Consider the following 132,211-nt stretch of genomic DNA (forward strand, 5'->3'; position numbering starts at 1 on the left):
AAAGCTATACCTCTACTTAATTTAAAGTTAACTATTAGTAGTATATTTATTAATAATTAGATTACTTAATTATAAGCACAGCTTAAGCAGCTAATCTAGCTAAAAACTACTAGTTAACCTCTACTAACTACTAAATTACTTTTAATAACACTTTATATTACTCTTACTACTCTAAGTGCAAGAGACTTTTTAGGCACTCTTTAGACTTAGTAAATCTACTTTACTAGATATACACTTAAGATTAAGATTCTTCTAGATAGCAAAGAACCTATATTTAAATAATTGTAAGCCTTTATTATAAATAAACTTAACATTAATTTAGATTACTATTAGAGTAAGCGCGCACACATAGTATTAATATAGAGACACATAGCTAGTATTGCAAAGAATTATTTAGAGCTAGGATACCTAGCTAAATTAAACTAGTTTTAGTTTAAAAGTGTAGAGGATATAATAAAGCTCTTACAAGCTTATTTTATTACTAGTTAGAAGAAGACTAAGGCGTAATAAGCGTTCTAAACTTTTAAAATAGATAAAAAGAAGGTGTTTCCTGTAACAATTCGCACGAATCGTTCCATCTCAGTTCGCTCGGAACCTATCTAAAGGGTCCCTGTATCGGCCCTAACCATGACTTGACTCTGTCCCCTACAGTTACCCCTATTTACCTAAGTATTTAGTCGCACCTCTTCTCTTAGCTAGCTTAGTAGTTTTCTAATATTCTTTGTACAAGACCTATAGGTTTTAATAGAATTCCTAGGTTATTAAGTCTCCACACACTTTTATATGCCTCTAAGTAGATTCCTACTGCATTTAAACCTATTATCTTGCCTAAGCTGTTACATTATATTAGAAAACTTACTTTTACTAGTAACAGCCTTATTAATAATATTACATTAATTATTTATTTAACTACATTTAACTCTAAGAAGTGTTTAATTTAGTTTAAGTTATAGTTTTTACACACTGTTACATTAAATTATTTAGTTATTATAAATAGAATCCTAGAATCCTTTTATTAACTAAAGCCTTTAGGTTTAGAACTTTCTATCCCCTGTAATTAGAATTGCCTTTAGAAAAGTGTTACAACCTACAATTAGATTGTAAGCCACCTACAACAGAAGCCCTACTGTTTAGACAAACAAGGCTGGAATCCCCTCCGCATCTCAGCCGGAGGGACACGTGACCTAACAGACAAGGAATAGACAGAGCTACTAGACTAATGCACAGCTAAGTGTATTATCTAATAAGTAAAAGATGTTTAAGCGCAAGTAAGCATTATTACGCGCAGTAAGGAACTGCTGTTAGAGAACACTTAATAATACTTAATAACACACAACTTTATGTATATAGTTGAGAATCCTAACTATTATAGAAGGTTATAATTAAAGTTTAGTTTATTTTTATATAGACTAAGTAGTATTACTACTTTATAATAACAGTAATACTAATTATATATCTTGTACTATATAGGCCTTTATTTTGTTCCTACCTAGGAACTGTCTAACCTAAGCACCTTATACTGCTGTTAAAAGGTAAACTATAGTTAGCTACACTTTCTTTCCTAGTAACTGCGCCTAGGCAGACCACACACCTGTCTAGACTAAGTTCTCTCTCTAATTAAACACCTAACTCTCTTCTAAACCTAGTAAGCTTTAGATACTATTTCTCTAAAGTAAAAATTATAATATTAATTACTACTGTTTAATAAAGTATAAATTCTTATAACACCTTTGTTAATTTAGAAATAATTAGCGCAACTTTATTAAAAACAAGTTAGGTTCTAACACTAAATAAAAAAGCTCTTACTAAGTAATTAAATAATATAAAAGGCAAGCTAAGTAAGCTAAAAGCTTTAAAATAAGAAGTACTTAACTTAAAATAAATGCTTACATAATTAATAACTTAAAAAAGATTTTAAAACATAGACTTAAAAGTCTAGGCTTTATAAATTAAGCTAGCTAACCTTAAGAACTTCTTTTAAAAAAAGATAAGTATTATAGCTAAAAAGACTCTAAGACTAGCCTTACTAAAGCCTTTTACTAGAAACTTAAAATATTTATAGCCCTTCTTTACATAATGCTACTTGTATATGTAATATAACTAAGAAGCTTTTTAAACACATGAAAAAATAATTTTATAAATAGAACTTTATTTTAACAGCTTACTAGCAATCTAGTTTTAACTCTATGCTAATAGCTAAATAAACTTTAAAGTAAACAGCTATATACTTTTTTTTAAGACAGAAGAAATATTTAGTAGCATAGACTTTTTTAAAGAAGCTCTTACTATAATCTATAGACTTATAGATAAAGAAAAAATTGTAGTAGATAAAATAAATGCTTTGTAGTAAGAAAAAAGAACTATGTAACATTACGCTGCATAATTCTAAGAACAGTTAGCTATCTACAGATAGACAGACTAGAAGACCCTGTGTAGAATGTTTTATAAAGAGCTTAAAAAAACTATTTAAAATAAATTTATATAAAATAAAAAACTAATAACTTTAGAAAAGTTTATTAAATAAGCAGCAACTTATAATAACTGTTATACAGAATACAAACGTAAAAAGAGGCCTAGTAGCGCACCTTAGAGACCTAAGTAGAGACCTAGAAAGAAGAAAACACTCTGCTATAATAAAGAACTAATAGACCTAAGTTATATAAAACACACATAAAGCACGTCCTAAAAGAAAAGACTTTATAAAAAAGGTAATAAGCTACTATTAACTAAAAAATAAAAAAAAGATTTTAAAATAAAGTATACCTAAACTATAAAAAAAGTAGGCTACTTCTGTTAGAAATATCTAGACTCTAGAACTTTAGAGAATAAAAACTTAGAACTAGTAATAAAAGCTATAAGCATAGAAAAAGGTCTAACTATAAAAGAGATCTATAATAGACTTAATAAAAGACTTTATTAAAAATATAAAATAAGCTATAAATTAATAAATTACTTTATAAGTTATTAAGAAGTAGAAGTCTAAGATAACTATAACATTAATTTAGCGCTAGAGTAAGCTGTAGTCTATAAAGGACTATGTAAATTAGCATAGATCGCAAACTACGTACAGAATGTATAGAAAGAAGAGAAGAAGTTCCCTCTTAGACTAATAATAATAGAAACACTAGTAGAAAAGCTTGCACAATAATTTCAGACTAGCTAGTGCTAGAAGTGCAGAGCTAGTTATAAACACTAATATTATAGAATACTGTACAAAGAAGTACCTATTAACAATAACATAAAAACTTGTAAGGTAATATTAAATATTACTAAAGTACATTACAGCATCCTAAATAAAAAGGATTAATAGATGTTCTTCTAGAAGATTCTTTAATAAGAGGAAGGCTCTAGGTGGCTCTTTATGCTATTATAGACACTAGATCTGTGCTATAAGAGGTCTAAAACTCTACCCCTAGCATTAGTAGTAACTAGAAAAGAATTAGAAGTAAGACAGCTTAACTAATACTATATTTTATGTAAAAGTAAGTAATATAAAGAATTACAATGCTGCTATAAGAAGCACCTACTCTAGATTATATAAACTAAGGAATACGTAAGGTGGACACAGGTACAACTAGTACTAGTCTACATAAACCTAAAAGAATACCTGTTCCCTTAGTACCTGTGTTTAAACTAGTACTGTGTTAAGCATTAGCCTACTAAGCATTAAGCTAGATAGTAGCTAAAAACATAGAAAGCACACAAAAATAGAGATAACACTCTACATAAAGAACTAACAGAATGTAAAGTGCTAAACTGCCTCTATTATAGCTCTAGACTAGATTATAAATAACTTTAATAAACAGAATGTAGAAAATGTAGAGAGTGCATTTTCTATTATTTTTAGTAAAAAGCACACTAGGTAAATAACTAACTTTTATAACACTATAGAGTAAAAGAGTAATAATGCACAATAGAAGATTACATAGTTAAAGGACATTAGAAATACAAACTTTAGATAGACTAAATAAAAGAATAAAAAACTACTATAGAAAATATTAAACTAGATAAAACCTTAGACTATAATATTATACACTATAATGTAAAGGCGCTAGTAGTAGTTAGACAAAGAATTAGCTAAAGCCTTATAACAGAATTTACATTAGAAGGATGTAAAAAGACTGCCTTAATTAACAGCAGATGCATGTTTTCTACTATAGACTCTAAATTAGTAGACTGCTAAAATATACTATATAAAGTTAAAAATTAACTCTTTAAAGTCTTCTTTACAAACGCATTTTTAATTAAATTTAAAAAAGAATACATTTGCTTTAAAATAATAAAACTTAAGCTTAAAATAAAGAACACCTATAACTAAAAGTCCTTAGTATACTACTACTAGAAGGTAAATACTAAGCTATACTAGGCTACAACTAGCTACGTAAACACAACCCTAAGATTAACTAGAGGAACATGACTATCTAGACCTCTAAGCAACATGCTACTAGAGCCTAGTTAGCGTGCTATAGAGATACTTGCCTAGTGCACAAACAAGCAAAACAAGGAGCTAGCTAGTACTCTAGAAAACAAAAACTAAAGAAGTTTCTTTACTAAAAACTTAAAGCTAGAGTAATTTAAATAATAAAAAAAAAACTTAAAAAACTACACTTAAAAAATGCTTACTAATAAAAAAAAAGTAAAATAGGCTAGAATGTATTAACTAGCGCAGCAACTAGAACATGTAATTTCTAAAAAATATAGTAACTACTAAGATATGTTTAAAACTTCTAAAGACTTTAAAGAACTCCTACTACATTAGCTATAAAACTATGCTATAAACCTAAAACTAAACCTACAGCTAAAGACACATAAACTAAGGCTATTAACAAGACTTTAAAAGAAGGCATTATAAAAGTATATAAATAAAATGCTAGTAAGAGGCTATATCTAAGAAAGTAATAGCCTAATAGCATTAGTAGTAGTATTTGCAAAGAAGAAAGAAGAAAAGATAAAAGTCTATTAAGACTATTAAACTCTTAATAAAAACACTATCTAAGACTAGTTTCTACTCTTTATTATATAAGACATTATAAACTAACTAAAAGGAACTACACATTTTACAAAGTTTAACATATAAAACAGGTTTAATAAGATAAGAATTAAAAAGGGTTATAAATAGATAACTACCTTCTAAACTCTAGGCGCACTGTATAAACTTTTTATTATGCTATTTAGATTAACTAACGCTCTAGCTACATTCTAAAGGGTAATTAACACTGCACTTAACCTATACTTAGACATCTTTGTATTAGTATACTTAGACAATGTTCTTGTCTACACTAAGTATAATAAACTAGATTACATAGCAAAAGTAAAACTAGTGTTAGATTAACTACATAGATAATGTACTTTATAGGCAAGTTGCTTACACACCTAAGTTGCTTACTTTTACTAAGACTTTACTAAACTACTTTTTTTACACTAATGCATTCCTAACAACACTACTTAGATGTGCTAAAAGAATGTTAAATACAGCTTACACTTTAAGCTTTTAAATAAGACATAAAACTTTTAAAGAAACATGCTGCAGCTATGTACAGAGTTCTTTAAAAGATAATAAATGTTAAATAGGCTCTAACAGCTAGCTGCTTATAGTATAAGCACTTAAGTAGCAAGAGTAAGAGTGGTGTACAGTGTGCACAGCGTACAAGGTAGGTAAAGTAAAGGCAACATGTTTTTAGTTCTATTACTCTTATCTTTTCTCTATATTAAGAAAAAAAGGGATATTTAGATGTTTACACATAGAGGTTTACGCACAAGCATTATGTAACATAGATATGTAGTCCTACTTATGCGTAATTACTTATATCTAGACTGTAATACTGCTGCTGTGTATACACACTAGCAACTTTTCTTTTTATCTAAAGAGTTGCCTTCTGTACGCGTTACCTTCTTTCTGTCTGTATAAGTCTATCTAATTATATTCTGCTTTTACTTTACCCTATTTATTAAAACTTGCTTTAGTAATGCTGTATATTAAAATAAGCTAGTTACACTATATAAATAGCTTTATAAATAGTGTAAAGTATTTTAAGCTATTATTATCTAGCCTTTATACACTTACTTTATAAGTAATTTAGTAGTATATAAACTATTTTATGCAGAGTTTTATGCTAAAATAGTGTAAAATCTTTACATAGGCAGGTGTGTAAAGAGGTGTATATAATAAGGTCTTCTCTTTTTCTTTACTTTTTCTTTTTTATTATTTACTTTTTAAGCTCTACTGTTGTCACGGTATCCTCCCCGGATCCTAGACATAACTGTATTAGACGCGTACTAGAGTATTATTAGTGCACGTCTGACACAAACACAACACAACACAGACATAAACTTAAGCACAAACTACCTTAACACTAACTAAACCTAAAACAGGCTTAATTTATACTTAAAGCGCTTAGACTTTTAAGCTAAGTATTTAATTACTAATTTCCTCCTAAACTTTCTTATTTCTTACATAATGTCTTGTACCTACTATAATACCTTATGTAGTAATTAAACTAGACCTCTATAAAGCTCTATAACCTTACTTATGCATAATTATAACATTATGTTGTATTAAAACTTTAGCTAAGAATAGCTTTTAAATCTAATTTAATAAGCTTAGTACTTGCACAACTTTAAGCTATTAAAGTAAGCTAAGAAGCCTTTTAAAAAGCACTTACTTTATAAAAAAGCTACTATGTTGTAAGCTTTAAAGCTTTTTAAAAAGACTTTAAAAAACAGCTTTACATTATTAAGCAGTCTATTTCTGCCTTAACTCTTATTATAGTAGTAGAAACTAAGAACTTACTAGCCTTAAAGCCTACCTAAAAGTCTAAAGATAGCTTAACTCCCTTCTACCTAACACTGCCTATAACTTATAACTTCTCTAACTTAGTAATAAAATCTAACTAACTTTTTAATCCCCTGCTATTTAATAGAAAATAGAAAGACTTACCTTTCTTTCTACACAAGCTCTAATACAAACTTAAAAGAAACATAGACTAATTTCTCTCTAAACACTCTTAGTTACTATATGCCTACTTTTAACTTAATTATAACATAACAGCCTTAATTAACTTACTAATAGATAAGAATATTATTAACTTAAATTAATTTATAGCATTCCTGTAAGCAACTTATAAAGACCTAAATAAAAAGTTAACAGCCCTAAGTTACTTAAACACTTTATAATAAAAAAAAAAGCTTTACTTTACACTTTACTAAGTTCTGCTAACTTGCATTTAATATAGGCCTAAATAAAATAGGTCTAATTATAGCTCTATATAACTCCCTCTTAACTAAACTGTAACGCGCTATAGTAAAAGAACCCCTTCTAAACAACCTTAATGTGTATGCAAACCTAATTGCTACCTATAATAATAACATAAAGTTCCTCCCTATACAAGCCCTAATACGCCCCTAAACTAGCGCAGTTGTAAATAAGAACTCTAATGTAATAAAAATTAATTTAAATTATACTTTAGTTAGTTCTAGAAAGCGTAAAGATTATAAAAAAAAAAGTTAATGTTTTAAGTATAGTAAGCATAGTTATATTTTCTAAAACTGCTTTATTCCTCTTCTTTAAGTCTACATAAGTAGCGCTGCTAGTACTTATTAAAGATTTTTACTATTTTATTTTTATTTTTATAAAGGCTTTAACTTATATTTAAGCTCTAATCCCCCTTACTACTCTTAACATAGCTGCAGCTATAGCAGTAGAAGCCTGTAAAAAGGCTTGTCCTAGGGCTAAGTTGCCCCCTAGGACTAATTTAACACTAGATCTCTGCTAACTTATAAGCTAAGTCCCCTACTAATAACTAAAAGTACTAAGTTAATATTTTTATATATTTATAATAAAGAACTATATTAGCCTTAATATAAGCTCTTATTAACTTAGAAGTAAACAGCATAGGTTACATTAATAAAAAACTAGCACATAAACTAAATCTTTAATTAACACTACTTACTTAAATAATTTACCTAACTAGATTTAATAAAAAATAACTTAAAAAAGGTTCTATCTCCTGTACTATAACTATTATAATTACTTACTAATACTATAAAAAGCAGATTAAACTCTATGTAATAAACATAAAATGTTATAACCTAATTCTAGAATAACTATAGCTGTATTAGCATAAAGTTACCTTTAATTATTAAAAGTAAGTTCTAAACTTTAACTCTTTTTAATGCTAAAATGTATACTTACGCTTACACCTAAATAACACCTAAATAGCACTTAATATAAAAGGTTTCTAGACCTACTTTTTAATAACTTAGAAAAGAACTACCTAAGTAAGGCTAATATGCTAGGCCTTTTACTAAGATAAGCTACATAAAATAATTTAATAACTACTTAAACCTAAAAAAAAAAAAGCCTTTAAGCAACTTTTACCTACTTAATTTAAACACAAACTAGGACTTAAACAGCAGATAGACATCTGCTACATAGAACCTGCCCTATTTGTAACCCTAGCTTAATAACTAGATTATAAAATCTACGCAGTTATAATTTCTAATATAGACTAAGCTTTAGCTTTTTAAAAACATACTAACTTAAAAATAATAGTCTTTTAAGACTACTATAACTTGTTACATGTCTTTTTTTAAGATAAGTCTAATAAGCTTTTAATATAACATCTATATAATTACTAGATAACTCTTAAGCCTAGTAAACAACCTAGTTATAGGCTACTATATAGAATGTTACTAAACAAATTAAAAGTGCTTTAAAAATACCTTAATAAGAACTTAAAAAAAGGTTTATTTAAGCTAGCTTTTTACTAAAAGTGTTACTTATACTATTTATAAAAAAACCTAAAAGTAGGCTTTAATTCTATATTAACTACTAAAGACTAAACACTGTTACTATTAAAAACTAATACTTAATTTCTTTTTTATAGAAAACTCTAAGCTAACTAAGTAAAGTAAAGTATTTTATAAAGTTAAATATTATTACTGCCTTTAATAAGCTAAAAATAGCAAAGGGTAATAAGTAGCTAATAGCATTTTAGACCTAATATAAACTATTTAAGTACCTAGTAATGCCTTTTAGCTTAGCTAACACACCTAGTACTTTTTAACATTTTATAAACAACTTACTCTAACCCTACCTAGACATGTTCTACACTATATATATTAATAATATTCTAATCTACAGCAATAGCCTTTTAAAGCATAAACAGCATGTACGCCTAGTGCTAAAGGCTATAAAAAAAGCAGGTCTGCAACTTAACATAGATAAATGTAAGTTCTACTAATTAAAGGTTACATATTTAGAATATGTAATCTTTATAAATAGTATCTAAATAGACCCTATTAAAGTTTAGACTATACTAGATTAGTAATACCTAAAGAACATAAAAAATGTTTAAGCCTTTATAAAATTTACTAACTTTTACTAATAATTTATTAATAACTTTTTACAGCTAGTAAGCCTTATAATTATACTTACTAAGAAAAAAGTTTAATTTAACTTTAACTTAAATTACTAATAGTCCTTTAACTAGCTAAAAAAAGCCTTTACTAAAGCTCTAATACTCTACTACTTTAACTTTAAACTACTAATACTTATAAAAGCTAATGCCTTAGACTACATAGTAGCAAAAGTTCTTTTCTAGACTAAGCTAGACAGAACTATTAGGCCTATTACATACTTCTTAAAAAGAATAAGTCCTGCAAAAGGTAATTATAAAATCTATAATAAGAAATTACTTACTATAGTACACTACTTTAAATAATAGTAACCTAAACTAGAAGGTGTAGCGCATCTAATATAGGTCTTATTTAACTATAAGAACTTGCAGTACTTTATAACTATAAAATAACTTAGCTACTAATAAGCCTATTAGTTTAAATACTTATTTTATTTTAATTTTAAGATTACTTATTATTCTAGTTAAGATAGAGAGAAACTAGATGCTTTTATAAAGTAATTTTAAGACATCCCTACTTAGAAAAAAGTGTAAAAAGCTTAACACTAAACTCTACTTTAACTTAAGCTATTTTTAGACTTTAACTTAAATAAAATAAATTAGATAATTAATTAAATTATTACTAATAAGTATTTAAATAATAAATTTATCTAAAAAACCTTAGACCTGCTTTAAAACAGCGCTAGTTAGTTAAAAAAAGTAACACTAGTTAACTATAAAAACTAAAATAGTAAGCTATATTACTATAACTAACTTATAATTTTTAATTCTAATAAACTAAGAATTAAACTACTTTAAATTATACATAACTTGCCTATTAAAAGACACCTAGGCAGAGGAAAGACTCTTAACCTACTACAGAGAGAGTACTACTAGCCCCGCATGTTCTATACTGTACGCTAATACGTATTATGTTGCTATACTTGCTGTAAAGTAAAGGCCTCTTAAAAAAGGTATAATAGCCTGCTTAAACTGCTTTTAATCCCTAAATAAGCTTAAAAAAATATATTAATTAATTTTATTATAGACCTACCCCTATTTAAAGGGTACATAAATATTATAGTAGTTGTTAATTACTTAACTAAGTATTAATACTTAATACTATATTCCTCTATAACTGCCTCTAATATAGCCTAGTTATTCTACTAATACATATAAGTTTACTATAGCCTGCCTAACATAATTATATTAGATAGAGGTACGCAGTTTATCTTAGCTTTCTAGGATAAACTCTATAAATAGCTCTAAATTATCCTCTATCTATCTACAGCTTTTTACCTAAAGACTAACAGCTAGACTAAGAACATAAACACTGTAATAAAATAAGTCCTATAAGTGTACATAAACTACTAGTAAGATAACTAGGTAAAATAGTTAGCTACAGCATAGTTTAAAGCTAATAACATAATATTTAAATTAACATAAGTATTCTTATTCTTAGCAAACTATAGATACTACCCCTAAATAGAATTTAAACTACTTATAAATACCCTCTAACTAACTTATTAATTTATATAAGTAATAGATATAAATAGACTTATTAATAAAATCTAAAATATATCTAAATACATTTATAAAAAGCTTATATAGGCTTAAGCTTTTTAATAAAAGTACATAAACTAATCTTAAACTCCTACCCCTGCGTATGCAGCTAGCAAGAAGGTCTAGCTAGACACTAGAAATATCTAAATAAACTAATAATTAAAAAAACTTAATTAGAAAAACTTTAGCCCTTTTATAGTAGCCTATATAGTCTTATTACACACTTACTAATTAATCCTACCTAACAGCATAAAGATACACCCTGTGTTCCACGTATTGTTGCTGCGCTAAGTAGCCCTTAAATCTAACTATCTACCTAGACAGCTAAACCTGCTACTTAAACTTATTATTATAAACAACAAACTAGAATATGTTATAGAAGATGTTAAATAGATCTAGTTTAATAAAAAAAAACATATTTATAAATACTTTATAAAATAGACTAGATACAACAAACTGTTATAGGAACCTGCAGAAGCTTTATAAAAGAACTCTGCAGTAACCTAATTCTACACCTAATACCTATCTAAACTAAACCTATACCCTAATAAAGACAACCTAATGCTAGAACTACTAATGTAAAGAATTCCCTTTCTAATAAGGGGGGGGGTACTGTCACAGTATCCTCCCTAGATCCTAGACATAACTATATTAGACGCGTACTAGAGTATTATTAGTGCACATTTAACATAAACATAACACAACATAGACATAAACTTAAGCATAAACTGCCTTAACACTAACTAAACCTAAAATAGGCTTAATTTATACCTAAAGTGCTTAGACTTCTAAGCTAAGTATTTAATTACTAATTTCCTTCTAAACCTTCCTGTTCCTCACACAACGTCTTGTACCTACTATAATACCTCACATAGTAATTAAACTAGACCTCTGTAAAGCTCTATAACCTTACTCGTGCATAATCGTGACAACTGTATAATTCCCTAGCTCTTTTTTCTTTTTATATAGTGCTAATAGTAATAGATACTCCTGCCTGCACACACACACACACACACACAGAGAGAGAGAGAGATGTCTCTCTAGCCTTCCTCCTCTACCTCTAGCGCTGTTAGTGCGGGCGTCTTTAACGTCCTTATGCAGTCTAGCAGCCTAGGGCGCATCTATGTTACTCTTTTAACTAGTTCTGCTACTAATTAGCAGTTTATTTAGTGTCTTAGTATAAACATATAAATTTTTTAGCTTTTTTACTTTTTTTATATATAAAATGCTAATTATAGATAAGCTAAAAAGCAGCATGTAGCAGCTTTACTATTTTATAATATTAATATTATCTTGCCTACTAGCACTAATCTGTAGCTATAGGCAGCAAAAGTTATATATTATAAGGGGTACTTCTATGCAGTTTTAGTCTAGAGTTATAGTTAAGTTTTAGTAACTTTATATGCTTATTATTATAGCAGCGCTACTAGTGCCTTTTTTTTATTAAGTGTTATATGTTAGCTAACTTCTAGGCTAATACCTACGCCTTATGTGTATAGTAAAGCTATAGTCTACATTGTAACTACTATATATAAGGGGTAGTAGCTTTTTCTTTTTCTGTATACTAGATAAATAGACTGTCTTTTTTATATATCCTTCTCTTTTAATCTTATAATAAGAAAAATAAGTGTGTATAATAAAAAAAACTAAAAAAATAAGCTTTATATAAAAGTATTATTAGTCTAGTTAGTCTAAAGCATCTTTGCGCATAAAATCTAGCTAGTCTATAGATGCTTTTATCTAGACAGAGAGGTAGTTAGTTAGGACTAATAATTAAAAAGCCTAGTTTAGTGTTTTCTTTATATATACATTTACTAAGTTGTTTTTACTATTAATTTACTTTATCTTAGTAATTTCTCTTTTCTTATATAATTTATAAAGTAATATAATGTTAATTATAAGTTACTTTTTACTAGTAGTGCCTAGCTTAATAAAGTAATTATATAAAAACCTTAAATCTATATAAATTACTACTAGAATTAGTAGTAGTTTAAGTGTTTATATAATTTACTATAAAGTTATACTAAAAGTAATTACATTATTAAACTTTTTAACTATTTTATATAGTTTACTAGTAAGGACACTTCTAGTTACTTTTTTACACTTAGTAGAATTTTAGTGTATAATGTTACCTAGTATTTTAAAGTAGTTACTTTACTTTATATAGTCTTTATTACTTAATATAATTAAAAATTTTAGCTATAAGCTAAAGTTTTTATTGTTAGTAAATAATCTATTTATAAAAATAAATAGCTTTACATAATTAAGCTGTAATAGTAGGAAAGTAAGACTATGTTTACTATTATTTATCTACTATTAGATTTATATGTTAAGTGTGTTAATATTATTATATAAAAAGTCTATAGTTTATATAGTAATAGATAAGTTAAATGCTGCCTCTAGTTAACATATAAATGTAATATATACCTCTTTTACATATTACTTAACATATTATTATGTAGCATTCTTATCCTCTAGGTTAATTATATAAAAGTAGTTTACTTATTTTTTTTAAGTAAAAACTACTATATTATGTGTAAGTTTAATTCTTTTACTATTAAACTTAATAGGCTGCTTTTTTACTAAAATAGTTTTACTTTTTATATAAAACTTTACTTTTTATAGTTTCTTTTCTTCTTTTTACATAAAATATTTTATTATAATGCTTAAAGTATTATCTATTTATAAGCTAGTAATACTAAAAGTGTGCTCTCTTTTATTAGTAATTAAGAAGTAGGGGTTATATAAAAAGATGTGCATGTGTAGCTTTTTTTTATAGTAGTTATAGTATGTCTTAAACTAATACAGTCTTAATTTAGTAGCTCTATACAAAAGTTATACAACTTAGAGTATTATATTTAGTAGAAAGCTCTAGCGCATTTTCTTTAGTAGCTTTATGTATAGTGTGCGCATAAGCTTATTTATTAATTAAATATATGCTTATATAATATTACATAGTTTAAAATGCATTTTATATGTAGCTTTTAGGCTTACTTTTATAGCTAGAAGTAGTCTCTAGCTTATCCTCTAAATAGTTAGTAACTAAGTAAAGATTTATTAATTTTTTTATTTAAGTAGCTAGCAAACACTAGGCAGGATTTTTTATATAGTTAGGTTGTTTTACCTTTTACTTTTTATATAAAGTAAAAGTTAAAAATCTAACCTTTATGCCTTATTAAGTTATACGCTATAACCTTAAAAGTGCTGTTAGTAATTAAAGTGTCTATCTCTGTACAGTTTAATTTTTTAAATAGTTTTTTAAATATAGTAATTACACTGTCTGTATAAAGCTTAATAAATAAAGCCTAATTATCTTTCTTTTTTTAGGTTAGAAATACCTAGTCTAGACTTTATATAGGTTTTCTTTGCCTTTTACTTCTTTTAGTATTTATATCTTCCCTTTGCACTAGTGCAGCATTGCTATCCTAAGAGGCTTAGTCTATAGTAGGCTTTAGTTCTACCTTTGTAATATTTTTATAAAGCTGTTTTTTTTTTCTCTTCTTTAGAAAATCTTTTTATATAGAGATTAGTTTATCTAGGTTATCTATTATAAGTAGGTTATCTTTTTTTTATAGTATAGTTTAACCTATGTATATTAAAGCTTTAGTAAGCTATTTTTTCTCTTAATAATAACATCTTTTCTTTTAATGCTCTTAATTTTATATAAGCTAGTCTAGCCTTTCTTCTCTCTTTATACTATAATCTCTAAGCTAAAGAGGAAGTTAAGAACTTTATATGTTATAAAGCTATTATAAGTGTTAATTATATAATTAATGTTTACTTTTACATAGTCTTTTTAAAGTATCTTTATTACTTTTTATACAGCGCTTACTTGTGTAATAATGTCTAGTAATAGTAAAAAGTCTAAGTTAATTCTTAAGTATGCTCTAAAGACTAGCAGTGTAGGTACTAGACTATACAGGCTAGCTATGTTATTTAGAGCCTTAACTACTATCTATAGAATAGCCTTATTATCTGTATAGTTACTTAGCTTAGTCTTTAGAATGTTAAACACTTATTAGAGAGGTGTGTGCGCGCGCTTAACCTTTTTAACTACTTAATATGCTTCTATAGGCATCTGCCTACATATAGCTTCTATAATCTTTACATAAGCTTAAAAATCTTTTAAAGTAAAGTTTATACTAGAGTTATGCATAATATAGTTTAGAGGTCTTTAATAAGTGTTAATCTAGCATTTATATAGTGCATCCTAGGTATCTTATGCAAACATAGATTTTAAGAATGTAGCAGCCTAAAATAATGTGTCTACATTAATAACATATAAAACATTTTTATTATTAATTTATATAACATTAATAATAACTTTATAGTTAAAGTAAGTGTTATTTTTAATTATAAACTTAAATCTTTGCAAAGCCTAGTTATATAATTAGTAAAAGTAGTAAAACTTCTTAATCTTTTCTAGCACTATAGCATTAATGTTATAGCTAGTTCTAGTTAGCATCTTCTAGAGTCTCTTTATGCAAGGGTGTCTAAATTAGCAGTAAAGGCAGTAAAGTTCTAATTTAGTAAAAAAAGACATAGATTCTTCTTTACTAATATTAAAAAAAAGTGTCTTTATTTTTATATAATAAGTATAGTAGTTTTGTCTTTATATATAATAACATTTAAAATGTTATTAAAGTATGCCTTAAGTTAGTTAGCATCTACTAGTAATAGTAAGAATAGTGTTAAAGTCTTTAAAATATAGTATAGAACTAGACTAATTAAGTTCTAGATTTGTATAGTACTAATTAATCCCTTTAGTGTCTAGCTTTTAAAGCTAATATCTATTTAGCTAGGTGTCTAATTAATTTTTATACATAAGTTCTCTTATATATACACCTTAAGCTAAGACTTGCTAATAGTAAAGATCTTTACTACACTTATGTTCTATAGTTTGCCTTAGTATACTATATAGTATTAGTTATTAAGGATAAACTGCTTAGCATATTTCTTAGGTTTAATGCTGTAGATGTCCTCTTCTGTTATACAGTATAAATAAGTAGTGGAGGTAAAGTAGTTAATAGCTTCTTTAGCATCTTTACTTTTCTATTTTATTTTCTTTATATTATGCAAATTATTTTTTTAAAGTAACTTTTAAAGTCTTAGATGTATAAAGTAATAGCTTTATATAATAAAGTTTTATTATAAAAATCTTTATATAAGGCAACATACTAGTTTTTTACTTATATATAGTTATTATAAGAGTAGTTTAATAACTAACATTTTTTTTATAGCAGACAAAGCACTTCTTTATCTACATGCAGTTATCTCTAGATTATAGCCTAAACCTAGATAGAGATCTTCTACATTGTTCTTTTCTGCACAGAAAGAAGCTTTTTTCTTATTATGCAGAGTTATATTAGTAGTTTATGTAGTATGCATTAGGTAGTTCTTAGAGGTATTAGTTTACCCTTTAGTCTATAGTAACTTAAAGTAATGCCTGTAGGTTACTAAATAAGGCTTTGCATAAAGGCTTAATAGTAAACATAGCATGTTCTAGTTCTAGTTATCCTTAACAGGCTTATATAATAGTAGTGTACAGTAGAATGTCCTTTTAGAATTCTATCTCTAGTGCCCTTTATATAAGCGTAAGCTTATTAATTATTATTTTAAAAACTTTATATAAACTTTTATTAGAGTTTTTTTATTAGCATTATATAAAAGTTATTATTATCTAGTCTGTCTAGTACTAGCTATAGTTTACATTAGTGTTAAAGTAACTGCTTAAAGTGTTATATAAATGCTTCTAGTTATATCTAAGGCCTATGTTATACATATAGTATATATTTACCTAACCTTTTAAGATATCTAGAAAAATGTCTATGTACTAAGTTTTCTAAATATCTAGCTGTTAACATAAATTAATAAAAATTCTTATTTTATTTATAAAAATGTTATATAGTTAACTTGTGTAGTTATTATCTTTTTTTTATACTTTTTAAAATTATATAATTTTATTTACTAAGAGTTTTTCTTTAATGTACTTTACAGGCAAGTTGCTTACACACCTAAGTTACTTACTTTTGCTAAGACCCTACTAAACTACTCTTCCTACACTAATGCATTCCCCACAACACTACTTAGACATGCTAAAAGAATGTTAGATACAGCTTACGCTCTAAGCTTTTAAATAAAACATAAAACTCTTAAAGAAATATGCTATAGCTATGTGTAAAGTCTTATAAAAAAAATAAATAACTATAGCACTAGATAACCTTTACAAGCTAATTCTATAGCTAAATTATAAAGGCTAAGCAATAAAAAAAAGCAGGTAATTGTTAAGACTATACTTAAGCTATATGCGCAAGGAATTTCCCCTTAAATAGCATTTATAGCTAATATAGCTAATTCTTTGCGCGCTAAGTGTAATCTAGGCTATGTTTGCATAAACTAGCCTAGTATGTTTGTAAAGTGTTATTTAGAGCTTAAAGTAAAGTTTTAAGCGCAAGTATAGTTAAAAGATATTTAGCTAATTATAAACCCTATCTTACTAAAGTTATATGTGTTATTATCCTAAATGCTATACTTAGCTTTAATATTCTCTACAAGGCTAAACCTGCTCTAAATTACCCTAGAACTCTTGTAAAAGGCTCTCTTATAGTTATACTTACGCTTAAATGTTACTTTAAGCTCTAAATAACGCTTTATAAACATACTAGGCTAGTTTATACAAACATAGCCTAGATTATGCTTAGCGCGCAAAGAATTAGCTATATTAGCTATAAATGCTATCTAAGGGGAAATTCCTTGCGCATATAGCTTAAGTATAGTCTTAATAATTACCTACTTTTTTTATTACCTAGCCTCTGTAATTTAGCTATAGAATTAGCTTATAAAGGTTGTCTAGTGCTATAGTTATTTATTATTTTTTATAAGACTTTATATATAGCTACAGCATATTTCTTTAAGAGTTTTATGTCTTGTTTAAAAGCTTAGAGTGTAAGCTGTATCTAACATTCTTTTAGCGCGTCTAAGTAGTGTTGTAGGGAATGCATTAGTGTAGGAAGGGTAGTTTAGTAAGGTCTTAGCAAAAGTAAGCAACTTAGGTGTGTAAGCAACTTGCCTGTGAAGTACGTTAGCAGTTTCTCTCTAAGGTAGAAGTTTATACAGGTTGTAATGTAGTATAGATTGTGCAGGTAGTATTAGTAGTGCATATACTACTGCAGGCAGTGGTGTGTACAATTAAGGGTGTAGAGCAGGCATTAGGTAGGGTGGCATGTATTGTTTGTATAGTAATTAGTGTAGTGCTAGCTAAGGTGTAAGAGCAAGTAATACTAGTATGTTTAGTGTTAATAGCAGCATTATGTTTAGTCTACTTCTGTGTAGAGCCTTATATAGTAATAAAGGTTATATATAAAGCCTTTTTAGTGTAATTACTTTCTCTTATGCTATATTATACAGCTTTTAGGCTTAGGTACCTTTAGTGCCTAGCTATAGTGTAATTCTCTTATTCTTTAGCACTTATATAAGCTTCTTTTTAAACGCGCAGCTAAGTGCTAAGAAGTCTTATAGTGTTTATTTTTTAAAATCTTTTATATATAAACTTAGAAAAGTAGCGCCTTTTTAAGTTATTATATGTAGATTAGTAATTATGTAACTTATATATAATTAAGTTTATAAGCTTATTAAAGCTTCTAACATGTTAATCTTATTATTCTAGTACTCTAGGCTAGTCTTATTTTATAGTGTTACCTCTAATATCTTTATATCCTTTATAAGTTATTTATATAATAAGAATTATTTCTTATTCTTTTTATTATTATATAGAGTTGTTAGTTACTAGTAAGATTTTATTATAATAGTATAATTAATTACTTTTTTAGTAGATTACACAGGTACTGCTGTTATCTAGCTGCTAGGTTGTGCAGCTTTAATAGCTTTAGTGTGCGCCTTACACTATCTTCTTCTTACTTTATACAGTAGCAGAGCTTACTATATAATGTAAAGGATTAATCTGCTATCTTAAAAAATAAGTAACTAAATAAAGTACTTTATAAAGTATAAGTGCTTTATTATTACTCTTTCTAAAAGATAAGTAATAAAATAAAGTGCCTTATAAGGCGTAGGGTTAATTGCTTGTGCATTAGATTACGCAGGTACTGCTGTTGTCTAGCTGCTAGGTTATGCAGCTTTAATAGCTTTAGTGTGCGTCTTACACTATCTCCTTCTTACTTTGTACAGTAGCAGAGCTTACTGTATAATGCAAAGGATTAATCTACTATCTTAAAGGATAGGTAACTAAATAAAGTACCTTATAGAGTATAGGTGCTTTATTATTACTTTTTCTAAGAGATAGGTAATAAAATAAAGTACCTTATAAAGCGTAAGTACTTTATTATTACTCTTACTAATTTATAGTTAATTAAATTAACTACTAGTTAATTAGTGTTAAATAAGCTCTAATAGCTAGCTGCTTATAGTATAAGCACTTAAGTAGTAAAAGTAAGAGTAGTGTACAGTGTGCACAGTGTATAAGGTAGGTAAAGTAAAAGCAACATGTTTCTAGTTCTATTACTCTTGTTTTTCCTCTGTATAGAGGAAAAGAGGGATATCTAGATGTTTGCGCACAGAGGTTCGCGCACAAGCATCATGTGACATAGATACGTGGTCCTGCTCGTGCGCGATCGCTCGTATCCAGACTGTGACGCTGCTGCTGCGTACAGACAATAAATAACTATAGTATTAGATAATTTTTATAAGCTAATTCTATAGCTAACTTATAAAGGCTAGGTAATAATAAGAAGTAGGTAATTATTAAGACTATACTTAAGCTATATATAAGAATTTTCCCTTTAAATAGCATTTATAGCTAATATAGCTAATTTTTCACGTGCTAAGCATAATCTAGGCTATATTAGCATAAACCAGCCTAGTATATTTATAAAGCATTATTTAAAGCTTAAAGTAAAGTTTTAAGCATAAGTATAGTTAATAAATATTTAGCTTATAATAAAGCTTATTTTACTAAAGTTATACATATTATTATTCTAGATGCTATACTTAGCTATAATATTCTTTATAAGGCTAAACCTACTTTAAATTACTTTAGAACTCTTATAAAAAGCTTTTTTATAGTTATACTATGCTTAAATATTACTTTAAGCTCTAGATAACGTACTTCACAGGCGAGTTGCTTACACACCTAAGTTGCTTACTTTTGCTAAGACTCTACTACACTACTCTTTCTACACTAATGCATTTCTAATAACACTACTTAAACATGTTAAAAAAATGTTAGATATAGCTTATACTTTAAGCTTTTAAATAAAACATAACACTTTAAGTAACACACTGCAGCTATCTATAAAGTCTTTTAAAAGATAATAAGTAACTAACGCGCTAGACAACTTTCTTAAGCTAATTATATAGCTAACTTATAAAAGCTAGATAATAATAAAAAGTAAGTAATTATTTAGCACATACTTAAGCTAAATGCGTAAGGATTTCCCCTCTAGCTAGCAGCTATAGCTAATATAGCTAATTCTTTACACACTAAGCATAATATAGGCTATATTAGCATAAACTAGCTTAATATGTTTATTAAGCATTACCTAAAGCTTAAAGTAAAGTTTAAGTGTAAGTATAATTATAAAAAAGCTTTTTATGAAAATTCTATAGTAATTTAAAGCTAGTTTAACTTTATAAAGAATATTAAAGCTAAGTATAGCATTTAGAATAATAACACATATAACTTTAATAAAATAGAGTTTATAATAAGCTAGATATCTACTAGAGCAGTTGTTATAAGTTTAGAGAAACAAAAATAGCTAAAAGCAGTTTAGCTAGGTAACTAGAAGTAGACAACAGCTATCTAGAGCATTAATGCTAAAAGGTAAGCTATTTTACTTTTTATTATTTTTTAAAGTAGCAACTACTTTTTAAACTAGTATAAAAAAAATCTACTTTAAAATTAAGTTATTATAATCTCTAAGCGCAGCTAGACTACTAATTAGCTTAGTCTAGACTAGTTAAAGCACTTTAACGCGCATATAAAGAAGTGTACTATTAGCAGCTACTGTCTGCTAGTTATTAACAGCTATAAAAGCTATAACTTACTTTATTTTTAATAATACTATAAAGATAATATAATTATTACTATTTACATGCCTTTTTACTTATTACACTTTTTATAGCTACTTAATATAGGTTGTTTTACTTTTTTTTAAAAAGTGTATAAGCGCTAAGCTAAAAACCTTATATGCAACTAGATTACTTATATTATAAAAATAAAGTTTTTACTATACTTTAAAGTAGCCTATAATGCTATAATTACTTCTAGTAATATCTAAGAAAGGTTCTAAAGTGCTAAATTAGTTTCTTTTAACTTATAATAAGTTATAATAGGCTTTAATGTAAAGTTGCGCACTCTATTACTACTACTACTTATATATAATAAGCCTTAGCAGTTGTAAACCTTAAGTAATACTCTAAAACTTAGGTTATAATTAATGCTTATAAAAATAAAAATTTAAAAGCATATAAATAGTTTACTAACTTTTATAGTTAAAGTGTTTAAAAAAGTTTTAAAAAGGGTAGTAATAATTATATATAAGCTAGTGTTAGTGTAACAAGAAATTACTAAGCTTTAAGTAGCTAATAAAGCTGCTATGTAATATAAATTACATAAAAGAAAGTAAATTAAGGTAAAAAAGACCTTAATAATTTAAAAAAGCCTACACTTAATAGCTTTAAAGAAGTTTAAAGCGCGTAGTAACAGGAAGAAGGTAAAGAAGCAGGTGTAAGCTAAAGTAGGTAAGCTATCCTAAAGGCGCTGCAGACAGTGCAATTAGACTAGGCATAACGCGCAAATGTGTAAGCAAGAAGCAGAAGTAGTATCTAAATAATATTCTAGGCTGTACTATACTATATAGTGCTAGAGCGGGTTGTTATAGGCTATAATAGAGTTTGTTAGAGTAGGGTCTTGGCAAAAGTAAGCGACTTGGGTGTGTGAGCAACTCGCCTGTGAAGTACGCTAACACTTTTTAAATATATTAAGCTTATTTATGCTAATATAGCCTTGTCAGATATGCGCACCTACTGTCAAGACAGGAGGAACGTTTGACGAAAGCTGCTACATAGTACGAGCAATAAGCTCGAACAGTATGTTGCTGCAAATTGCTGCATGTTGCAGCATTTTGCAGCATTTTGCAGCATGTTGCAGCAAATTGCAGCATGTTGCAAGCTGGTCGCGCATAGGGCTAGTGCGCGAGGGACTCGGATCGGAAAAACAAAAGCTGAGCAACACGAGTAGAGCAGAAAAAGGATTAATAAATCAATACAAGAAATCATCATCCTATACATTATATCTAAACCCATTATTCATCTTAGGAAGCCTAGAAACAGTGCTTTAATCTAACAATTAAGAGTCTTAGTGTAAAGATGGGATGGTAAGTAGCACGGATAGCACTGAGAGCAAGCTTTCGGAGAAAGATAGGAGTGTATTGTAAGAGAGACGAATCGCTGCCAAGCTTCGCTTGTCAGGATTCATGCTTATATACGAAGCACAGGTCATACGACCTCCAAACAGGTCAGGTGAGGCCATACTGGCCCGTTCTGGGACATCCGGCCTTACACTTAGTGCCTCCATTGATACAAAATGGCCACCCAGCCTCCTCGAGACGCGACAGTCGTCCTTCGAGACCACACCGACTACAGAGCCTGGATGATGCAGCTGCAATTGAGATGTGTAGCGCACAGCATCTGGCCGCAAGTGGATCCTAAGTTGACCATCCAAATGATCTCCAAACTAAGAGCTCTAGAGATGCTGCTAATAGCTAAGTTTTCACTAGCCTCTAACGTTAAAACGCCTACGCACATAAACAAGCTATTAATAAGCAGTGTTAGAGCCTTTAAAGAAGCTATTAAATACTATAAGATTAAGGCTAACAAGTATAAAAGTAACAGACATAATTATAAAAAAGAGTAATTAAGCTTTTAATAGATTATTATCTTTATCTAGTTAACAGTTAGCCCGCATCTGCAGTGTACATGCTGTTCCCTAGATTAACTACTTAAATAGTAGATTACAAACTTTAAAGCTATAGTAAGTGTTAATAACTAATTTAAATAAAAACACATATGTAACTAATATAATGCATCTTTAAAGCTGCTAAGAAACGCAAGCATATAGAACTTATAGCTAGCAGAGTATAATTACGCTGCTATAGAAGTAGAGACACAAAATGTTCTAGAAATAATGCAGTTTAATGCTGTTATAAAAAACTTTCTAACTACTATAAATAAAAATGCCCTTTATTAGTCTATAACTTTTTAGGAAAGTAGACAGTTTACACTAAATATAAATTAAAAAGAAATAATAAAGTGCTTTTAAAAACACATAATGTTAAATTATCTAATACATATAAAAAAGCATAAAGCTGCCTTTATAATAGATAACTTATTATACTTTACTAAAAGTAAAAAAACTACTTAAGGCATAAATAAAGACACCTATAGTGCAGAAGTTATAACATTAAAAAAATAAAGTAGACTTTAATATTAATATTATTAAGAAAATAATAGAAAGTTATTTTTAAGCTAAAAACTTACTAAAACAGAAGGCACTAAATGTCCTATATATAGACACATCTATGCACTAAAGAACTGCTTTTATGTCTATCTAGACAGAGCACTAGACTAGTAGATGCTAAATAAAAGAGTTAAAAAGCTTATAGTATTAAAGTGTAAGCATAACTTAGAATTTTAAGGCCTACTTAAAAGGCAGTGTAGACATAATTTAAAGATACTAACTTTAAAAAGTTTACATACACTTACACTAGAGATATAAAAAGACTAACTTAAAAGCTAGAAAGTATTAAGAATTAAGGCAGCTATATTACTAGCTATAGTTAATTTAAACTAGTATAGATATTTACTAAGAGAATTATTTATTCTTAACTTAAGCTTAGCATGCTATATTATAAATAATTTTAATTAAATTTATAACTATTATTTACTAACACTAAAAAACTTTATTTAGTCTAGAAACTTTTATATATAGATTTAAAGCTATAAATTAACTACACTAAGCTTAAAAAGTAAGCATAAAACACATAGTTAAGCATATAGTCTTATACTACATAACATTGCACTGTGCTTAGACCTGCTGTGCAACCTAGTCTTGTTCTGCTTACTATAATAAAAAAGAATCTAGTAGGACATATAAGCAGAGCTAACTGCTTTAAAGGCCTTAGACAGGATAATAATTAGAGATCTCTTAAAAATCTATAGCTAATAAGTGTTAGAGTACTATCTACTATAGAAGGGCTTATATTATACACACATAATTAATATAAGAACTAAACATAGTCTATAAAAGGCATTAGTAGAGCTATAGCATAAGCGTCTAGAACACCCTAGACTAGCTATACTTAAACACCTTATATAATAAGCTAAGGGGGTGTAAATTAAAGAAATTATAACAGTCTAATATAACTTATGTAGTAAAGCTAAGATATAATAATAAATTAGCTGCGCACTATAAATTAGTAATAGTAGACTTAGTAAAAGACTATTAATTAATTTTTATATATATAAAGCATAAAGCATTATAAAAAAGTAGAGTTAAATACTAATTACTAATAAGTATTCTAGCCTCTAGTAGGACCTCTACTTTAAAAATAATAAGCTTACTAAATTAATTATTAAAGCTTTTATAATTTTTATTTTTTTTCTAAAAAACTATTATAATATTACTATAAAAGTTATTAAAGCTAATAATAAGATTATAACAGTAAAACTAAAGGTAAAACGCTAGCTAGCATTATATAAAATAACTATTAAGCCTTTAGCACTAGATACATAAGCCTAGAACAGAGGAGCTAAATACTTAAAAGGTGTAAATAAGAAAAAGTTATAAGCTATATAACTAGATGCTAACCTACTATAGAATATATAGCTATACATTACTAGAGCTAGCGTATACCTATACAATTAGACGCTAAACTATGCTAATAACTTGTCACAATTGTGCACGAGTAAGGTTATAGAGCTTCACAGAGGTCTAGTTTAATTACTACGTGAGGTATTATAGTAGGTACAAGACGTTGTGTAAGGAATAAAAAAGTTTAAAAGGAAATTAGTAATTAAATACTTAGCTTAAAAGTCTAAGCACTTTAAGTATAAATTAAGCCTGTTCTAGGTTTAGTTAGTGTTAAAGCAGTTTATGCTTAAGTTTATGTCTATATTATGTTATGTTTATATTAGACGTGCACTAATAATACTCTAGTACATGTCTAATACAGTTATGTCTAGGATCTAGGGAGGATACTGTAACAGTACTTCCCCTCTTATTAGAAAGAGAATCCTTTATATTAGTAGTTCTAGCATTAGGTTATCTTTATTAGAGTACAGGTTTAGTTTAGATAGGTATTAGGCGTAGAATTAAGTTACTGTAGAGTTCTCTTACAGGGCTTCTGCAGGTTTCTATAATAGTTTGTTGTATCTAGTTTATTTTATAAAGTATTTATAGATACATTTTTTCTTATTAAACTAGATCTATTTAACATCTTCTATAACATATTCTAGTTTATTATTTATAATAATAAGTTTAGGTAGCAGGTTTAGCTGTCTAGGTAGATAGTTAGATTTAAAGGCTACTTAGCGCAGTAACAATATGTAGAACACAGGGTGTATCTTTATGCTGTTAGGTAGGATTAATTAGTAAGTGTGTAATAAGACTATATAGGCTACTGTAAAGAGGCTAAAGTTCTTTTAATTAAGTTTTTTTAATTATTAGTTTATTTAAATATTTCTAGCGTCTAGCTAGACCTTCTTGCTAGCTGCATACACAAGGGCAGAGGTTTAAAATTAGTTTATGTACTTTTATTAAAAAGCTTAAGCCTATGTAAGCTTTTTATAAACATATTTAGATATGTTTTAGATTTTATTAATAAGTCTATTTACATTTATTACTTATATAAATTAATAAGTTAGTTAAAGAGTATTTAAAAGTAGTTTAAATCTTATTTAAAGGTAGTATTTATAGTTTGCTAAAAACAGGGATACTTGTGTTAATTTAGATGTTATGTTATTAGCTTTAAACTATGCTATAGCTAACTATTTTACCTAGTTATCCTACTAGTAGTTTGTGTACACTTATAGGACTTATTTTATTATAGTGTTTATGTTCTTAGTCTAGCTGTTAGTCTCTAGGTAAAAAGCTGTAGATAGATAGAGGATAATTTAGAGCTATTTACAAAGTTTATCTTAGAAGGCTAAGACAAACTGCGTACCTCTATCTAATATAATTATGTTAGGTAGGCTATAGTAAACTTATATGTATTAGTAGAATAACTAGGCTATATTAGGGGCAGTTATAAAGGAACATAGTATTAAGTGTTAATACTTAGTTAAGTAATTAACAACTACTATAATATTTATATACCTTTTAAATAGAGGTAGTGTTAAATAGGCTCTGACAGCTAGCTGCTTATAGTATAAGCACTTAAGTAGTAAGAGTAAGAGTAGTGTACAGTGTGCACAGCGTATAAGGTAGGTAAGGTAAGGGCAATATGTTTCTAGTTCTATTACTCTTATCTTTCCTCTATACAGAAGAAAAAAGAGATATCTAGATGTTTACACACAGAGGTTCGCGCACAAGCATTATGTAACATAGATATGTGATCCTGCTTGTGCGTGATTGCTTATATCTAGGCCGCGACGCTACTGCTGCGTACAGACACTAGCAACTTTTCTTTTTGTCTAAAGAGTTGCCTTCTGTACGCGTTACCTCCCTTCTGTTTATGTAGGTCTATCTAATTACATTCTGCCTTTACTTTACCCTATTTATTAAGACTTGCCTTAGTAATGCTGTGCGTTAGAATAGGCTAGTTATGCTATGTAAATAGCTTTTCTTTTTTTTCTTTTTTACTTTTTAAGCCTTGCTGTACAATTCCCTAGCTCTTTTCTCTTTTTATACAGTGCTAACAGTAACAGATTCTTATAATAAGAAAAATAAGTGTGTATAATATAAAAAAAATAAAATAAAGAGAAATAGGCCTTATATAAAGGTGTTATTAGTCTAGTTAGTCTAAGGCATCTTTGCGCACAGAATCTAGCTAGTCTACAGATGCTTCTATCTAGACAGAGAGGTAGTTAGTTAGGACTAATAATTAAAAAGCCTAGTTTAGTGTTTTCTTTATATATACATTTACTAAGTTATTTTTACTATTTATTTACTTTATTTTAGTAATTTCCCTTTTCTTATATAATTTATAAAGTAATATAATGTTAATTATAAGTTACTTTTTACTAGTAGTGCCTAGCTTAATAAGGTAATTATATAGAGACCTTAAATCTATATAAATTACTACTAAAATTAGTAGTAGTTTAAGTATTTATATAATTTACTATAAAGTTATACTAAGTATAATTATATTATTAAACCTTTTAACTATTCTATATAGTTTGCTAGTAAGAACACTCTTAGTTACTTTTTTATACTTAGTAGAATTCTAGTATATAATGTTGCCTAGTATTTTAAAGTAGTTGCTTTACTTTATATAGTTCTTATTACTTAATATAATTAAGAATTCTAGCTATAAGCTAAAGTTTTTATTATTAGTAAATAATTTATTTATAAAGATAAACAGCTTTATATAATTAAGCTATAATAGTAAAAAGGTAAAACTACACTTACTATTATCTATCTACTATTAGATTTATGTGTTAAGTATGTTAATGTTATTATATAAAGGGTCTATAGTTTGTGTAGTAATAAATAAGTTAAATGCTGCCTTTAGTTAACACATAAATGCAATATATGCCCCTCTTATACATTACTTAATATATTATTATGCAGCATCTTTATTCTTTAGGTTAATTATATAAAAGTAGCTTACTTATCTCTTTTAAGTAAAAACTACTATGTTATATATAAGCTTAATTCTTCTACTATTAAACTTAATAAGCTGCTTTTTTACTAAAATAGTTTTACTTTTTATATAAAACTTTACTTTTTATAGTTTTTTCTTTTTTTTTTATATAAAATTTTTTATTATAATGCTTAAAGTATTATCTATTTATAGGCTAGTAATACTAAAAGTGTGCTTTTCTTTATTAGTAATTAAGAGGTAGAGGTTATATAAAAAGATATACATACATAGCTTTTTTTTATAGTAGTTATAGTATGTTTTAAACTAATACAGTCTTAATTTAGCAGCTCTATATAAAAGTTATACAACCTAGAGTATTATTTTTAGTAGAAAGCTCTAGCGCATCTTTTTTAGTAGCTTTATATATAGTGTGCGCATAAGCTTATTTATTAATTAAATGTATACTTATGTAATATTACATAGTTTAAAATGCATTTTATATGTAGCTCTTAAGCTTACTTTTATAGCTAGAAGTAGTTTCTAGCTTATTCTCTAAATAGTTAGTAACTAAGTAAGAATTTCTCTTTTTTTTTTATCTAAGTAGCTAGTAAACACTAGGCAGGATTTCTTATATAGTTAAGTTATTTTACCTTTTACTTTTTATATAAGGCAAAGGTTAAAAATCTAACTTTTATACTTTATTAAGTTATACACTATAACCTTAAAAGTACTATTAGTAATTAGAGTGTCTATCTCTATATAGTCTAATTTCTTAAATAGTTTTTTAAGTGTAGTAATTACACTATCTATATAAAGCTTAATAAATAAGGCCTAATTATTCTTTTTTTTTTAGGTTAGAAATACCTAGTCTAGACTTTATATAAGTTTTCTTTACTTTTTACTTCTTCTTATATCTATATCTTTTTTTTACACTAGTGCAGCATTACTATCCTAAAGGGCTTAGTCTGTAGTAGGCTTTAGTTCTGCCTTTATAATATTTTTATAAGGCTGTTTTTTTTTCTTTTTTTTAGAAAATCTTTTTATATAAAGATTAGTTTATTTAGGTTATTTATTATAAGTAAGTTATCTTTTTTTTTTTTTATAGTATAGTTTAACCTGCATATATTAGAGCTTTAGTAGGCTATTTTTTTTTTAATAATAATGTCTCTTCTTTTAATGCTTTTAATTTTATATAGGCTAGTCTAGCCTTTCTTCTCTCTTTATACTATAATCTTTAAGCTAAGAGGGAAGTTAAGAACTTTATATATTATAAAGCTATTATAAGTATTAATTACATAATTAATGTTTACTTTTATATAGTCTTTTTAAAGTATCTTTATTACCTTTTATATAGCACTTGCTTATATAATAATGTTTAGTAATAGTAAAAAGTCTAGGTTAATTCTTAGGTATGCTCTAAAGACTAGTAGTGTGGGTACTAGACTATGCAGGCTAGCTGTGTTATTTAGAGCCTTAACTGCTATCTGCAGAATAGCTATATTATCTATATAGTTACCTAGCTTAGTCTTTAGGATGTTAAACACTTATTAAAAAGGTATATGCACACACTTAACTTTTTTAACTACTTAATGTGCTTTTATAGGCATCTGCCTACATATAGCTTTTATAATTTTTATATAAGCTTAAAAATCTTTTAAAGTAAAGTTTATACTAAAGTTATGCATAATATAGTCTAGAGGTTCTTAATAAGTATTAATCTAGTATTTACACAGTGCATCCTAGGTATCTTATGTAGATATAGATTTTAGAAATGTAGCAGCCTAAAATAATATGTCTACATTAATAATATATAAAACATTTTTATTATTAATTTATATAATATTAATAATAACTTTATAGTTAAAGTAGGTGTTATTTTTAATTATAAACTTAAATTTTTATAGGGCCTAGTTATATAATTAGCAGAAGTAGTAAAACTTCTTAATCTCTTCTAGCACTATAGCATTAACATTATAGCTAGCGCTAGTTAGCATCTTCTAGAGTCTTTTTATGCAGGGGTGTCTAAATTAGCAGTAGAGGTAGTAAAGTTTTAATTTAGTAAAAAAAAATATAAATTCTTTTTTACTAATATTAAAAAAAAAGTGTCTTTATTTTTATATAATAAGTACTATAGTTTTATTTTTGTATATAATAATATTTAAAATGTTGTTAAAGTATGCCCTAAGTTAGTTAGCATCTACTAGTAATAGCAGAAATAGTGTTAGAGTCTCTAAGATGTAGTATATAACTAGACTAATTAAGTTCTAGATTTATACAGTACTAATTAATCTTTTTAGTGTCTAGCCTTTAAAGCTAATATCTGTTTAGCTAGGTGTTTAATTAATTTCTATACATAAGTTCTCTTATATATACGCCTTAAGTTAAGACTTACTAATAGTAAAAATTTTTACTACACCTATATTCTATAGTTTACTTTAGTATACTGTATAGTATTAGTTATTAAGGATAAACTGCTTAGCATATTTCTTAGGTTTAATGCTATAGATGTCCTTTTTTATTACATAGTATAGATAAGTAGTAGAGGTAAAGTAGTTAACAGCTTTTTTAGTATTTTTACCTTTTTATTTTATTTTTTTTATATTATATAAATTATTTTTTTTCTTAGAGTAACCTTTAAAGTCTTAGATGTATAAAGTAATAGCTTTATATAATAAGGTCTTATTATAGAAATTTTTATATAAGGTAATGTACTAGTTCTTTGCTTATATATAGTTATTATAAGAGTAGTTTAATAACTAACATTTTTTTTATAGTAAACAAAGCACTTTTTTATCTATGTATAGTTATCTCTAAATTATAGCCTAAACCTAGATAGAGATCTTCTATGTTATTTTTTTCTATATAGAGAGAAGCTTTCTTCTTGTTATGTAGACTCTTATTATGCAGAGTTATATTAGTAGTTTATATAGTATGCATTAGGCAGTTTCTAAAAGTATTAGTTTACTCTTTAGTCTATAGTAACTTAGAGTAATGCCTATAAGTTACTAAATAAAGCTTTACATAAGAGCTTAATAGTAAACATAGTATATTTTAGTTCTAGTTATTCTTAACAAGCTTATATAATAGTAGTGTGCAGTAAAATATCTTTTTAAAATTTTATTTTTAGTGCCCTTTATATAAGCATAAGCTTATTAATTATTATTTTAAAAACTTTATATAAACTTTTATTAAAGTTTTTTTATTAGTATTATATAAAAGTTATTATTATCTAGTCTATTTAGTACTAGCTATAGTTTATATTAGTGTTAAAGTAACTACTTAAAGTGTTATATAAATGCTTTTAGTTATGTCTAAAGCTTATGTTATATATATAGTACATATTTACTTAACTTTTTAGAATATCTAGAAAGATGTTTATATACTAAGTTTCTTAAATATTTAGCTATTAATATAAATTAATAAAGATCTTTATTTTATTTATAAAAATGTTATATAGTTAACTTATATAGTTATTATTTTTTTTATGCTTTTTAAAATTATATAATTTTGTCTACTAGAAGTTTTTCTTTAGTAGTTTCCCTTTAGAGTAGAAGTTTATACAGGCTGTAATGTAGTATAGATTGTGCAGGTGGTATTAGTAGTGCATACACTACTGCAGGCAGTGGTGTGTACAATTAAGGGTGTGGAGCAGGCGTTAGGTAGAGTGGCATGTATTGTTTATATAGTAATTAGTGTAGTGCTAGCTAAGGTGTAAAAGTAGGTAATGCTAGTATGTTTAGTGTTAATAGCAGCAGTATATTTAGTCTGCTTCTGTGCAGAGCCTTATATAGTAATAAGAGTTACATATAAAGCCTTTTTAGTGCAATTGCCTTTTTTTATGCTATATTATACAGCTTTTAGGCTTAGGTACCTTTAGTACTTAGCTATAGTGTAATTTTTTTATTTTTTAGCACTTATATAAGCTTTCTTTTAAATGTGTAGCTAAGTGCTAAGAAGTTTTATAGTGTCTATTTTTTAAAATCTTTTATATATACACTTAGAAAAGTAGCGCCTTTCTAAGTTATTATATATAGATTAGTAATTATGTAACTTATATATAATTAAGTTTATAAGCTTATTAGAGCTTTTAATATGTTTATTTTATTATTTTAGTACTCTAGGCTAGTCTTATTTTATAGTGTTGCCTTTAATATCTTTATATCTTTTATAAGTTATTTATATAATAAAAATTATTTCTTATTTTTTTTATTATTATATAAAGTTGTTAGTTACTAATAAGATTTTATTATAATAGTATAGTTAATTACTTTTTTAGTAAATTACACAGGTACTGCTATTATCTAGCTACTAAGTTGTGCAGCTTTAATAGCTTTAGTGTGCGCCTTACACTATTTTCTTCTTACTTTATATAGTAGCAGAGCTTGCTGTATAATGTAAAAAATTAATGTGCTATTATCTAGCTACTAGGTTGTGCAGCTTTAGTAGCTTTAGTGTGCATTTTACACTATTTTCTTTTTACTTTATATAGTAGCAGAGCTTACTGTATAATGCAAAGAATTAATCTGCTATTTTAAAAAATAAGTAACTAAATAAAGTACTTTATAAAGTATAAGTACTTTACTATTACTTTTCTTAAAAAATAAGTAATAAAATAAAGTACTTTATAAAGTGTAAGTACTTTATTATTACTTTTACTAATTTATAGTTAATTAAATTAACTACTAATTAGTGTTAAATAGGCTCTAACAGCTAGCTGCTTATAGTATAAGCACTTAAGTAGTAAGAGTAAGAGTAGTGTACAGTGTACACAGTGTACAAGGTAGGTAAGGTAAGGGTAACATATTTCTAGTTTTATTGCTCTTGTCTTTCCTCTGTACAGAGGAAAAGGGGGATATCTAGATGTTTGCGCACAGAGGTTCGCGCACAAGCATTATGTGACATAGATACGTGATCCTGCTTGTGCGTGATCGCTTGTATCTAGGCCGCGACGCTGCTGCTGCGTACAGACAGGTAGGTTTATAATAAAATTAATTAATATGTCTTTTTAAGCTTATTTAGAGATTAGAAGTAGTTTAAGTAGGCTATTATACCTTTCTTAAAAGGCCTTTACTTTATAGCAAGTATAGCAACATAATACATATTAGCGTACAGTATAGAACATGCGGGGCTAGTAGTACTCTCTCTGTAGTAGGTTAAGAGTCTTTCCTCTGCCTAGGTGTCCTTTAATAGGCAAGTTATGTATAATTTAGAGTAGTTTAATTCTTAGTTTATTAAAATTAAGAATTATAAGTTAGTTATAGTAATATAGCTTACTATTTTAGTTTTTATAGTTAGCTAGTGTTACCTTCTTTAACTAACTAGCGCTATTTTAGAGTAAGTCTAAAGTTTCTTAAATAAATTTATTATTTAAATACTTATTAGTAATAATTTAATTAATTATTTAATTTATTTTATTTAAGTTAAGGTCTAAAAATAGCTTAAGTTAAAGTAGAGTTTAGTGTTAAGCTTTTTATGCTTCTTTTTAAGTAAAGATGTTTTAGAATTACTTTATAAAGGCATCTAGTTTCTCTTTATCTTAACTAAGATAATAAGTAATCTTAAAATTAAAATAAAATAGGTATTTAAACTAATAGGCTTATTAGTAGCTAAGTTATTTTATAGTTACAAAGTACTATAAGTTTTTATAGTTAGATAGAACCTATATTAGATGCGCTGCACTTTCTAGTTTAGGTTACTATTATTTAAAGCAGTGTACTATAGCAAGTAATTTCTTATTATAGATTTTATAATTACCTTCTACAGGACTTATTTTTTTTTAAAAAGTATATAATAGGCCTAATAGTCCTGTCTAGCTTAGTCTAAGAGAGAACTTCTGCTACTACATAGTCTAAAGCATTAGCTTCTACAAGTATTAGTAGTTTAGAGTTAAAGTAGTAGAGTATTAGAGCTTTAGTAAAGGCTTTCTTTAGCTAGTTAAAAAACTATTAGTAATTTAAGTTAAAGTTAAATTAAATCTTTTTCTTAGTAAGTGTAATTATAAGGCTTACTTACTATAAAAAGTTATTAATAAATTATTAGTAAAAGTTAGTAAATTTTATAAAAGCTTAAACATCTTTTATGTTCTTTAGGTATTACTAATCTAGCATAGTCTAAACTTTAACAGGGTTTATTTAAATACTATCTATAAAGATTACATATTCTAAATACATAACCTTTAATTAGTAGAACTTGCATTTATTTATGTTAAGTTATAGACCTGCTTCTTCTATAGCCTTTAGCACTAGGCGTACATGCTGTTTATGCTCTAAAAGGCTATTACTGTAGATTAGAATATTGTTAATATACATAGTGCAGAACATATCTAGGTAGGGTTAGAGTAAGTTATTTATAAAATGTTAAAAAGTACTAGGTGTGTTAGCTAAGCTAAAGAGCATTACTAAGTACTTAAATAGTCTATATTAGGTCTAAAACACTATTAGCTACTTATTACCCTTTACTATCTTTAGCTTATTAAAAGCAGTAATAATATCTAACTTTATAAAATACTTTACTTTACTTAGTTAGCTTAGAGTTTCCTGTAAAAAAAGAATTAAGTATTAGTTTTTAATAGTAATAGTGTTTAGTCTTTAGTAGTTAATGTAAAATTAAAGCCTACCTCTAAGTTTCTTTATAAATAGTATAAGTAACACTACTAGTAAAAAGCTAGCTTAAATAAACCTTTTTTTAGGTTTTTATTAAAGTATTTTTAGAGCACTTTTAATTTGTTTAGCAACATTTTATATAGTAGCCTATAACTAAGTTGTTTACTAGGCTTAAGAGTTATTTAGTAATTATATAAATGTTATATTAAAAGCTTATTAGACTTATCTTAAAAAAAGACATATAACAGGTTGTAGTAGTCTTAAGGGACTATTATTTTTAGGTTAGTGCATTTTTAGGGAGCTAGAGCTTAGTCTATATTAGAAATTATAACTGCGTAGATTTTATAATCTAGTTATTAAGCTAGGGTTATAAATAGAGTAGGTTCTATGTAGTAGATGTCTATCTGCTATTTAAGTCCTAGTTTATATCTAAATTAAGTAAGTAAAGATTTTTTAAAGGCTTTTTTTTTCTTAAGTTTAAGTAGTTATTAAATTATTTTATATAGCTTATTTTAGTAAAAGGCCTAGCTTATTAGCTTTACTTAAGTAGTTTTTTTCTAAGTTATTAAAAAGTAAGTTTAGAAACCTTCTATATTAAGTGCTACTTAAGTGTTATTTAGGTGTAAGTGTAAGCATATATTTTAGTATTAGAAAAAGTTAAAGTTTAGAACTTACTCTTAGTAATTAAAAGTAACCTTATGCTAATATAGCTATAGTTGTTCTAAGATTAGGTTATAACATTTTATGTTTATTACATAGAGCTTAATCTGCTTCTTATAGTATTAGTAGGTAATTATAATAGTTATAGTATAAAAAATAAAACCTTTTTTAAGTTATTTTTTATTAAATCTAGTTAGGTAAATTATTTAAGTAAGTAGTGTTAATTAGAGATTTAGTTTACACGCTAGTTCTTTATTAATGTAACTTATACTATTTACTTCTAAGTTAATAAGAGCTTATATTAAGGCTAATATAGTTTTTTATTATAAACATATAAAAATATTAACTTAGTACTTTTAGTTATTAGTAGGGGACTTAGCCTATAAGTTAGTAGAGATTTAGTGTTAAATTAGTCCTAAAAGGCAACTTAGCCCTAAAACAAGCCTTTTTGCAGGCTCTTACTGCTATAGCTACAGCTATGTTAAGAGTAGTAAGAGAGATTAGAGCTTAAATACAAGTTAAAGCCCTTACAAAAATAAAATTAAAATAGTAAAAATCTTTAATAAGTACTAGCAGCGCTACTTATATAGACTTAAAAAAGAAGAATAAAGTAGTTTTAAAATATATAACTATACTTACTATACTTAAAGTATTAACTTTTTTTTTTATAATCTTTACACTTTTTAGAACTAACTAGAGCATAATTTAAATTAATTTTTATTATATTAAAGTTTTTATTTGTAACTGCGCTAGTTTAGGGGCGTATTAGGGCTTGTACAGGGAGGAACTTTATGTTATTATTATAGGTAGTAATTAGGTTTGCATACATATTAAAGTTGTTTAAGAGGGGTTCTCCTACTATAGCGCATTATAGTTTAGTTAAGAGGGAGTTATATAAGGCTGTAATTAGACCTATCTTATTTAGGCCTATATTAGATGCAAGTTAGTAGAACTTAGTAAAGTATAAAGTAAAGCTTTTTTTTTTTATTATAAAGTGTTTAGGCAACTTAGAGCTGTTAACTTTTTATTTAAGTTTTTATAAGTTACTTATAGAAACACTATAAATTAATCTAAGTTAATAATATTTTTATTTATTAGTAAGTTAATTAAAGCTGTTATATTATAGTTAAGTTAAAAGTAAGCATATAGTAACTAAAAGTGTTTAAAGAGGAATTAGTCTATATTTCCTTTAAGTTTATATTAGAGCTTATGTAAAAAGAAAAGTAGGTCTTTCTATTTTCTATTAAATAGTAGGGGATTAGGGAGTTAGTTAGATTTTATTACTAGGTTAAAAGGGTTATAAGTTGTAGGCAGTGTTAGGCAGGAAAGAGTTAAGCTATCTCTAGACTTCTAAGTAAGCTTTAAGGCTAGTAAGTTCTTAGTTCCTACTACTATAATAAAAGTTAAGGCAGAAATAGACTACTTAATAACATAAAGTTGTTCTTTAAAGTTTTTTTAAAAAGCTTTAAAGCTTACAACATAGTAGCTTTTTTATAAAGTAAGCACTTTTTAAAAGGCTTTTTAGCTTACTTTAATAGCTTAGAGTTGTGCAAGTACTAAGCTTATTAAATTAAATTTAAAGGCTATTCTTAGCTAGAGTTTTAACATAATGTAATGTTATAATTATACACAAGTAAGGTTATAGAGCTTTATAAAGGTCTAGTTTAATTACTACGTAAGGTATTATAGTAGGTATAAGACGTTGTGTAAGAAACAGGAAGGTTTAGAAAGAAATTAGTAATTAAATACTTAGCTTAGAAGTCTAAGCGCTTTAGGTATAAATTAAGCCTATTCTAAGTTTAGTTAGTGTTAAAGCAGTTTATGCTTAAGTTTATGTCTATGTTGTGTTGTGTTTGTGTTAGACGTGCACTAATAATACTCTAGTACGCGTCTAATACAGTTATGTCTGGGATCCGGGGAGGATACCGTGACATAACTAGAAGACACTATATAAGATTCTCTTTACATAAGTAGCTTTAAATAATAAAGTTGTTATATTAATTTAAAAGCTAAGCTTTACACATTTAAAAGCCTATAGCTATAAAGCATTTATAATAACTAATAACATATATTAGAATAAATCTAAGCTATAAAGGCTAGACCTAAAGGTGTAGATTAGATATCTAGTTAAGTACTAATTATTAAACACCTACTATGTATAAATACTACTACTAGCAAAAGTAATTTATACATATAATGTTATTTTTAATAAACACTTAATTTTTAGTAGTAAGCCTAAAGACTTAATAGATAATTTTATATATAACATAGTAAAGAAAATTACTATATATATTAAAATAATTAAGCTTCTAACACCTAGTTATTAGCTAGAGATAAAGTTATTTTATAAAAACAACACTATAGATAATACATTAAATTTTAACAAAGTAGACTTACTAGGCTACTATTAAAAAAGAAAGATTAGAGATAACTATTTATCTCCTTTAAATACTCTACTACCTATAGTATTACTTATGCAGTTAATAGCTAGAGCTGCACTAAAGCTAAGCTAAATAAGGTCTTTAAAGACTATACTATAGGCTGCAGCCTTTATAGCTAGCATAAGATTTAGAAGTGTAAAAAAGTATAGTAGCAAAACACTAAATAAAGCAGCATTAATAAAAATACTATTTAAAAGGAAAACACTTTATAAAAGCCAGCTACTACTTTTACTATTAACTTAAAAGTAACTAGAGAAGCACTCTCTATATAAGATATTTAAGGCAGTAGAAAGAACACACCTAGATAGTTATTAAATAATAAAATTCTAAATAAAGGTCTAGACAAAGCTAATTAAGGCAGCTAGACAGCAGATTTTAGATTATATGTAGATGTACACCTATAAGCTTAATAAGCACTATAGATTATAAAGATGCAAGGCGCAACTAGTAGTCTATAGTAATTAATAAAAAAACATTACTATATAAGATACCTACACTACTACCCTAGTAGAACGCTTATTTTAAATGCTAATAGTAATATCTACATGCTTTAACTTAGAGCTTAAATAATACAACATAACTAATGTGTTTATACATGCAGTAATTAACTGCAATATCTACATGCAAATGCTAAAAGGCTATTAGAAACTAGGTATAATACTAAAGCTTTAAAAGGCAATATATAGCTTATAAATTTCTTTTTTACTCTAGTAACACTATTTTATATAAACTCTACTATATAACTAAAGCTAGAATATTTATTTTCTTTTATGTAGACAACTTTATTATTATGTATAAGAAAAGCTTGAAAGTAGATGCACAGCATGTAGTAGACTAGTTACAAGAGAAGTATACCCTAATAAGAGGTAAAGACCTATAATAGTTTCTAAAAGTTAAAATTATTAGAGATTAATAGTAATAAATAATTTAGCTATTATAGGCTTTATATATTAATAAAATAGCTAGGCTAGCTAATAAAAAGAACCTACAGCACACTACACCTATAAGTAGGATTAAACTTATGCTGTAATCTAGTTTTGCAACCTTATTAGAAGTAAATTAATATTAGTAAAAAATTAGATCTCTGCTCTTTACAGTAGTTACTATAAGACTAGACATTGCCTTTACTACATTACGCCTTGCACAGTTTCTCACAAATCCTGCATCTAACTATTAGAATGTAGCTAATTAAGTTATTCTATACCTACATGTGACACAGACGTATGCACTTTAATTAGGAGGAGAAGACTACCTTATAGTAGTAAGTAATACATTATTTATAGACAATACACTAGATAAAAAAAGCTTTTAAGGCTATGTTATTTAACTATTTAGCAGATAAATTACATAGCAAGTAAATAAATAAGATACAGTTATAATGTTAATAATAAAAGCAGAATTACTTACACTGTTCTAAGTTGCTAAGGAAGCTATATTTATAAAAATGCTTTTTAACAAACTGTAGGTTAAGCTGCTTAATTTAACTATTATAATTTAGTGTAATAATAAGCAGATAATTTAACTAGTAAATAAAAAGATATCTTAACTTTAAACTAAGCTCTAACATGTTAACATCTATAACTACTAGCTCTAACAGAAAGTCTCTTAACAAACAATTAAGGTTGTCTATGTCCTCTCTAGTAAGATGCTTGCAGATAGACTTACTAAAGCGCTTTTAGCTAGCAAATAGCTAAGCTTTCTTTAGCAAATTTAGCTAGTTAACATTAGGGAGAGGATAGTTAGTTAGAAAGCAGATATAGAAGAGATTAAAGTAAGAATAGAAGCTCTAGAAGCATACTAAGATTGCGCAATTAGGAACTAGCTTAAAGAATGTCTAAGCTAAGAGGGTGTGTTAGATATGCGCACCTACTGTTAAGACAGGAGGAACGTTTAACAAAAGCTGCTACATAGTACAAGCAATAAGCTTAAACAGTATGTTGCTGCAAATTGCAGCATTTTGCAGCATGTTGCGGCAAATTGCAGCATGTTGCAAGCTGGTCGCGCATAGGGCTAGTGCGCGAGGGACTTAGATCAGAAAAACAAAAGCTGAGCAACACAAGTAGAGCAGAAAAAGGATTAATAAATTAATACAAGAAATCATCATCCCATACATCATATCCAAACCCATCATTCATCTCAGGAAGCCTAGAAACAGTGCTTCAATCTGACAAGCCTAGATTATACTTAGCATGTAAAAAATTAGCTATATTAGCTATAAATACTATTTAAAAAGAGATTTTTTATATATATAGCTTAAGTATAGTCTTAATAATTACCTACTTTTTATTATTACTTAGCCTTTATAAGTTAGCTATAAAATTAGCTTGTAAAGGTTGTCTAGTGCTATAGTTATTTATTATTTTTTAAAAAACTTTATACATAGCTACAGCATGTTTCTTTAAAAGTTTTATATTTTATTTAAAAGCTTAGAGTGTAAGCTATATCTAATGTTCTTTTAGTATATCTAAGTAGTGTTATTAGAAATATATTAGTGTAAAAAAAGTAGTTTAGTAAAGTCTTAGTAAAAGTAAGTAACTTAAGTGTGTAAGCAACTTGCCTGTAAAGTACATTACAGACTTTATTTATAACTCTTAAAGTGTAAATTTAATGTATAAGAAACTAAGTACCTTAGATTTATTATTAATAAAAAGAAGGTAAAAATAAACTGTGTAAAAGTAGAAAAGGTAATAAAATAGCTAACACCTACATGTATAAAGAAAGTTAGAGGATTTCTTAGACTAATAGAGTATATACAACGCATAATAAAGGACTACTTAAAGATTACACTACTACTTATAAATGCTACTATAAAAAAAGTAAAACTTAGACTAAAGTTTATCTAAACCTCTTAAATAAAAGAAGCTTTTTAAGAACTTAAGATAATTATAACTAGCAAGCTAGTTATATAAATGTATAACTTAAACCTTAAAACTAAGCTACACACAGATGCATTATTAAGAGCAGAAGGAGCAGTCTTCCTCTAGAAGCAGAAGAGGTGATAGCACCTAGTAGTATACTATTTAGCAAAGTTCTCTTCTTTTAAATAAAAGTATAGCATCTTAGATAAAGAACTTAAAGCTATAGTAAACGCGCTTAAAGCATAAAAAACTAAGCTATAAAAAACTAAATAATAGTTTATTATCTTTACTAACTACGCTAACCTAGTTACTTTCTTAATAACAAAGAAACTGTTACCTATACATTTGTAATAAGCTATAGAACTAGCTTAGTTTAACTTTATAATAAAGCATGTAGTAAGCACTAATAATTAATAGGTAAACTCTCTAAGCAGGTAAGCTAATTACTTGAGAAAAAAATGAAAAAAACATAGAAAAATTTACACTATTTAAAGAAATAAATGAAGGACTAGTCTATAATAGACTAAATCTAGAGAAAGCAATCTGCTCTCTTACTATAGTAGAACAAGAATAAAAGAACCTTGTTAGAGAATATTATAAGGCACCTATGTTTAGACACCTAAGAATTAAAACACTCTAGAAAAAGATTAAAGCTATAATTTTTTAAAACATTTTAAAACTAAAGCAGCTATACATAGAGATTTTTTAGAAATGTAACATTTATAATAAAAAAAACTCTAGGTAATATAAGATGTATAGTTACTTATAGTTAATAGAGGCTTTTAAACAGCTCTAGATAATAATAACTATAGACTTTATTACTAAGCTACCTCTGTTATGTAAACCTAGAACTAAAAGACTTTGTAATATAATAGCAGTTACTTTAGATAAAATAGTAAAATTCTTATATACTTAGTCTATAAAAAAAAGCGTAACAGCTAAAAGTTTTTATATAAACTAAAATAAAATGTATTTTTAGTCTACAGCTCTCTATTAATTATTATCTTTAATAGAGATAAACTATTTATAAGTAATTTCTAGAAAGCTGCTATAAAACACCTTAGAATAGAGCACAGGCTGTCTACTGCATATTACCTATAGATAGACAGCTAGACTAAAAGAGTAAATGCTAAAATAAAGAAGTACTTAAAAAAGTATGTATTTTATAACTAGATAAACTAGGCAGAATAGCTTTTTATAGCATAGTTAGTAATTAACATAGTAGAATTAGCTATTATCTTTATTACACGCTTTATAGAATGTAACTAATAGACTTAACATACTTTACAGGTAAGTTGCTTACACACCTAAGTTGCTTACTTTTACTAAAACTCTACTAAACTACTTTTTCTACACTAATGCATTTCTAACAACACTACTTAGATATGCTAAAAGAATGTTAAATATAGCTTATACTTTAAGCTTTTAAATAAAACATAAAACTTTTAAAGAAACATGCTGCAGCTATATATAAAGTCTTTTAAAAAATAATAAATAACTATAGCACTAAATAACTTTTACAAGCTAATTTTATAGCTAACTTATAAAAGCTAAGTAATAATAAAAAGAAAGTAATTATTAAGACTATACTTAAGCTATATATATAAAGATTTTTTTTAAATAGCATTTATAGCTAATATAGCTAATTTTTTACACACTAAGTATAATCTAGGCTATATTAGCATAAACTAGCTTAGTACATTTAAAAAGTGTTATTTAAAGCTTAAAGTAACATTTAAGCATAGTATAACTATAAAAAAGCTTTTTATAAAAGTTCTAAAGTAATTTAAAGCAGGTTTAGCCTTATAGAGAATATTAAAGCTAAGTATAGCATTTAGAATAATAACATGTATAACTTTAGTAAAATAGGCTTTATTATAAGCTAAATATTTATTAACTATACTTATACTTAAAACTTTACTTTAAGCTTTAAATAATGCTTTATAAATGTACTAGGCTAGTTTATGCTAATATAGCCTAGATTATACTTAGCGTGTAACAAATTAGCTATATTAGCTATAAATGCTATTTAAAAGAAAAATCCTTGTGTATATAGCTTAAGTATAGTCTTAATAATTACTTTTTTCTTATTATTACCTAGCCTTTATAAGTTAGCTATAGAATTAGCTTATAAAAGTTGTCTAGTGCTATAGTTATTTATTATTTTTTAAAAAACTTTATATATAGCTATAGCATGTTTTTTTAAAAGTTTTATATTTTATTTAAAAGCTTAAAGTGTAAGCTATATCTAACATTCTTTTAGTGCGTTTAAGTAGTATTATTAGAAATGTATTAGTGTAGAAAAAGTAGTTTAGTAGGGTCTTAGCAAAAGTAAGCAACTTAGGTGTGTAAGTAACTTGCCTGTAAAGTACATTACCTACTTTTTATTATTACTTAGCTTTTATAAGCTAGCTATAAATTAGCTTATAAAAGTTATTTAGTATAATAGTTATTTATTATTTTTTAGAAAAACTTTATACATAGCTATAGCATGTTACTTTAAAAGTGTTACATTTTATTTAAAAGCCTTAAGTGTAAGCTATATCTAATATTCTTTTAGCATATTTAAGTAGTGTTATTAGAAATGCATTAGTGTAGAAAAAGTAGTTTAGTAGGGTCTTAGTAAAAGTAAGTAACTTAGGTGTGTAAGCAACTTGCCTGTAGAGTATGTTATTTATTATTCTCTCTCTATTTTATAGAGGGCTAGGAATTAGTGTGAATATATAGCTTGCTAATTTCCTACAGCGAAGCTTCTCGCATACCATCACTCAGCGCAGCGTAGCTAGAGAAGGCTTAACATTATTAATTTTAATATTAACTACTTACTATTATAAAACAAGCTTAAGTATTAACGTACACTATAGGCAAGTTGCTTACACGGACGCCATATCTTACGATCCCCTGGATCCCGAGCATGAGTATGGGAATGATGCGGATGCTCCTCATTTGCCCTGCATATGTACACGGTATCATGTACGGGCAAGTTGGTAGGATACCCGGCGCACACGAGCGGTGGCTGAAGGCATATATCATATAATCTGAATGGAAAGAATCCAATATATGAATCGGGCTCCCATATATGACAGCAACCACTGAGGAGCCTTGCTACCACCTCCCATCCGCCATCATCCTTCATCAATCCTACTTTGTGACTCTGCTCTATCAACCCCTTCATAATCCACTCCCTTTCAATCACCTTCCCACATTCCTCTTATCACTTCCCACTCACATCAACAAACTCCCCCCATCTGTCCTCACGACCCCCCCATCCATATTCTAGTCCCTCAAACACACCAAAAAGCTCTCCGCTACGTCCTCCGGCTGTCCCGCCACCCTCGTACACATATGCTCCTCACACTCCCTTAAAAACATATCCTTATCCTCTTTCCCCATACGCCATAACTCCGTATCCACAACGCCCGGACTCACACCATTAACCCTCACCGGCTTCAAATCCAGCGCAAGATTCCTAACCATGCTATGGTGCCCGCCCGCATACGACGCAATGATAGACCAATTGGGAACCGGCTTTTCCGAGATCGCGCCCGTGGTGATAGTATATGAGGATTTGTGCGAGGGGACGAGGTAACGGAAGCAATATTTCGCGGTCATGAGAGGGGCTACGAATCGCATTTGTCCGGCTTTCACAATGGATTCGGGTGTTAATTCTTCAATCTTCATCATACTCAGCGCATCTGCGGCCGTGAATACTACATGATCTAACTTCCCTTCCTCCCCCCCGATCTTCTGCATCGTCACTTGGAACAGCCTTTCTAGATCCTTGTCCAGCGTCTCTGGCTTAGATAAATCGACGGGGATACCATGGATCCGGGCTACGGCGGATGGGTAAGAGGACTGGAGCTTTTCGATAGCAGTGTTGATTCGGTGTGGGTTGGATGAGGAGATTGCGACAAGCGCTCCGGATTCGAGACAGGCTTCTGCGACGGCGAAACCGAGGCCGGAGGAGCCTCCTATGATGAGGACGCGGGAGTTTGAGAGTTTGGAGGTGTACTTTTTGGAGTCGGTCATTTTGGGATGGGCTGAGGCTGGACTGGGTGAGGGGATTTCTTTGTGTGCCTAATTGATGAGGTCTTGAATATTAGGGTATGGGGGAAATACTTGCAATGAGTATCGATGATTCCCAAGTAACGTTAAGTATGAAGTAATTCTTGTCCAGGTTATCAGCTCGAGCGCAGAGGAGTTCTAAAGACAATAAATACCTCCCCACCCACCGCATCAAAGAAATCGGAATTAACACAACCCCGTATCCTACATAACGCCCGCTCTCTCTCGCAGCCCGACATCAAAGTCCGCCCAACCGAGCACGATGTGAAGGCCAGTCGTCGAAAGAATCGCCTGAAACCAGCAACAAAATATATTTCGGAAATAAGCGCGGACTTAGCATCTCTCCAACCACCACTCACAACACAAGAATCTGCTTATGTGGAAACCTCTCACTTACATCTCTCCGAAGTTACACCAATAGGAGGTCGTTGGTAAGGCTGAATAAGTGCTAGTTCGCTCAATGTTCGAGAGATTTCAGGAGCTTATCCTGGCTTGTACATGCTTGAAACTAGCTTCATTCATCCTTTCTACCATTTACCTAAATAGCCCAAATAGGAAACTCCGTCGTATTTTGAGAGGAAGATTTCTACGGTATCACGCTATCACATTGTCCAAAGGGAATTGATCTGCTTTCTCCCGACCTGTGTGGATATCATAAGCCAAATCAGCATTGAAATCGGGGATGATCTTAACATGCGATTATAGTAGACGAGGGTTTAGGACTTACCAAAGGCGCAACGAATAATACGCCGACGAAGAGGGCAGCGACAGTAAGGAGCATCTGCACTTTGTTGAAGCCCTTGCCTAGCACATCGAATGCGAAACTGGGCGCTACACGAGTTCCGAAGATATCTTGCCCGTATGCAAAGACTAGACTTGTGCTCTCAAGACCACTCTCGCTTGTGATGACTCCTTTAATTCCTATTACCTCGTATTTGTGGTTTAGATGCCACTTTGGGTCAATGAAGATAAAGGGCGTGTATTTCGTCAAGCCCTCGGTGGCTTCCGAAGTGGTAGGATCGCGACCAACAGGGCGTCGGGGGTCGATGATGTGGCGAGGAATGCCAACGATGGCGTTGGATGAAGGTAATGTGACTAGAAGTTCCCGGCTGGTGATACCTTGTTTTGTTTGCGTAACAGTCATGTGGGAGATTTCCTCCGCGATTTGGTAGGTTTGCGAGAGTACATAAGGTTTCGCTACATCGCCCGTGGCGGAGGAAGGCTGCAGGGTGGATGAGTTAGACGAAGCGCCTAATGGTCCACGGTCATCTGGAATGTCGGATTCAAATAACTCAGCGACTACAAGCTGGTAGCCCCGAGAGGCGGGGTCCGAGGTCGAGTCGATGGTCAAAGAGTAGCTGAACCAATTCTCTGAAAATGTGGATGGGATTGGGCGAGAGACATCGACGTCGTGATGAGAGATGGCGTGAAGTAACTCCCCAGACGCAGAATCCAAAAGGTAGAAAGATGCGGTATGCGTGGATTTGAGGACCGCTGTTACGAGTACGAGGTTCGGGTTTAGATATTTGTAAAGAACGCGTCGGTCTCCAAGAACTTTCCCAATTGAGGCCACTGGGTCCTTGACTGGCCGTGAAGCGAAATTGACAATTTTCTCGCCATCAGGAGGGTTGAAGGTCCAGACGGGATCTGAACTATAGTCAGTTCCAAAGAATCCCTTAAGCTCCCCATCAACCAGATCAAACGCGACAAAGGTTTGAGCATCGGACGTCACCGGGGGTTGCAAGTCGATGTCCTTAGGGGAAAGTAGGCCTCCGGTTGTGGTGTTGACAAGGAGAGAGCCCTCAAAGCCTTCGTCCTTAACTTCAACATACCCACGCGACGCCTTCAAAGAAGGTCGAACGAACGTGGCCTCTGGAGCATATTGCTGAAGATCAATATTCCACAGCAGCTTCCCTCGAGAGCCCACATCCAGAGCCGCCAATCGACCAGGCTCAGTTGCAACGACAACCAACTTGTGGAAGCCGAAAGTGTCATGCTGTATGTCGCCGATAGCGTTCTCCTGAGATTTCCCGAGAAGATTGCTGAGAATTTGATTTGGAATGTTCTGAAGCCAAGCTGGAAAATGTTCCAGATCACGAACATGTCTCTTCACTCGATGAATGTAAGCAGCGAAGACATTCTGGTGACCTTCGACCTCGAGTTCATGTGCAAGGGCTTCTTCCTCCGGAAGCTCTGCCCATACGGCAGACACTGTATCCGACAAAAATTCCGGACGCTGCCATGCTACTTCTCCATTGCGAACGAGAACCCATTGCCCATTCGAGAAGAGAACTGCAGATCGCACAGCTGAAGCTGAGCCAGACTTAACGACAACTTCAGAAACGCCGTGAACAGGGTGGGCGGCGGCGAGGGAAGGCAGTCCTTTGATAGGCCAGCGTCCAAGAATGCCATGTGAGGCAGAAGAAACAACTGTCAACTCATCCTTAGTAATTCTGGTAAAATATACATTAGCATCAGAGGTCGTCGTAGTGAAGGTTCCTTTGCCACCCAGTTCAGGGAGGCTATACGCCTTGGAAATTGTGTTTTTCTTTAAGTCAACGTGGTAAATCTCAGCCGAATGCCCGGCTGTGGTCTGGTATTCCACCAAGAAATGTGCGAGGGAGTTCACTCGATTCGGGGCATGGAGAATGATCTTCTCCACGACATCCGTTGACGGTGGTGCGAAGGTCGAGACACCTTTCGTTCCAATGATATTGACCTTCAGCACCTTGTTCGATTTATCCGTCCATGCAAGGAGAGGAGCGGCCGTATTGGCTCCGGCGAAGAGGATGTGCTCGCGAGACTGTATCTCGCCCTCCGAACTCAATGTGTACTGGTCAAGTTTCTTCCCGGTTATTGGACTCAGCGAAGTGACCTTGAGCTTCGATCCTCCAAGAATTGGCGTGTGGAGCGAGATGTAGTAGACGGTGGTGGGCGAGGTTGAGACCTGAAACGGGATGTCTCCACTGTGGCCTGATGTTAGTACTGGCTTGCATTTCGTACAGTGAGGTACGTGTGTGCGGCTTGCCTGGTGTCTGTGTATACCCATTTGACCCGACCCGTCTTCCCGTCGAGTCTCCTCACGCTGGGGCTGCCACCGCCCAGCAGAATGATGGCATCTTTGGAGTCGACATTTGTAATTCCGTCCTCCTGCTCCAGGATCTCCAGATCTTCGACGGTTGCGCCATTCATCCTGGCCTCCCAAGCAAGCCTTCCGTCCGAGGCGCTCCATGCAGTGATGCTGTCCCCCGTCGCGCTGACGACCGTGTCCTGCTCCTCGCCGGCCCGCAGCATGCCACGCTGGCCGGACAGGCGCTGTCGCCATACAAGTGCGCCATCCTTGGGGTTCACGGCCGCAATGACCTGTTTCTGAGACAACGTGTAGAGGAGGGATGCTTTGGACCCTGCATATGGTTGCTGGAAGAAGGTCGTGTCGTGTTTCGGGAGGCCCACGAGGGCATGATGATAGTCTACGTGATATGCATCATCTTCGAAGATGGCGAGGCCAGGCAGCACGAGGCACGCTGCGAGGGCCAGAGCATGAAAACGCATCGTTCTGTAGGGGTCGAGATGCAGGACAACCGCCCATTGCTATGCGTCCTGCGAATCTCAACGCCAAGCCACGTGCGCCGGAGCAGGGTCGGCCCGGCCACGTGACTCACGGCGCGCAATCCTCCCAACGGCCCTAGCAGAATGCGAATCCGGAGCTCTTAATAGTCGTTGTGGGGTATAACGCTACCTGCAGTCAACACGAGTTTAATGCGTGCCTTCTAATCAAATAAAGTTCAGATATTGAAGCCGACTCAATAGCACATGGGCGTGTACAGGGAGACCGCAGGATGGGTTTCGGAACAAGGCATCGATGACCCGCGCTGCCTCCCCATGAGAATTCCAGACGATGTTTCAACACCTCGAGCTCAGCCAATGCGGAAAGACAGCATTCGACATATCAAACTGTCCGGACCCGCCGCCACAGGGCTGAGAAACCTGCAAACTTTACATCCTAAGGGATTCTCACCTTCGTTCTCCCCGTCCTCGCCGCAGGCCTGGCCTCGGTCTACCGCACCGTCTCCTGCATGTTGGCAAATAGGATGGGAGACTACAGGTCTGATTTGGGTCCAAAATCTGCATCTTGACGCCCTGTCTGATTCTTGCATTCTCGCACCGGGTTTAACAGGCCAAGTTGGTCAATTCCATCACTGTCAGCGCCTGCCGTCTGCCTGCAGTCCTGATTCATCACAAGCGATGGAGCCGGCCGTGGGGAATGCGGAAGCCATCCGGCGGGCGATTAATATCCACAGGGTTGTCCCCACTGTCTCTGGGCTTCTCCATGGACCACCAGCTTCCCAGTCCGGCGATATATCGATCCTTGTGGTTAGCAAATCTGCACCTGTTTTGTCTCCTGTTCTCCCCGTCAAAACACCCTCTTGCAGTTCCAAGACCCGATAGAGGAACCTCGTCGGCATATCCTGTGTCACTCGTCTCAGCTTACTATGCTTTGTTATTACTCTTGTACCACATGCCACATCGTTGCTGTATCGGCGTCTCCATCTGCGCTGTATCCGGTGAAGCCCCCCAGTACCGACAAGGCTGACCACAGAACGAAAACCTAACATCTCATCGTCGAATCTCGCTCGCAGCCGGGCCTGTTGCAACACGTCACTGTCCAGAATTGGCCAGCAGCAGTACCTGGTCCGGATAGCCTTCCTCTTGCATGCGCTCTGCTGCAAGCCGGGCTGGCAAGGACAAGTCCGGTCCGTCTCGGCTCTATTGGCCCAGCAGAGTTTCACGCACAGTGAGGATTTGTTTGAGGCGTTCTTGACTATGCAAACGCTTCTATTCTCTCAGCCATTCGCATAGATGAGGTGTGCTCCTTCATCAGAAAGTCAGGCTGCATGAGCCTGAGTTGCAACATGTGACAGAAAATTGCTGTACCTCTGCATTCACCAGCAAGGCTAGGGGCAGGCGACGCCAGAGGCCTGTCCTCGCCGACAGCAGCCCAAGACGCAGCAGCTGAACCTACGCGAGGTTTGATAGGGCATGGCCGACTCGGAGCCTGCTTCGTGGATCCAGTCCTCTGGTTTGCCGGGCCCTCGTCCATGTAACCGGTAGCGCCGCCTGCTCCTTCGCCCGCCGGCCCACGCACACAGCTTGTGCGGACTGTGCAGCACTCTTGATTAATGCCCACGCCAACATTGATGTTGCTCCAGCTGCTACGGCCCGCCCGCACGCTGCTAAACCGGTCTGTTTGCAAATTTCCCGCCCGCTTCACTGCACGGAGAGTTGGCTGCTGGCTGGCCGCATTGGACCTGGCAGCGGATTGAGATCGCCTCTTGCGTAACTCGGTCTGAGAAGGGACTGGGTCGCTGGAGTATCCGTCTCGACGCTCCAGCAGCTGTCCAGCGCATCGCTGCACATGCGTGCAGGCATGTCGCTTCGCAGCCCACTCTGCTGAGCCTTGCTAGTTATTGTCCTCGCCTATCGCTCATGCCCTTATGTCAGGTCAGGACCGATGAGTGCATGCCTGAGCAGAGCTATTAATCATGCAGCGTCGCCCTTTAAAGTTTGCTCTGGAAGACACCTTCACTCTCCCTAGAGCTCCAGGACCGTCAACATCATCAGGCCCCAGCTAGTGTTGTGACAAAACCTAGCTTTCGACTGCCGTGCTGGCCATGCTTAATCGATAAGACGCGGGAAAAAAAAAACAACCCCCCTTTAGCCCCTCAAGCACCCCCATTACAGCTGCTTCCAGATGTGAGTCTCAAATCCTGCGTACTACCCATCCTCCCATCTACTTGCTACAGAAACTGCACCTGTATCAATCCCTGAAACCCCCTTTCCATCCACTTTTTGCTGCGCCCGAATCACGGATATATGGCTCACAAATTCGCCGCAGTTGTGGTTGGTCGGCATCGCAGTGCGAGCGCGAACCGCACAAATTCGGAACCGAAGTTGAACGCCCAGCCGACGCCCTTACCAATCCATCTACTTCTGTCGTGAGACACATCGATTTGGGGATTCAATTGGCTCTGGCTCAGCTACGCGAACGGCGACTTTGGGCTCGCTTGGCCACTCGTGGCGTCGGCCGTCTCGAGACACGACTGTAAAATATAACACGCAAGCCCCGCAGCTTCCCCCAAAAGCACAGTACTTTGAGGCATGTCGCAACGGGAATACCATATAGTAGTTCTTGGTTCGGGTAAGCTCCGCTGTAGGCCACTAGCTGGTGGGGATACCGCTGATCAGCATGTCCTTCAGGTGGTGTGGGCAAGAGCTGTCTGACTGGTATGTCTCCGCAGTCGTTACTTTTTGCCGTCTGGAGAGCTCACCCCGCGAAGCGCAGTTTGTTCAGAATGTTTGGATAGAGAGCTATGATCCGACGATAGAGGACTCCTATCGGAAAGCTATCGAAGTAGACGTCAGTTCCACGCGACCCCGAATCTAGCCACTTCGACTGAATAATTGTCTAGGGCCGACATGTCATTCTGGAGATATTAGACACAGCAGGCACAGAGCAGTTTAGTAAGTTATTCCATTCAGTACTTGCAAGCCATGCGCTGACCCTTGTGCAGCTGCTATGAGGTAGTTCTTGGCTCTTTGAGTTTCCGCCGCTTCCACTGACCAGGCGCAGGGAACTCTACATGAAAACCGGCCAAGGATTTCTCCTCGTCTTCAGCATAACGTCCATGTCCTCGCTCTACGAGCTTGCGGAATTGCGAGAGCAAATACGACGAATAAAGGAAGACGACAACGTACCCATGGTCCTTGTTGGAAACAAGTCTGACCTCGAGGAAGACCGCTCCGTGCCTCGTCCTCGAGCCTTCAAAATATCGCAAGACTGGGGCAATGTTCCATACTACGAAACAAGTGCGCGACGGAGAGCGAACGTGGATGAAGTCTTTGTCGATCTCTGCAGGCAGATAATGCGTAAAGACCAACGAACGTATCATAGGCCGGAGAACCCGAGAAAGCCTAAGCGTCGACGAGATCGTCATCACCGAGGCGAAATCAAATGTACGATTCTTTGAGAGACGAGCCTTCCACGACTATGTTCTGTCGAGTGGGTTTATGGCCCTGCAGGACAGGGTCCCCATTTCCCTTCACGACAGTCCCTACGACGACCCTTTTCCCTGTATAGAGGTATTAGACGCAGCGCTCGCCGCGAAATTAATTTCTACCCCCGTGTCTTTCCGCACTGCCGTCAAAGTCACCTTCTCTCCTCGCCGACTTTCCTGTTGGTCGTCTCGCCCTGCATCTTCCTGCATGTGTGGCGGCGTGGCTCTCAGGGATGTTCCGAGCAATCATCAGCCTCCATTACTGTGCACCTCCACATGAAAAGTAGTTCAAGCTACACGCAGCATTGCACACTAAACCCGCTCCTAACGTGTTTGTTTATTGATCCTCTGAAGTTCGACAGGTACACCGTTTGCATAGTCGAAGCAACGCTTGTTCCGAGTCCGGGCTCATCGATCATAAGCTCCTGGATACTACCGCGGCCGTTGATGCCCAAATACCCGCATGCAAGGCGCAGCCAAGGATCCCTTTCGAGAGTAACGTTTCGATCTTCCGTCCACGCATGGGTCGAAGTGTTTTCCCCTGGCTTTTTTGTAGAATACGAGTTAATTTTGCCCGTTGGACCTCGGACTTTGGCAGCAGACGACAGTGACCAACATGCGTCCCTCATCTGCAGCCCGTCTCAGACATTCACCCTCCAGAAGCTCAATTGGCCTTCCCATTTAATTCGGAAACCCGGGACGGTCAAACCTACCGGCGGTGTCTGTAACCTTTGACACCCTAGCGAGACCAGACGTCACTGTTCCGGGCAACGTCTCGGCTACACCCAATCAGGTAGCATCCCCTCGTCGCGTGTCACTCCGCGCACAAAACAACACCAACCCAGGATGCAACAGATGTCATTGTTGCCTGCAATCATTCTTCCCATCGCCCCGCGTAGGATTCGAAGAGTGGGATTGCAGTGGGGGATGATCCGGGGTGTGCGTGACCTGGACCTGATCGTCCCGCTCGCGACTGCGGGATTTTGTTTCACCGCCCAGGATAAGCATGCTTCCCACCCTTTGAGCGCGGAGAACGACGTAACAATGGTTCGAGAAACTCATTCTACCATCTTTTTTTTTCTCTTGCCTTCGAGCACTGCAAGATCTGGATTATCGGGATTTTTTTCTGATGACTCGTGAGCCTTACAAACATGCGACGAAGGGGTTTTTTGGGGGGCCCACGCGCATGCAAGATGTGCAACGTACTTAAGTCGCTCGCTTCTCTGTACCATAACCATATCGCTGGATTTCGTCCACGAGAGTGGAGACGCGCAATCTTCACGCACGCACACAACCCACTTTGGACGATTTGGAAACACACTGTGCGTGAGGCAAAGGACCCACAGGAACGTGGGCGTGGTGATATACCTAGTTTGCTAAATGCAGGTGCGTGAAACGCGTAGACCCCGGAAATGGGGAAAGTTTGAATCAAATGCCACTGTGCACGGATGGAGGTTACAGTCGTGTGGGATATGACCTGATATAGCTTCTTTCTCTGGTAAGAGGAGAGGTGGCTGTCGGGGTGAAGAAGTAGTAGAGGGGTTCTGGTTGGGAAGGTGTGCGGATGATACAGAATTATGCGTTGAGGCGCTGGGCTTTCACGTCTGTCGAATCGATCACGGACTGAACGCATATTGTTCGCCGATTGCGTGCTCCAAGTCGCCGAACACTGCACTACACATTTTGCATCACTATCGAGCGAAAACCCCCCGGACACCACTTTCCAGGTGCGATGGTAGTACCGTGATTTCTTAGACCACGACTAGCTTGAATGATGTTAGTCATCACCAAGCAACTCGAACATCTCCCCGTCTCCCTTTCCTTTTGTTGTCGTTTCGCCCATGGCATTGTTTCCTTAAAAATTCAATTAGTCTTTCCACATCTACCACTTCAAACTGTAGAATAGCAGCCAACCCAAAACAGGCCGCACCTTCTCGAATTTTGGACCGTCCTCTCCTTTTTTCATGCTTACCCACAGACGAAGACGAGCATATATTAGCCATAGTCTGTAGTTTGCTGTACTGGCCTAAATGGAACCCCTCATAGCTACGAGCAATCCCCTGTCATCCACTCTCTTGATATCAACACACCCAACTCCGGAGTTGGTATCAATGCTCCCAAGGAACATAGCATTATTTCTGGAGTACTTCTGCTCTACTTTCGCAGCATCAACATGAGCCCTATGGCCTTTGAAGATCAAGGAGAACCTGTTCGGATTTAGACTACGATTCGAGATATCTCCTTCGTTGGCCATCTCCCGGTATCCAGCATATTATTCGCAATAATTTCCGGTTTCTCCTTACGTCGGGAGGAGCGCCTCAGCACAGTCATTAGATATTTCTCGTGTTCAAAAAAAAATCTTGGCTTCACTCTTTCCACATCGATGTGAGAGCTAAACTCTCTGAAGTCTAAGGAGAACTGGAACGAATTTAATACGCGATTTGAGGGTTTTCCACTCCGGGGCCGTTGTCCAGTATCAGGTGTGCTTTCACAATACCGTACGGATTCTTCTTCTGTCGAGACGACAGCCACAGTATGTTCATAGTGAGATCCCGGTACCATTTTCGAGGTCATTCGTATGAGAAGCTCTACAGAGCAGCATGGTAATCCAGTATATGTCGAGATGGATCCGTGGGTTCTTAATGCAGATACGGGAGGTCGAGGGCATCTTCGATGTTAACAAGCATCTTCGTACTGTGGGAACACACTCTAAAATCATATGGTAAATGCAATCCCCTAGGTTGCTCTTTCATCCGTTCCGTGGTTCCTTTAGTGTCCGCTTGGCTTTAATCGACTTCAGCATACTCGACTCGGCCTAAAGGAATGAGGATATTTGTGATCATGTTGTCTCTAGGTGAATCCAATCTGGCATGGGTCATTAATCACCCTTTTTTTTATTAATACATCTCGAACAATCGCCGCGGACTCATCATCAAGATTTTCCCTTTTTGAACTCCAAGCATGGGCATTATCCTCTGTAATTTTTGAAGAGAAGTCTGGCCACGCATAAAAATTGTGCATTGATCCTTTCCGTTTATCTCGTCACGATTCACATCCCCAGAGCAGCCAAATTTGCGGCATGCAATTCTGGAATTTGTTATTTTTGCGACCCAATCAAAGAATCCAATACATTTCACAAGCTAAAAACCATTTTGGTCGGCGGACGACTCCATCGGAGCTGACGTCATCGGGTTTTTAAGTACCAAGCAGACATCGAAACCCACTAGTGCCATTTTATCTTTCTGTAGAGCGGATCTGGCCTTGCCTTTTTGTGTCGATGAACAGCAGGAAGTCTTTAATTAGTCCCGAGTATACTTTCAAAATCTCTAAAGCACGAGGAATCGTAGAGTTGGTATTAGTGCTAACAAAAGACTGACGCAGTTAGTATCTCCTCTTCTTGGAACGTTCCATACAGAATTCACGGTACTATAAAACAGCGCACAGTCCACGCATCAGTCCTATTTTAACATCGTTCGCAAGCTCAACGCACGGTTCTCGCACACATCGATTTGCGCATCGCTAATTTTCGGTATGGCGGCATTCCGACAGTAAGACAAGTGTTAGAGTCTTCGAAGCCATCTTCCATTTGAGGAAATAGTTTATCTCGAGTTGAGCGCCCAGTCCCCCACCTATGTAAAACACGAATGTTAAGTATGTTTCACGAATCTAAACTTCGAACATCTAGCGATCCTACGAGGAGTTTGTTCTTTGGCTCTAAATCCCAGCCATTGTTTGATCTTGTGCATTATCCAAGTTGTTGCTTGACGTTAATTCTATTTCCAGGCTCTCCCATTTGGACAATCCAGTTCTGCGCATTCGTTTTGTTCGAGCACCCATTTTCGAGGAGCAAAGCGACCCCAAAGCAAACATTCAATTTTGGTCTTTATGCTTTGTCCTTTGTTCCAAGACTGCCGGATGCGACCTTCAATCAGAGAAAGAAGTAGCCGCATGGCGGAGATCGGTCCCACAGGTTCTGAACCTGGCTGCTCCTGCAGTGACTTTTTAATATGACTCTAAGCCCAAATGCCATTCTCAGACATGTCTCAAATTTCCTATCCCTTTGTTTCCAAATGTAGAGAGACGCCATTCCTACTTTCTCCATTGTTTTCTTTATGCCAATTTCGTCTGCAAGAGACTGGGAGCCCGAAATTAAGCTAACCAAATCTTTTTTTATTCTTTTGCGATAGATCGGGAAGACTAGGGGCATATGATGTATCCGGGTGCTATCTGAAACCGGTCTTGGTTTACCGATTTCTTTGGGGATTCTAGACTCGGCAGTTCTTCTCAATCATGAAACCACGATACCTTTGTTTTCCGCCCCCAACTCCCAGATCTAGTCATGATGAGACTGTGCAAGCTTTTGGATTCAGCCCTTGACCTAGCTAGTTCTCTTGCAGACCACTGTTTGGGTAGTGCAAATTTGTAGCATGTGTAACGAAGTGTTTCTGTTTAATCCATGAGGACATGTGTTGGAACGCCAAGTTTTCACTACTGTGGAGGAAGTCTCGGTACAGTCCATACGGAGAGAAATCCTGGGTTTTATATTGCAGCCTTGCACGAGTGACTTTTGGGGATACGGTTGGACCTCCCACCAAGCCATTCGTCCTTGGGGAACCGGTTTTATTAGAACTGTTGATGACGAGGTGCCAAATCTAGCTTTAGAATGGTGCACCCTTCTTTGATTACAGTTGGCCATTTTAGCGGGGAGAGGAGCGGGTAACTAGTCACTTCCTTGAAATCAACCCTTATAATTACTGGCGGAGGAATCTCTGGGTACATGTCGTATCGAGAAAAGGCAGCATACTGATCAAAACAGGTCCTGTCTCTGTAGCGGATTCCAAGTTCCGGTTCTCGACCGTGGCGGACCGGCGTAGGATTTTGGATTCCCTGACCTGCAGTGCAGTCATGTAGTTCCACACTAACTCTTTCTATTTAGTCCAAATTCTAGGAATGTCGCATTCTAGATTGCGCTTAATTCAACACTCTTGACAGACACAATGTCACTCTCCTTGCGATCTTTTCTTCAGGGATTATGGTCTATTTGGACTCGGGATTCTGTGCATAATTCCTAGGCAGAGAGAATTTGTCGAAGAGGTAGACGGGAGGTCCGAAACCGAACCTATCATGATGTTTTGTCTCCAACAATATTTTATCTCGTGGGTCTCTTTGAGCTCTCAACTCTAGACATAGCCACAAACTGCATAAACCTCTTACTACGTTTCAGGAAGTTGGTGAGAGCTGCATAGGATTGTGTTCTTGAAAGTTCTCAAGATCCAAGGGCAACAAAGGTGGGTATTGTCTGAGCGTAATGTAGAACGTAATCTCTTGTCTGTGCTCTAGGGGTTACGTGTACATAAGAACCCTCTCTCTTTGCACAAAGAGAAAGGATGTAGTTAAATATAATTATTACCTGCCACTAGTTTTTCTGCGCCTTTAGGCAAATACCTAAGCTATCTAACACTAATTAGTCTGTTAACTAGCAGACAGATTTACAAGGATAGGCTTTTAACTGCTTGTACAACAGTCCAGCACCTACTGCGTACGTAGCAACGCAGAGAGGGCGCTTAATTGCTAAGCTGTTGTACGCCCCTAGAGTTAATAAATTGCACACAAAAAGCCAGCACCCACTGCGTGCGTAGCCATGTAGAGAGGGCGTACGTCGCTAAGCTTTCGCGCTCCCTAGAGATAAATTGCAAAAAGGTGTACAATTAATCATCTGCTGCGTGCGTAGCTACACAGAGGAAGGGACTTATTGCCACCCCTTTACAAACTTTCACCCTCCCAGGATCGAATTCTCCGTACGGAGGCGTGCTCATCGAGCCTCCGTACGTCTATCTCCACACACCCCTCCCCCCAGGATCGAATCGACCGTACAAGAGCGCGTTCTTCAAGAGCCTCTGTACACCCCCCCTCTCAATCAAATTCCCTGTACAGAGGCGTGCTCACCAAGCCTCTGCACGTCTATCTCCACACCCCCCTCCCCATAGGATTAAATCAACTGTACAAGAGCGCGCTCTTTAAGAGCCTCTGTACACCCCCCTTACCCCCCTCTTAATTAAATTCTCTATACAGAAAGAAGTAAGGGATGCATGCTTCCTGCTACCGTCGCAAAATCTAGCTAAGCCGACTTCTAGAGGCTTAGGCGAGGGACACATAGACTAACAGTACAGAGTTCCTCACAAAAATATTTGAGGATTAGAATGAGCAGCCGGAGAATTCAATCAACACTTCCAGGTTCAAAGTGGCACTCTTTCTTCTCAAAGAGAACAATTCCTGGTCAGGCTAAGCCCTCCACCGACGCCGCGCCTCTCAAACTCAACATCGTGACTATCTGAGAAAATATATTGGAAATAAAAGTGGTTGATCCCTATCATGGCTATATTAAAATCCCTTACTTCAAGACAATGTTCTTTGTGGTTACTTTCTAGCATACTCAGCTAGCTCATAGAAAACATCGCCGGAAACTAGAAATCATGCAACCTTGCTCTCAGAATTAATAAATAGCGTTGGGAGATTTGAGTGGAACTTGAGAATATATTTCTGAAAGACAGCTAACTGATACAATAGTGGTTCCATAGAGTCCCAATAAGGAGTACCTAGCCAATCAGTGCGACAGTATCCAACGGGACCGTCGCTAAAGTGTTTCTCGGCTCCTTAAAAACAAGATTCTATCGCTTCTATGTTCCGATTTCGAACCAGTTGCTCCAAAGCCAGACAGTATGAGGAGCCATGGCTAGGAGGAACAGGACTATGCACTCTCGAAACTCAAGGATCGGATTTAGGAGTTTATCATCTGCCTTTTATTCTCTAACTTAGTATAGTATCTCCTATCATTATTCAATGGCCAACGCGACAAAATATCTAACTTATGGCTATAAAAAGTGGGTTTACAATAGAAAGGTCGCCGTCTTAGAGGTTCGCTCGCTACCGAAGGTTATGGCCGAATCATTTATGGAATATATCGAGGCTATATACATCGAAAACCGCACTAAATATAATTGCAGTGCCACTACCGGGAGAAGATTTGCTTCTCAAGGTGGATAAACATAACTGCATTAGAGAGGAAGTGCTTTGCGTGGCGCATTCCTCAGCATGACTACCACATCCACGACCTCGACCTGATCGACTCTCTAACGCAAACGGATCGCGCTCTTTATTCCCTGGAGAAACTAGACTAAATTTCCCCCCAAAAATAGTCCCCCCCGAAATAATGAAGCAAGAGAGGAGTTGGCTGTTGAAAATCCAGGATAGATAGCTACATGCCACCATCGCCACTCCTGGACCTCCATTACTTGTGCCGAAAATACTATGATAGTGAGAAAAATATACTCAGGCCGTTTGACCAAATTTTTGCAATTGGATACCAGAAATCTTCTCCAAGATCTTTTACGCTCGATATGGACAGCAGCCATTCCAATAAGAGCCTCAAAGAAATTCTCTATGGGAGAGAAACCAACACCCGAAGCTTGTCTGGATGTGGCCGTGGCTAGAAAAGAAATTAGCGAGACTAATCACCATATCGGGATTTCGTCTTGGTGGCCACTAGGAACGACCATACGCTTTCAAACAAGATAACCTAAACAAGTAGTTGCTCCGGAAAACTTGCCCCGATTCTGAAACGTAGACGGACCCTTAGAATTTTATAGGAGATTTTTGCCCTCTCCTAGGGTAAACGAAAATTCAAAACAATGTCGAGTAAGAAATATGTTGCTTTCTGTGGATGTTGCTGGAAGTCCAAGAGCTCAGCGAAAGCAAACATAGGTAGCGCCTACCTTGATCAAGAAGTCGTAGCTAATCCAATTTATGTGTGTGTGGGTATATGTGCGTGGGGCTTCTGAGCTTAAAGAATGGCCTGAAAATATCACTACGAAATAAAATTCTACTTACTCGACATGACATCAACAGGGCCGCAGCAAGATCCCCGATTGAAACCTCTTATTCTGGATTGGTATGCATTGACCCTTAAATAGTTGCAAAACAGCAAAAAGGCATTAAAAATCTAGGCATGTTTGCGAAACCCCAAGCAGACCACCAAAGCTTCCGGACCCCCAAGTTGCAACAGTATTTATTATACTACCCGGCACCTCTCTGTCGAAGGAATTTGGATTGCAGATCAAGGCATACCTGTCGGATGGCTTAGGTATTCACCCGAAGGCGCAGAAGAAGAATTGGTGGCAGGCAACAATTATATTTGACTACACCCTCTCTCTTTGTGCGAAGAGAGAGGGTTCTTATGTACACATAACCCCTAGCGCATAGGCTAGATATTACTTTCTACATTACGTTTAGACACTAGCAACTTTTTGTTGTTGTAAAGTTGCTTATTTATCCTGCCTTTTCTGTCCTTCTTTTTTAAGGAGGGCCTTAAGTAAACTTTCTACATATAATATCTACTAACTTTTTAACAAAGAATTATTTCTAAGACGTGCGTCTTTTCTGCTAGTTTAGCGTACAAAAAGGAGTCTATTAGGGAGGGGGGAAAGAGGGGGTACAAAGGCTTAGGAGTGAGTGCGCTTCTGCTCCCTTCAGTGGAGATAATTCCAGTGTCCTTCGAGATATTTGAAAGAGAGAATTCATAATTCTATAGTGCGACATTGGAAAGAGAGTTTTCGATAGAAAAAGTACAAGAGCGGAAAAACACCTTAGATATCGGACCCATGTCCGCTAGGGTGAGTGTATGGGATCCGAGATGCAGGATAATTCGCCAGAGACAGAATCCCATGTCACATTTAGACTTGAAACATAGTTCCAAGCGATGAAAAATGCCGACCGTCGCTGCCACATGCCTGGGTGCTGAGTGTAAAAAAAAAATTGCATGTAGGAAGGAGTTGGTGTTCCAAAACTCTTTAGCCACGCAGACATGACTGAAGTAGTGATTGGAGTGGAAGGTCGAGCGCTGATGTTTCTACGAGGTCGAGGCCCAGGAGATGGAGGGAGAGATATAGAGGTAGGTGATGATGGTGAGCACCATGATCTATTCTCCGCAAATCCCAAAGGCAGGTGGAGAATGTTGCAGTGACAAATCGACATGTAGACTGGGGCAGACCGGTGCAGACAGAAGCCTGCTTAAGAAATGCAGCAAAATATAAGCGGCGTGCGAACAGCAGACATCCTTCTTGATTCCGTGCCGGGCGATATTATAATACAAAAAGCAACAGATGATAACATTTGCTCCGCTAATGTTGGGCTGGCGCCACCACAACCCTTAATATCTTTCGCACCTAATACCATACCAGCTATTCCACTCCCATCGCTGCAAGACCAAGCCCCACATGCATCTCAATCCCTTCTCCAGCCAGACCTAACCAATCCCACAAACCCATCGAATAAGGAAATGCCACAGCCGACATGCAAACACCAACGCTATGCAAATCCCCAACCCACAAACCACAAATCGCAATCTGATCTATACCAACCCTTTGCATCTCGCTCCACTCGCAGTCTATACATGTATGCAAACAGGAGTGGTAAGTGGATCCGGTTCCCAGATGAATAGATCCATATGCATGAAGCTCCAAAATACACTGCAATATCACACACAAGCAAACCGCGCTCTCAAAGCCAATCCAGAACCCGATTCAATCTCGTCTTCAATTTCTTACACTTTTTGTCATCATTATCATCGCCTCTTCCATCGCTCCCACTGCCATCACAATCGTTCGGTTTATGATCTAGTTTGCTGTCGACATTGCCGTCACCGCCAGAATGCTTGCCGTCCTCTCCATTAGGCCTGGGAATGTGAAGTAAGCACCAAGGAAACAGATAGGCTAGCATATCTTGTCAGACGTCTGATCAAATCACCTTCCAGCCTCGATCATACGCGGTCGCTCTCGGTCCCTATCGCGATCCCGATCTCGGTCCCGATCCCGTGGAATATCATTGTCGTCGTCGTCATCATCATCATAATCTCGCCGATGGCCCCTGTCTTCCTCATCACGGTGGCTACGGTGGCTTCGTCGCTCCTTGTCTCGGCGCTCGCGGCGTTCATATTCGTCTTCTGTAGATGTATTAGTATCACGCATGGCTCCTTGAGGAGGGGGTCGACGTGCCTCTAGCCTCGCGAATCTCTCTAGTTCGATCTGCCAACTGCTGAATCTCTTGCTTGGTCAGAACCCTTAAAACGATGACGCAGTCCATGCGCTCCTCGAAGCGCTCCTTGGCTTCCTCCAAGGCCTCGGGGTTGACAAGTCGACGGTCGACCTTGGTCCAGCGAGCACCTGGTGGAACATCCTTGCCCTTCAATGCGCTCTTATGCGGAGCAACACCCTCTCGAATCGGATCAGGATCCTCAGGGAACTTCGCGGTCGGCTTACGAAGGATGCCTTTAGGTTGAGAAGGAGGCTCCCTGGGCGGAGCGACGATCTGGACAGACCGTCCAGGCTCGCGTTCAACGGCAGGAGAGGTAAGTGAGTCAGGCTCTTGGACAATGTCAGTGTCCAAAACACTTCCAGAACGGTCGTTGTAGCGGGAGTGCGCCGGCTCTGCAACATTTGAAGCGGGAACGCGAGAACGGTATTCATCTGAGCCATCGCGGGACCTCTCTCGTTCTTCTTTTCGTCGACGACGGTCCTTATCTCTATCTGCATCAATATATTCCATATCGCGGGCGCCTCGACCACTACGCTCAGCCTCCTGTTGAATCCGGCGCCGGTATTCTTCATCAGGATCGACTCCGGTCTCCTTCGGAGCTGGCTCTATTCGACGGTCGGTCTCTCGGGCCACATCTCGGTCGACGTAGTGACGGGGTCGCTCATCGCTGCTGCCGTCTGAAGAAGGAGCACGTCGATGTCTTCTCTCCCTATCATCGTCATCGTGTCGGCGGCCCTTGACTTTAGGATCGGCATCTTGAGTCGAAGCATAGGTAGCGGTGGCGGGTGGCAGGCGCTCCTCAGGACCTCTATCTCGACGATCACGCTCATCACGCTCTTTTCGCCTCTCACGCTCTCTGTCAGAGTCCCGATCTCGGTCTCGGTCCCTATCTCGAGACTTCAGAGCTTCGGCGGCGCCATAGGTTGCAGCAGCGGCACCAGCTGCGAGCGGGACGATAGGAGCAATGTGACCACGGTCATCGACATCCCTCTCGCGACGGTCTCTATCTCGCTCTCGAGGACGGTCTTCGTAGCCAGGGGCAACCTCGCGTTCTCGTGGAATTCGAGCCTCCGGCATGCGGGCTTCAGCGCGGTCGGGAGCGTAGTACGGCACCGTGTATTCCTCTGCCCTTCCCCGTCCCGTCTCGGAAGTTGGCCAGATGGGTTGGCGGTCAAGGCTCGGGTCACGTGCGAGGTTGGGATTACCCGGACCGGGTGCAATACCGAAACCTCGAGTAGTTACTTCGCGGTCCTCAAACCTATTAGAGGGGTATTGCCGCCTATTCTCTGGTTCCCTGTCTCGACGGTCGTATTCATCGTGATAGATTTCTCGACGGTGATCTCGCGGCTCCTGATGTACGGTGGTGGTAGGATGGCGGGTTGAGGACGACCTCGTTGGAGCTGCATCAGCATATGGCTCATACCTCGGCGCGTCTCGAGCCCTATCAATCGAAGACGTCCTAGCGCGTTGATCACGAAGACTCCCACTGCCATTCCTAGAAGTGCCACTAGCAATGCCATTGTTAATCTTACTGAAACCTCGAGTGGAAGGAGGGGGGCCAAGTTCTCGGGTGGAAGTGCGGGGTCCTCTATTGTCTACAATCATGCTAGTCGGACGTGAGCCTCTCTCGACACTCCCAGAGCGTGGTCGACGCCAAGCCGGTTCCGTATCTCGGTACATGCCCGCTGCATCTGTGTAAGAATAGCCTTCGTCGCTGAGGTCTGTAGTCCGTATGAGGGGCTTGTTGCGATGATGGTTCCGCCCGCCGCCAGTAGTGGTGCCGTGAGCCCGAGTGTCTTGACTCTCACGCCTTCGAGGTTCGACAATGTCCTTCTCAGTAATGAGTTTTGACGTATGATTGTCGTCGTCCACACTGTAGATTCGCTTATGCTCTCGTCGGGGAGGGTGCGTAATGTAAGTCTCGCCTCGACCATCCCACGATCGAGAGAGAGGGCTGGTTGGGCGGTCATGGTGGACACTAAGGCCGTGGCTGCGGATTGGGATCGCCGTTGAAGGTGCCAGAGAAGTGGAAGTGGGTCTGACTAAGCGGTCGTCGGACTCAGTGAGAGTATTGCGTCGTGGGCGGCCTGAGTAAGAATCATACTTGACGTTACTGGATCGCGAACCAGAGCTGCTGCTTGGGGCATACGTGTACAGGTGAAGGTGCGGAGCTGTCGAGCCTGCAACTCTCTCGCCAGCTGTTGTCGGAGACGTTGCCCCTCCCCGCGAATAGTGAGAGTCGTAGTATGGGTCAAACGTGCCAGTTGACGACCTGCCTGGATTCACGAGCCGCCGGGGTGAGCTTGGGCGATAGTACCTCGAATCCATGCCGCCAGACTGTGTAACGGATTTCAAAGTCAAAGGAGGGACAGCGACGGAATGACGTCGTGAGGGCAGCGCGGGCGGCGGGGTGGGAGTATACGAGTACCGCCGCAAATAGGGAGACTTGGAGGGGATTAGAACACTGCCCATGGTGATCGGTCAGCCAGTGACGGTGCTAAAGGAAGGTGTTCAAGAACAAACAGACGCGAGAGAATCAGACTTCAGTTCGGGCGACGAACTGTGCCGCAGTTGGACATACATTCTGGCGTCGGTTTATGACGGGCAGCGAACGGCAGGGCGAGCTGGCCGGACGACTCTCGCAACGCCTGCCGGTGGAGGTGCCCGGGTCTCCCTGGCGGCTCTGGTGGTGGTGGGAGTAGTGGGGGGGGGGGGGGGGGGGGGGGGGGGGGGGGGGGGGGTGGTCGAGGTCTCAGATGCCCGAATTGATGAGTATCGAGTATGGACGCCCAAAAAGCCGGTCGCAGGCGGTAAGGTGCCGCGCCAAGGCAGGGAAGAGGGAGAGTCTGTATGCAGAAACAACGTGAGGTTCGCAGTACCAAGCAGGGAGCTCCCAGGGACAATTGAAGTCACCGGGCAGGAGATCGATGGGCGAGGCAGCAAATGGGATGGAGAGGGCCAGCGCGCTGGCTGGTGGGGCAGGCGCGGTGTGGTGGAACGGGGAAGGTGCGCTCGGCCGCGGCAGAGATGGCGCACAGAGGGAAAGAACAAAAAATGAGTATCGTGAGTCGGGCGTGTGTTGTGTGCGCAGGGCCTGCGCCTTGACTTGGGTTCTATGGAAGAGCAAGATCAGCGGAGACTATGACATCGATCCGTCTGGGGTGCCAAGGACCACTCGCTGTCCCCTGCAGTCCAGTGCGCGCGATTGGCTGGCTCGAACCTCACAGTATCGGCTGTAACCACGCACCGAATCAGCACAATTCGAAGTGTCAAGCGCGCTGACCAGGTGTGCCGCCGGTAGCTGGGCCCTCAGCCGAGCTGGAAATGCTTCACTCCCAGCGCCTAAACCATGGCATCTCACGGCCGACTCTGCCTGCATCCGGACACCGGACACCGGACGTCGCCTCCGCTTCAGCTTCTGGGCAGTCACGACTGCCGTCGCCTGCCATCAAGCTATTCACGCCGAGAAAGGGTAGCCCTGCGAGCCAGCCCAACTAGGTCCATCTGTCATGGAAATCAAGGCATCACGGCGCCCCGACTGGCAGAAGACCCTATTCTTGATGCGATCTTCACTCCGGAACACGTAGCAGTGCATTGCACTTCACTGCCAAAATGGTATCATGTACCTGCTGCGCGCTTGGTCCATACATACGACGTGACATTAGAGTCGAGGTGGCAGCAGAGAATGCATTCTTTTGTTTACACAGTACATAGAAGCTAGCACCAAGTCTGTACCTTCACCCGAGATCTCTTCTGTGTTGTGTGGAGGTGTCAGTGTGGACTGCGGTGCTGGCTTGTAGATCTATGTCTCCTCGATATGCTGTGCCCCAATAACAGTCCCTTTATTTATCACCTCGCCGTGCACGTCTGAGCCGACCTCGTTCGTGTTGTGGTGGTGCTGGAGCTTCTTAGCTCGAGAATACCGTGGAATCGTATCCTTAATGCAGCCCTGGATAATGTCGCCTTCGAAGAGCATATGAATCGACTCTAGTGGTACATTCTTCGTCTCTGGGACACATAAAACGGTGTAAATACCCATGAGGATGCAGCAGGATCCGAACAGAAGGAACGTTCCATATGTAATGTGGGCGAGCATTATGGGCGTAAGTTTCTAAATGCGACCATCAGCGCTCAACGGAAGACCAATAGAAAGCAAAAGGATAATTTACGGCTATAGCAAAGTTGAAAAGCCACTGGGTCATCAAGGCTGCTGCCATGATAAGAGACCGCACTGCGTTTCACGGCATATCGCGTTAGTGAGTGTCTCAAGTTGAGAAGAACGCCGGCGCCTGCCAGCTCATCGAGGGGCGGGTGGGAGCACTCACCATGGTTCGGGCTGCATTCGCTTGATAAGACAAAAGGAATAGGTCCCCAGCCTGCTTACTATCAGCCCAAGTCTGCTTGCAGCTATGCCGACTAAGAATGGGTCGTGTGGGGTGTTCATGCTTGTCGAAAATGGCTGCGGGCGAGAAGATGATGCTTACCGAAGGAGTAGAATACGACGAAGAGGTAGACGCAGACAATTGCAAATATGCTCGTCCCAGAGAGCGCGTCGCCCGCTTTCGTCGGATTGACCGCACTGTTGACTCCTAATGCAACATTTAGCAGGAATTCAGGGACCAATAGAAACACTCTCACATACCAATATAAAACATGGCGAATGCTTGACCAGCTGATCCGATGATCAAGCTCCACTGTAATCATGCAAATTAGTACAAGTTCTGCCCAAGGCAACATTGGGGCAATGCAGGCTATCGAAGGGTCTCCTTGTGGAAGGAACCCATGGCGAATATTAGCAAGAGGGGTTGCATAAACATACCTTGCGGCCCATCTGTTCTGTTGCAAACATGAGACCTAATGCCGTACACACTATCTTTACTACCCCATAGATACCAGTCGCGAAGAGGCCGGCGGACTGACCTTTTAGCCCTATGGACTGGAAGATCTGTGGTGCGTAATAGTTAATGCTATTCGTACCAGTCCACTGCTGCCAGAACATGAGGATCACTGCAAAAGAAGCCTGGTAAAACATCCTTTTGCTCGAACACGCGGCCTTGAGCTGTGCAATGAGTGGTAGCCTTTCGTGTCCTTGGAAGTCGGTGATGATCTCGTCCAGTTCCTGGGCCACATCTTTATCATCCAGAGTCTTGGAACGGACTCTAGCCAATGCTTTTGCAGCATCTCGCAGACGATTCTTCTCGACAAGCCATCGGGGTGACTCATTTTGAAAGAAAATGCCGGCCAGTAAGAGGACGCCAGGAAGCATTTGGAGGGCAAAGGGGATCCTCCATTTGGCGGAGCTTAGAGACGTGATCTGTAGGTTAATTCCGTAGTTGACGAAGAATGAGAGACAAATACCGGTGACGTTGAATAGTTGCATGCTAAAGTTTTGTGAGCCTAAACGTCCGTCAGGCGCCGCTTCCACTTACCACCCAATACACCGTCCTCGGATCTCCTTGTTCGCATTCTCCCCAACGTACGTAGGAACGACCGCAGATATCACTTTCGGTTGTTAGCGTGCGTAGACTCGCTTGTGAAGGAGTGGCCCCAAACATCCTACGCCAAATCCGCCAATAACTCTGCCAACATATAATTGAGCGAGACTGGTAGTATTGATTGCGCAAAGGGTCTGAACGAGGGACCCAATCAAGAATATGATGTCTGCAATAATCAACGCCGCCTTCCTACCACTGCAAATATGTTAACTACCCCAATACACCCTCAACGGTTTCAAGGGGGCTATCAATGCCTTCAAGTGAACTAGACAAAGGCTACCAAGAAAAACCCGACTTACAACGTATCGCTAACGTAGAAGGAAGACAGAGCCCCAAAGAAACATCCTGCCTATAAATCGTAAGCCTGACTGGGCGGATATGAGGACTGTAGCGCACACCTGGAGGACAGACACAATGTTTCCTTGCAGGTTACTGAAGTCTGGGCTAGTCTTATCAAGCTTGAAGGAGTGCTGGAACGCGTCCATCGTAAGTACACCACCTGTCCCAAATATCAGACTGGTATCGACTCGACGAATGCAATTCGAGCCCCACCTATCAAGCCGGTGTCCCATCCAAAGAGCTGCATCGGAGTGAGCGATTGCGCAATATTGAGGCCTTGAGACTGACCATGCCGCCAAAAGACGCAACAGCCGTGAGGAGATACGCCCGACGATAGATTTTAATGTCTTTAAAGACGGCTCTCACATCGAAGTTTCCCATATCTACTCCAGGTGCTGTTGACAGGGCTGACAAGTGGCTTCAGATGACAAAGAAATGAAGAAATGTTGATGGCTCTAAGTGATTAAGGTAGGTAATTGGATATGGTGTGAAACCATGATAGACTTTATATCAGATAGCTCAAGGGATACGATACCGCGCCAAAACCGACTGATCGGCGCTCTCTGGGGTTCTTGGGGGCTTGCTCGGAAAAACTCCTCGCCCAGATGACGCGGGGCGCGGGGAACTGGTGCCATTCCCGATCTCCAGTCGGCGCGACAAATGGCTTGGGAATATTTCCGTCAAAAGCCGTTGGAAATGCCAAATATATGATCTGACACTCAGCCGTTGGCGTGTGATGTCCGGCAGTTTGCTACAAATTGATAGTGCGGAACTGGTGGGTATTGCGTAAGGAAAGGAACCTTAGAAGTCGGCATTTGCTTTTCACTCGTCAGTTGCCGACGCTTTGTCTCTTTCGGTGCATAGCGGGTAAATGAACATTTCTCCACAAATCGCATCTTTTAGGGTGTATCCACCCTTTTTTTTACCAATGGGTACACCCTTTCATATTCTATGGGAATTTCCATGGGAATTAGTCCTCACAATACCGAAAACGCCTCCCATGATGCCTTTTAAAGCGCCAAGTATATTTCCAAAGCCCGACACCTCAGATATTCGCCTTTCACAGCTTCTGTTCCGGCACTTGTGTGATCAACTTGCCACTTTTGAAGGCCTCTTTAAGGTTGTCTAACACCAGAAGCTCCATGTCGCGCTGGCACCGAAAGTTAGCCGAGTTCCGCAATGTGAGCAGGTGGTCATACCTGTGTCTCGTATGTTGCCGTTCCGATATGCGGCAGCAGCACCACATTAGCGCTCTCTAGCAGCCCAGGATGGATCTTTGGCTCGTCCTCAAACACATCCAAACCCGCTGTCCACACCTTCCCGCTTTTCAGCGCATTCACTAACGCTCCTTCATCGATGAGCGGTCCTCGAGCTGTGTTGATTACAATTACCCCATCCTTCATCATGTTGAACTCCTCCGTAGATATGATGTGCCTCGTTGAAGCATTGAGTGATAAATTCAGACTGAGGACGTCCGACGTCTTCAACAACTCATCGAAGCTGACGTACTTTGCGCCTTCCTCCTCACCCAGAGGTAGTTGACGCCTGTTATGGTACTGGATGTTCATCCCGAACGCCTTCGCTCGTCGCGCGACTGCTGAACCGATTCCGCCCATGCCTAGGATGCCGAGGACTTTGTTTTTAGGGTCATGACCGAGCGAAAAATCACCTCGCCAATTGCCTGGGAAATGTCAGTGGGATTCCCGTCGCTCATTCAGAATAACTTGCCCTCTTTGACAGCCATGAAGGACGGTGTCACCTTTCGGAGGGCTCCTAGCAATAGAAAGAGAGCGACGTCTGCTGTTGCATCGTTGACGGCCACGGGTGTACTTGACACTGAAATACCCCTCTTTGTGCACGCCGCAACATCGATGTTGTCGTATCCCGCTCCATTGTGGCAGATGTATTTCAACGTCAGTGGAAGGGCGTCAAGAAGTTCGTCGTTGAAATTCCCCGTGATCTTGTTCGAATCGTTGCTTCGGTAAAGCGCAAAGACGTCCTTGAAATCACCATTTCTACACCTCGAGAGGAAGTCCTGTCGTGAGCCATCTGGATATTCATACAACTTTGCAATCTCTCCGCATGCCTGCCATTCTTTCCGCGCATGCGCAAGATTGCCGATGAGCAGCGCTCCTCTCTGGGACATTTTCGTTCTGTCTTTCCTCGGGATATCTCAAGCTTAGCAGGGGATGAAAAGGAAGCCTCGACGCGTAAATGGGAAGTGTGCGGAAGATAACACTGCATCAATTGAACAGCGGCGATGGGTTCTTTTATTTCGTGCCGCTTCATCCACATGACGGCATTCTCGCCGGTCCAACTCGGGCCGGACGTTAGCGCGGAATGTCAATCACCACTTCAGTACAGGCGCCAAGCGAGTTGCTCTTTGAAGCGAGGAAGCTTTCCTTGCCCAATGCTGCGATTTCGCTTTTTGCTATCCTTGAACATGATCTCTGCACCACTGACCAATCACTTGTGATTCAATCCACCGGCCAACACAACACTTTGGCCTGTCATGTACCCTGTTCCGCAAAACATCGTCACTACATTTGCTACTTCCTGTGGCATTCCTAGACGACCCAAAGGAATGGTGTCAACCAGACCTGGAACAGAATTACTGCTAGGAATCAATCCGGTTTCTCCTGAAGGACGGTTAGCCTGGAAAGAGTATCCATGACCACAGAGGTCTCTTTTCTTACCAATCATCGCAGGGGAGACATCATTCACCGTGATGTTAAACTCTGCGAGCCGCGTGGATAGATTCTTCATCATTGATGTGAGACCGCCTTTTGAGGCAGCATAATCTACGGAGAGTTCAATTAGGAGAGTCATCAGCCTATTAAGAGTACCACCTACGACATCCATTCAGCCCTACGCCGTACCCGGAAATTGATGATATGAAAATGATACGGCCCCACCGTTGCTGCTTCATATGCCCCACAACGTTTTTCGCAAGCAAGAAAGGAGCACGTAGGTTCACATTCAATGTGTGCTCGAAAACGTCCAATGGAATCTCCCTGCAAATTTTCAGTAGAGGCCCTCAAAATAGCATTATGAGGTTATATGCAGGGACGGGAAACTAAATGGGCCCGGGAGAACGTGGACGTACTCTATGTCGGTAATTCTTTTGCCGAACCCCGCATTTGCGATGAGGATATCCACAGGTTTCGAATGTTGAACTTTGACATCTTCAGAAAGCTGAACCGTCTCCTCCACATTCGATAGGTCGACCCGATGGTATGAGATCTTTGGGGCTGTTCTCCCTGGATTTGATTTCTTGTATTCATCGAGCAATCTCTCGCCTAACTTTCCGACGCTCTCCCGATTTGAGTTGTAGGATAATGCCAGGTGAGCATGCTGGAGAAAGAGTGCTTGCGCGCATGCTCCACCAATTCTGGAGGCGAGTTAGCCTTAGTAAACAGAAGATTATATAAAGGGCTTGATTTACCCTCCAGAAGCTCCGGTTATCAATGCTAGACGTCCAGCAACGTTGTTGTCAACATTCGAGGAATTCATTTTGTGAACCGTTCTGCAGCTAATATTTTGTTGCTACTTTATAACGGAAGTCGGATCCAATAGAATTAACGGATTCTTATCCGATTGTCCATAGAACGGCGATTAAACCATTCCCCGAGAATGGACTTTGGGAGTCAAGAACCCGACAGTAACACGTGATTAGTGACCCCTCCGGGTTCCCTAAAGAGGAAGGTGATCCGAGTGCCGTGAACCGATGAAGCATCGGAGGTTATTCCCACACCGAGATCGGACTCTTCTTATTTTTCGGTGCCGTAATAGCTTTAACCTCTTCATCGGCGGCATGTAAGGAGGTTATTCCGATGGAGATTCCAAAACATTGAGAGCTTTGGGAGAAGATTGTACCCGTGGCCTCGTGAAACGTCGTATCCGGACCAAATGGTTTGGATTGAGTTAACGTAGCGGTCAGCATCCTCAAGTCAATGTGAGAATGGGCTGTGATTAAAAGGTAGAGGGTTTCCTGTTTCTTCTAACTTCACATACCCTGCTCTTCTCCACTTTGGACTGTCTTTTCGGCGTTACATTCCTCACAATAACAAGAATTTCAAAATCCATCCAATACTCGGTGGGTACTCAGGTCATGCAACTCAAGAACATCGCGATCCTCGGGGTAATCTCTTCTCTCCACACTGCTCTCAACCGCGCTGGAAAAACTCCTCCTGATGAAGGATATTTAGGCCCGCGGTAACGTCGGTAGCGCCATCATCAACGAGCTTCTAAAAGATGGGCCACACTTCAACATCACCGCCATCATTCGCCCAACATCCACATACACGGCTCCTCCGAACTCAAGCATTATTACGAAGATCGCAGACTTCACCTCTCTTTCTTCTCTTGCTGATGCTCTGGAAGGCCATGACGCCGTTGCAAATTGTATCTCAGGTGGAGCAACGCAGTTCGAGCCCATGAAGCTCATCATCGATGCCGCGATCGCCGCAGGCGTCAAGTTCTTCTTTGCAGATGAATATGTCGGGAACTTGATGTGTGACCAGTTCAAAAGACTACCAGAATCTTTCGCCGGAGCTAAGATTAGGATTCGAGGCTATCTTGAAGAGCTCGGCAGGCAAGGCAAGATTCAGTGGACTGCGTTAAACGGCGGACCGTTCTTTGACATGTGTAAGTATTATCCGAAACTTACAATCGGGCTTGCAAAAATTGGGGCAAAGAACGAGGCTAATGACGACTAGGGCTCATGAAAGGGCCCGCCGGCTTCAACATCCCAGCTCGCCAGGCTAGAATCTATGGCACAGGAAACAACCCCATCTGCTGGACACCCCTACCGACCATCGCGCTCGCAGCAGCGAACATGCTGCGCAACCCCGCACCCGCCATCAATCGCCCAATCTACATCAACGGCGTCCAGAACCTCACGCAAAACGCCCTGCTCTCCGCGGTCGAAACGGTAGTCGGAGAAAAGCTCACCGTCGAGCAAGTCGATGTCAATAAAATCAACAAGCACGCCCTCATTGCCCTAGAGCGTGGGGAAATCGAAAAGGCGATGAAGGGTCTCACGATTAGTAATCAATTCTACGATGGGGACAACTGGAGTTGGGAAGGTGTAGTAATGGAGAACGAACTTGTGGGCGTGGAGCCGGTGAGTGTGGAGGCTGCAGTCGAACAGGCAATCGAGAAATGGGGAAAAGATTGTCCAGTTGTAGAAGCTATGTTTCGGGTTGAAGCTTGTGACATTTGAGAGGCATGGAAATTGTGGGAAAGAGGAGTGGTCATGGTCCGGTGAACAGAAAAGTGAGGCGATGGAGGACTGCGGGTGGCTAAAAGTGGTTGCCGGCTTCCTCGGAAGTTGCCGAATGCGAACGTTCACCGGAATATTGATCTTCGGAGTGTCGAGTCATCCTTGCCGCGAATCTTATCATGGATGTTGATTATTCGGTTCATGCAGGGAACCAAAAGGAAAGGGACCCATCTGAACGGTTGCCTCGTGTTAAATTACGCACTCTCTCCATGCCAAGGTTTGCCTGGTGGTGAAGACTATCATCGACAAACCTGGCGAATCACAGTCCATGATCGCCCTCCTTGCTGAGATCAACCAAAAAACCGAGGGACTCCTTATTAGTGGAGACAGAGAGACTATGATTTTGTCCTTTTTGTTGCAGACGTCGTACGTCAGCTCCCGTTTCTTGGAACTTATCCCAGAGACCGGTCCTCTAAGTCCAACTATCAGATAACATCCTCTCCCTGCAGCTCAATCTTTCATTATGCCTAAAAAAGCTTCATATCGCGAGCCATATTCAGAAACCCGGCGTCCTTCATGGGCGCATCGTCATCTCTCGATACTACTACAAAGCGCCCTCTCAATCCCCTATTGGTCCATGACCCCTTAAGTCCCTTGCCATCTAGCTGACTCGGAAAGGTCGAAGGTCCCCCCGACATGCAAGCGTACTGTGATAGCAACTGCAGCGCACCGGCTGGAAAGGTACTCTCAACGCTAACGCCCCATGAGATGTATGCACATCGTAGATCAACGAACGTCCTTCGCCATTCTTCGTCTGGGACGTCGGAAAGTGAGGCAAATGGTGCCAGTTCATGTCAGGAGTTCAGTTGCCTTTATACTAATTTCCAAGGTATAAGAATGACAGATATCTTGAGAGGATATTGGAATTGAAACATTCATTCAAAAGTACTTGCGCAATGGTCGACGGCCTCGAATCGACTAACGTCTCCCTGAAGCCCAAGCCACCACTATACTATATACATTTCAACGAGTAATTAAACTCGATAGTACCTATGCAGCTTCCACACACACATGTCCTAGCTCGCAGCATGGCGCCATCCTGCAGAATCGAGGTTAAGGATCACGAGGATTGGGATATTGGCAGCGAACGAGTTTCCGAATTCGGCTGGGGTGAGTGACAAGATGGTTCCAGCCATGGAGTGGAGCTAATAATTGGGTATGTAGAAGATAGGTACCAACGCTGTGAGCGCCCTCTAGTAGAGCAGATACGCTCGTAGTTGTGGGGGTTGGGTTTGTGGGGCAGAAGCGAATTAGCGCGGTTTCTGAATGGGAACCTAAGAGGACTGAGCAGATGCGGAATATGATGGTCCGCAATTGAGGGTGGGTCTAAATTGATGGGTTTGGGGAACTCGGCGTTTGGGGGATCGTTGGTGTTAATGTTCTTTGAACGGAATTCGAGATTTGTCGCTCTTAATGTATATTTACGATGTATGTACGAATCTTTCATGTGCGAATGGTTCCAAACTGATTCAAAAATTGGCCATACCCACTGTAAAGGGAGTCAAAGTTTGGACTTAATCTTGAACCTAGTGAAGCAGTTCTGCCTAGGCGTACGAAGGGTTTCTAGACTAATCCGCGACTCGGGCTCCGATTCTTCTTGCGGCGGATTTTTCGGTCTCTGCGGTCGACATCCTATTCGTAGCGTGTAACCCGTTTTGATTACCTGTAACACGGGTTAGGACTCTGTGAAACCGTGATTGGCGAGACACGTACAGGAGCACGAGATTCTTTACCACAAGACCGACACTGCATATCATATAAGTATGGCTAGAAGAACGATAGAGCTTTAGCTTACATTTACAATCCACACACGCCTCTCGGGGTTGCGTAGATCCGTAGCTCTAGATTCGCAACTCGGACACTCGACTTATCGACAAAAATGTTAGCCAGTCTTCTACAAGAATTATTATTATTTCACATTTTCTTACCGTATGTCCGTCTATAACTCTGCAGAGCCCTCTTGATTTGTTTCTCATGAAAACGGCCCTTCATAATCACCCTCTCGTGTGAGTCAAAGCTTCCACTTGTCCCTAATTCTGCGAGAAGGTACTGAAACCTACGGCACTCTTGTCAGCGATAGAATATTATTTTCAGATTTATATAGCATACACATGATCCTTATTGCGCTCCAGGCTCTTGCAAAGCTCCGAGAAGTTCGCAACGACCGTCCTCTTCTTTCCATCGACAACAATATATGGTGCAAGAGTCTTGACTTCATTCTTTGTGTATGTGTTTAGGCTTGGATAGTATACTTGTAGCAGGTAGAGGCGGGAAAGAAGAAGGCGGTAGGGCAATGGCTCCTGAGCATTGTGGGCAAAGATTCCTGTTCTAGTTACAGGATCGTCTTCGAACAAGCCCACTTTGACAGAGATGGTTGTACTAAGAGAACAAGGTGTTTGCGAGCAGTTGAAGCCCGTGACTGCTTTGGGAGAACTTAGCTGTATTTGCGATTCAGGCCTTTTCAAGTCTGGGTTCTTTCCTGATGGAGGCACATGTTGAATGCTCATATGTTTTTAGATAGATGTAGAGTTGGTGCAGAAGAAAATAGTTTGGGAACTTCGTAGTGTATAGAAGCGATGAGAGGAAAGGTGACTCATAGCGATCTAATGTCACCCGGAAGGTCTCCATCACCACGCCAAACCGCATTGGGTAATGAAGGATCATCGCATCCTTGCACTTCAAGCTCTCCACGAGCTAGGATACGTTTATTGAGTCCGCAGGCTCGCTGCTTCTATAAGAGATTCAGGGAAAATGCATAAGGTCTTTATTTACATTTGTAACTAATTTTCTTGTTCCTGAACCCACGAATGAATTGATTGAACCTCTCTGTCTTTTTCGTATAGTAATTTGTCAACTTCTCTGAGATGACTGGCCCAAACGCCTCCCTCCAAACACCATATGATGAATGTCCAAAGAAATGGATGTGACGGGTCAGACCTCGGTCTTTTCTGCTTTGGAATGCTGTCTATCTCCAGTCACGAGCACCTGATCGCATCAGTACAATTAAGCATGCGGCAAAGGAAACACATCCACATACGCAAGGAATAGCACCAGACGCACATAATGTGCCAAGAGCAATCGTCGTAGCATTCCAACCATATCCCTCTTGCAAGCTACCTGCAGTCAAAGGACCAAGCAACCCAGCAGCTGCGAGAGAGCAGTTCATGAGAGAGAAGGAGCTAGCGTACGTATCGCAGTCTGCCCTTTGGACTGTTCTTCAGCTACGAGTGAGCATTCCGCACCGAGGGGTGAAAGGAATAAAATGATTGTTGATCCTAGGCTGGTTAGCAACACTCCCATGAGTCGTTCCGTTGACTTGCCGGCTAGTGTTAAGAGGCCACACAAGCGAATCACCTGCTCCTTGCTGCTATGATATACAAGCCTTAGTAATATGAGTGGGGGAGTTGTGAGAATAAACCCTGAGACAGCAACCCAACGAACTCCAAACCTATCGGAAAGCGCACCTGCAAGGGGTCCAGCTAGCGCAGGAATAGCAATTGTTAGGAACAAGAGGCCAGACCCCAGCGCAGTCCAATTGAAGGTGGCATTGACAAAGAGTGGTGGTACCGCACACAGCGAGGTAACTTTGCGCATGGTACGTTGATCGCACCAAGAGTCGACGCATTCCATGGTATGGAGGTATCATCCTGATCACTACCGGAAGCTTACTTTTCGGATTTTCTCAAAACCTTTGGATGCTACTTGCTAGCCAGATACTACAAGGGATTTCCTCCTCCATTCTTTATACGGTTGGACTCGCAGTCCTCGTGGATACAATTGAGAAGGACGAAGCCGGCCAATGGATGGGTACAGCAATGAGCTGCAACAACATTGGAATTATCATTTCGCCTCTACTTGGTGGGATCATTTACGACAGGTCTGGGAAAATGTCTGTCTTCTTAATAATGATTGGGCTTGGAGCATTCGACATTGTTCTGCGTGTCTTGATGAAAGAACGGACCCGAATATTTGCGGAAGCCGCCAACAAAGACAACCCGTGTGCAAAAGAGCTGGGTAACCATAGGTTAGACTCTACCATAAGTGTGACCCCTTCGATTATTAGCAGCAACTTGGGGCCCGTATTGGTGACCAAATCACAATCGCATCGACGACTCCCTGGAATCATCTCACTGCTTCGATCTCCTCGACTGTTAGCTGCTCTTTACGGCTGTTTTATTAACGAGTGCATCGTGCTACCCACTTAAGTCTTGACGCTTGAAGTGGGATATCTAGTAATGCTTGCAAATGGCATTGTAGAACATGGGAGGCTGAGTGAAGGGGCACTTACGAGCACCAAAGAAGTCCGCTATTGAGAACGCAGCAATGAGCAGAGACGTTGATAATTGTACTAAGAGGGTTAGCGGAACCGCACCAATACCGCAGCAGTCATCTTACGCTTTCCTTCCGACACTAGCTTTTGGTCTTGGAGTGCGAATGGGATCACGGGTGCAACAATGCCATAGATAAAGCCATCCTAGTCTCTGTAAGTAATTTTGAAGTGTGCCATATTAATTAAGGGTAGGCATACCGTGAACATAGCAGTACATATTGTGAACAATATCAGAAACCTAGAGCTTCTAAAATTATCTAGCTTCGAGTAGAGACTCATGCTGTAGAAGGAGAGGAAACAGCGTATGCGGCCTTCCGAGTAAAGTGAAGACCTCCGCAGTGGCTTAAAGCAAAGTACAGACGGAGAAAGCTTTCAGAGAAGGGCATCAGCATTATCCCAAGAGGTCTGACGCAACTTCGTCGGTTCGATGAAATTCAACTGCCTGGGTAATTTTTGCGGTAGGAGATACATACTTCAAGATAGCTTTGAGTCCAATTTTAAAAAATACCCTCTCCGTACGGATTAAATTGAAAGTAAAAGTCCACTTAGTGCATAAAAAAAATACTTGAAAGAGTAAGTTTCGAAGACTGTGGAGAGCAGACTCAACGAAGGTTTGTAGGTGGGGATAAGACAGGAGGAACAAAGAATCAGAGTAGTGACCCCCTCTTTGATTAGAAGGATAAACTTGCAAAAGCCTTGAACTGTGGAATTTGGTGCGATATTCTGCGGCGCAAAAGAAAGAAGCTGAACACTATATTGGCGGCAAGGCACGATACTGAGCAAAGCGCAGCACGCTTCAACCTGAAGATCCGCAATTTAGATGTGGAAGTTAGTTATGTACCTATCTCGAAGAGGACTAAGTCAATACCCATGGTTGATCTTGCATCTACCGGAGCCTCCGAGACGCTTCGCCAGAGTGTATGTGGCGCCCGTAGTTGTTCACCCCTGTCCTGTGCCCAATCTGGAAACGCCTCCTTCCTTTGAGCTGGATTCGTAGCCCAGAATGTCGCTTTATGCTAGAAAGAGTCTAGCGCGGCGATCAGCCTGACACATTTTGTGTCAATCTTGGAAAGCTAGAAAACAAAAGGGCGCCAAGACGAGGCCAGTCAGCTCATCCACACCTCAAAGACCAGCTTAGTTCTAGACAGCCACATTTTCTCTCTTAGACATTCGTAAAGCCCGGAGGAAGGGTGTGCCCCGAAACAGTCTTATTCCCGACCAGCATAGACGAAAATATGCCGTAAAATGAGCTGGCATTTCTCTAGAACGGGAAACGTCGTGACATCCTGTCTCCAAACGTATTCATTGTGGAGATATATAATATCCCGTCCTAACCGAAGTGTCAATCCCACAAACTACTTTTGCGACTGTAGATCCATTTCTTGAACCATATATGCAATCCTTGTTATTCCATTGCTCACTATTCAAACTGAACACACATCTTCCGCAATGGCTCCAGGGTTACTTGTCAATAACTCAACCGAATCTGATAGATTCCGCTTGGATCAAAGTTCCCAGCCCAAGGTATCTCGATCTCCCAAAATTGGAGAAGTGGATTGTATGGCCTACGAACAGCAAAAAGATCTCATCGGCGACATTGTGGAAAAGCTCAAGGCATCGGGAGGATGCCTGATTCGCGGATTGTATCACCAAAAGACCCTCGACGCGATCGAGGAAGAAATCCGGCCCTACATCGCAGCGACAGATAAAGCAGACATCAGCCGAGAGGATTTCGTACCTTCATCGACGAGGATGGTAACTGGGCTCCTGAGCAAATCCCGGACATATGCTCTATCAGTAGCAGGAAACGGGATTTGGCATCAGGTTTCAGAACATTTCCTCACAAGCACCCTTTCAAATTCTTGGGTAACGAATACTCCACCGAATACATCGTAGATCCGCAGACTAACGCGGCCACAACAGCACGGCTCCCAGTCCCGAACGAGTGTGAGCTTACCACAGCTGAGCACCACAGTCGCTTTCTCGGTCGGTCCTGGAACGAAGGCTCAAGGTCTTCACCGCGATGACGACATCTACCACACGCAGCATCCTGCCTCCTCAAAATATCATCTTGGCCAAGATACAATGTTGTGTCTTTTCGTCGCCGTTAAGAGCTGTACGAATGAGAATGGTGCAACACGGATCGTGCCTGGTAGCCATCTCTGGGACTACACATCTCCTCCGCCTTCTTACGAGACTTTGCCGGAGCAATTTTCCCATGCAGAGATGTCACCCGGTGATGCATTTCTGATGCTTGGAGGGGTATACCACAGAGCAGGGTCGAATACCACTGCGGACGAAGAGAGACTAGTATATGCTGCGTTTGCAACGCGAGGATACTAGAGACAAGAGGAAAACCAATATCTTGCCAACGATTTGGAGGGAATCAAAGAGCTCCCAATCCACTTGCAGAAATTCGCTGGCTTTGGGGCGAGCAAGCCTTACATGGGTTGGGTCGATATGGAGGAACCGGTAAAGGTTCTGAATCGGAATGCGGACGTCGGGGATACGGAGTTTTGGTAGTATGCTGTTCGAGTTTGGAGTATCCATAATGATCCATGTAAAGGTACGTGATTGTCCCTTTCAGGGCTTCCAACGAGGCGTAGTACTGTACAATTGGGCGATTTTAAGGCCTGTACAGGTGAGATTTTGTGTACGTTCGTACAACAGGGAGGAGGAGAGGTAGGTGTACGTATTGTAACTGTTACAGCTCACGTAATCTGTACAAGTAGTATAATTTAATTAAAGTACGCTATACTCTAGTTAAAACAGCTAAGACTATAACTCTCTAAAGACACAAGATTAAGGTCTAATTAACTATAAAATAACTAGTTCTCCCTAGTAACAAGAGCAGATAGGACTAGATAAGGCCTGTAAGGCAGCAAAAGGCGTAGATAGATAACTCTGCAATAGAAAATAGTCTATAATAGGCATTTTTAAGACAACAGACTGCAGATAGATAGATTAAACCCCTTAAAAAAGATTTAAGCGCCTGCAGGCCTCCTGCTCGCTAGAGCCCTTCTACCCCTCTAGAACCCCTATATAAACTTCCTAAAAGGGTAATACAATCTGTACTACGTACTGTACCTAGGGCATTATTAATTGTATAGTACAGCTTACAAACTTAGTACGTTCGTACTGAACACGTGACCGTTACGGTTCACTTTGTACGGACCGTAGTACGGCCCGTTGGAAGCCCTGGTCCCTTTCAAGGCGTTCTGGAAAGGCACATAAGTGTAAAAAGTATAAAAAGTATAAAAAGCGTAAGTAAAATTACGGCCTGAGTGTTCCAACCTAGTGTCCAGCCGCCCGCTGTGTTTTTAGCAGACGGACACGGAATAGTAAAGGCGGAGTATGGGTCAGGACTGATAAGAGATTCAGGCTCCAAACGCAGAATTCTCGTGCATCCAGCCAATCGCCACAACGCCATGAAAATAGCAAAGGGCTAATGTGTTCAGTGGGGTGCTGTAGGATATCTAGAAAGATACGGAAATAGTGCTCGTCGACAAAAGGCGGGCTGAGAAGGTGGAGACATTAGCAAGACAGCTAGTGCAACTGCATCGATCAATGCTAAGATCCATTGACTCTTTTCAGAATCCGAGCCAAGAGCCATTTTCGACCCGCCAACTTACCTGAAGTCACCCTAGGAGTATTCCTTTCCACCTCATCGCTCTTCCACAAGATCTCGGCATAGCATCCTTTCTTACCCAACCCTGCTTATTCAGCTATGCGCCTTTTCTATATGAGCATCATAATATTAAAGTCCCGAAATTCTTCTACTTCAAGGTTCTCGTGGTTTTCGAGCATGCAAATGATAAAAGCCATGCGGACTGCTCCCTTCGAGAATCATAATAAATTCTTGCAAGGGAAGTCTCCCCGGAGCAGACATAGCATCCCATCTGCAACATTATGTGTATTGTCTCGGAGGAGAAAGGAGGTGTTAGCTGTTCCCAGTATTCTCAGGATCGGAGCTGGTGTAGTGTATTACAGTCGACTCATCTGATTAAACGCCGAAGTACGTAGATAGAGTCCAGAACTGGAGATGGCGAGAGGCCCTTCTCACGTGTTCGAGCTTGCTGATACGATAGGAGAGAAGTAATGGAGTCGGAAGGAAGTGAGGTAGCTAGCTGCAGAATCAGATATGGTATTCTAACCCACTTCGTGCCCATCCTCACTGCTGACTGTGGCAATTAGTGAGGCAAGCTCTTGATTTCAGATCCACCCCCACGGGGTATAGAGAACCGGCCAGGGCTTCTATAAAATCTCAAGAAGATCATGAGGGGGTAGGTTCTACAAGCGTGGCTTCCTTTATCTTCGAAAGCCCACAATTTGTAGAAAATTAGTTGTCAACCAAGAAGCCTCTATACAAGGCACTGTCTCGATCGTATAAAACGACGCAGACGCTGGGCCAACTAAGGTTAAGCGCTCACCATCCTCGTCAAATCCGTTTTTCTGGAATAGATTCTTCGGGCGATGAAGACCAAGTCTGAAAAATTAGTCCGGCGTCCATGTTTTTTTGTCACTTGGCTCTAAAGCCCCAGATTTCAGCCAAAGCCCAACACATATGCGCTATAGTACCTCCAAATGAAAAACTAGGAGATCACGTAGACAAACGTCCTCCTGGTCACGGAGGTAGCCCCCTTCAAATATTAGGAAGCTTCCCTCTGAGAGCCTAATCTGATCCACGTCTCAAGGAGCCCTTGGGTTTCTCTGCTTGATCACTCAATTCAATATCATATGATAGAAAAGATACTTGAGTGAGCGGAGATAACCCTTGCAGCAGGAGAATTGTTCACGTCTAACAGATCTCGCATTCTCCATACTACTTATCCACTAGTAAAAATGCGGTCTCTTCGTACAAATTTTCAAGGGGTTAGGTTAGAGACGAGACATCTCTGGTCATCGGACGCAAGCCCACTTGCATATTAATCCAGTTTCCATCACAATATCCCGAGCCACAGTTGAAGTTTCCAATAATGAAGAATTTCGCGGCCGCTTTATCCCACCATTCTCGTTCACTGCGATCAGGACTAGCAACATCTAGGCTCTTCCTCACCACACTAGATTCCCAGTCCCACCATTTGGGGATGTGGCGTCCAGAAAGAGACCTGAAGACTGCAGGCTAATAGAGCTAGTCAACAAAGACTTCGTGCGAGAAAGCCCCATTCCTTGGAACCTCTAGTGTGGTATGTGTGTGTTAGCATTCAGGCAACTAGATGCCCGAAAGGAACAATGATGGAAGAAGCACCTAATAGCGGATGCAAACCCAATCGTGGACAAAATTCAACCAGGCAGCTCCACACAGTTGGTCTACCAATTGGCTTCAGAGAATTCATACGGAAAACTTAGGCGAGGAAGGGTCAGAAAAGAGGGCTCCATAGTATCGACTGACCATCCTTCCCGCTATGCTAATACGGCCTGTGGAACGACCAAGGCTAGATTTCAAGGATTTGCAGAGGCAGGGACCATACCACTCCGTGTTAATTCGGCCGCCGGGTTTCTTCATAGATTTCTTAGCTTTACTTAATAATACTCTATTCCTTTATTCCTTTTTTTTAAAGATGGGGTTCCGTCAAGACCAGTGATCTAGGTGTGTAGCCGACCTGACATCAAGGAATGACGTTTATCTCATATGGAAGTGGTCTAAACGAATAGAAGTAAATGGGATGTCTGGTTTAATGTAGCTGGAGGAACTGGGAATTGTCATCATGATTACGCCGCCACATTTCTTTTGGGATTTTCTAAGCTGCTTGATGTCTTCCTATTTGGAAGGGGAAAGAATTACATAAAAAGTCAGTACACTCAAAACAGCAACCTAACATCCAACTTCTCTTCGTAAACCCATACGTGAAAAATTGCATAAATACTGCGTTCAACAATAGGTCTTATTTATAACACATGTCCGTATTTTACTAATACTTTCCTAAACTCCTGTGAGGATTTTAAAAGACTAAATATACCTTAATCACGTTCCGGAATATGTGATCATGTACTGTAAGAGAGATTTTCTTTTGCACCCTAGAAGAGACAACACTATGTAAACGAAACATTGTTAGTAGCTGTTAAATTGCAGGTGAATTGCTTACTAGCATATGCGTTCTGTTTGCTATCTCCCTAATTCTATTAAAAGGTTTATTAGACCAAATTTGTTCCGGTCACGTTCTTACTAAGTGCTAAAATTTTGTAGAAAAGGTGATATTAATGGGCAGGAACAGAAGTAAGAATCAGTTTGTACATCTCATAGCTACAATTTGGCTGTAAAAATTTAGTGTCCCTCCTGACCTGCACAATTACCATCTCATCAACCATCATCCCATCTCTATTTTACAGGTTCAAGCTTCGCAGCCTGACAGAATTCGCAATCCCTGAGTGTCTGGTACAAGTGAAGGTAGTCGTGAATCCACTTCTTAGTCGGAAGCTCAAGGCCCTCCTCATCCATCTTCTCACAGATGCCGATGTATGGATTACTGAAGAAGTGCATTGAGTTCACAGTCGCATAGACGATGGCCTTTGATTGATAGATCCGATATCGCCATAGAGCTTTCGCGGCTTCCACGTCATCTGAGGTGAGTGAGCCAATGGCGGCTTCATTCGCGAGCAACTTCGCCTTCAGATTGTAGACTTCAATCTTCAGATCCTCGTTTTCTTGATCGACCTCCTTCAGAGCTGCCTTAAGTTTCGCGATCTGGAACTTGAGGTTGTCATTCCTGCGCTTCTGAGCCTCCTCGGGAGTCATGATTCCACCAGGACCCGATTCCAAAGAGTCTTTCTAGGGGTCGTTGCTGTCGATGCGGCACTTTTCAGCGTGTTCGAGAAGGTCGTAGAGTACTTCGCGCGTGGTTTTCTAACAATAGTAAGCGACATCTCGTTAACTCTCCACGTGGTTGATGGCAAACCGGCACGTAGGCTGAGTGGACTTTGTTAGGCGCGGATTCAGGAGTGGAGGCGAAGGCAGTAAGGGGTATCGTGGGTTATAGTGAAAGATCTTTTGGTATTAGCTAGGAAGTTCTCAAGTGGGCGAAGTCTTACGAACTGGCTTTCAAATCTTGCCAGAGAGAGTATATCCGCAAGGCGGTGTGTATGCTAGATTACTGAAGCCCTTTTAACGAAAGCGTTCAACACGTTGACTGGAAACAATTTGGTGGGTGTTTCGAGGTAGTGGTGTGAGTGCGGTGGAATTAAGGCTTATATACCGTATTCCGGAAGCAGTGGGATTGTGTATAATCCCTCTGGTGACTGCTGCTCTGCCCAGCGGTCCAGTGTGGTTCAGGTGAATGAGGACGCTGGCGGTGAAAGCATCACCCCAAAATTCAGCAGGCCGATTGCATCCTCCGCAAAGCCGAAAGGACCGGCGAAGAATTGAATATAGGAAGGATGGAAACCCCGAAGTGTGGAGTTTATTATATAGGCTGAGAGGGAGCAATTCCAAAAAACCATTGCCTGACTGACAGCCATATGCTCGGATCAGAGAAGAATACTAGAAGAGATGGGGTTCCCCTTTGCATTCAAGTATATTAGAATGGTTTGCTACATACTCACGAGCATCCATAATTCCCAAAAGATAAACAAACCATGCTACCTACCACGGCAAACCCTAGATCCTTGCCACACTCCAAAGCACCTACACAACCTCACTAACTCCCCTTAAGCTGCCCATCCCCAAACAGCCCCCGATACTCCTTCAGAATCCTCTCCTCAATCTCCCTCACATCCTCCTCTCCGCTAAACGCCATCATATAATCCTTCATACCGCTCCACTCATCCTTCCAGAACCTGCTAGCCATCTCCTTCAACCTCCTTGTTTCGTCTTCTGCTTGCTCCGCACGCATGCTCGTATTGTGTGCTTCGAGGGTCTTGGCTTGAAGTTGTTCCTGAAGTTCTTGAACATGTCGCTGGAGGTCCACGTTCCCAGACTGTGTGGATGTGGATTTCCTGCGTATGAAGCTGGATGGTCGGCTTGGGGAAGTGTAGATGGATGTTTTTGGGTCGTTGGTAGACTATAGAAATTGAGTGAGAGGCTATGAACGAGTGTAGGAGGCAAAGTACCTTCTTTGGGGAGTTCATGGTTTGGGATCAAAAGTGTGCATTAATTTGGATAAGTTGAATGTCGCGCAAGCCGCGTCGGTGCTCTGGGTGAAGGAAATTCGGCGAGTAGAAACAGTATCGTTTGCAACGAGCAAGTAGTCAAAAAGTAAGAGATACATGCGCGAATGACACGAAGCCTTGATGACGTGGGTACAGCGGAGCGGTGTGAAGCTTTTCAAGGCGCAGCGTATTTATTTCGATGAAGGGTTGAAAGAAATGAATGATTGAAGGAATAAATGAAGCCGGAATATATATTTTCCGAGAAGTGAAGGCCTCGTGGGGTTATCATGAGGTTCACCACAGCCACATGTTGCCACATGACCCGCGGCTATGAATCCGCATGTTGACGAAAACCTGATGCGACATGATAAAGGCAGTCAGTAAACCCTAACACATGTGCCATACTCCCAGATCATCTTTCCGACAACAACCATTCCTCCAATAGCAGGGGCTGCGTACAGTAGCAATGCAAACTTCCGAAGGATGCCTATATTCGGTCTCTCCAAGATGAAAAAATATGGGAAGAAATGGACAAGTGGGCCGATAAGAATCCCCGTAACCAGCCAGGACAAAACAAAGCCTAGCTGCGCTGGGGAGCTCTTCCGGGATGGACGCGAGAGAAGGTGCCCACAACAATAAACGATAGACACCCTATAAGTCCACTTGCGATTGTGAGATACGAGTCATATAAGCGGTCACGTAACTGGTCTTTCGGATCTTTCGGTTTCGAGGTGGAAGGAATGAGAATTTGCGTTCGATGTTTATGACCCTTGTACGCGAGATAGTGGTCGAGCCCCTTGGACAGTAGCTTTAGTACCCATGTCTGGCTTCCATCGTCGGCCATGCGGGACAAGATTGAAAAAAGTCGTATTAGGTCAAATTTGCTTTTCACATCGAAGTGGCTGGTGTCCATTTCGAATATATAGGTCGAATCACGCGATCGCCCAAATGTTGATACAAACAGATTGATAGGAATTCCGGAAGGTTTTAGTAAGGTGTCTTGCCCGACTTTCATAAATTCGACGGAAAGATAACCCGGAGAATGTCAGGACCATCTATAATCCAAATGACACCCTCAAAATGACCATCGGCCCGCCTTCGAGCTTCTTCCATGGCTTCTGATGAGACCAGGTACACATGTGAGTAATCAGGGCTGAATATGGCACTGACGAGATTGATGAATGACATAATCAGGTAGGGGGCCACAGTCAAGCCATACGCCGCGTAGCCATAGCGATCCAGTTGGTCTCCTTTTGTTCGGACAAAAGTGTATGAAGCGAAAATAAGTTGGAATATGGCAATCACACCTTTAGAGACGCTGTGGTACGAACTTAACTGCGATGATCCCGTTGTATGAGGGCCTGGTGACATTGGGTACGGAAATCGGTTGCGTAGCTTCTTGGAAAAAGCTTTCAACCGACTCAGAGATTCCTTGACTTCATCTTGTTGTGTTTCGGTTGATGGTGTAGCCCGAAGCATATATCCAACAAATATCCGACAGTATACCTCCATTTTGCAAGCTCTAGCTCTGGGAGGGTAGTAGTAGATGGACGAGAGAATTCCCGTACTTTCGCACTTGGGGGTACAATAGCAAGAGCATAGACTTTTGGTAGTTGACAATTTCCGTGCACTTGTCGCCCTCTCTTTGTTGCCCAACTGTCGGCAGGATCAAAATGAGGTGTGCCATGAAGGAGGATGCAGTCGTTGTCCTTGACCTTGAGAATGATTGGAGCCTGCTGTTCATCTCCAGATAACTGGCGAGATCGAAGTTGCTCTGATTCGATGTCGTTTGAGACTTCATCCAAGTTGTGCTTAAGGTCCTCGGATTGAGCGCCGGTGTTCGCGATTGGTTTGATGATTCGTAAATTCCGAATTTTATCTTCCGGTTCTGGTTCCCATGCATCAGTCCTCACAACTTCGCATGGAGCGCCAGCCATTAGGGTACTGGTAAGAGGGGTTTCGCGGAAAGCAACAGCCCCGTAAATGGCGTTCAACCCCCTGATGACGCCAGAAACGGGGAAAAAGAGAGCGAAAATTAGGTCTAAAAAAGACTGGAAGATAGATTGGCCCGGTAGATTCTTTAACGTAGCTGCATGGGCTACATAGTTTCCCAAGAAGAAAGCAGCAACATCAGCCGCTTTTCTGGGTCGACAAAGAAGGTGGGGGTCGCCATGATTGGAGCTTCCTTGCGGGACTTTAATTGTGATATTCTGTAAAACCAGGTGATGGGCTGAGGCACAATAGAAGAAGGCCGGGACAAACAATAGGAGGTGAAACATGTTGAATGCTTCATTCAGTATGGAGCCGCCGAAGAAAAGATAGAGCTATTTGTTCAGTCCTCGTTGTGAGGCCTTTGCTCGACTAGTGCATTTTCTCAGCCATCACAACAATCGAGCTTTGAGTTTCTAGGGCTAGAGTGCATGACCATGGAGGCTGAGCTGCAGGACGACTGAAAGAAAAAAAGCATTTTCCATGCTGGCAGCCTGGACAACGGAGCTTGCAGCCAAAGGTTTGAGCCATGACGGATGGTATTAGACTCTAAAAGGCGATTTTTCACAAACTAGCTGGGGTTGAAGGAGAGAGCGAAAAGAAGGCTGAAGTCGAGAATCTGAAGGACAGGAGACCGGTACCTACAGGTAACCCTACACTTTTACCTCGGCCGACTAAGCAAATTTTTGTTGGCTCAAGCTTGTTGGTAAGGTCAGCGATTGGTTGGTCGTGTTAGTAATCAGTTGGTTGGGTAATCTCCTTCATAAGGCCCATACCCCAAGCGAGCGATTATGACGCTCGCACCCTATTTGCCTAACAGAGCTGCAAGAAATATAAGTAATGTAATTGTAAACACGTTAAGAAGCTGTTGCTAACTGCTTTAAGTATTCCTTTAAGCTAAGAATTCTAATACTAAGCAGAAAATAATCTATTGTATAGTAATCTAGACAAGACTAATTATAACCTTACTTCTAAGGCAACACAGGCGAACACGCTGCAGATAGCAAAGAAGAGTGCAAGGATGATACTAATGTAAGGGCTATATGTTAACACGATATTCACACTTTCTTATTTGATTTTAGGATGCTACTATGCCCCTTATAGTGTTAATTCAAAGATGGGATAGTAGGTAGCACGGATAGCACTGAGCGCAAGGTTCCGGAGAATTAGGAGGGTATTGTAAGAGAGACGAATCGCGGCCAAGCCTCGCTTGTCAGGATTCATGCTTATATACGAAGCACAGGTCATGTGACCTCCAAACGGGTCAGGCGAGGCCATACTGACCCGTTCTGGGACATCCGGCCTTACAGTTAACTTCTAGGACTTACAGCCCTCTCACAACAGCAACTATTACCTATGTTGCTCTTCTTCTAGAATATCCTTAAACGTCTACAAATGGGTATACATTCTATATTCACGTAGATCCTACCAGGGCTACTCTAGAAATAGCAGTTTAGGATACTTAATAGGTAAAAAATAATTCTAGAAATGCTAAGAACACGTTAAAATAGTATTAGTTTTTGTGAGAGGTATCGAGCAGAAAGCACGAGATACAGAGAGGGAATGCAGGATAGGGGGGGTAACGAGAGTAAACCTTGGGGTCGGAGGCAGAGGTACTGTGAGAGGTATCGAGTAGGAAACACAGGTCACAGAGAGCGAATGCAGGATAGGGGGTAACGAGAGTAAACCTTAGGGTCGGAGGCAGAGGTACGGAGGCCAAGCCTAGGGTACTCAGGGGTTGGATAGCTGTAACATAACTGTGACAGTTTTAATACGTAGAAAACAAAAGAGTCTACCTAAGCGCACAACGTCAGCATTCTTAGGTGGCCCAGCAATAAGGTATTAGTATAAGTGTTCTAATGTAAAGCGTTGCGAATACTTTAACAACACATTAGTAACGCTTCCGCATACCCACGTTACAGAGGAGATCTGAGAGTAGATAAGAAGCTCTTACCTAAATCTGTACAGGTCTGAACTAGACATAAGGAAAAAAAAAAGTCCACTGCGTAAGTGTTCTTAACCTGTTTAAAACACCTTCTTATATATTGTAGACACTACTAGACAGTTATGCATTGCTATTGCAATAGCACAGCATGTGTACATACTAGACCTACGTGTGAGCTAATTTTGCGCTAAATAATGCATAAACTTAGTAAAAAAATTTTAAAGTATGTTAATAGCCTTTTTATAATAGGTTACAGGCGGTTTCTAGAGCAGGCCTCTACTATATTAGTTGCAATAGTTAGACGTATATAAATTAGGCAGAAGGGCATCTCTTTAAGACTGTTAGGGATTAATATTATGTTAAACGCCTTTAGAACCTCTTCTAAAATAGTTTACCTAAGGAGCTAGAACTAGGAGAGGAATGCAGTTCTATCTTCTTAACAAGGGCTAAACTTTAAGATTGTGGTAACATAGTCACTTTCTAATCTGTTTGCAACAACTTACTAACGTGTTTATAAGACAACTATCTCTAAGACAAGGGAAAACTTATACAGGTAAGCTGTGGGGTTAAATTTGATATCATTATACCTGTATACGTAAACCAGTGCCCGTGCTGTACGTTTACGTCACATGGTTTACATATGCACCCCCCTCCTCCACCTACAAGGACTCCTGAGGCTCCCACACAGGAGATTATGTCCTAAGATGAAAAAAAAACTCAGCCAGAGCAGCACAAAGATAGTGAAGATAAAAGACCCGACCTAGTTCGCAGTTTCAGATCCTACATCTAGCGCCCTGACCTTGAAAATTCCTGCACCATACAGCGCGGGGTACAAAGGGACCTACTCAGTTCAACTAGATAATGCCGTAGATTCTGAACCCCATGCACAGCTACTAGCTAAAGGTACATCCACGTGCGAACCTTCTGCACCTACCTAGCAAAATCCGTAAACACATACTCGTCGATTTGCTACCCGCTGTCGAGATCATGAAGATGCCGGGTTGGGTTGTTGGAGAGTGGATTGGATCGCCCAGTTGTGTGCCACCAGTTGTACGCATGGAAATTCCGTATGTATAGCTAGTATTGGAGAAAAAATGGAATAAGGGCTACTCAAACCACCATGGCATGGCTCCCGCGGTTGTGCAGAACAATCACTTTAATGGCCACAAAGTACTTCCGCAAGCGTTACAGGACACACAATGAAGAGTGCAAAACGTAAAACTGCGGAAGTCGCCTAGGAGAGATCAGATTTGTTGGCACTGCGAGCAGAGACACTACAATAAGGATCTTATCTGCCTACCCGCACGCGCGGAACCGAACCGCTAGATAGAAATGACAAGGGAGGTACTAAGGCGCAGAAAGCATATGTTCATACTAAGGTTTCAAGTGAAGGAGATCAGGTTTGATGACGAGGAGGAAATGCCTAAAGACGGTGATACGACAAATGCTTGGAACGACGACTACAGACAAGAGGTGGAGCACAGAAGCGAACTAGGATGAAGTCAACTTCATTACTCCCTATCCAACTGTGGATTCATCCCTTCCCAAAAGCTAACTTTGCCTGCCCCCTCTCATCACTTCCACTCCCTCCTTTTCCTCTTCCCACCCCACCTCCGCCAGGTGGCCTTCCCCGCCCTCTCGTCAGTTTCTGCCCCACCGGGATTTGCCGTCTCTCCTCTTCCCTTATTTCCTTGGACAAATCCATTGCGAAGTGGAAGTCCTCGTGTTCGGATTTCTCTGTTGATGGGAGGTGGATGTTACATCGAGAACAGAAAAATGTATCGATGGTTTGCTGATGTAGCGCTGGTGCTTTATGCGGGGCATCGGAATAGTGTTGATAAGGTGGAGGGTTGTCCAGGTGGGAATTTGGTTGCGCAGAAGGAGGTGTCCCTGTGTCATATCGGTTACCGTTGGGGTCATGTGGATGTGGAGGTGGTGTAGAAGGTCTCGATAATGCGTCCGGTGAGTCGAAATCAAGCTCCGAAGGTAGATGCTCGAAACCATCGCTTTCGTCGTCCTGGTATTCCTCCTCCATTTCGTCTCTTGTAGTCTCTCGACTCGCTTTTAAAAATGCGCGTGCCACATTGAAATCCTTCTGATTTCTTTCCTCTCTCGCCCTAAAGAAATTCTGAATATTCTCCCTCTCACGCCTCCGTCTCTTTGCCGGCGGTGGCCCTGAATTCCTTGCCTCCAATCCTCCTCCTCTCTCATTCGCAAGCACAGCCTTTGCCTCTTCCCCTCTCACCAAAAAAAGCCCTATTCCCCTATTATTCGTCACTCCATCTTCAAAACCACCAACACTCAACGACAAATTTGCGCACGGCCATGCCCTCCCATCAACCACAACCTGCGCGAGCAAATTCTTCGCAAGATCGAACAGCATGGCTTCCGAGAGAGGTTTCCCCTGTGGAATCGGACTTTGTCTGCTTCTCGTCTGCATGCCCTGTCGATGGTGTAAATTGATCGTCTTGGGCCTCCTCTTGTTCTCTAAAACGCCCTCTTCGACACACCTTGAGAAGATATCCGCGACGAAGATGCGCAGCCATCGGATGCCTTGTTCGAAGGAGTTAATGGCTGGTCGAAACGACTTCGCGGACAGCATGCTTTTAATCTGTGTCCTGGGATTGACCTCACTATTATCTTCCCCACGAATCGTAGAATAAAGCCACGACCCCGTATCATCTCCCAACCGCTTTAACTGCTCCAATGGCTGCTCTAGTAAATCCCGCACTAGGTCCGTACTAAACATCGCGACAACCTCATCCCCCAACTTCCCGCCTAACATCCTAATCTTAGTGAACTTAAATTCCGACAAAAAGTGCTTGGCAGCCCGATTCCGGATGACAGTCTGCTGATTCGGTTTTTTGTATCCGGACCCCAATTTCGCCAACATTTTATTGCGCGCGATACCGGACGAACACGTATAGTGCAATTCCTCCGCAACAGCTCTGCGAACATCCCGCACGATTTCCGACGCAATGACCATGCACACATCATCCCAATCCGGATCCATCTCCTCGCCTTCTCCATCCTCCCCCATACCAATCAACGTATCAGCCTCCCAATTCAACACCGTCGTCGGGGGCTTCGGTAGCCGTTCCATCGGATCATCATATGGAGCCAGGCCTCTCAGCTCTGGATACCGTTCCAACAATATCCGATGAACCTGCACACTCAGATCAATAAAGACTTCATCAATACTCGCTTTCTCTACGCGCTGTTCTTTCTCTGGCAAGGCCTCTTTTATACACTTCAAAATCCGTCGGCTTTCCAAGCGATACGGATCTAGCGAGACTTTATGCGTGGCAATGTGTTTATATGCTTCGGGATGATATGCCCATTTCTCATCACCCTCTTTCCACGTCGCAACGTGCTGTAAGTGAACCTCTGGACATAGTTTCAGCGCTTCCGTGGATGTAATATGGCGGTTCAGACCGTAGGCCCGCGCGGGGTAATTTATAGCGATGAGGCCTTGCCATTGTTGGACTGCGAGGGGGAGATTGGGGGAGAGGCCGAGCCGCACAGTTTCGCATTGAGCGTAGAAGGCATCGAGGTCGATGTGGGCGATTACCCGGAGGGGTGTTGTTGTGCTGTAGGATTTGAGTTGGTGCAGCTGCTTGTATGTGAATTGCGATTTTGGAGTACGGCGGGAGCTTATGGAGAGGGGGGAGTGGATGAAGGGGGCTGGGGAGGACATTTGAAGCCCGTCAGGATCGATGTGTCATTAGAGATAGAGGCGGTTTGCTTATAGGCATGTAGTGTGGAAGAGTGGTGGTGGATGAGAGAATGACAAGGATCTCAGGCGCGTCTTCCCGAGATCCCGTGCATGCGCGTCATTCATGCCAAGAGATCTTGCTTCCCGATTTGGCAGTCAATTGGATCTATAACATCGGTTTCCCTTCAGGTGCAGGGAGCATTGAACATAATGTTTGAAGCATATATATCATAATAGCACGGGAATTCATTCCTGTGACTTCATTATGACTGAGCGACAGCAATCACCTGATAGCTAGACTGCCCTCTTTCCCGACACTCTCAACGTCTGCGATTGTGGGACTGTTGTTATGCTTTCAAGGCAAAAATATGCACATGAAATCAATAATCACACGTTCGCAAGCATTCAAGCACAAGATATCCCCTCTCCCTTCTCTACAAAATCAATGCCGTCATCGGTTCCTTTCGATTCCACCCCTATTCCCACCCCTACACCTACCTATCACACCACAAATACTGCCCTTCGCACTTGATACCCATCCCCAAACCGCATTCATTCACATATTATATCCTAAAATGTCCCTCTACAGCTCAAAATCTTCCCCCTTCCCCGCACCTCCTCAGCTCGACTCTTCCCTCCGTTCACACCACACCCTCAATCTCGAAAGATCAAGACGCAAGATTAGGCGGGATAGAAGGGGCATTAAGAGGCCATTCTGGATTGGTGGAGAGTGGGTTGGATCCAATAGAGGGGAAGAAAAACGGGAAGATGGAGGCGTTATATAGGAAGAGGGGACGGGATGAGAAGAGGTGGGGGGATTGCAGTGGGAGGGGACGGAGGATGAGGGTGTGGAGGCGCTAGGAGAGGCTAAGGGAGTAGAACAAGAAGAGATGAATGATAACGTGTTTACTTACTGTACACACATTCGTAAAGGATGAAACACGGGGCGGAGCAAACTCGTCTCTACCAGGGCTTCCAACAAGGCGTAGTACTGTACGATTGGGCGATTTTGAGGCCTGTACAGGTGAGATTTTGTGTACGTTTGTACAACAGGGAGGAGGAGAGGTAGGTGTACGTATTTTAACTGTTACAGCTCACGTAATCTGTACAAGTAGTACAATTTAATTAAAGTACGCTATACTCTAGTTAAAATAGCTAAAATTATAAGTCTCTAGAGACAGAAAATTAAGGCCTAATTAACTATCAGAAAACTAATTCTTCTTAGTAATAAGAGTAGAGAGGTATAAAAGCTTGCTGCTTACTACCTTTAAGCAAGCCTTGTAATTAGTAATGTAATAGTTGCTACCTAGCAGCTTACAACGCCTAGAAGATAATAGCTTGTCCTTAGGCTTATGGTTATCTTTAGCATGCTCCCTTCGTAGGTGTTAAATAATATAGTTATAGCTATCTACCACCTTTCCAGCGCTTTAAGAGCCTTGTTTATAACACTAACAGCAGAGCTAGAGGCAGATTACCTTACCCTACTCCTCTAAGAGCAGTATATCTGCGCTATAAGCCTACGTCTTTAACAGTGTATAATTACTATATAACATAGTCTTATTCTTTACTTAGTAACCTAATTGCGCTAAGAGCAACACCTATTTTAAGTCTAATAGCTGTAAGGCCGAGATGGCGCTTACGTGCGACGGGTATATATACTACTCTGTACGCAAGATCAACTGTTGGTTGATTATCCGCACCTTTGGTTGTATTGGCGCAGTGGTACAGAGCTCCGTCCTTACATCTAGAACCCCTCTTAGATGCTTCTTTAAGCCTCCTACTTACTAGGGCCCTTTTACTCCTCTAGAATCTCTATATAAACTTCTTAAAAAAGTAATACAATCTGTACTATGTACTGTACCTATGGCATTACTAAACGTACAGTGCGGCTCTCGAACTTAGGACGTTCGTACTGAACACGTGACTGTTACGGTTCACTTTGTACAGACCGTAGTACGGCCCGTTGGAAGCCCTGGTCTCTACACCAAGACAAATTCCAGGGTTCTCCCTAACTCTTTATCAAAACATATTTCTTCAATTCAAGCCCTTGTAACTTACCATGTAGTCAGTCCAAAGAAACGCCGTGAAACTGCCTTAATCCGACCGAGGAATACGCCGAGGCCTCCCTAAACCTGATATTCATGCAAAGCTACTATCACTCATCACTCACCAGCCATAGCTCTTCATCATGCAGTGACGCGCTGCGTCGGATACGAATCCGAAGATGCATTGCATTAGTCCAGCCAAGCCCTGTGCAACTCCCCGATAAGCCGCTCCCTAAACCGAACGATCCCCAATAGTGAGTTGTGAAAATTGCGCAGACCGAGAGATCCTTAGCTAAGCCACTCAAATTTTCCACTGGTATTTCCTTCCCATCTTAGAATCATTGGTCTCTACAAGGGTTTCGATCAACGGGACTCAACACGAGGAGAACATGCAAAGAATCACGTCAACAGGAAGAGCAGTAAGGGTTTACTAGAACCCCACTTCCAGCAATCATTGATGGACATGTCGATCAAACTGTTTTGCCAATATTCTTTCTATCCACCGTATCAATAAACGTTTTGCTATTCAGGAATTAGATATATGGCTGATTTTGCGCCGCTAGACGTCAGCGCGAATGAGGGCTAAGCCTCATGGGATGTTAGGTTCCGTGTTATGTGGATGATGAAGAGAGAAACACCATAAATCACCATACGTGTCCTAAATTTTGCTCAGCTCAGCTCAGCTCAACATATGCAAGTGCTACATGATACAATCTCCCGGGTATCCTACTATCGCATTGCATCATCGCAAGAAGGGAAAGACCGCATGATCTTCTCCGACGCAATAAGTCTACCAGCGGTACCGAACCTCGCTCCGCATCCTGCACCGACGCTTTAGGCTATGATCCGATGGGAGGATCCTGGCCCTTGGGCGTAAATGGGTCGAGGGTCTGACAGATTAGGAAACCATCGCCCAGAAATATTAAAATGCAATCAATTGACCCAGTAATTCTGGGCCCGGAATGCAAATTTAGCTGGTGTGGGCCTATATGGGGGTTATTGCGAAATGCGGCGTGGGAGTGATGATTTGCGTGGGGGAAAGGAACAGGAGATGTGGGCAGTTGCTGAGTGGAGACGCAGGAGTACGATATCGAGGGAAATTTTTGCATCATATCGGGCTGGGTTCTAGATTGACGGGGTTTGCATTGGGCATCAAAAACCTCCATGGGGGAACGGAAGACTGGAGACGCGCTAATCATCGCAGATAGAGCGACTTAGGAACATCAAAACTTGCTGAAGGAATGGCCCGTGAGACGAGGCGTGCGCAATCGTCGAACATATGGGGGATTAATGGCAATCTGATTCCTGTTCCCACCTCCCAACCCTCGCAAGCTATGCATCAATCAAAAGGCCATCCAGTCGTGAAACGTCCTCTTCGTGGTGGAAGTCCATACGCAGCAAAGGTATATACATGCGAAAGAAATGCACGAAAACGCTCCCGAAAACCCCGATGCATTCATTTCACTTGGAATCGCTCTGATACGAACAACGTGAATGGATCGCAAAATAGATCATAAGCAGCAAATTTTGAAGGAGATCCGTGGGTTGTCCAGAAACGATTCTGCCTTTGAATCCTCCCATTTCACTGGTCCAGCCATGGAGAAGTAGTCTTGGCGATATCCTGGGAATCAAGGTATCCACCCAGGACTGAGTGTCTGTGCACCACAGAGTACGAGCCCAATATTTCCAAGGTAGAAACGACAGCGAAGAAGAGTCAACACCAGGTAGAGTATTAACTGGATAGGAATTCCTTCCTTTGGGTGTTGGTGCAAAGCGTAACATGGACGGCTTGTCAGGATGTTCCTTAAACCAGCGCGAAGAAGAAAGTAGCGGAGTCGCATCATTGGAGACATCACTCTATCCGGCCTCTTTCCTGGGAACAAGGAAACAACAGGCAGATCCTAGAGAAGTGGGGATTGAACATGGCCACCCAGGGTCCAGCTTAGGTAAAGACTCCTGGTGAAGGTTTAAAGGATGATTCCGGACTCATAGCGGCGAAGGATAAAGAAATAGTAATACCTGACGGCCATGGAAGATCTACATCCGGATCTTGGAAAAAAAACAAAAAAGGACATTTAAAATTAAATCAAGATTGACCGCTCCGACGCGCTCGACCAGAGTTAGGCTGCGGTTGCTGTGGCTGCGCAGATATAGGATATTCTGGGAGAACGCGTTGTCAGTGGGAGAAGGGATCCGCACAGGACAAGCACTACTTACGGCGACCATCTGAGGCGATATAGTAACCAGGCGCAGGACTAAACGGGCTTAGCGATATACCAAAAAATGATCGTCAAAGTAACCAAAATACCTTGGCTGGGTGCTGTAATTGTATTGGGGCGGTGGTGGATTTGCCCTAGGGGGGTCTTGGGGTGCCTGCGAAGGATAATATGGCATGGAATAAGCTGATTGCTCCCTGGACTGTGATGAGTAACCAGGATATGAATCCTGCTGTGGCTGTGTCCTTGGTTGTGCGTGGTGGGTAGCCTGGGGGGAGACGGTATAACCCGGCTGCTGAGATGTATACTGCGTGGGGGGAGGAGCCGTTGTGTACGCAGAGTTTTCACCTTGGCCACCATACTGGCTGTATCCTGATCTCTGTGGTTCACAGGTCTGAGGATATTCTGTTGGAGCAGTCACGGCACTTGGGCCCCAGTGCTGCCTTGCGGCGTGGGTCCGGGAGTCCTGATATGCCACTAAAGAAGAGTCAGGGTGTCTCGATACCTTATGATCGCGCACATAAGGACTACCTCGTCCTGCCTCCTGTTGCCAGCGCTGTGAATCCAGCTTTAGATCCGCAATCATTTGCTGTCCAGAACCAGTCAGCGACGTGCTTCAGTATGTTATCTAGATAGTTGCAACGTACCGTGGTGAGCGTGCGATATGCGGTGATCAAATAGCCTGGTCGGCCCTGCGAAGAGTTAGCAGTCTGTTGTTGAGCCGTTTGGCGTGCGTCTGGAGTCAGACCTCATGTTCACCAGTGCCTATTCCGGGTCGTACCAGCGCGTTTGGGCCCAAATAGCGCTGGATGTCGGCCGTGATGACTTCGCGGGCGATGCCATCGCCTGGCACAAACCACTGGTTTGATCGTCCCGACATTATTGTGAGTGAAGAGAAGAGCGAGACTAGAAGGAGAAGAAGACACTGATGTCAGAGTCGGCAACGGCTAAGGAACACGAGGTAAAAGAGACAAGGACTGGATCAGGCTCCAAGATAACGATCCAAAGACAGTAACCGTAAGCACCGGCTAAGAATAATACAGGTTCCTGTGTTGTCCTGCTGTTATCGGAGGAGGGCAAGTTCCAGAAGGGATGAAGAACAGGTCAAGGAGCAGGCTGATGCGGGGGGATTATACCGGCAAATGGGCTGTGGAGCTCGTGAAAGAGGGAAGGGTTGGGAGGGTGCGTGAGTGTGGACGCGGCAAGCCCAAAGAGGAGGCCGAGTGGCAGGGTTGCCTTTTGGGGGGGGAAGTGCTGTGGGCGAGCGAGGGCTCGTTCAGCTAGTACCACGGCGGGTATACGAAGACGGTATTGCGCAGGCGCTGCAATAACACGATAGAGGGGATGCTGCCACGGACGACTGGAAGAGTACGGAGAGGGTACTTGTGGTGTGCGGCTCTTTCGTCGTCGGTGAGTTGAGGTGAAGCGGAGACCTTTTACAGCCAACGCCTGCAGGATGGCGGGGTACGCGCCGGGCTGCGATTGGGCAGAGGACGTCAGGCGGCTGCTGCACGTCAATGTTGGGCATCAAGCAACGCCTGCTTGGGTGACAGCGCGTCGAACAAGGTCGCACCGCGGATGAGAGATATACAAAGGCGAGGGTGAAGCCCTTCGTCGCAGTTTCCGAGTGTGAGAGCGAAGAGAAGGAGCTGGCGAGAAGCAGCCGTAAGAGCAGGAAAGAGCGCCCGAGTTATCTGGGCCAGCACAGAGCGGAAGCAGCGCCTTGGGACGCAGTTACCTAGGCTAGGCTCGCGTCAGGTGCAGTTGGGCACAAGTGGCAGTGGCGCCTGTTGGGCATCCATGAGGAATGGCTCCCCAAGCCACGGCTGGCGCAGACACAAACACACGCCGCATCCATGGCTCCGCAGTGTTTATCATCTGGTGCCATTGGCGCATATCAACGGCGGCCGGTCTGCTAGATTTTCACTGTGTCTGCTCACCCACTGACTTCCTCACCGACTCCCGGGTTTGCCATCGCGCACTGCGTGTCCAGCATTGCTCCATGACGGCTGCAAATTTCGCATGCAGCTCGAGCCCAGTGTGCACACTGAGAGCACGAGCGGCCTCAGCACATCCATGAAGTCCCGACTTGTTGGGCACGACTGCATGCGGTGCAAATCGTCGAAGAGACGCGCCGTCGGAAGGCGACGGTTGATATAAGAGCAGGACGCGGTATACCGCCATTGGTGACCTCCGGCCCCAGCGAGCAAGCTCATTCCTCGAAGTGTGCATCGACCGTGGTCAACACCGCCGCGCTGCCTATAGGAAGGCTGCCTCCTGCCCCGAGCCCCAATTCTCTCCTTTGATGTCTCCCATCGTGGCTGTTGCCAATTAGTCGGGATTTCGGTGAACCGCAGCATGCTATATAATGTCCCCCGTCGTCCAACGTATCAACGACAGCTTCCATATGCCTGTGTCAGGCACGCACGTGTGGGCGTGGCACAAGCTGCAACTATCCGCCGTCGATGATGCACCCGTCTGCATTCTCCGCTGCACGCTGCCGTGACAAGTCTGGAACTGGGATAGACACTAGCGGAAAGGGAGACTTTGACCCAACGTTCTTACTACCTTTGCACCACCAACACGTTACTCCGCCTGGCGAGACATGCATGTCATATTACCTCTTTGAACTGATTCCAACCAACGTGATCCTGAAACCGCTCCGTGGTGCGTGAATTCGAATATCCGTGTCGCCTACTCCGCTTTTCGCTGCTACGGTCGCCTCATTGGGCGTCAGTGTCATCAGCCAGCCGCGGTCACGATAGATGAATCCCGAATCCGTGGGATATACTTCAACCTCGACGCCCTCCTTAACACCAAGGGATCGTTTGCGTCTACTGTAACATTGGGCTCTGCAAATTCGGACTTGAGGATGACTTGCACTGCATCTTGGCTCTCTAAGGTCAGTGTTTTGGGCGCTGAAGCCTCTGCGGCCTTGGAGAGCTGCCCAAAAGTGCTCGATCCAGGCTTACACCTTCGGGAAGCGCCTTTCGGACACGACGCTCGGAGGCATGGAACCCTTCTGTTTGGCAAGCCAGTCAAAAGGCCAGATTGATATTCTGGAGTAGCTCAGGTTTACCATGATGGCGCTTAGCCGCGTTTGTCTCACTGCATTTTCAGACTTCCACTAACAGTGATCAGAAACTCAAGAGCATGCACGAACAGCAAGAGCTGTAGAGCAGGTCTTTGGGCGGGCGGTGGAGGTGAAGCTAGTCGTGATCGTGATTGAGTGTCGCACACTACATTGGTCCTTATGTCCAATAGACTCAGATGAAGATCTCTGAGCATTCATTCAATGAACCCCAGCAACCGGTTCGTCCATTCCACCCAGCCTCTCTGATTGTAACAAGCGGAGCTACCTAATCCTTGAGAAAACGATGAAGCCGAAATGAGACGGCAGAGCAGCTCGCAATAACATCGGCGTAGACAGACGGCAGAACCGTAGGATGGGGAAAGAAGGAATATGTGCAGACTCGGAAAGAGAAATGTTCAGCATACCTTTGATCTCAACCAAATGACGGTTTTCGGTTTTCAACACCCAATTCCTTACATCCGGGAGCAAGGTCCTCCCCAGAACCTCAAGGCTGCCTCGAATATATCCGAGATTCTCCGGGCTACCCTCGCTCAACGCCTCCTTAGTCCATGGCTCCCCTCTATATGCCTTCCTGCGGAAATGTCAGCTCACGCTTCACCTTCTTTACCCAAATAAAACCTGGCCACCAACCAACTCCCTCCAGTACAACACCAAACAAACTAACTCATAGGACCCTAACAAGTTCCTCAAAGACCCCCCTCTCCGCCGCCAGGCCACCCCCAGCAAAAAAAAAAACATAGCAAACTTTCATTGATCCTAACAATCCCCTCAAAGAACCCCCTCTCCCCTATCAGCACCTGTCCTTTGGGATCAGTCCCCCAGCCTTCAAAATACCGGGCCCACAATATAATGCCTGTCTCCCCCAATACTTTTCCATCCTCATCCCACCCCTCATCCCCAACCTTCCCTCCGGAAACCGCTCTTCGAGTTTCTGCAGTATAGACCTTGTATCGGAGTAGATGTCGCCGTCAATGCGGAGGAGGGGGTTACAGCGGTAGTTTATTCCGAGGACAGAGATGGAGGCGTGCGGCATGGTGAAGGGTTAGATCTAGTGGGAGGGGATGTTAGATGGGTAATGGAATGTGATAGATGGGATCTTATTAATACGAAAGAAAAGGCCAATAGACTCGAGGATGCACACTCCGCAAACTCAATCCCCCGCAGTTGCAGAACGGCTTATCTCACATAAGTCAAAAATGGATAGTGGAATAGTACCGTTATATTCAGTGCTGCTGCTGCTGCCACACTCTCTGTTCTTGTCATGTCCAGTCCTATCTTTTCAACACGCTGAGAAAAAGTTGTCGTACCAATGAAGATAAATGATGGCTATACGGCCATTGTTCCCAGTCGTTTCGGTACCAAATTTTGCATTGACCAATCAGAGGCTTCAGCCCAGCTTCCATGAGTGTTGAGAGGAGGACGACGGAAGAGGCTGAATCTAGCGGACACTGTTCTTTGCTTGAAGGGCTCTAGAATACTGATAAGGGATGTGATCGCGTCTTGCTATTCTAATTATGGACCGTGAGAGGGGTGTGTGTACAGGGAGGAATGAGTATAGAATCGAAGCGTATGGTGCAAATATAGTTAAAGTATTAGAGAGATTGATAGAAGGATATTATAAAGAGAGGTGAGTATGTCTCACAAGTATGAAGAGCTTGGTTTAAGGCGGGAACATGTCCCCCCTTGAAGTCTTGAAGTTCTCCCCAATGCCAGCAAGCTGTTTAAGAGCTATCTCCTTGCTAATCATATCCTGTAAAGAGGCGAGCAATTGAGATTAGAGATATAAACCTCCAGGCTGTAATTCACGACGGAACCCATTCTACTCTTGCGGCTTGGACAGTCCTAGCGAGGGGGGCAGACCGCGCAAACTGGTTCTAATCACTGTCATCAAGGCTCCGACCATGCGGAAGATATACAGTGCACTACGTACATGCGTGAATTATTCTAAGAACAACTTAGAGACAAGAGGATTTTGCCACCACATGCAAGGCTAATCTAAGCAAGAGGTCAGCCAGCTCAAATCCTTTCCAATCACCTTCCTCGCCAGGCGTGAATAGATAAAGGACATATATCACAACAAGCAGAAGCAACCATCAATTCATGCAAAGTAGTCTATTCAGATCAGAGAGAAAAGGTCAAAGTAGCACAAAGCCTGCACCCTAGTGACTAGCTACATGATGAAAAGTTTGGGTATCGGGGGTATCTGGTGCACGGGCAAAACAAGCCACAAACAAGCAATAATCCGCATCGGAAATCCCACCAACAATGAAACCCAAAAAAGAAAACACAAGTCTAGATAGATTGACCAAAAACACCCAGAACCCGTGAAAAAATCGAGGAAATATTTTGCAAGCAAACATAGAGAGAGAGAGAGAGTAATTCTAGTGTGGCATGGTCCTATTGACCTCCACCCAATCCTCTAGACGCTGGAAATTGGCAGCGACGAACTTGGCAATGTTCTCGCTGAACGGCGTGCTTCCGATATTCCAGCCGATTGGAATGACGCCAAGGAAGTAGCTGGGAGTGCCGTATGCGCCATACAGGCTGCGGCCGTAGGTGGAAGTGTTGCAGTAGCTCCAGGCGCGGACCTGCAAGTACAGATAGGCGCAGAGGAGGGCCAAGAGGGCAATGATATGGGGGAACCAGTCGGACATAGAGGGATGCTTGCGGGGGGTGAGTGTAGCCCGAACTGGGGCCGTGGGAGTAGTCTCAACAGCCGTGATCTCAGACATGCAAAGAACAGGTGCGGATGGAGCCGTGCCAACAGCCTGGGTGTCGGCCGTGGTCGGAACAGGTGTCACTGGAGAAGTCTCCACAGTCGTAATGCCAGACTTTCGAAGAGCCGGCGCTGGTGGATTCACGTCATCAGTCTGGGTGCCAGCCATGCTCAGACTGGGTGCGATCGGAGCAGTGTCGACAGTCTGAGTGAGAGACATAGTTAGAAGTGGCGGGGGGGGTGGTGCAATCGGGGGGATGTCGGCGGTCATGATGATGCCAGAGTAGTCGAAATTCAGAGCAGGGTCCTCCTCAGAGTCGAGGTTCTCGTCCATGGCATCCAGCTCTTCCTGCAGATTGTCCCCAAGGGTAATAGGTGGGGCGTCGGTTGGGATAGAAGCTGCATCGGCGGCAGCGGCGGCATCGGATACTTTCTGGAGCGCCTTCTGGAGCTGACCCTCGAGGTGCGCGATGCGCTCGTCCTTGACTTGAACGGTCCTCTCAATGCTCTCAGTATGCTTTCTCTGTTCGTCGATGTCGTTGTGGAGTTCTATGAGCTGCTCATTGAGAATTCCGGAGTCGTGCTTTGCGGCTTCCAGCTCCTCGAAGCGGTCTTGCTCGTCTTCCCATTGTTTCTGCAAGCTATTCAGCTTCAGCACAGTGTCCTGGTACAAGATCTCGAGCTCATCGCGTTGCCTTTCAGCGCGCTGGCGTGCAGTCAAGGTGGATTTGGCATCGGCATATGCTTTCTGGAGGAGATCGTCGGCGTTTTGGGTCGCAGCCTGCTGGTCGTCGAGGTCGCGTCGCGTGTTGAGAAGCAGCACATTGAGAGCCTTCAATTCGGACTGGAGCTTTGCGATCTGTTCGGCCTGGGAGGTAAGAGCGCGCTCCTTGTCGGAAGCTTCATTGTTGACGCCGGCCTGCTCCTTCCTGAGGTCGGCAATCTCTTTCTGAAGCCGTTCGATCTCAGCCTCGGCGTCGGCAAGCTGCTGCTCATAATGCGCCAGCTGGCCGCTCACATCAGGGCCGTTCCGCGCCATTAGGCGTTGGATGAGGGTTTTGATGACACCACGATCATGGTGGATAGTCTCTTGAGAGTCGGCCAAGGCCTCCTTCGCGCTAGCGAGCGCGGCTGTGGCGCTAGTGAGCTCGGTTTTAGCGCTAGCCAACTTAGTTTTGGTGCAAGCCAGCTTTGCCTTGAGACTAGTGACCTGGTGAACGGGGGTGCTTCCAAAGTTATACGCGTCCATAACGAAATATACGAAATTCCGAAAGGTAAATAAAGGAAGATATCTAATTAAATTTCTAGCTAGGCCACAGTCCTATATATTCATCCCTTCTGTGTCTATTCAAACTGCAAAGTACAAAGAGCTACAACAGTATCCTTCACTTCAGCTCCTCTTCATTACTATTGTTCAATACGCGTACAATAAGCTAACTAGATTTGAGGCAGGATAGTGAATAGCTCGTGCAGTGAAGTATGCCTTGGCAAGTATCGGACCGGTTCAGAGCATGTCGTAAGTCCCTTCAGCTAACATTCATTTTGACACGACCATCTGAACTATTTCCATTGCTAGACAGGAGAGTGAATGCCTCTAACTGTAAAATAGGGCTTGGCAAGAGTCGAACGAATACCAAGCAGGCTCAGAGCTCCTTAAGTGGGCCTTCCTCTTGACACACGCACCATCCAAGCTATTCCTTTTTTGGACGGGGGAGTGAATAGCTCAGCAGGAAAACGGGCCTTGGCAAGAGTCTGAGTGAATCAGAGCCCCCCGGTGCACTTACCAAGAGGACCCATAGGCCCTCAAACTGATCTTACCTTACCACCTATTCATCCTATTGTTTGACCGACACAATCCAAGCTATCCCATTATTAAGCAAAGGAGTGAATGCCTCTAGTAGAATAATTGACTTCGGCAAGAGCCAGTGCGGCCCAGAACCATCAGTATACGCACCAGAAGGAGAACGAATTGAGCCATGACTATCCTGGGAGCCTCTTAGTCCTTTTGCTAGCTTTCTGGAACGGCCTTGGTCCTGCTAGAATCTTGCCGTCTCCCTCTTTCAAGCAGAAAGACAACCTCTTACGTTTAAAACAGGAGGTAGACATGCAGCCTCAACAACAGTCTCTGACGCCTTTGCGTGTATTTTATGTCTTCTTAGGATAGCCGAAATCCTGCTAGACTCATCCTAGCTCTAGTTTCCACACAGAAGGACATATTCTCAGGGTATAAATCAGGTAGGAGGCAGTGAGTTACAATAACTGTCTTGGGTGCCTTTGTGTTCTGTTGTTAGCTTTGGAATAGTCTGCATATCTAAAGCCCTCACTAGCTTGAGTTCCTATGAAGAGGACCACGCTGTCAGGATTACAGCAAACAGGACGCAGTGCGCTAGATTCTTCATCTAACTTCTTCATAAAAGCTGACATGCTTAAGAGCCCTTCAGGGGATGCTTAGATCTTAGCTTCGACGGTAAGACACGAACGACCTTAATCGAATGCTAACGGACAAGTCGCGCACACTTTGAAGCTCTATGGGAGAAGAGAACAATTTTCGTGATGCAAATGCACGATGGCTTCAACACTGTTATGGATAGGTTGCTTCTGATCTGAATAGTCAACCTAGAGGGCGACCCGAACGCCAGAATTTCGTAGCGACAATGCTTGCAGACATCAATTAACCCCCCTCCAGCTCCTACTCAATCCCTCCATCATCCGTCTCCCTCATCTTCTCAGTCCACTCAAACAGCTTCCCGTAATCCCTACACATATGCTGCGTCCCCCACCCATCCACGGCCCCCAAAAACGCCCCACCATCTGTTTTAAGGTTTTCGAGCGTGACGTCCGCGGAACACATTAACACTTGACGAAGGTAGTCGAAGCAGTGGGTCCAGTGTCTTGAGAGTATCGGGATGAGATAGCTGAATTCGAGCGGCTCTGCGGTGGAGGCGACGAGGCTGCGGCGGAGTGTGTTCTGTGGTGGGTTTGTTAGGAAGAGTGTGTGTGGAATGAAAGGAAGGGGAAAGTAGTCAAGTGGACGGGGATGGCATACGAGACAGTGGAGCTGATGGAATACGGAAACGACTTTTGTTTTGGCGAGTTGGCTAGGCATGTCGTCGGAGTGCGGAATAGCCTTGCCTTTGGGATCGATTTGAATGAATCCTCGTCCGACTGATGTTGATTAGTGCGGAACATGATTAGAAAACCGAAGGGAATACGTGCGTGGGATGAGAGCCTCCCAAATCTTATCGGTCTCGGGGTCTGAGTAGTTTGAGAACATGTCGTTGGGCTCAAATGTTACTGGGATGTTGATAGGGAATATGGACGATGCGCTCGCGCTGATGTTGTGGCTTTTACCGCCACTGTTGCTACTGGTGTTGTCGTTGCTCTTGTGAGGCTTGCTGCGAGTCGTATATTCGGTGCTGAAAACGGCCCCGAGGATGAATCCAGATACCAGACATACTATCGAAACCATCCATATTTTCCAGGGCTTCTCTGTCCTCTGCTTCGGTCTCTCGTAGAGAAGTCCCTCTTCGTCCTCGCAGTCTTCCTCACGTGTGCGCATTATGACTGAGATCGGTGCGTTGCTGGTGAAGGAATTAGCTAAGGCGTGTGGCAAGGAGGTGCAGAACGACTTCAGACTCTACTCGTGAGGTCAGCTGTTGGCTAATAAGATAATACATATAATGCAATATAAAATGGTCCTTTGCATCAGGTCGCGCTTTGTCCAAGAATTAGATCAATCAGGACTACCATGCCTTTACACAGTATGTCTGAGGGAATGGACAATAGGATTGGTGGTCGGCGGTCGCCCGATTGATTGGAATATATGGCTATGCAATACCCCTCGGCGTAGATCTACCGGATCGTGCGCTGCGTGTAGAGGAAGGTACTAGTCACTGATGATTGGCCATGCGCGTCCAACATGTAGGCTTTGGGTGTGTTTGTGCTTTATGTTCCTTCTCGCTGCCCGTCTAGGAGACCGTACATCCGCATGACGGGGAAGAGAAAGGCAGTAGTTCAAGTGACACTGAAGACAAGTCTACTGAAAGCAAGGAAATATGCCCAAAAAAAGCGAGGTTCTCAGTGCCTCCCATTATTCCATTAGGGGGAGTGGAGGGCCTGGGTAAAACCCGCACTTCATGGCAACCTTCGCGACCGTATGGCCGTGTCTGTTAAAGAGTGCCCTGTTCACTCGGTTGAAAATACAATGCGCTCGCATCGTATCAGCCCATGATGCGGTGTTCGATCGCATAAATCAGCCTTCTGTTAAGACTGGTTGTATTCTTCCGCGAGTTTGGCCCAGATCATGCAGGCGAAGCGACTATTAGGAGGACTTTTGTGGGACTTTGAAACATGCGAAAATGAACTGGTTAAGATGCCTACTAGGATTATGAGGAGCTCTAAGACGATGATACGATACTCGGTGTCGTCGCTTGTCGATGGGGCGAAAAGCACTCTCAACGGGCGCGGTTGCCGGGGGCAGCCATGTTTGTTGTGTTGCGTCACAACTCCCAGCCTCCTCTCAACCACCTCAATTTTCGCACCACCAGCCACACCGTCCATCAACAAGAGCTGCGGGAGAGCCTCTCCCACTTTCCCTTAATCCCTAAACTATCCTCAGAACACATCTGACAGATTTCTAGTCTGCATTCGCTGTCTACATATCCTCGTTGTTGCGACTCCCGACCGACGCACAGCTGCGAGCTGCGACTTGGCACTGCACGACTACACCAGGTCTCGCAGAGCTTCGGCTCACACCTGAGAGCCGTCCCCATCTCTCTCTAAGCACTTCTACGTGCATATACATCACCAGCCAACATGGCTCCTCTCCCCGACTCCCTTCTCTCCCTCTCTCGGTCTCTGCTGCCGGAGCAGTACCACCCTACCATCAATGCAGACATCCGCTCCCTCTCCCCGGTGGCCGTCTACGACCTTCACCTCGCCAAACGAAGCCCCTACCAGGCGAATCCTGCCCAAGGCGCGAAGCCCGCAAAGGCCTACAACAACCTTGGCATTCAAATGCTGTTCGCCTTAATTGGTGTTGGCATGGTGTTGACGAGCCTGTGGTTCTTCTTCTGGGCCAAGAACGGAGGCTTCAAGTGGAAGGAGAATGACTGGGAGGACTACAAGTCTACTGTTCTCCGGCGCAAGGGCCCAGATGGAAAGACGCTCTCCAACGCCACAAAGAGTACGAACCTCGGTGGTGGAAGCGTTGTCCATGGTGGCAGCTATGGGGTTGAGAGCAGCGTGGGGTATACCGACGAGACTGGCACGAGCGTAGGCTTCGGCGAGATGCGAGAGGTTGAGGAAGAAAAGGGACGCCGTCACTTTGGACTTCGTGGTGGTGAAGCTAAGAAGCATCGTCGCGAAAGTACCTCGAATCGCAAGGACCCCGAGCTTCGCGAATATCGCCATGAGAAGCCTGCTCGTGTTGGTGGTCTCAATCGTCAAGCTGATGGCATCTATACCGACTACTCAAACACTGAACCCTCTGATCTAGGCTCCAATGTCTCCGGCAAGCCTCTCGTTACCCCTAAGGACAAGAAGAAGGAAGCCAAAGCTAAAGAACGCCGTGCTAAAGAGCGCATGAGGCTGGCTAAAGAAGCTGAGAAAGTCGCCCTCAAGAACGCCGCCGCTGAAGCCAAAGCAAAGAAGGAAAACGAAAAAGCCGAGGCAAAGAAGACCAAAGCCCAGCAAAAGGAGCAGAGGAAACAGAAGAAGTCCACTCTTACCGAAGCCACTCCCACCGAGGCCACTCCCACTGAGGCCGCTCCTACCGAGGCCGCTCTCTCTGAAGCCGACATCACAGAAGCCGGCCCAGCAACAGCAGGCCCAGCAGGCCGTCGCGCTCCCCCTTCAGCTGCATACTCTTTCACGACCGGCGACGACACCAACACCATCTACACGGGCGCCTACACCGACAACCGCACCGCCCCGTCCGAAATCAACGAATCCTCATACTACTCTGACTACCGTCCCAACGCAGACCCCGCCGCTTTCGCCAATGCAACAGCAAATCGCTCCCGTCGCTCTCGTCCGGGCGAATCTCGCTCCCGTCACTCCTCGCCTCGCAAACAGCATCAGTCCCGCTCTCGTCCGTCGAGGACTCCGTCTGACATCTTCACCCAGACTAATGGCAATGTCCAGGGTACCATCTCGTATCCGTGCCACATCCCCGGCCTGAGTTCTGCGGGTAGTGTCGGTGTATCGGAGAGTGTCAGTCAGGTTGCAGGACCGAGTCAAGGGGGAAATAGACGTGGTGGACGCGATGTTATGGATGGGTATCGGCGAGGTGGTGTGAGGGCCGTGGGGAGGAGGGATAGTTTGAGTGATAGTGATGCTTGAGCGATCCAGGTGTGGAACAGGGAGGATGATGAGTTTCAGATGAGTTTCAATGGATACCCGCAAGAAAGATTGTGCATACTTGGAGCTTGGAAATCGCTTTGGTTGGCCCTTTATTCGTCCTTTGGCGCTGGCGTTCGGCTTTCGGGGCTGGTAATAGCGACGGGATGAATTGATGGCTGAGGTTGCACATATCTGTACAGTGAATGGATTGGACCTGGACAAGAATAGCTTCGGGATCGAATTGGAATGAGGGATGAGGTGTGGATGGATCATGACTTTGTATGTAGTATATCAAACAATCAATGAATAACGCGATTGCAACTAAGCGAGGCCCTACCCTTTATCCTGTGGAGACGGGAGGTGTTGTGTGAACGAAAGGGTTTAGTAACGGGGGAGTATTGATTTTTCAAAGACTGTTAGAGAAACCAGCTCATGACTTAGATGCACAAGTTGTGTGTATCAGGAATGGCTGTAGTAAGATGGAGATGAGAAGCTAGGGAAATATTGTAAGGTTGGGTGGGATTCAGAACTGAAGAGATGTTGAAGAAATAAAGTAATGTAGAACGCTACTCATAGTTTCCGCCATTATCAGAATGCGTTCTGATATTTTCGTGTCGTATGATGGTGGATAGGGCTGGGCTGGACTGGACTGGCTTTCCAGCGCCAGGGAGAGCGAAGCGCGATGGCGGTAAAAGCCTCCATACTATAGATCGGGACTGTGTGTAACGTGGTCGAAGTTTTGTGGTTCGGATTTGAGTCAGGATTGAATTAGGTCACATCGCAAAACGAAAAAAGAGCATCATTGCTTTGTCCAAGGCTGTAGGCCCGGTGAAGAATCTCGTGGGGACGAAAGAACCACGGTTGGCGACAGTTGGGGTATGGGGAAGTGATTTCCCTACCACCCCTGGGTACGATATACTTATCAGACCTACATGTGAGCGGTACACAGCACCGTCTGCTTGTCGGACGGAAACGAAGCCAGGCATATATGATATGCAGTACTTCGTTTTCCAAGAATGCATGTGATTGCTACATTGAGATAGCAAGGAGTTATGTAAATGTCGACCTTGCCTCAGGTCAAGTGGAAGCTAAGGGAATCGGGGGATTGACTGACGCCAGATATGTATGGGGTATGAGGACCGAGATATATCCGATGTGGGTGAAAGGACCATTAACCGGGACGAGCGGCAGAGACTGGGATGCACGGATTCCTAGTCTTTTAACCTCAGCGATATGAGAATGATTAGCCATTCTCCTCAGCTTGAAGGGAATGAGTTGGACTGAGCAACGCAGCGCACATATTGCAAGACCGAAATCCGCCCGAAACGAACAGCAAGAGGTGATCGAGTCGGTGAAAACCTTCGTCACTTTTTGGGGGGGTTGGTGACTTTGCACGGCAATGTCGGGGAAGTGACGTCTTACATGAAGTAGTCATGGTGTGGAGGATTAGACGTTACGAATGGGGTGTGTGGCGGTGAAGCCTCGTGGCTCGAAGAAACCGATTGAACGGGGCATTTCGAAGCCGACATGTTCTCGGCCAAAATCGGACGTTGGGTGTTGCGACAGCGATCCAGGTGATGGGTTGACGAAGCAGACGAGTCCAGATGACCGTAGAAGACAAACCTTAAGAAATAAATCAACAATGTTTACAATTTTTTCAGGTCTCTTCGTTCCCCGTAAAGATTGCCCAAAAGCTCATCACAAATGAATTTCCGAAACTGAACGGTGTGAAAGCCCCTCATATTTTAGTGAGAGAACCCCTTGCAGCCCTACCGCCTTATGCCTGGGCTCCAGCATCAGAAGGCAACCTTTGTGCTACGGTTCTGGAAAGAGATAAGGATCTTGCTCTGACAAGCTGATGCTCTAACCCCGTCTGACGGCAAAATCTATCCTGATTGCGAACATCGCCAATTCCGGGTGGAAACAGGTATTCTGATATTAAACGCAGTCGATGATGAGCTGAACGTCTTCCGACGACATGATTGCTTTTTGGCTGGCCATTGATTCTCAGCATATGCCTTCCTCATTGGGGTCGGCCAGGTGAGGCCTTTCCAAGCCATAAGCGCAGTGTGATGGCTTCCCCGCAAAGAGTTCGCGGCGTCCAGCTGCAAGAAACGGGCGATGGCGTGCATGTGAGACTCTGGAAGCTCATTACAATTCTTCATCCTGCTTTTTAAAGACACATTAGAATGATGGCGGATATCTCTCAATCCGCGCCATCGGAGCAGGCCGAGAGTGGATGAGGCTGGGGGCCTGGAAAGTGACACCGTAATAGAGTTCTTACTCAGAAACAGTAAATCCGGATCTCTAGAGCGCTGTAGATGACAGAAAAGGATCTCCACGTGGAAAATAACACGGAGGACAAGGGTCGGACGTCGTAAGCAGGACTTGCGTGAACTGGAGGGTAGTGTCAGCCTCACCAGTGATGGATGCTGAACGGTGAGTTGTGCGATAGGCTTCGCACTTGCAGCACGCCCAACAAGCCAAGCGGCACATTCTGGTGATGGTGGTAAGGAAGTATCGATCCGATGGCATCGGTGGTCAGAGAAAGTATTCGCTATCGATATCTTTAGAGACTTTGGCTAAGCTGAGCTAGTTTGGGCTAGCTGAAGATTAGCGAAGGTTTCTTGCAAGATGATATGGTGAATGCGCGTCTTGTGGCATTTCCGATGAGCATGCGGCCATCCCGGAGTGCGGTTCATGTCTCCTGTTTGGCACGACATAAATTGGCGGGTGTATTGGAAGGCTGCGGCAACTGAAACTGGCCCGGAACTTCAAACAAAGTTGATGAAGCCTTGCGGACGAGTGACTTCGACAAGAGAGGAAACTATTGGCTGTAAGGGTGTGCAAAGAACAAATGTTCACGCAATTAGCATCGTAACCACCAAGGAACGAGTAGGACGCAGAGACCGGAAGGGCTTGTGGTCACCATCAGTCAGCCTAAAATGGCTTGAGAGGCGAGGTGTGGGTGAAAGTATTGGGATGCCTTGACTAAACACAGCCAAAGTAGGCGAAGTGTGAGGCTTGCGGTGAATGTCGCGGTGATGGAGGTTGGTGGTGCCTTCCTCCCCGCAAAAAGACCGCGCTCCGCGCCCTGATTCGCCTGGGATTTGGGCGCGCCAGGCGACTCCAACTCTCCCAGCTGTCCTCCTCGCCCACATCTAGTCTACCTCTCTTCCGCTACTCACCTGAACGCTTGCCCTGGCGTTGTTTCGACCGAAGTGATCGCCGCGTCGAGCGGTATTACGCCGCTGCAACGTCGAGTGGCCAATTTGCACCATGCGACAGGCCGGCATGTCAGGGACTGACTGCAGAATCGATCATCTGCCCTTTGTGGCCGGCCCACCACACCATCACGAAGCTCTCAGCCATCATCCCGCGCCCACAAAGGTGTCATCCTTTCCTTTGCGCCTTGGAATTCCTTCTCTTTTCGTCAATGCTCAACTAAGCTTTCCGCCTGCATCCGCTAGAGATGCAGCTGCCCTGTATATGCAGCACACTGCATCGCAAGGGATTTGCGTCTATCACTGACCGGAGCTCTATATAACTCCGCAAAGAATCCTCCTAAGTGCCACCTCCAAAGTCTGGTTCCTTAAGGTGGAATGAGGGAGACAAGTCTGCTTTTCCTCTTTCTATTCAATTCCATTTTGTTTGTCCTTTGCCTCCAGGCAAACGTCTCTCAAGGCACCCTCTTGTCTCAGTCCTCTATGATTCACACGCCCTGCGTGAATCTCCCTTCCACTGCGCCTCGGTGATTAATCCACGCGGCTCTTCGAGAGGCCGTATGCAGAAGTCACGTATATAACTCCCGCGTGTGTCCCCTTCCTTACCTTTTTCATCCTGCTTGGACATATATATAACCCGCCCGTCGTTACTGCGTTCTTGTTCACCCAGGCTTTTTCGCCCGATCTGTCGCGTCTACCATCGACCGGCCACGGGCCGGATAGAAAAATAAGACCTCAAGGCAGCATTACTGTCGTTAAGGTCGAATCCAGTGCCAAGCCATCCCGTCCTATACGCCACTCCTCTCGACTGCGTGCAGTAAAAGACACGATATCCACCATGCCCTCCTTGCTCAGGCACTCGAGGTCCTACTCGTATCCTCCATGCATCGACACTGTCGAGCTTGCTTCTCCAATGGTGGAGGATCTCTCGAACATTGATGAAAATCCTTTCGAACACTTTCTATCCCCTCTTCTTGAAGAGGATGACCCATACGACGGCTTGTCCATGAGCGCAGGCATCATCGTCCCGGACGGACCCCGCACCTCCAAGTCGTCAAAGTTCAAGTCCACTGTCGCCGATAAATGGGCTCAATATGTCAAGCAGAACCATCTCGAGATCCATGGTCGCTACCACGATGCTGCGCTTGACGATGATGAATCCTTCATGCAGCTTGATGATGAGCGGTTGATGGACACCCCCCACATGGTATCTCAACTCAGTTCACCTACTACGCCAAAGATCATCATCACCGCACCCACCCGGGGTCGCGCTCAAGAGCATGTCGTTCGCAAGGGCCGCAGCCGCCACCGGACGTCACGGACCCTGTCGGGACATCGCCATTCATGGAGAGAGCCTAGTCCAGAGCTCTTCACCGTCGACGAGAGTCAAGAAGAAGCTGAAAGCCCAACGCTCAAACGCACTAAGACGCGGAAGACCAAGGATGGCGCCGAGCGCCGGAGGTCGAAGACGGAGGTGGTGGAGAAGTCTAGACTGTAAATAGGAGGTATACATGAAGGACTTGGAAGCATACTCAAATTGAACATTTGGGAATCGGATACAAGAAATCAGGCTTCGCACACGCAAGGAAAACCTATCCGCATCTGCATTGGGAGGTGTTGGGGAGTTGATTGCTCCTTGTTCATGGCATTTCTAGGCGTTGGTATTGCTACATTTTTATACCAGCATATAATGGCGTTGTGGGCTTGCCTTGTTCCCTTTCCCTTTCTTGTTTAACCTCCCTCGTTCCTCTCATCTTGATGTAAGGCTACACTAGGTCAATGCATTGGGCGGCGCTCTGGTGTGAGCATTTACATTGATACATTTCTCCTTCTTCAGTTAGCATACCGATCGAACGTTCAATCGTTGGAGGATATAATGCCGGATCCGGATTCACATAGTATATCATCGCATCATATAATAGAAGTCAGGGAAATTTTGTACCAACATCTTTACTACCCCCTCTATTCATCTTCAGCCGTGACTCAACCCCCCCTTCCCCTCCCCCTTCCCCTTCCCTTGGAACAAAGTTCATAACCAAAAGTTCATAACCAACACCCACCCCCACACTTATGTAACCCTTGAAAGTATCTGCATACCAATGCACACCATTGCGTGGCACCTTGCATCGCTGTGTCGTGAGGTCACCCCGCATCCTCCCCTCCAAGCCTCAGCGGGACCAACCAGTACGCGGAGACCGACTTTTGTCTTACGAGCCGAAGCGCGTCTGCCGACACCATCTTAGATGAAAAACGTTATGAACAGTGCGGGCGAGATAGCCGCTGGGCATGGCTTTTCACGCCTTGGCCGAACAAACTCGCCGACGGACCACCTACGAAGGATGTTGAAGGTGCATTTCCGCGGAGAATAGCGCTAGTGCCTGAGGATATGACCTTCAACCTTTTGAACCAATTTCCTTCGTATTGTAGCACTCCACGACGAAGTCCACATTGCGGACGAGTCAGCTGTATTCTATGTAGCACGATGCAAATAACGGGTATGAACATTGCCTCTCGAGAAGGAAGGAGGGGATCGCCCCGCTTGCCGAATACAGGTGTGTAGATACTTTAGCCCTGGTGTTGATGTTGATCTTGGTAGGCTGGTGGGGTAGGTATTTGCTTGGGAGTGGGGTGCTTTGGGCTAGGCCCGGGGTGAGGTCACGAGTGGAATCTAGATTTGGAGATATGCGAACAAGGATTGAGATTGAGGTACAGAAAACAAGAATTGGTTACTGGAAAGTGAAGGCGGCGTGGGGGTATTGAGAACTGGGGATGTTGAGGTAGGGGTGGAGGGGTTACTAGGAGATCTGCAGCAATGGAAAGGGCTGGAAGAGTGAGCTCCACGGTTGTTTAGGAAAGCTACGTCTTGCCTCGGTGGGAGAGAACCCAAGGGTCTAGGAATGCACGAATATGTCATGGACATGCGGATGACAGTTGATGTATGCTGCTCGTCGGAATAGATTCTAGGAAAAGGGAAATCCAAGTGTGTCCAAAGAAGAGGGCCTCCAACAATATGAAAACCGGCAGACGGATATACGTGTTTGTGACTTACCTAGATTTTCTAAGATAGAGCTAGCTCGCAGCTTTAAAAGGCATGCACTAAAAGGCTCTGACTCCACTGTCCGAGATCACATACTTTCTATTGTCCCTCTTATACTCGAATAGACTAACTGCTAATATGGCTTCTGTTCCGCCAGGCCCTGATTTAGGGCCGAAATCTTCACCCTCAGGACCCTCTCCCTATTTCTAGCAATAGTTGGAACGGAGTGTACCCATACACTGTGATTGCTCGTAGTAAGCACCCATATACAGTATCGATCACACCTTATAGTTGACCCTGCTCTTCTCGCCCATCCTGCCAGCTGGTGCAGTTGACACATCGTTTTGCCTTTTCACTAATATACTTCCTGCAATACTTGCACCTGACCTGCTTCTTAACAATATTATCATCCGTCATCTTAGAGTATATGCTTGCAATCGCCCAAAGCGCGACGGCAATGAGCAGGAACCTCATGGCCTTGTCCAAGAAACTTCCATACGCAAATACCACGGCGCCATCAGCTAGTGCTTGATCTTTCGTATTATATCCAGTCGAAATAGTGCCATTGTAGTTTGGGCCATGCTTCAGTACCGCGAACTTCTCGTCGAGGCTGCGGGCAAGGAATGGGAGGAGGGATATTATCGGGAGGATGATATCTGTTACGAGCGAGTTTGCGCAGGCTGTGAAAGATACCGCAAGGCTACAAGCATGATGAGGGTTCAGTGGCTCAGGGAAATGGGTGAAGAGGAAGTGAGGCTGTACATTAAGCCGACAGCGACTTCGAGGACATTGTCCCGCAGCGCAAAGTTGGTGAAGCTGTCCCACGCGCGGAGAGTGTGGTGACGAGCTCCTTGCTCTGCGACTCGTAGGTATTGCTGCGTATTTTCATCGAGGCGAGGCATGCTGGCATTTGGTCGGGCAGAGATTAGGAAACTCGATGGTTAATTGAGGTTCGAGCTTCCAAGATTGCTGCAAGAGAAGGGTGCTCTCTTGTGTGCCATTGGCTGTTCTATCATGCTGACTCAGCACAGCCATTAGTCAACTAGTTGGCTATCCTGGAGCTTTCCACGGTTCTGCATCTCAAGCATCCTCATGTCATCGTCAACTATCTAGAATGCATTAGATATAGTATGGCTCTGGCTTTCCTTCTAGCTTAAGGTTTTTGGATATCGATATCAACATGTAATAAACAGGGACGGAAGCTCTGTAACACTTGGACCGAAGTGGTCAGTCATTTTTCTTTGCTGGTCAACCAAGCCCATTTCTTTTTCATCTTCATATCCGCCTCTAAGCCATACCCCTAATACATTCAAGCTCTTCTCTTCAGTATAGGATTCTGTGCGCTGTTGAAATGTTGCCCTGCCGCCCTCTTCAGTTGGTGATGCAGCCCACTTTCTACACTCCCTGGTTGTACCAATGGATGCCTGAAGAAGCGGACCCAATCAACCCTAGACAAGCGCGCTCATGCACAACTTCTGCATTTGTTGAACGCCTGCACAGTTATCTGAGCCAATGGTGCATCTCTTTGGCTGACCGGAATTGCACAGCAACTTTGTTGCCTGGTATGGGTGGCGTTGATAAAGAGCTCCGAAAGGAGCTTCAGCCCGACCATCTCCTCCCTCATTCATCCTCAACCCCCCCATTCCAATCATGGCCGCTCCCTCGGTGAACACGGACTTCGACGTGAAGAGCATCTCGAGCTCCACGTCCGAGGAGAATACCCATACCCTCAGTACGGTTACTTCTCTGCCTATCCGTAAGGATACTAAGGAAGAATTGCCAAATACTGGCATGATGTGTGATGTCAAGAACCTCTGGGAAGGGAAACAGAAATGTGCTTGCTGCACCAACTGGATCGAAGAATACCCTGAGGATGTGAAACCCAACCCGGAGGAAACCGAGGCTGTTCAGCGATATGCACTCATTGTTCGGAATAAGAAGGGCCACTCGGGCGGCAAAGCTATGGTTGTGAGCTCCATCGTCGTTCAAAGCCCGCTCCTGAAACCTCTTCTGGAAGAAGTCTTCGAAGACTATGAGGGAATCACTGCAGGCCTTCAGAAACTCACATTCACGAAGCCTTTCGCGCCCTTCTTCTATCGTTGGGGCCAATTCAGAAAAGCTGTCAAAGGCGTGCAAGACGAGGAGACTCGTGCGCATGCTCAGCTGCTCTACAACGTGCTCTCAGGAGAACTGAATGATACAATCAACACCTGGCAAGACCAACTGAGCCATGGAGTAATTACATTCTCATACCTGTGGACGCTATTCAAGCCTGGCGATATCTTGCTATGCCGCCTCAATGGCCAAGAAATGATGATGAAGCTCCAGAAGACCGAGTACGAATCTAACAGTTTCGTCCTTTACGCCAAGTATGTCGACTGGAGCGGCTTCTCTTTTGGCTACGCCTCTCATACCTTCAATCTCCATCATTTCGATGGCACGAAGTCAATCACAGACTTGGATGCCTATCCAATTCAATTCAATAGCGAAGCTGCTGCAATTGAGAGCCGACTTTCAGCAAGAGGAAAACGTTTTGAGGAACTGCAAGGTCTTCATTATAAATTGTATAAGGGTTTTGCCGAATTGATACCTGCCGTATTCGGAAAACGCATCGTTCCGGCACGTGAGCGAACGGTGGATGGTCGCATTATCATTCACGCAGAAATGTACAATCGCTTCAATCCAAGCGAAGCTTGTCCGCTGGAACCACTTGACTCGACCTCATTCGCTCCGAATCTGCCCGTGGAGATAGAACAACCGCATGTAACCAACCCATACATGCCTCCACCACCACCCCCTCCTCCACATTACCCCCCCGGGATGTATCGTCCACAGATCCCCATGCCTATGGCCCCAATACCTCTAGCTCCCGGTCAGTCTCCTCAAATTGACGGTGCGTATATCTTCCTCGGCATAATTAACAAATCCGGCAATCATTCTCGCGTACTAATTCTGTCCAGGACCCAAACGCCTTTCCGAGGAGTACTACCCGTTGTGTACTCCAATTTTGAAGGGGTACTCGCTCAAGACCAAAAACTGGGGTGCGTCTTTCCCCACAAAAATTGCAGATCATTGACTTACAAACGATAGCCAAATTCCAGGTTGATAATGTGCACGAGATTGTATGGGACGACCGCGCTTTTGACAGCCTTGTGCTTCCACCAGGCTACAAAGACTTGATCCTATCTTTTACAAAGGGCCAAAACTCGAGCGAAGAGCGCTTCGACGATGTTATCGAAGGAAAAGGTAGCTCTAAGCCCAACATTCTTGTCCTCGTGTGCTAATGTGATACGCAGGCCAAGGCATCGTGATGCTCCTCAATGGAGAACCAGGAGTCGGCAAGACTTTGACTGCAGAGTCAGGTGCGTCCTCTCTCTATTTTTCCCGGTAAGCAGACCATTAGGCTAACAGCTACCTAAAAATAGTGGCTGAGCATATGCGAGTTCCACTTTATTCAATGTCGGCCGCACAGCTGGGTGTCGATTCCACTAGTGTGGAACAAACCCTGGGTGACATTCTTGAGATGACGATGAAATGGAAAGCAATCCTACTTCTCGATGAAACGGAGGTGTTCCTCGAGCAACGTACCATCAATGGGCTGGAAAGAAACAAGCTAGTCTCAAGTATGTCCCCATCCAACTTCCTCTTGCGCCAATCACTAATACCGTCGGTCGCAGTCTTCCTCCGCATGCTCGAATACTATCGCGGCGTCCTCTTCCTCACCACCAATCGAATCGCCGTTCTCGACAAAGCGTTGGACTCTCGGATTCATCTAAAGATTTCGTATCCTGAGCTTGACCGGACCGCTCGACTGCAAGTCTGGCGTAATTTGATTGATCTATTGCCTCCTTCATTGGTCGGGCTAGATTCGGCGGATCTAGAGTACCTGGCCGAGCGCAAGATGAACGGGCGAGAAATTAAGAACGTGATCAAGGCAGCGCAATTACTCGCCAGCGGAGCAGATACATCGCTGTGTTTGGAACACGTTCACACCGTATTGAGAATTACCCAGATTGGAGAGGACTTGGGGATCCAGGTTTGAGGCGAAGCGGAGGCAAGCACGATAATCAGCGGATGCGTTAATGTAGTTTCATATGGCGAGAAATTGAAAAAGAGAGATGGTTAGTGCATCTGGTGTTACTTTATACTGATTCTCGCCTTTCTCGAGGAGATGAAGGACCAGGGGCAGGGCGCGGTCTGCCACACCCCTGCATCGAATCGATCGGGAAACGGCCAGCCCGCATATTACCCCAAAGCCAACCTGTCCTTGCGAATATACCACCGCCGGCCGCCAAGCCGCAGAATTGTTGCCACATAAATTACATCGAATGCAAGGCCGAGACCTCGTTCTGTAAGCGCAACGTTTCCCTGGATATCGGATACTGGGAAGCGGTCAGACTACCTGGCACGGTATTCCGTTCGCATATCCTTCTTGCCACCTGTCACCTGACGCAATATATTTCATTCTGGTACCGTCATCTATTCAGCACGCTTCGATGTTATTTTTGGAATCTTCCTTAAAGGACAAGCATATCGCGAGGCTCATTGTGGGGAAGACGCAATTTACCTTTTCATCGAAGCTTCTCGTATTGACACTCTACACCACCTCTCGTCAGGCTTGGGACCTGAGATTTCGCTGCTGGCGACCGCCTGGTGTCTCCGATACCCCTGGGAAAATCGCTGGTTACAAACCTAACATTGAGGACAGTCTCTTCGTACCTTGCCGTCTTCTGGTTGCTTGCAACCTGCCTAGAGCCGTGCTCCAACCTCACCCAGACTCAACACTCATGCTACGCAATTTACTCCACCTGCGGCCCTACGCACAGAGAGCCGAGAATTGCATCCCAGAGTCCCAGACGACCAGATCTTAATTCTATAGAGGCATATATGTGCTAATAATAACAGCGGACTAGCCGACTTGGAAGTCACAAACAGTTCGTACTGCTATGGCGAAAGGCGAGAAGGGAGAAGTGGCCAGATACCCGTCGCCTAGCAAGATCCGGGATAACGCAAATTGGACATGAGAAATTGATGAAGCTAGATTTGATGTTTGGGCGTTCGGTTTGAGAGCAGCATCGAGTATAAAGCCTGGCGTTTTCTCCCTCGCAGAAGATCATCATCGATCGCCAGTCATCTTCTCCAACAGAATCAGCGTCAGATACCCAGCACTTACTTGCTTCCGTTGAGTTTCACAACAGCTTCAAAATGCATTCCAAGCTCGCCTTCCTCCTTCCTCTGCTCGCGGCTGCTAGCCCCGTCGTCCGTGACGCTGGTGGCCCAGATCCTTCCCAGATCACTATCATTGATAGCTCTTACTCGGGCAATGGCTGTCCTCAAGGCTCCGTTTCCACTTCCACTTCGCCTGACAAGACCGTAAGCCTTAACAATTCGCGCAAACGGCTTCAATCAGCCCGACTAACGGGTTTTGAAAAGGTCATCACCTACGGTTTCGACCAGTTCCAGACCTACATTGGCCCCGGCACTAAGCCCGCCGATCACTCCAAGAACTGCCAATTGCACTTGAACTTGAAGTACCCCGGTGGCTTCCAGTACTCCGTAGTCGATGCCACCTACCACGGCTGGGCACGCATGGATGCCGGTGTCACGGGAAGCTTCATCACCTCGTACTACTTTTCTCAGGATGCTGCCAAGACTGTAAGCTATCGCCCTCGTTCCTCCTAGCCATGATTCTGCAATAGATTGAGTTGAGATGGATATATCTAACAATTGTAGTCGACGACCCGAATGACCGCCACCGGTGGCGGCGCCCTCCTCAACGGCCAGGTCTACACTAAGCAGGATAAGATTGAGACCACCGCCACTGTCTGGTCGCCTTGCGGTACTACCGGCATTCTCAACATCAACAACCGTGTCTCACTTACTTCCACCAATTCCTCGGCTTCTGGGGAACTGTCGAACGATGATGCTACGGTTGCGTTCACCCAGCAATTGCACGTTTCCTGGAGGACTTGCACGCCTACGTAAGTGCCCAATAGACTGTACTGTTCTTGAAATAGGGGGACTGTACTTACTGACGAATGAATAGCTCCACCGGCGATGGCGGCGACACCATCGGCATCGGTAAGCCGAGCTCGGAGATTGGGTTCGGTAACTAAGTTTCAACTCAGGTGCCGTCAACCCGTAAGCAAAAGCCTCTCGGTATCGAAAAAGATGTTAATGATGATGCGGTGCAATTGGACCAAAGGAGAGTGACCTGACCTACCTCATAGGAGGTGCTGGGATTTCGAACGCATCATGATCTGATCCGACTACTGCTTACATCAATATTTCCGTTATAACATATCTGGTTTGGAATTGAGGGGGTGGTGATATGGGAGATTGTATATATTCTGCTCCCTGGTTGATGAATTTATGTGGTTGTCCAAACTACTGCTGCCTGTGCCTGTCCGCTGTGAACTAGGTGATAGGGCAGAGACTTAGTCGTCGTGAGGTTAAGCTTCGGCTTAAAATAGATCGCTTGCATTGCATACGTGCAGCTTCTAGGAGCCGGCGAGCGTAATGCATAATACCTCTGCAATCCTCTGTTAGGAAGAAGCGTTCGCAATTGCAAAAACACAGACATCTTCAACGTGTTATCCTTCAACGCTGCATTAAAGGCCGCAAAAGCAAGCCAATACCCCCCCAGCCCAAGTATCCACCCTTCGTACCCACTCCTCTGATTCTTACACGACGTCTGGATAAGGTAACATTGCATCCCCGACGGCGAAAGCCGATCCAGGCCAAGGACCCAGGAAACTCTAGATTGACAATGCAGCTTGCGTGCAGCAGCTGCCTGCATACGAGAGACTTAGGTGATGTATTCTTAGAACTACCTGGTCTTGACCAATAGACGATGAGGGCGTCATATTGTGCACTGTAAAGTGAAGCCAATGGAAACGAATATAAAGGTTCTATACTTAGATTAGGTGTGGATTGGTCGGGACAGCCGTGGCTGGAGGGAGCGAGATTTGGAATAAGGATTGTAGTTACCGATCTGGGTTCGGTGGAGGTTCGGGCACGGCGGGTGAGGTTCGGGGGTGTTGGTGAATGACCTATGCACGTGAGAGAATGGCCCAGGTGAATGAGGGTGTCACCAAAGGAAGAAAATATAGAGAAATAGCAAGGTACGGAAGAGATGCTAGCCCAACATAGCCTCGAGACGCGTATATTCAGATACCCTTCTGTTCACTCATCATGCTCAAATATCAATAGAACCCTAAACCAACAATCGCATCTCTCTATCCTTCCCATTCATGCCTTTCCCAATCGTCCACAATGTGAATATCGAAACCCAGCAGTTTTACAAATAAAAAGGAGAGACAAGAAGATACCAAGTATTAAATTGGTCGTACAAATCGCCTCCCTAACAAAACCCGAAATAAAGTTCTTTGTACGGTCTGATCTGAAGGGGTCAATCTCGCGACCTTCTGCGCGTCTGTATCGTTCTCAACACATCCAACCATCCGCCATCATCTTCCTCTCCATCTCCTATAAAGGAAAAGCAGAATTAGGTAAACCGAAATATTAATACGTGGCCACCATATGCTTACCGTTGTAAGGCGCTAAGTTGGTGAATGGTCCATTTCCCTGGACAACGATGGGATTGCTATCAACAACTTGAACGCTGGCTCCTCCGGATGAGGGGGAAACTGGGAGGTCGGAACTTGTGCTGCGGATGCGGATTAAGGTGATGCGGATTCGATATGTGCCTGGTTGGCGGATAATAAGACCCGGGAAGACCATGTAGCCGACCCCTCGGGGGTGGTCCATATCAAGGGAAGCAGCCACGCCGTCAGCTTCATCGTCGGAAAAAGGGTGGATGGAGTCGCAACGACGGCCGGCGAGAAGGGAATTGAGAACAGTGGGATCCCGGGAGCCAGTTGAATTTGGGCCTGGGACAAGTGTTGCGACTGCCACGAGGTTTGTCGAGTCAGCGAGAGCGTCATTCGGATCTGTATTCGTAGTCCGCAGTCGAACTACGATGGTTCGATTCAATTCATATCCAGCCCAGGCGGTTGGTGGGGGTTGAAGGACAACATCCATGGCGTACCGGATGTCTTCTGGTGATATTGAGTGACGACTTGATGTGGATCGATGAGATCGAACACTATTCCCGTTCCCGGAGTGGTGTCTTGATCTTCCCGCGGCCCTGCTTCCTATTGTCCGTCGTCTTGCAACGTCGGCCATTGAATTTTCCACGGTAGTTGAGTCGAAGTCTCCGTTTAGGAGTTGGGCGAGTCGTGCTGATCGTCTGAGCGTTGCTCTCCGTGACTGGGAATTGGCTCGGCGTGGATTGCTTCTGCGTCCTGTCCTAGAAGTGCCCTGGGAGAGACTGGAATTTCTACCTCGACCTCTGCCTCTGCCCCTTTGCATCTGACGAAGGATAAACCTAAAGACACTTAGTAAAGCTGCAGTAAGGACGGTGGGGCAATGCTCAGCTTATGCTGTTATGCCTAAAAGGAGAGACAAGAAACGAAGCATCAGGCAAAAAGAAATGCAGGCAGAGAAACACAAGCAAATAGTAGATGCACGCCGGGCGAGCGTCTAATGTATACCAGAGCCATGAGGCACCAAGACTGGAGGGCATGATGGCAGAGATATAGGAAATTGAGCTTAAGCCACCGAGTCAGGCCTCTCATCATAGGTTTTTCACAGGCGATATGCAACACCATCAGCTGGCGGCAAGACGAGCGGCTCCCGGAAGGCCATTCGACGGATTTGGGGCCGGTTTGCAAACCCTTTAATCTTAGCAGAATGTCCTCGTGAGGTGAGCGCGCCCGATCAAGCCCATATCCTCAGAGGTATAGGTAGTTAGGTGAGGTCGAAAAAACCTCTTGCGGCCCCCGAGTCGCCCCACATGACGGCATGCGTTGTGACGCGTGGATCATTGTAGGGGACGGTGATTGGAGCCCGTCAATGCAGCGATACAGGCTAAAGACGGCATCCTTCCGTGGGCGCCGCGCGTTGGAGAGACAATGAGAGACAGCTGACGGCGGTTGAGACGTCGAATGGAATAGTGGGAAGGGAATAATTGCGAGTGTGGGCAGTTGTGGTGCATGTGGTGTTGCAGTCAGGCATTGATGAGTCCCCTGCGGGCGAATGCCTCACCGTGGCCTGCCATGTGGGCGACGGGGATTTGAAGGAAAGGCAGGATTTGGATCGTGCTGCGAAGCGAAATTGAGCCGCTCACCTTCGTCGCTCGTCACACCTCCCGCACTTGCTTTTGGGAAAGTTGTGAAATAATCGAAGCTGGGGTCTCTCGCGGGTCCGACTGAGTGGTCGTCGGAGCTGTCAACGGAGCTCGAAGGGGCGATTCGATTGGAGATGGGTGCAAGCGTTGAAGCGACCACCGCTTGATCCTCGTCACCGGGAACGATAAGTACCGGCAGTGCGGCTCGTTCGGAGGTCTAAGAGGCGCCGGTGTGTGCGGAGGTCCTACAGTTCCATTGGTATATTAGCTATGCTTTTCCCATCAACCTCCAGGCTAGTCCCGCCCGCAGCCGCAGCCGCAGCATGAAGCCCCAGGACATCGGGCACGACATGTCATTGAAGGGGACCGAGCTCTTCCGACGAACCTTACTTGGACAGGCCACCACAATTCGGAGCTCTTTGGATGGTTCAAGAGCAGCAGGACGGAGTGGTATCTTACTCGTCGAAGGACTTCAGGGCTGATGCTTTTGGACCTGGGGCGGCGGTTCTATGATGGCGGGTTCGAATGTCCTTCGTGGAGATGGCCCTCCGCCCATTTATACACTTCCTCCTACGTTGCAGCTTCATCTGCCTCTTGCCTGTCCTGGTGGGGGTTGCAGCTCAATTTGAAGGCGTCCCGCTCTCCGCTATTGGTCTCTACCGTTCATCCTCTTTCTGACGGAAGCCCGGGATGTTTTCTCACTTCTGGCCGCCATGGTGAATCAGACGCGAGCCGTCCGCCCCTTCCCCTTGTCCCCGTGTTAGCAAGCTGGGGGGTTGGCCCTGAGGTGGAACCAGCCTCATTCTGGATGGCGTTTAAGGCGTTTCCATTTCCTCGAGGGAGCGTCAGATCTCCGGCCCTTAGCGGCTGCACGATTGCAGATCTGATCACAGATGCATCTTTCTGGATAGCATTACCGGCGGTTGTTCACCTATTATGATGGAAGCTCGTCAGCGCCTGCATGCTCAGTGGGCTCGCCACCAATACCGATGGCCGGGGTTTGTGCTTCCAAGGACCATGCTCGTACTACAGGTGAACCTCTCGATGGAACTCCGTGTTATTGGTCTCAAAAAGCAACGCAGCCGCACCATCTAGAAGAAAAGACAACTTTTCTCTCACGCCTTGTGGCGGTCACCCGTCCTCGAATTTACCCGCCCATGCTTACTTCCCCTCTCCTTACTCGTTGACGTCAAGAGCTCCCCGTTTCCCGAACTTCTCCGCAGTGGGTGTCCCTGTTGAAACCCCAAATCCAACATGACGGCAGTCCGGCAGTCCGGCCCAAACCGTGACAGACGGCTACTTGCATTGTGGAAACTGAAGCCATTCTCTAAGTAGAGTCCAAGTAGGACATCACAGCGTTTTTGCCCCCCAAAGTTCCCATTCCAGACGATATTGGCGATCTAGCAGCGCTCCGAACGATGCTCGGTGCCTGGATCCGGCTCAATTTCCGAGCGTTGTTACGCTTGCTAGTTCGTGGCTGGATGCACCAATTTCTGAAGACGTCACCGCAGAATGGGTCCGTTCCTTTCCTTTTCTTTGGCTCATCAAGAAAGCTTCACTTCCCTTCTAACACCATTCTCGCCCTATGTAGGCGTGGGTGACATGAGGCAAATTAGAAAGCCTGACCTGTACAACCTTACTATTAAAACATTGTTTCCTTGAGCCAGCCATTTCTTGGTGAAGAGAAGACTTGTCCGGCCAATTGTAGGTTTCCAAGTATTCATGCACCTACTCGGATAGAGTAAGCCCGAAGTGCCTGATCCCGCGAAGAGGCGTTAGGTGGGCGGATTTCTACTTGAAAGATCTGACGTGTGTTCACTGCACATGGATCTGAAGTTGGCACAACCTTGTTGTCCCTGCCCCAGATTTACCACCATCCAACCAATTTGAAGTATGATATAGATCTCCTATTGACGCCTCTAATCTCGGCGTTAACACACAGATAAACCATGCTTTTGCGGAAGCGGAGTACAGAGCCGGTTACCAAGTTCCTGGGACTAAGTCATCAGTCTCCAGGGGCCTGGGTCTATGATATTCCTTTTCTTCTCCCTTCACCGCACATCATCATTTGAGAATGAGCTGCATGCCCTTCTGCCTGCATTTGCCTGCGTCTGCCTATCTCTGCCAGTTCTATTCCTTCATTTGTGAGTGCATGCAGACCGTATATGTTGTTGTTACGCATTCTCGCAGCTCTCGATTCTTGCAACCTTCCAATCAAGGCTATAGTTTTAGTTAGAATCCTCTCAGCTCCCAGATCCCCCAGTTCCCGAATGTGGTGAAGGACAGAATCCTGAGCGGTGAGAATGGTGCAGCCTTCCTGCAGATGGGCAGAAGTATTTTCAACCAGCATTGGGGAGACATAGATGATTGCTTAGTAAGGGTCCAGGAAGCTAAACGCGAGACCTCCACGACCACGTGTTCTATAATGCAGGTCCAGCAAAACTACAATTTCCTACCTCTCACGTTGACATCGGGCTCACCGAAAATACCAGTTCAGAACTGGCAGGGCCGCTCTACTCTTGGTAAACTCTCTTTGCGCTGTACAATTTTCCAGTGCGACACTTGCACGGGTCACACTATCCAGGATGGAAGGTTTCAGACTTCGAGTCCAGAGCAAGTCTCTCGAAATCCTAGGCAACACTCGCTTTTGGACACTTTCAACACCCTCGATCCAGAGTGCCGTGAATTTCCGCGTGCCTAGGGCGTGTGTGACGGCCCCATGATATTTTGAACCCGGCGACATTGTCTCAGAGCCTCGAAAGAAACTTGTGTTCTGCGCAACGTTCAGCGAACAGCTGTTCGTGACCAAAGTCGCTGAGCAAGTACTGCTCAGTGATTGGGTGAGTTGGATCTCTAGTTTTACAACGAGCCCGCGGCTATATGTACGATATATTGAACCGGCTTCAAATCTCTTCTCGTGAGCAAATCTTAAGCGTGGAACTCGCCATCGAGGCGTCCAGAAGGATCCGTAGCACGACTTGGTTCAACACAACAGGCACCGTGCAGCAGCGGAACTGGGCTCGAGGTACATAACTTGGCGAGGATTTAATGACTGACTCATGATCAGCTCTCTCGATGCAGACGCCTCACTCTGTTTATGGAGTCTCTTGAGCCGCAAAGCCGTGGAGGTGTGCACAATGACGTAATATTTCCTGGAGGGATGTTACTCATCCTGGTTTTCCTGCATATAACGACTCCAGCTGCGCATAGTCCAGGTTCGACCACACAGCCTCCCAATGTATCTTGCCTTTACAGTCCTCGCACGGAAGGAGGGCTTTTGTCACGTTGATAGTCGTCCCAATCCATGAGATTATGAGCCCTACCCGAATACGGCAATATAAGTCCAGCTCCGAAGACAGTCTGCCAAATGGAACCGCGGCGGTCCTGCAGCACTGACTGGTATGTATATCCATTGCAGCGGCATTCTAAGCATTTACATAGGCTGGGGAAGGGCACCAGAGCCTTCTCAGGGACAGGGTGGACTGTGCAGTCGCTCGCTAGCCCTTGCAGAGACGTCTCGCAACGAGAACGCTCAACTGAAGACTCACGAGAGAATATGTCGACCTCAGCAGCTGGGCATTTGCATGTGGCATGTCGACCAAGATGGCAATCCAGTTCTGCATGTCTTAGTAGCGCCTCGACGGCTCGATTTTTCCTTCACAGATGCCGCGCTAGGAACATCACCCCGCCCACTACTCGACCGCGCGGAAGAGTAGCTAGCGCACGGGCTACCGTTGAGGAAATCGCGCCGTGACAATCAGTCTCGGGCTCTTGCCGTGCGCTTGGCCCACCCGCCTCCAGCGTGCGGTGAAGAAGCACTCATTCTCCTCTTCCTGCCCTCCTCACGCTGTCACTGTCGCCTCCTCACGCCAGCGAGACAGCCACCACCATGCAAAAACCCTAGCGACCGCCCCTTGCGCCTTCGTCACTGCGGCACAGGTACCACGCCTGGCCCACGGTTGCTTCACCCGCCAATCGTCCGCACAGCCGCCGCTCCTCCACCTGTCAAAGCTCTCAAGATGACATGTCTGCCCCGCCGCTTCTCTAAGCTTGTCGCCTTTCGAGTCCTGCTCTTCTTCGCCCTCTCGGTTATCCTCGTCGGTACCGCATGGCTCTGGCACCGCGCCCCTCGTAGCGTGGCCTCCATCACTATGCCCCACGACTACAAGCCCTCTCCACCCCAGGAGCACCCGATAGATCATCTCATCGAGGAGGCGGGTACCGAGTGGTTCAAGCTGATGGCGAGGGAGACCCATGACTTGTCATCGACGGCAAAGGCATACCGCGCGAGGAGAGGACGCCACCCTCCTCCGGGGTTTGGCCAGTGGTACAAGTTCGCGAAGGACCACGATGTCGTCATGGTGGAAGACTTCTTTGACCAGATATATCACGATCTTACTCCTTTTTGGGGCGTCGAAGCGAAGAAGATACGGCGGCAGGCGAAGCACTTTACCCACGTCATCAGTGTCAGGAACGGCACCGCAACGTACAAGACAGACCATGACAGGATATGGATGACGCTGTGGCACAATCTCACTGCCACAATACAGGAGTATCTTCCCGATGTCGACATTCCAATCAATGTCATGGATGAGAGCAGGGTGATTGTGCCATGGGAGGACATCAACGAGTATGTTAAGGCGGAGGGTGACTCGAGGAAGTTCATGCCAAAACTGGAAGTCGTGACCCAGCTCTCGGGCTTGGAGGAATTGGACAAGGATCCTGGTGAGCCATCTGCTCCGGAATGGATTACAAGCGGATGGTACTGGGATACTGCTCGTGTCGGATGTTCTCCAAGTTCGCCCTCGCGGCGTGTTCCTGCAACTAGAGACTTTTCAGGTCCTCCTCCTGTACCACCTGGTTACCCTGACAACTCGTATCAGGGCTATGTACGAAACTGGACTGCGGCCAAAGATCCATGCCTCCAACCAGATCTTAGAGGGTCGCATGGCACCTTCGTTGAGCCCATCTCTCAGCGGACGACCCGGTCACTATTTCCCATGTTTGGCGGTTCCAAGTTACCAGTTAACAATGACATTCTGATCCCGCCAGCAATGTACTGGACCAAAGATGCCTTCTATTCCGGTGGCGAGATGCATGGAAGTGAGTGGGAAAAGAAGACAACAAAGGTGATGTGGAGAGGAGGAGGAACTGGGGGCCGCAACAAAGCTGAAAACTGGACGCGGTTCCAGCGTCATCGCTTCGTCTCCATGGTAAACGGAACAGCCGTTCAATTGGCTGAGAAGAATGTCGATGGTGCCGGCCAGGGACCCAACTTCATCCTCCAGTCGTATAAGACATATCACCTAACCGCAACACAGTACATGGACTTAGGTACCTGGCTCAGTCAGATCACGGATGTTGGGATGGTGAATCTTATCTGCTTTCCGGCCTCAGGCAGCCCCCGCTGTCCGTATACAGATCATTATTTTCGAGTCAAGTCTGGGATGCCAATGGCGAAGCAGTACGCTTACAAGTTCCTACCAGATCTTGATGGGAATAGTTTCAGTGGTCGCTATCGGGGATTCCTCAAGTCCACCTCTCTCCCGATCAAGGCGACCATCTATTCCGAATGGCACGACTCGCGGCTCGTGCCGTGGGTCCACTTCGTTCCCATGGATAACTCTTTTGTTGACATATACGGCATTCTGGACTATTTCATTGGAACTGGCGTCGACTTCAAGACGGACGGTGGAGGAGTGGTGATGGAGGGTGCACACGACGCCGCTGCTAACAAGATTGCCACAGCCGGCAAGGACTGGGCGGAGAAAGTGCTAAGACGAGAAGACATGCTGATCTACGTGATGAGGCTGTTCATGGAATACGCACGGATATGTGATGACCAGAGAGACCAGCTCGGCTTCATTGGCGATCTTGAGTGAGTTGATATGGGATAGAAAACGATCCCAACTCGATGTATGATGGATGGATGTGTAACGAGTAATGGCATGTGTTACAGCGAGTGTTGTTGTTATGACGACACCTTCATATTCTTCGTATATTTTTGGAGCACACATTGGTGCCGATACCCCGGAGCTGGCATTGGGCTTATATATAATTTTTCCTTGGATAAGCAGGTGCGGCTGAGCAGGTTGGGCGTCCAATAGTTTTCTATATGATGACACACTTAACTGGAAGCTGCGACATGGTTTGTTCTCGTAAGAGTGGGTTTCCGAGCTTGGGGGCTGCTGACTGCTTGGCTGGTTCATTTTTCAATTTGTGCCAGACGAACACAGGCTTTCCCTGCATTAACTGCTTCACAGGTAAACAACTTCGCTCATCTTTTGGCAATTGTACATCTGGCAGACCTTTGGCGACATCAGCTCTGTGCACTGGTTCCGCTGAAGGAAGCTGACTGGCGTTCTGTGCGACCTGGTGGCTGTCACAGACTACTCAAGACGGATGGTCTGATCCTCGAAGGAATCGGCTGAAAAGGAGGAGTTGGAAAACAGGATGCCAGCTTCCCCTCTCAATATAACCTACTTATAACTGATCAAAGGTGTTCTTGGCAATCACAGGGATGGTGGTGGTTGAAGGAGATAAAGTCTTGGCATTCCAACCTCGCCTGTGAATCTGCCCCTCCAAAATTTTCGAGGTTTACAACGAACCGCTTCAAACAACACGTGAATCCAGACCAGCGTGGGCAGATAACTCAATTGCACACTGCATGCAGCGTGCTCTCCTCCAACAACCTCTGCATCGCTTCTTCAATTCCTTCAAACCCTGTTCCCCGAGGCCGCTGGCGACTCATCTTCCCATTTTGACTCATCCCGCTGTGCCCCATCTCCCCTTCAAATACCAGTACCCCTCCCCTCCCACGTCCACCCGCTCCTACACAGAGATCGATTTCCGAACCTCCAAACCGTTCGCCAACGCAGACACGTCAAAGCGCCCTCCTTTGACCCTCACAATGAACGAATTATCCACGGCGTTGAAAGCTATCGGGCTGGATACGGTGCCCCACGAACCAAACACGTACCCCGCACTGAACCCGTTCGATATATACAGGTCCCATATCACAGAACTGTTGGCGAAGAGTAGTGGCGTGGACGCGAAAATTATATACCCTGTGCTGGCTTGGACCGCGAAACCCGAGAATGGCGATTTGCAGCTTGCGGTACCGGCGTTGAGGCAGAAGGGGAGGGATATGAAGGCATTTGCGGAGGAGCTTGCTGAGAAGGTATCTCCCCTTTGTCTCTGAAATCTCATCGCACCTGCCCAATGACCTGAGATCCAAAAATGGTGTTTAGAGAGAGGCAGAGTTAGGGATGCTAATGTGAGGCCTGCAGTTCCCCGAATCTCCCCTCGTGCAGCCTCCGGTCGTCAACGGCACCTGGGTGAGCTTCTTTTTCAAACCCGGCCCACTAACCTCCATCGTCATTCCTATGATCCTCAAGTCTGGGTCTGTCTTCGGCTTCAATCCAAATCTTGGGCTTCGCGATGCAGATAATCCTTCTGCGGGCCGCAAGAAGATAATCGTCGAGTTTAGCTCGCCGAATATCGCGAAGCCGTTCCATGCAGGCCACTTGCGATCGACTATCATTGGCGGTTTCCTGGCGAATTTGTACGAGGGTGCGGGGTGGGATGTCACGAGGATGAATTATCTCGGCGATTGGG

At 42.3% G+C, this 132,211-nt stretch overlaps 42 protein-coding genes across 42 annotated transcripts in view; 19 read left to right on the top strand and 23 right to left on the bottom strand.

Moving 5' to 3' along the window:
- Positions 1–43,376: 43,376 nt before the first annotated feature.
- Positions 43,377–44,687, bottom strand: BDR25DRAFT_48984 (NAD(P)-binding protein). Its single transcript, XM_033698648.1, has one exon. The coding sequence runs from the start codon at positions 44,366–44,368 to the stop codon at positions 43,616–43,618; it is 753 nt and encodes a 250-aa protein (XP_033546238.1). The 5' UTR covers positions 44,369–44,687; the 3' UTR covers positions 43,377–43,615.
- Positions 44,688–45,006: 319 nt separating this feature from the next.
- BDR25DRAFT_326236 (DUF1620-domain-containing protein) lies at positions 45,007–47,956 on the bottom strand (the record flags this gene model as incomplete). Its single annotated transcript, XM_033692263.1, has 3 exons — positions 45,007–45,045; positions 45,132–47,370; positions 47,433–47,956. The coding sequence occupies 3 exons, from the start codon at positions 47,954–47,956 to the stop codon at positions 45,007–45,009; spliced, it is 2,802 nt and encodes a 933-aa protein (XP_033546239.1).
- Positions 47,957–48,606: 650 nt separating this feature from the next.
- BDR25DRAFT_315400 (uncharacterized protein) lies at positions 48,607–49,834 on the bottom strand (the record flags this gene model as incomplete). The annotated part of the gene is made up of 3 exons (XM_033691523.1): positions 48,607–49,226; positions 49,340–49,675; positions 49,714–49,834. 3 exons carry the CDS (start codon positions 49,832–49,834, stop codon positions 48,607–48,609), a joined length of 1,077 nt encoding a protein of 358 aa, XP_033546240.1.
- Positions 49,835–50,353: 519 nt separating this feature from the next.
- On the top strand, positions 50,354–51,584 carry BDR25DRAFT_48994 (ras-related protein RSR1). Its single transcript, XM_033698649.1, has 6 exons — positions 50,354–50,603; positions 50,663–50,689; positions 50,743–50,822; positions 50,875–50,926; positions 50,977–50,986; positions 51,036–51,584. The coding sequence occupies exons 1-6, from the start codon at positions 50,564–50,566 to the stop codon at positions 51,430–51,432; spliced, it is 606 nt and encodes a 201-aa protein (XP_033546241.1). The 5' UTR covers positions 50,354–50,563; the 3' UTR covers positions 51,433–51,584.
- On the top strand, positions 51,568–52,358 carry BDR25DRAFT_49018 (uncharacterized protein). The gene has a single exon (XM_033698650.1). The coding sequence runs from the start codon at positions 51,736–51,738 to the stop codon at positions 52,192–52,194; it is 459 nt and encodes a 152-aa protein (XP_033546242.1). The 5' UTR covers positions 51,568–51,735; the 3' UTR covers positions 52,195–52,358.
- Positions 52,359–52,665: 307 nt separating this feature from the next.
- BDR25DRAFT_356636 (uncharacterized protein) lies at positions 52,666–54,692 on the bottom strand (the record flags this gene model as incomplete). Its single annotated transcript, XM_033695675.1, has 13 exons — positions 52,666–52,735; positions 52,759–52,835; positions 52,865–53,054; positions 53,080–53,111; positions 53,152–53,313; positions 53,340–53,505; positions 53,550–53,700; positions 53,763–54,127; positions 54,168–54,205; positions 54,255–54,324; positions 54,373–54,546; positions 54,597–54,637; positions 54,672–54,692. 13 exons carry the CDS (start codon positions 54,690–54,692, stop codon positions 52,666–52,668), a joined length of 1,557 nt encoding a protein of 518 aa, XP_033546243.1.
- Positions 54,693–54,736: 44 nt separating this feature from the next.
- BDR25DRAFT_356637 (uncharacterized protein) lies at positions 54,737–55,690 on the top strand (the record flags this gene model as incomplete). The annotated part of the gene is made up of 8 exons (XM_033695676.1): positions 54,737–54,811; positions 54,841–54,882; positions 54,916–55,007; positions 55,035–55,079; positions 55,145–55,338; positions 55,392–55,453; positions 55,496–55,582; positions 55,661–55,690. The coding sequence occupies 8 exons, from the start codon at positions 54,737–54,739 to the stop codon at positions 55,688–55,690; spliced, it is 627 nt and encodes a 208-aa protein (XP_033546244.1).
- Positions 55,691–55,724: 34 nt separating this feature from the next.
- Positions 55,725–56,366, bottom strand: BDR25DRAFT_356638 (uncharacterized protein; the record flags this gene model as incomplete). The annotated part of the gene is made up of 4 exons (XM_033695677.1): positions 55,725–55,792; positions 55,859–56,088; positions 56,132–56,228; positions 56,264–56,366. 4 exons carry the CDS (start codon positions 56,364–56,366, stop codon positions 55,725–55,727), a joined length of 498 nt encoding a protein of 165 aa, XP_033546245.1.
- Positions 56,367–56,456: 90 nt separating this feature from the next.
- BDR25DRAFT_356639 (uncharacterized protein) lies at positions 56,457–57,480 on the top strand (the record flags this gene model as incomplete). The annotated part of the gene is made up of 7 exons (XM_033695678.1): positions 56,457–56,516; positions 56,565–56,690; positions 56,723–56,764; positions 57,099–57,117; positions 57,191–57,284; positions 57,317–57,397; positions 57,447–57,480. 7 exons carry the CDS (start codon positions 56,457–56,459, stop codon positions 57,478–57,480), a joined length of 456 nt encoding a protein of 151 aa, XP_033546246.1.
- A 174-nt stretch (positions 57,481–57,654) lies between these two features.
- On the bottom strand, positions 57,655–59,218 carry BDR25DRAFT_356640 (uncharacterized protein; the record flags this gene model as incomplete). The annotated part of the gene is made up of 11 exons (XM_033695679.1): positions 57,655–57,732; positions 57,759–57,896; positions 57,940–58,093; positions 58,156–58,192; positions 58,216–58,223; positions 58,351–58,426; positions 58,470–58,690; positions 58,726–58,924; positions 58,968–59,001; positions 59,062–59,090; positions 59,134–59,218. The coding sequence occupies 11 exons, from the start codon at positions 59,216–59,218 to the stop codon at positions 57,655–57,657; spliced, it is 1,059 nt and encodes a 352-aa protein (XP_033546247.1).
- Positions 59,219–60,553: 1,335 nt separating this feature from the next.
- BDR25DRAFT_49085 (uncharacterized protein) lies at positions 60,554–61,222 on the top strand. The gene has a single exon (XM_033698652.1). It carries the CDS (start codon positions 60,825–60,827, stop codon positions 61,185–61,187), a length of 363 nt encoding a protein of 120 aa, XP_033546248.1. The 5' UTR covers positions 60,554–60,824; the 3' UTR covers positions 61,188–61,222.
- On the bottom strand, positions 61,222–64,265 carry BDR25DRAFT_49076 (uncharacterized protein). The gene is made up of 3 exons (XM_033698651.1): positions 64,130–64,265; positions 61,509–64,012; positions 61,222–61,456 (listed from the first exon to the last, which is right to left on the bottom strand). The coding sequence occupies exons 2-3, from the start codon at positions 63,874–63,876 to the stop codon at positions 61,257–61,259; spliced, it is 2,568 nt and encodes an 855-aa protein (XP_033546249.1). The 5' UTR covers positions 63,877–64,012; positions 64,130–64,265; the 3' UTR covers positions 61,222–61,256.
- Positions 64,266–65,279: 1,014 nt separating this feature from the next.
- Positions 65,280–67,886, bottom strand: BDR25DRAFT_263950 (general substrate transporter). The gene is made up of 12 exons (XM_033686844.1): positions 67,671–67,886; positions 67,596–67,623; positions 67,442–67,542; positions 67,343–67,392; positions 67,102–67,238; positions 66,978–67,050; positions 66,368–66,929; positions 66,191–66,242; positions 66,033–66,137; positions 65,874–65,924; positions 65,718–65,779; positions 65,280–65,659 (listed from the first exon to the last, which is right to left on the bottom strand). The coding sequence occupies exons 1-12, from the start codon at positions 67,761–67,763 to the stop codon at positions 65,351–65,353; spliced, it is 1,623 nt and encodes a 540-aa protein (XP_033546250.1). The 5' UTR covers positions 67,764–67,886; the 3' UTR covers positions 65,280–65,350.
- A 373-nt stretch (positions 67,887–68,259) lies between these two features.
- Positions 68,260–69,619, bottom strand: BDR25DRAFT_343770 (uncharacterized protein). The gene is made up of 3 exons (XM_033693861.1): positions 69,107–69,619; positions 68,582–69,059; positions 68,260–68,532 (listed from the first exon to the last, which is right to left on the bottom strand). Exons 1-3 carry the CDS (start codon positions 69,526–69,528, stop codon positions 68,443–68,445), a joined length of 990 nt encoding a protein of 329 aa, XP_033546251.1. The 5' UTR covers positions 69,529–69,619; the 3' UTR covers positions 68,260–68,442.
- On the bottom strand, positions 69,612–70,966 carry BDR25DRAFT_304507 (NAD(P)-binding protein). The gene is made up of 5 exons (XM_033690226.1): positions 70,828–70,966; positions 70,489–70,773; positions 70,236–70,396; positions 70,079–70,183; positions 69,612–70,021 (listed from the first exon to the last, which is right to left on the bottom strand). The coding sequence occupies exons 1-5, from the start codon at positions 70,893–70,895 to the stop codon at positions 69,849–69,851; spliced, it is 792 nt and encodes a 263-aa protein (XP_033546252.1). The 5' UTR covers positions 70,896–70,966; the 3' UTR covers positions 69,612–69,848.
- A 630-nt stretch (positions 70,967–71,596) lies between these two features.
- On the top strand, positions 71,597–72,606 carry BDR25DRAFT_229395 (NAD(P)-binding protein; the record flags this gene model as incomplete). The annotated part of the gene is made up of 2 exons (XM_033685310.1): positions 71,597–72,029; positions 72,113–72,606. Coding segments are annotated over 2 exons (927 nt in total), but the record flags the coding sequence as incomplete, so codon positions are not given.
- A 528-nt stretch (positions 72,607–73,134) lies between these two features.
- BDR25DRAFT_49236 (uncharacterized protein) lies at positions 73,135–73,631 on the top strand. The gene is made up of 2 exons (XM_033698653.1): positions 73,135–73,239; positions 73,292–73,631. Exon 2 carries the CDS (start codon positions 73,303–73,305, stop codon positions 73,534–73,536), a length of 234 nt encoding a protein of 77 aa, XP_033546254.1. The 5' UTR covers positions 73,135–73,239; positions 73,292–73,302; the 3' UTR covers positions 73,537–73,631.
- A 283-nt stretch (positions 73,632–73,914) lies between these two features.
- On the bottom strand, positions 73,915–75,226 carry BDR25DRAFT_304509 (uncharacterized protein). Its single transcript, XM_033690227.1, has 5 exons — positions 74,776–75,226; positions 74,595–74,722; positions 74,462–74,532; positions 74,380–74,412; positions 73,915–74,329 (listed from the first exon to the last, which is right to left on the bottom strand). The coding sequence occupies exons 1-5, from the start codon at positions 75,171–75,173 to the stop codon at positions 74,168–74,170; spliced, it is 792 nt and encodes a 263-aa protein (XP_033546255.1). The 5' UTR covers positions 75,174–75,226; the 3' UTR covers positions 73,915–74,167.
- Positions 75,227–75,698: 472 nt separating this feature from the next.
- BDR25DRAFT_190788 (uncharacterized protein) lies at positions 75,699–75,851 on the top strand (the record flags this gene model as incomplete). Its single annotated transcript, XM_033684277.1, has 1 exon — positions 75,699–75,851. A coding segment is annotated over one exon (153 nt), but the record flags the coding sequence as incomplete, so codon positions are not given.
- Positions 75,852–76,057: 206 nt separating this feature from the next.
- BDR25DRAFT_371972 (uncharacterized protein) lies at positions 76,058–76,871 on the top strand (the record flags this gene model as incomplete). Its single annotated transcript, XM_033697208.1, has 2 exons — positions 76,058–76,261; positions 76,380–76,871. The coding sequence occupies 2 exons, from the start codon at positions 76,058–76,060 to the stop codon at positions 76,869–76,871; spliced, it is 696 nt and encodes a 231-aa protein (XP_033546257.1).
- Positions 76,872–76,895: 24 nt separating this feature from the next.
- On the bottom strand, positions 76,896–78,387 carry BDR25DRAFT_356647 (uncharacterized protein; the record flags this gene model as incomplete). Its single annotated transcript, XM_033695680.1, has 10 exons — positions 76,896–76,972; positions 77,002–77,014; positions 77,039–77,140; positions 77,195–77,365; positions 77,412–77,507; positions 77,585–77,797; positions 77,854–78,012; positions 78,048–78,106; positions 78,216–78,286; positions 78,365–78,387. 10 exons carry the CDS (start codon positions 78,385–78,387, stop codon positions 76,896–76,898), a joined length of 984 nt encoding a protein of 327 aa, XP_033546258.1.
- Positions 78,388–78,445: 58 nt separating this feature from the next.
- Positions 78,446–79,519, top strand: BDR25DRAFT_343773 (PhyH-domain-containing protein; the record flags this gene model as incomplete). The annotated part of the gene is made up of 3 exons (XM_033693862.1): positions 78,446–78,751; positions 78,893–79,306; positions 79,340–79,519. 3 exons carry the CDS (start codon positions 78,446–78,448, stop codon positions 79,517–79,519), a joined length of 900 nt encoding a protein of 299 aa, XP_033546259.1.
- Positions 79,520–80,149: 630 nt separating this feature from the next.
- On the bottom strand, positions 80,150–82,502 carry BDR25DRAFT_356649 (uncharacterized protein; the record flags this gene model as incomplete). Its single annotated transcript, XM_033695681.1, has 19 exons — positions 80,150–80,214; positions 80,274–80,290; positions 80,326–80,441; positions 80,485–80,582; positions 80,617–80,666; positions 80,777–80,954; positions 80,992–81,032; positions 81,060–81,145; positions 81,179–81,201; positions 81,239–81,259; positions 81,364–81,482; positions 81,520–81,565; positions 81,601–81,684; positions 81,719–81,769; positions 81,831–81,847; positions 81,883–82,014; positions 82,053–82,174; positions 82,210–82,340; positions 82,385–82,502. The coding sequence occupies 19 exons, from the start codon at positions 82,500–82,502 to the stop codon at positions 80,150–80,152; spliced, it is 1,515 nt and encodes a 504-aa protein (XP_033546260.1).
- A 2,580-nt stretch (positions 82,503–85,082) lies between these two features.
- BDR25DRAFT_356652 (uncharacterized protein) lies at positions 85,083–88,348 on the bottom strand (the record flags this gene model as incomplete). Its single annotated transcript, XM_033695682.1, has 13 exons — positions 85,083–85,125; positions 85,212–85,354; positions 85,399–85,435; positions 85,487–85,680; positions 85,713–86,089; positions 86,134–86,601; positions 86,634–87,405; positions 87,444–87,454; positions 87,507–87,577; positions 87,643–87,689; positions 87,746–87,769; positions 87,847–87,875; positions 88,207–88,348. The coding sequence occupies 13 exons, from the start codon at positions 88,346–88,348 to the stop codon at positions 85,083–85,085; spliced, it is 2,358 nt and encodes a 785-aa protein (XP_033546261.1).
- Positions 88,349–89,644: 1,296 nt separating this feature from the next.
- Positions 89,645–90,341, top strand: BDR25DRAFT_356654 (uncharacterized protein; the record flags this gene model as incomplete). The annotated part of the gene is made up of 5 exons (XM_033695683.1): positions 89,645–89,755; positions 89,780–89,928; positions 89,954–90,082; positions 90,120–90,221; positions 90,254–90,341. The coding sequence occupies 5 exons, from the start codon at positions 89,645–89,647 to the stop codon at positions 90,339–90,341; spliced, it is 579 nt and encodes a 192-aa protein (XP_033546262.1).
- Positions 90,342–90,397: 56 nt separating this feature from the next.
- Positions 90,398–92,755, bottom strand: BDR25DRAFT_394393 (sister chromatid cohesion protein Eso1; the record flags this gene model as incomplete). Its single annotated transcript, XM_033698302.1, has 4 exons — positions 90,673–92,755; positions 90,594–90,640; positions 90,508–90,541; positions 90,398–90,475 (listed from the first exon to the last, which is right to left on the bottom strand). The coding sequence occupies exons 1-4, from the start codon at positions 92,710–92,712 to the stop codon at positions 90,398–90,400; spliced, it is 2,199 nt and encodes a 732-aa protein (XP_033546263.1). The 5' UTR covers positions 92,713–92,755.
- Positions 92,756–93,387: 632 nt separating this feature from the next.
- BDR25DRAFT_156002 (uncharacterized protein) lies at positions 93,388–93,540 on the top strand (the record flags this gene model as incomplete). The annotated part of the gene is made up of 1 exon (XM_033683969.1): positions 93,388–93,540. A coding segment is annotated over one exon (153 nt), but the record flags the coding sequence as incomplete, so codon positions are not given.
- Positions 93,541–94,359: 819 nt separating this feature from the next.
- BDR25DRAFT_356657 (uncharacterized protein) lies at positions 94,360–95,904 on the top strand (the record flags this gene model as incomplete). Its single annotated transcript, XM_033695684.1, has 11 exons — positions 94,360–94,452; positions 94,633–94,794; positions 94,839–95,029; positions 95,073–95,279; positions 95,313–95,340; positions 95,379–95,428; positions 95,454–95,574; positions 95,614–95,648; positions 95,678–95,720; positions 95,750–95,788; positions 95,824–95,904. The coding sequence occupies 11 exons, from the start codon at positions 94,360–94,362 to the stop codon at positions 95,902–95,904; spliced, it is 1,050 nt and encodes a 349-aa protein (XP_033546265.1).
- An 894-nt stretch (positions 95,905–96,798) lies between these two features.
- On the bottom strand, positions 96,799–98,069 carry BDR25DRAFT_49311 (uncharacterized protein). The gene is made up of 4 exons (XM_033698654.1): positions 97,740–98,069; positions 97,639–97,683; positions 97,523–97,580; positions 96,799–97,468 (listed from the first exon to the last, which is right to left on the bottom strand). The coding sequence occupies exons 1-4, from the start codon at positions 97,869–97,871 to the stop codon at positions 97,041–97,043; spliced, it is 663 nt and encodes a 220-aa protein (XP_033546266.1). The 5' UTR covers positions 97,872–98,069; the 3' UTR covers positions 96,799–97,040.
- Positions 98,070–99,201: 1,132 nt separating this feature from the next.
- Positions 99,202–101,118, bottom strand: BDR25DRAFT_343778 (uncharacterized protein; the record flags this gene model as incomplete). Its single annotated transcript, XM_033693863.1, has 5 exons — positions 99,202–99,828; positions 99,964–100,050; positions 100,101–100,230; positions 100,490–100,656; positions 100,883–101,118. The coding sequence occupies 5 exons, from the start codon at positions 101,116–101,118 to the stop codon at positions 99,609–99,611; spliced, it is 840 nt and encodes a 279-aa protein (XP_033546267.1). The 3' UTR covers positions 99,202–99,608.
- A 1,282-nt stretch (positions 101,119–102,400) lies between these two features.
- BDR25DRAFT_304513 (uncharacterized protein) lies at positions 102,401–103,027 on the bottom strand. Its single transcript, XM_033690228.1, has one exon. It carries the CDS (start codon positions 103,019–103,021, stop codon positions 102,467–102,469), a length of 555 nt encoding a protein of 184 aa, XP_033546268.1. The 5' UTR covers positions 103,022–103,027; the 3' UTR covers positions 102,401–102,466.
- Positions 103,028–105,532: 2,505 nt separating this feature from the next.
- Positions 105,533–105,691, bottom strand: BDR25DRAFT_157868 (uncharacterized protein; the record flags this gene model as incomplete). Its single annotated transcript, XM_033683989.1, has 1 exon — positions 105,533–105,691. A coding segment is annotated over one exon (159 nt), but the record flags the coding sequence as incomplete, so codon positions are not given.
- A 285-nt stretch (positions 105,692–105,976) lies between these two features.
- BDR25DRAFT_315416 (uncharacterized protein) lies at positions 105,977–106,360 on the bottom strand (the record flags this gene model as incomplete). The annotated part of the gene is made up of 1 exon (XM_033691524.1): positions 105,977–106,360. The coding sequence occupies one exon, from the start codon at positions 106,358–106,360 to the stop codon at positions 105,977–105,979; it is 384 nt and encodes a 127-aa protein (XP_033546270.1).
- A 983-nt stretch (positions 106,361–107,343) lies between these two features.
- On the top strand, positions 107,344–109,425 carry BDR25DRAFT_304514 (uncharacterized protein). The gene has a single exon (XM_033690229.1). The coding sequence runs from the start codon at positions 107,617–107,619 to the stop codon at positions 109,141–109,143; it is 1,527 nt and encodes a 508-aa protein (XP_033546271.1). The 5' UTR covers positions 107,344–107,616; the 3' UTR covers positions 109,144–109,425.
- A 177-nt stretch (positions 109,426–109,602) lies between these two features.
- On the bottom strand, positions 109,603–111,639 carry BDR25DRAFT_356661 (uncharacterized protein; the record flags this gene model as incomplete). Its single annotated transcript, XM_033695685.1, has 12 exons — positions 109,603–109,672; positions 109,714–109,859; positions 109,921–110,038; positions 110,076–110,172; positions 110,210–110,231; positions 110,284–110,530; positions 110,566–110,766; positions 110,846–110,958; positions 110,996–111,034; positions 111,069–111,290; positions 111,327–111,450; positions 111,518–111,639. 12 exons carry the CDS (start codon positions 111,637–111,639, stop codon positions 109,603–109,605), a joined length of 1,521 nt encoding a protein of 506 aa, XP_033546272.1.
- A 1,259-nt stretch (positions 111,640–112,898) lies between these two features.
- Positions 112,899–114,054, top strand: BDR25DRAFT_49360 (uncharacterized protein). Its single transcript, XM_033698655.1, has one exon. It carries the CDS (start codon positions 113,206–113,208, stop codon positions 113,863–113,865), a length of 660 nt encoding a protein of 219 aa, XP_033546273.1. The 5' UTR covers positions 112,899–113,205; the 3' UTR covers positions 113,866–114,054.
- Positions 114,055–115,689: 1,635 nt separating this feature from the next.
- BDR25DRAFT_229112 (uncharacterized protein) lies at positions 115,690–116,106 on the bottom strand (the record flags this gene model as incomplete). The annotated part of the gene is made up of 1 exon (XM_033685298.1): positions 115,690–116,106. A coding segment is annotated over one exon (417 nt), but the record flags the coding sequence as incomplete, so codon positions are not given.
- Positions 116,107–117,054: 948 nt separating this feature from the next.
- BDR25DRAFT_372014 (P-loop containing nucleoside triphosphate hydrolase protein) lies at positions 117,055–119,810 on the top strand (the record flags this gene model as incomplete). The annotated part of the gene is made up of 6 exons (XM_033697209.1): positions 117,055–118,231; positions 118,365–118,445; positions 118,495–118,650; positions 118,701–118,766; positions 118,830–119,027; positions 119,082–119,810. The coding sequence occupies 6 exons, from the start codon at positions 117,055–117,057 to the stop codon at positions 119,444–119,446; spliced, it is 2,043 nt and encodes a 680-aa protein (XP_033546275.1). The 3' UTR covers positions 119,447–119,810.
- Positions 119,811–120,609: 799 nt separating this feature from the next.
- Positions 120,610–121,389, top strand: BDR25DRAFT_228905 (uncharacterized protein; the record flags this gene model as incomplete). Its single annotated transcript, XM_033685292.1, has 3 exons — positions 120,610–120,777; positions 120,838–121,059; positions 121,138–121,389. The coding sequence occupies 3 exons, from the start codon at positions 120,610–120,612 to the stop codon at positions 121,387–121,389; spliced, it is 642 nt and encodes a 213-aa protein (XP_033546276.1).
- Positions 121,390–122,815: 1,426 nt separating this feature from the next.
- On the bottom strand, positions 122,816–123,591 carry BDR25DRAFT_229088 (uncharacterized protein; the record flags this gene model as incomplete). The annotated part of the gene is made up of 2 exons (XM_033685297.1): positions 122,816–122,892; positions 122,955–123,591. The coding sequence occupies 2 exons, from the start codon at positions 123,589–123,591 to the stop codon at positions 122,816–122,818; spliced, it is 714 nt and encodes a 237-aa protein (XP_033546277.1).
- A 5,154-nt stretch (positions 123,592–128,745) lies between these two features.
- On the top strand, positions 128,746–130,476 carry BDR25DRAFT_229475 (uncharacterized protein; the record flags this gene model as incomplete). Its single annotated transcript, XM_033685311.1, has 1 exon — positions 128,746–130,476. The coding sequence occupies one exon, from the start codon at positions 128,746–128,748 to the stop codon at positions 130,474–130,476; it is 1,731 nt and encodes a 576-aa protein (XP_033546278.1).
- A 1,028-nt stretch (positions 130,477–131,504) lies between these two features.
- The window catches only part of BDR25DRAFT_315424 (arginyl-tRNA synthetase), a gene marked incomplete at both ends in the record, with an annotated part of 2,279 nt that continues 1,572 nt past the window's right edge, over positions 131,505–132,211 (top strand). The window contains 2 exons of the mRNA XM_033691525.1: positions 131,505–131,774; positions 131,884–132,211. The exon at positions 131,884–132,211 is cut by the window's right edge and continues 904 nt beyond it. Of these exons, the coding sequence (XP_033546279.1) occupies positions 131,505–131,774; positions 131,884–132,211 (598 nt within the window). The remainder of the gene's footprint in view (positions 131,775–131,883) is intronic.

The sequence above is a fragment of the Lindgomyces ingoldianus genome (assembly GCF_010093535.1).
Source record: "Lindgomyces ingoldianus strain ATCC 200398 unplaced genomic scaffold BDR25scaffold_21, whole genome shotgun sequence".
Lineage (NCBI taxonomy): Eukaryota > Fungi > Ascomycota > Dothideomycetes > Pleosporales > Lindgomycetaceae > Lindgomyces > Lindgomyces ingoldianus.

What these genes read in the sequence shown, in the direction of transcription:
- BDR25DRAFT_49236 (XM_033698653.1), top strand. Translation starts at nt 73,303, where the DNA reads ATGCAAGCGTACTGTGATAGCAACTGCAGCGCACCGGCTGGAAAGGTA.
- BDR25DRAFT_304509 (XM_033690227.1), bottom strand. Translation starts at nt 75,173, where the DNA reads ATGAGCATTCAACATGTGCCTCCATCAGGAAAGAACCCAGACTTGAAA. An exon ending in GAGCGCAATAAGGATCATGT is followed by an intron (nt 74,723 to 74,775) that starts GTATGCTATATA and finishes AGAGTGCCGTAG; the next exon opens with GTTTCAGTACCTTCTCGCAG. An exon ending in GAGTTATAGACGGACATACG is followed by an intron (nt 74,533 to 74,594) that starts GTAAGAAAATGT and finishes TTTGTCGATAAG; the next exon opens with TCGAGTGTCCGAGTTGCGAA.
- BDR25DRAFT_49360 (XM_033698655.1), top strand. Translation starts at nt 113,206, where the DNA reads ATGCCCTCCTTGCTCAGGCACTCGAGGTCCTACTCGTATCCTCCATGC.
- BDR25DRAFT_49018 (XM_033698650.1), top strand. Translation starts at nt 51,736, where the DNA reads ATGAAAAGTAGTTCAAGCTACACGCAGCATTGCACACTAAACCCGCTC.
- BDR25DRAFT_304514 (XM_033690229.1), top strand. Translation starts at nt 107,617, where the DNA reads ATGGCTCCTCTCCCCGACTCCCTTCTCTCCCTCTCTCGGTCTCTGCTG.
- BDR25DRAFT_263950 (XM_033686844.1), bottom strand. Translation starts at nt 67,763, where the DNA reads ATGGGAAACTTCGATGTGAGAGCCGTCTTTAAAGACATTAAAATCTAT. An exon ending in ATGGGACACCGGCTTGATAG is followed by an intron (nt 67,543 to 67,595) that starts GTGGGGCTCGAA and finishes TATTTGGGACAG; the next exon opens with GTGGTGTACTTACGATGGAC. An exon ending in ATTCGCCATGTTTTATATTG is followed by an intron (nt 66,138 to 66,190) that starts GTATGTGAGAGT and finishes ATGTTGCATTAG; the next exon opens with GAGTCAACAGTGCGGTCAAT.
- BDR25DRAFT_304507 (XM_033690226.1), bottom strand. Translation starts at nt 70,895, where the DNA reads ATGAATTCCTCGAATGTTGACAACAACGTTGCTGGACGTCTAGCATTG. An exon ending in ATAACCGGAGCTTCTGGAGG is followed by an intron (nt 70,774 to 70,827) that starts GTAAATCAAGCC and finishes ACTCGCCTCCAG; the next exon opens with AATTGGTGGAGCATGCGCGC. An exon ending in TGTCTCCCCTGCGATGATTG is followed by an intron (nt 70,022 to 70,078) that starts GTAAGAAAAGAG and finishes ACCGTCCTTCAG; the next exon opens with GAGAAACCGGATTGATTCCT.
- BDR25DRAFT_49311 (XM_033698654.1), bottom strand. Translation starts at nt 97,871, where the DNA reads ATGTCGGGACGATCAAACCAGTGGTTTGTGCCAGGCGATGGCATCGCC. An exon ending in CATATCGCACGCTCACCACG is followed by an intron (nt 97,581 to 97,638) that starts GTACGTTGCAAC and finishes GGTTCTGGACAG; the next exon opens with CAAATGATTGCGGATCTAAA. An exon ending in GCAACAGGAGGCAGGACGAG is followed by an intron (nt 97,469 to 97,522) that starts GTAGTCCTTATG and finishes ACTCTTCTTTAG; the next exon opens with TGGCATATCAGGACTCCCGG.
- BDR25DRAFT_49076 (XM_033698651.1), bottom strand. Translation starts at nt 63,876, where the DNA reads ATGGATTCGAGGTACTATCGCCCAAGCTCACCCCGGCGGCTCGTGAAT. An exon ending in AGAGATTCGCGAGGCTAGAG is followed by an intron (nt 61,457 to 61,508) that starts GCACGTCGACCC and finishes ATACATCTACAG; the next exon opens with AAGACGAATATGAACGCCGC.
- BDR25DRAFT_48994 (XM_033698649.1), top strand. Translation starts at nt 50,564, where the DNA reads ATGTCGCAACGGGAATACCATATAGTAGTTCTTGGTTCGG. An exon ending in GGGCAAGAGCTGTCTGACTG is followed by an intron (nt 50,690 to 50,742) that starts GTATGTCTCCGC and finishes CACCCCGCGAAG; the next exon opens with CGCAGTTTGTTCAGAATGTT. An exon ending in GGAAAGCTATCGAAGTAGAC is followed by an intron (nt 50,823 to 50,874) that starts GTCAGTTCCACG and finishes ATAATTGTCTAG; the next exon opens with GGCCGACATGTCATTCTGGA.
- BDR25DRAFT_343770 (XM_033693861.1), bottom strand. Translation starts at nt 69,528, where the DNA reads ATGTCCCAGAGAGGAGCGCTGCTCATCGGCAATCTTGCGCATGCGCGG. An exon ending in ATGGCTGTCAAAGAGGGCAA is followed by an intron (nt 69,060 to 69,106) that starts GTTATTCTGAAT and finishes TTTCCCAGGCAA; the next exon opens with TTGGCGAGGTGATTTTTCGC. An exon ending in CGGCAACATACGAGACACAG is followed by an intron (nt 68,533 to 68,581) that starts GTATGACCACCT and finishes TTTCGGTGCCAG; the next exon opens with CGCGACATGGAGCTTCTGGT.
- BDR25DRAFT_49085 (XM_033698652.1), top strand. Translation starts at nt 60,825, where the DNA reads ATGCAAATCCCCAACCCACAAACCACAAATCGCAATCTGATCTATACC.
- BDR25DRAFT_304513 (XM_033690228.1), bottom strand. Translation starts at nt 103,021, where the DNA reads ATGTCTCTCACTCAGACTGTCGACACTGCTCCGATCGCACCCAGTCTG.
- BDR25DRAFT_48984 (XM_033698648.1), bottom strand. Translation starts at nt 44,368, where the DNA reads ATGACCGACTCCAAAAAGTACACCTCCAAACTCTCAAACTCCCGCGTC.